Source organism: Balaenoptera musculus, chromosome 15 (genome assembly GCF_009873245.2).
Source record: "Balaenoptera musculus isolate JJ_BM4_2016_0621 chromosome 15, mBalMus1.pri.v3, whole genome shotgun sequence".
In the NCBI taxonomy this organism is placed as follows: Eukaryota; Metazoa; Chordata; class Mammalia; order Artiodactyla; family Balaenopteridae; genus Balaenoptera; species Balaenoptera musculus.
Window position 1 is genome coordinate 43,195,138 of NC_045799.1, and position 121,896 is coordinate 43,317,033.

Consider the following 121,896-nt stretch of genomic DNA (forward strand, 5'->3'; position numbering starts at 1 on the left):
GTCCACAGCAGGGAAACAAAGGAGCCCAGCTCTGTTCTCGTGGAGCTCACAGGCTTGAAGCATGTGGGATACTTCATGGAAACTTTCAGTATATTCCCTCTGTTATGAAAGCCCCAATGCGTGAACAGGACTGCGGGCTCTCAGTGATTCCTGGCCAAGACAACAGCCCAGAGGCCCTGGACCACTTCTGGGTGTTCTGTCCAGTGGACCCTTGGGGCTTGGGGCTTTATTCCTCTGGGGTGCAATCTAAACTCTTCAGGAGCCAGAACTAACCCAGGGTTCTGGGCCCTGAAGAGCCTTGACTGTAGGCAATCATCCATGCCTTTAAAGGGAAACTTTATTCTAAATGAGAAAATTCCAGGAATAAAAGAAAAAAATCCCATAGCAAGAACATCTTAGATTCCCTCATTTCTCAATTACTTCCTTTACCTTTTTCTCTAGAAATTAAAGATCTTTAAAATTCAATTGAGTAAATTTAATGATTTTATTGGCTTTAAAGTGATTCATAAATCAGGCAGCATCCAATCCAGCAGATAGAAAGGGGCTCCAAAGGGCTGTACAAGGTAGGAGATTTTTATAGACCAAAGTGAGTGGGAACAAGGAAGTTACCCTGGGCATTTGCTGATTGGCTAAGTAGGGTTCCTTCCTTCTGTGGAGCAAAGGGCAGTCTTGGAGCAGCTCAGGTAACTTGTGCCGGGCAGGGAAGTGTGATTGGTGGACCCAGGCCTTCCTTTTCTGGGAGAGCTGAGCCTTAGTTAAGTTTTGGTTTGCTGATGTGGGGCTTAGCATGAGCGACTCCATCTTGGGCCTAATCTGGTTACTTTAACACCTTCAAACTGGAGTAATTTCTAAAACATGTTCTTCTGTCAACAGCATTTTGATTCAAGATGATAAGTGTATCTATACTTTGACTTAACTGTTGTTAAAAGATAAACTGAGGTATATTAAAAATTTTAAGTTTATTTGAGCAAAAATTGATTCAAATCAGGCATCACCAAACTGGAAGTGGTAGGAGCGCTCCACTGACAAGAGCTGGGGAAAGACTTTTATAGAGAAGATGTGGAAGCAAAGCAAGAAAATTATTTGATTGGCTATAGTGTTAAGTGGTTGCCTTATTTGGGAAAGCCTGGTTGGCTGTTTGTGATTGGTTGTCCTTAGGTGTTGATTTCTTGACCTTGAGGCATTTCAGGCTTAGGTTTTGGTTTGTTTACATAGGCTGCTAAGGCATTAGAGCCACCTCAGTTTATTTACTTTTATTTAATTTAAATTTAATTTACTTTTTAAAAATTATTTATTTATTTATTTTTGTTGCACTGGGTCTTAGTTGCAGCATGTGGGATCTTCACTGTGGCATGTGGGATCTTTAATTGTGGCATGTGGACTTCTTAGTTGCAGCATGTGGACTTCTTAGTTGTGGCATTTGGGATCTAGTTCCCTGAACAGGCATCAAACCCTGGCCCCCTGCACTGAGACTGCAGAGTCTTACTCACTGGACCACCAGGGAAGTCCCTTAATTTCCTTTAAGTAGGAGACATCAGTATGAACTCATATTCAGTTTAATAGGTAAATTGAGATAGATAGATAGGTAGATAGATAGGTAGATAGATATAGATAGATAATTTGTAATTATGTTAGTATGCATAGGTCATTATACACACATATATTACCTGAAGCTGTGCCCTGAGAGTGCCTAGAAGCAGTGACAGCTCCAATAGCAGTGAGCATACCCTCATCCAGATTTTGGTTTCTAAATACCATTTTTCAATGCAAAGAACCAGGGCTCCTTGGGGACATGGCTGATACTAGGGCTGGGGCAGGCAAAGTATAAACTGATTCTGGAACATCTTATGGTGCCAGAAGCTAAGGAAGTGCTCCAAAAGCAAAAGGATGGGGGCCTGTCTAAGGGACACAGAAGTTAATCTGAAAGAGCTCCCAATGGCCAAAGGTGGAAAAATTTGAGCAATGAAATAAATAACATAGCATTGGATTATAACCAAGAGTATAAAATAAATAACACATGAACCCATACTGATATAAGTAAATGATCAAATAAATAAATAAATAAATAACAGGTCTTCCTTATAAAGAATTCTAAATAAAATACGTAAATACTTCCCGCTCCAGGAGATAGAGTTTGATCCTCCCCTTCTTGAGTGTAGGATTGACTTAGTAACTTGCTTCCAAAGAACAGAGTATGGAAAGGAAAAATTGAAACTCTGCAGTGGAAAGATCTGGCAGACACTGATTGAACAAAATGATCAAGATAAACAATACCAATAATGTTCAGAGGATGTCAGGTACCCCTGATATGATGCTGTGGGAAGAGTACTTCACCTCTGTGTGTTCTTCCCAAAAGCCTATATTACCAGTATAATCATGAGAAAACAGCAGACACAACTAAATTGAGGGACATTCTATGAAATGCCTGAGCAGAGCTCCTCACAACTGTCCTGAAAAACAAGGAAAATGTGAGAAACTGAAGAAACTGACACATGATGACTAAATGCCATCTGAGATCCTGAATGGGAGCGTGGAAGAGAAAACATACACTAGTGGAAATGCTGCTGAAATCCAAATGAAGTCTGGAGTTTAGCTAACAGTCATGTCATTAGTAGTTAATTTCCTAATTCTCATCATTGTACCATGGTTATGTAAGATCTTAATATTAAGGGAAACTGTGTGAGAGGTATAAGGGAACTCTCTGTACCATCTCTGCAATTACCCTATAAATCTAAAATTATTCCAAAATAATAAGTTCTTATTAAAAGAAAAAGAAAGTGTAATTTACTGCAAGGGTTAGATATAATCAGACTGAGTTAGTCTGGGCATATGTGAGTTATCAAGGCTCATCAAAGGGTAATGAAGCAACAATATCCACAAATGAATATATTTTCCAAACGTGCTGAGGTCAGCGCTTAGCCATGACTCCCAGGGAATGTTCTAAGAACCTAAATATGGCAAATCTTTCCTTTACAAGGATAAATCCTTTAAAAGGATTAAAAGATAAAGTTCTCTGTTAAGTCATCTGATTGTTGTTGTTTTAAGTTGAACTGACTATGAAAAATCTATGTGAGTTAATGCTATAAAAACAAATGCAGTGTCTTGTGGCTGTTTGCCAAAGCATAGCCATTCAAGGGTTTGCTGGCCATTCTCAACTTCCTGCATGACATTGGAATTCATAGAAAACAACTTCATGATAGGTTATCTAAGAAAAATTAGGATATCTATATCACAGAGAAAAACTATGCTTTTCCACTCAACATTAATTGAGACAATTGCCAGAAACATAAAATCAACCTGAGAATCCAGTAAAATAATAAACCCTACCACTTACCAGGCTTTCTACTAATGTGTTGTGGGAGATGTAAAGACATAAAAATCACCGTGTCTGACTGTAGGAGTTTATAATTTAGCTGGGATTCGGAATTCCCTGGTGGTCCAGTGGTTAGGACTCTGTGCTTCCACTGCAAGGGACACGGGTTCGATCCTGGTCTGGGAACTAAGATCCCGCAAGCCGCATAGTGTGGCTAAAAATAAAATAAAAACCATATATATATATATATATATATGGTGGGACTCAAATAAGAAGGCCCTACCAGTGGAACTTCAGATAGTGACATAAATAGGACACCAGAACGACTGGCACAAAGCAGAATAGAACTATTACTCAATGGCTGGGACACACAGCCGGTGCTGGGGGTTTTTCTCTGAAGTGGCCAGGCTGGAGCACAACCTTGACCAATGAATAGACTCAAGCAGATAGAAAGGAGACTTGCCTGTCACAAACATGAAGGCAGTAGTGCCAAGGGCACTCTCAGGAGGCAGTCAGTACATGGCTTTGCTGGAGCCAGGGGTTCATGAGGCAAGAGATAGAAGTTGGAAAGGTGGGCTGGGATGTCTGAATGATCCTGGACAAGGGACATGAATCTGGATTCCCTATCTAGTAAATGTGGAGTCACCAAAGGCCTTGAGGAAAGGAACACATGGTTACGGGATGTTTGGGGGAAGACGAAAGTCATTTTGTCACAGCACATAGAGAGATGGGAGGAGAAACATTTGGGAGGTGGGGGCTTTGGGTGTAACCTGGTAAGGCATATCTTATGGCTTTTTTTAATATTAAAAAAAAATATTTATTTATTTATTTTTGGCTGCATCAGGTCTTAGTTGTGGCACGTGGGCTCTTCATTGCAGCGCACGGGCTTAGTCGCCCTGCGGCATGAGGGATCCCAGTTCTCTGACCAGGGATCAAACCCGCAGCCCCTGCGTTGGAAGGTGGATTCTTAACTACTGGACCACCAGGGAAGTCCCCAGGCATATCTTATGTTGTGAGTGGTCTTCAGAACTCTAGAGCCTGGCATCTCTCTTTCGCATCTCAAGGGGGCGGTGACACCCACACCCCATGTCTTGAATGTTCTTGCTCTTGCACCATTAGTCTCTCCAGACATCAAGTATGCTCTAGAGACAGACTAGGACAAGATTCACAAACAACCCAACAGAATTTTCCCAACTTCATTTACTGACCTACTGCCATCAGTTTTTCTTCTAAATCCAGGCCATGGGCAAGATAATATGCTTCTAAATGAAGGCACTGGATTCTACCCCTGAGCCTTATCTCTGGTTAAATTTAAACAATACTCAGTTTATAAAACAATTACAGTCAATGTTCCACTAGCAAGTCATGGTGAGAACAGAGCACCTAATTTCTCCCTAAAGTGTTGGGCAACACTGCAACTTCATCTTCCACCTAAGCAAGATACCTTGGAGGCATTTCTGATTTTTTTAAAAATGTATTTATTTATTTATTTGGCTGCATTGGGTCTTCGTTGCTGCACGCGGGCTTTTTCTAGTTGCGGCAAGCGAGGCTAATCTTCATTGCGGTGCACAGGCCTCTCATTGAGGTAGGTTCTCGCTGCATAGCACTGGTTCTAGGCACGCGGGCTTCAGCAGTTGTGGCACGCAGGCTCAATAGTTGTGGCTCGCAGGCTCTAGAGTGCAGGCTCAGTAGTTGTGGCACACAGGCTTAGTTGCTCTGCGTCATGTGGGATCTTCCTGGACCAGGGCTCGAACCCATGTCCCCTGCATTGGCAGGCGGATTCTTAACCACTGCGCCACCAGGGAAGTCCATTTCTAATTTTTTGAATAAGGTCTTCAGTTAATAGTAATGTACTGATGTTAAATTCCTGGTTCTGATAACTATACCATGATTATGTAAGATGTTAATAGTAGGGGAACCTGGGTGAGAAGTATATAGAAACTCTGTATACTACTTTTGCAAGTTTTCTATAAATTTAATGCTAATTCAAAATTTAAAAAAAGTTTTAAAGTAGGAGAGCCACATGGATGTGATGATGTATTGAATGAAGGGTAGAAGAAAGGTAGTCAAGAGTGACTCAAAATTTCTTTCCTGAGCAAATGAAATCAGAATCTCTGGCGGGTAGGACCTACGCACTGGCATTTAAATTTTTGATTAGCTCCTTTAAACTTAGTACATGCTTGTGCAGTGGTTTGTTTTTGGCCGCACTGCTCAGCTTGTGGGATCTTAGTTCCCCCCACCAGGGATCGAACCCGTGCCCCCTGCAGTGGAAGCACGGAGTCTTAACCACTGGACCACCAGGGAAGTCCCCGTGCAGTGGTTATTTTTTATCAATAGATTTCCATTTTACAGATGAGGAAACTGAAGCTACTAGAGGTTAAGTGACCACCCGGTCCACAGTCAAACAGCCAGTAAAATGGCACTATGATTTGCATCATCTGACCCCAAATTCTTTCTCCAACTGGTGAGTGAAAATCCAAGCAGAGAGTAAGGAACATTGGAGAAAAGACATTCTTCACTCTGGCAGCATGCACCCCTGGGAATTTAATACCATCAACTGGAATCAATCAGGGTCTTGGCAGCTTGACCACATCTGTGTGGTGTGGCCTGCCGCTGTGCCCCTCCCTGGCTGAGGAAGTTCACAGGCACAGCAGAAGGGCTCCAGCCTCACTCAGAGCAGCAGAGCATGGTGTGAGCACATCTTCACTAACCCCCTCTGGCTGCCGTTCACTCTGTGTGAAGTTTGCTACTTCCCCTTGGTCCCTTGCCCACAGTTTCCTACCCTTTTCCCCCAGCGTCTAGCTTTCTTCCTACCTCCTTCCCAAACCATTTTGCCCTATATCTTCACATCTTTTAAAGTGGAGTCCCTACAAAGTATATACACCTTCCCCATGCTAGATTACAGCTTATTTCATCATATTGATGTATTATTATGCTACTAAGTCTTCCCCTTCCACATCAGCGGTCGGAGGAAGGAGCAAAGAGTTGGAGGGGCATCACTAACAAGGTCAAAGAGGGACGGTGTCAGCATAGCCCACTCTATCACTTAGCATAGCAAACAACGCTTGCTGGATTCTAGGCACCGGCGGCAGGCAGAGAAAAAAGATGACTCTTGCCCACAGGAGCTCAGAAACTGCCAAAAGAGCAAACTGATGTAGAGATTATCAAAGTAAAGAGTGATACAAGTCTGGAAGTGAGCATGGGTGTCCTGGGAGGACAGAGGAAAGGGGCAAACACAGGTGGGGGAATTTCTGGGTTGAATGCTGAAAACTGGCCAAGAGGTTACCAGGGCGTCTGCAACGCCCAGGGTCTGCCTCATTCACAGAGAACCGGGAAGGCCCCGCTGCCTGAAGGCTGTGTGAGCTGGGCGGTAATGCTGGAAAGGTGACAGGGCCAGGTCTAGAAGAATAATTTCAGCAGGAGAACTTGCAGGGCTTTAGGCAGGAGAGGGACAACACAGGTGTAAGTGTTAGAAAGTACATCTGGCCACTGCACGGAGGTGGCACGCACAAAGTGCAGACAGTGGTCTTAAAAGCTTTAGCAATCCTCCTGCGGTGGTCCTGGGAGGGGACCCAAGGGACTGACACAGGGGGTGGTGTGGCTGGGATTTGAGAGAGAGGACACAGAAATCAATAGGACCCGGCAACCGAGTAAATATGAGGAGGTGATGGAATGGCTGTGACCTTCATCAACATGGGGAACCCATAAGAAGAAGCATGTTTAAGGCAAAGATAAATATTTCAGTTTGAGACCTGTTGACTGGTTGCGTTTAAACTGTGTGGGCACACAAGTAGACTATCCAGTTGGCAGTTGGATGTTTGGGGCTTTAAGAGAGAAAGAGAGAAAACCAGAGTGACAGACTGTAAAGACCCTGGAAGGTGTAACCAGCTGGTCCCCCAGAGTTGTCTCCTTCCCTCACTTCTTCTGGCCTTTTGACCTTCCCGCTGACCTTTGCTGGCCAACCTCCTGCACTCCTTAAGCTCCTCTCCTACTTTGCTTCTCCTTAGCATTTACAACTATCTAACGTTTTTGTACATTTCCCTTAAGTTTTTCAATTGTCTTCTAACGTGTAAACTCCACGAGGGGCAGGGATTGTTTTTGCCAACGCCCTCCCCCCATCGTCACTGCTCTATTCTCAGCCCCTAGGACAATGCCTGGCACTAGTAGGTGCTCAATAAATATTTATTGATTGAATACATGATGGTAAAACAATAACCGAAAGTTTTATGTCTTCCGGTTTCCTCAACTGCGATTTGGAGTGTTGCCTGGCTGGCCTCCTCGGCTTGTTTCCAAAAGAGGATGCTAGACCGAGACCTGTGAACAATGGTGCATCGCTCACAGAGATGACTAAGGTCAGCTCCTGGGTTCATTCCCCGAGGCTCTAAACTTTTCCGAGATGCCCCCAGGGCGGCGGGGCAGCCCCAGCCGGCTTTCGCATCCCTACCCATCACATTTCCGAAGAGGCCCCACCACTCCGGACCCGCCCACCAGGCCGCACCCACTCAGCACAGACCACGCCCCTCCGACGCACTTAAGATGGCCCCTCCTCTGTCGGCCCCACCCACTCCTGCCCCGCCCCTGGTTTTGTCCCTGCAACGGAGGGTACCCCTGTCGTCTTTGCCCCGCCCACTCTACCGCCTCTCCTCTTCGGCCCCGCCCCTGAGTTCGGCCCCGCGCCTGGTTCAGGCCCCGCCTCCTCTGGCCCCGCCCCTCGGCCCCGCCCCGGGCTCGGCACTCCGCGTCCCGCGCCTGCCGCAGCCTCGGCGCCTGCAGGCCAGGAGGAGCGTGGCGCGGGTGCCTCCAGACACAAAGAGCGGCTGCAGGACGCGAGTGGGAGAAGAGCGCCCGCGCGCGCCCTTGGCCTGTGCGCGCGCAGGCGGAACCGGAGACGCCCCCCCGCCCAGGTGAGCCGGCCGCGGGGCGTGATAGCGCATCAGGGGGCGCACAAGGGTGGGTTGGTGGGGACTAAGTGCCGGGGGGCCCGCGCCTCGCTCCGCCTCCGGGCCTGGGGGCCCCTCGGGAAGTCCGGCGGGACCCTGCTTCTCCTGAGACCCCGGAGCGCGGGGCGGGTCCGGTAGAGCCAGGCCCTCCGGCGGGCCGCGTCTAGTTTGGCGCTCCGGGACCTTGGCTCAGGTGGCCGGCGGGCGTTCGGCTGGGGTCGCGGGGCTGCCGGGCCCGTCCTCTGGGCGGCTGCTGGCGTCCAGTTACTGCACGGGATGAGCTCTGAATAAGATCTCCCCACTATGCCGAAGCTCTAGGACCTACCTGCTTCTTTTGGTGTATCAGGAGTTTGCACATGGAAAAATTGTTAGAAATAAGGACTCACGCTCTGGGGCGGAAAAGTCTGCTGCGAGTTTTGTCTGTCGTGAGTTGTTTGCAGAAGCGCAGCTTTCCTCCCGCCAGTGCGCTTAGTCGCAGAACCCATAAATCGTGCTGATTACTGGGAGCTCCGTGTAGGGAACTCCGTGTATTTGCACAGGATGGAAGTGAAGAAGGTCGCTGGGTTCCCTTCTGCAACTGGAGACTTAGGCCACGCTGTGGAACAGGGAGGGGTCGGGGGCAAGAACTGTGGAGCTGGAGCGCCGGGAGGGTCGAGTGACGCTCGCGCTCCCACCGCCAACACTGTCGATAGGACGGAGCGACTCTTGAGTGAGGGTGAGCTGCTCCTTAGAGGCAGCTGCTGTGATTTCCAGGTTTTCCACATCGGACTTAGGATACTTTTAAAAGCAGAAAATTAAAAAAAAAAAAAAAGATAGTTAAACCTGGTCGGTTAAACAGAAGGCTAAGTCTGCAGCCTCTCAGTTTTATGAACCGAGTGCAGGAGTAAGTGTATATTAAAAAAAGCTAAGGCGGTTAGGGAAGCGGCTACCACCGCGCTGTCCCTTTTCTGTTTGATTTACACATCATCCATAGTGGTTTAAGCTATTACAGATTGAACTGGTCTGTATGGCAAATAACAAATATATAGCTCCGGTTCAACAAAAAATAGAGGATAATCGTTTTTGCAGAATGGTAAAATAACAAATGGTAAAATAACAAGCCATCTTCAAAGAACCTGAACTTCAGATAACGTTACATCATCAAATTAGAAAGAGAACATTTTATGGGAAAGTTAGGGTTTTAACATTTTTTCAATTGAGGAGGTTATGTTTTTATTTTTATTTTTTGGCCGTGCCGCGGGGCTTGCCGGGATTTTAGTTCCCTGACCAGGGATCGAACACGTGCCCCCTGCAATGGAAGCGCAGAGTCCTAACCACTGGACCGCCAGGGAATTCCCTTCAACTGAGGAGTTTATATAAACTTTGATGGAAAGCTGTTTTTCTGTAGCTCATGGTTACCCCAGATATTGCGGTTTGCAGGGCTGCTCGGAGGTGGGTGAGCTGTGCCATTGCTGATGCCATGCTGTGAGTCCCTTAGCATTAGTGCGTCTTTGGTTCTGTGTCCTTAGTCCTTGTGAACATCTGGTGGTGGGAAATAGAGTAACAAAGGAGTCGCAAAGTTCTAACTGTAAGTATTCAGGGTGTTCAGATCCTGCCCTTTTATTATGAGTGGCTTTAGGTGCTGGTTACTGGATAGTTCGTCTCGTGTTTTTTTGGAAGATGACACACGTGGCGTTTGGGACTTGGGGCATGTGAGAGAGCCCTCTGACCACATTCTTTTCACCTTGGATACTTAGCTTTGGATCTTGCCACAAACAGGTGGTTGCTAAACATCTCTCTCCTTCGCTGACTCAAGACAGATCTAGAAGAAGGAGGCAAAACAGTGTCTGGCGTGGCCTTGAAATGGACATTTCAGTGGTGGAGTCAGGGGTGTGGTGTGGCTATTGACTGGAAAGAGTAGTGCCTTCCGGCCTGGAAGGGTGTTTCCAGTGCCGTGGCCACTTTGCTCTCCGATTCCGTGGTCATTCCCTACAAAGTTGAGTAGCAGTGGCTGTAACTGGACTTTCGATTTGGGCTTAGCTTAGTCCTTGGCTTCAAGTACGAATTAGGAATTCAGGCTCAAGGCCAGCAGTTTGGTTAATCACAAGCAGGAGGCCAAAACTTTGGGTCAGACCCTACCTGGAGCTATTTGGAGGGAGGTGACAGCAGAAGGCTTTCCTTCCCCCATCCTTGAGGTAACCTTGAGCCCCTGGTGAAACCTCTCTACCAAAGGATTCTGACTGTCGTCATCTTTTGGTTTGTGAACCATGGGACAAAGGAGTCCTTTGGAGCATTCGGTGTTTTTAACCTCTTGATGGAGGTTGGAGTTTGCATCTGCTGCTGGTGGTTGCACTTTTCTGTCTCTCTCGACCCTGGAATGTCCTTCCTTAGACTTCAAGGGATGATGCCTTCTCATTTCTCAAGACTGGTGCATAGTCTCAAATGAACCAAAGCCCTGAAGGTGCTGGCACATACCAGCTTTTGTGTGTTGACAGTTATTTTGTATTTCATGAGAGGAAACTGGCAAATCCTTGTGATGTGACACATGCTCTTATAACCCAGTTACCTTGTTTGGGGGTCTGCTTTGCTTAATAAGTTAAGATTTTGGTATGTTGGAGTTTCTCAAAATGGTCATCATTTACTGTGATTATTAAAGATCTGAAGGGAAATCAGTCTTCACAATCTCTAGGTTTTTAAGTTTCCAGTGAAGAATTTTACATTTGTAGGTATACATCAGTTATGTTTTTAGCTGCCTGTGATAGACAGCCTGACTCATTCTTGGCTTAAACAAATAGAGGTCCCAAAAGGAAAGTACAGGCTTCAGGATGGGTTGTTCCAGTGGCTGAAGCAGCCTCTGGGGCCAGGTTGCCCCTCTTCCTCACAGTGTCATGTTGGTGGTGGCTGTCTCACCCACATCAGGAGGGAGAGGGAGTTTGGCTTCCATGGCTCGCTTTAAGAATGAGGAGTGGGGACTTCCCTGGTGGTCCAATGGGTAAGACTCTGCGCTTCCAATGCAAGGGGCCCGGGTTCGATCCCTGGTCAGGGAACTAGATCCTGCATGTATGCTGCAACTAAGAGTCCACATGCCGCAATGAAGATCCCATATGCCACAACTAAAACCCGGTGCAGCCTAAATAAATAAATAAATAAATATTAAAAAAAAAAAAAAAGAATGAGGAATAAAACACCTGTTGGCCTCCGGGCCATTTGAACCGGTCACTGGCTGGGAGAGGACCCCCTCCCCCATCTGCATCAGGTCCCCCCACTTCCCTGCCGCTACTCCCTGGAAGCAGGGTGTGTGGGGACTGCGGGGGGCAGGCTTTGGGTGCCTGGTCACCGGAGGGCTTGTGTGGCTCGCCACACAGGTGGCATGTCCCCAGTACCTGAGCTTGTGCCCTGGCCAAGCTACTGTCAGAAATGGAGCCCCGGTCTCTTGATGAGCTGTGTTTAAATTTTGGCTGAGCACTCACTGTGTGCCAGGCTCTGTTCTCAGCGCTTTGGGTAAATTCCTTTGGGTGGTGCTCGCAGCAAGCAGTCGGCTGAGCTGGGGCGTGCTGTCATTCCCGTCTCGAAGACTGGACCTCGCTGCCTCAGTGACAACATCATTTCTTTACATTAGAAAGAAAATGAGGAGTTTTCAGTGTTGATACAAACCTGTGACTTACATGATCTGTCTAGACATGTGAAGTGCGGGGCAAGAGAGGAATTGTCCACCCAAATTCCCCCTGTGGGCGAGAGTGTGGATGGCTTAATAAATTGGGCTTTGCCTCCTGTGGGCCTCGTGGCTGTGTGTGCCCTCGGAAGTAACAACGACAACTAACAATAACAACAAAAGAGTCTGATGCTGGGATCGGGCTGAGCCTCTGCTAGCCCTTCCCGCGGAGGGCGGTGGACTGGTCCTGCCGGGGCAGATCCGTCAGAGCGCGGTTCACACCGGGCCGTGAGGTCGCTCTCGGGCTCACAGGATGGCATGAACATAAGAGCCAACATCAAGTAATGTAATGAAACATTCACTGACTTGGAGTTTAGTTTCAGGGCACAGGAATTTTGTAAATGGTTGTAAATTCTTTAAAACCCAGCAAGGCAGTCTGCTCAGTGGAGAGTTTGACAAGCAGGCTGTCACACCCCAGGGAGAGCTCACCGGATCTAGAGTATGTCCACCTGCCCTGCACTCGGGTGGTCCGAGGAGGGAGGTGCTGGCACTGTCCGTCCACATGGCCTCCTGGCTTCCGGCTGCTGTCATGGAAGTGGACAAAACCAGGCAAAAGTGGGCAGAATCATCAGTTCTGCAGCTGGGGAGGGACGACCGAGCCTTGGACAGACGAGACTCCTCCCCTCACCCTGGGGAATGTGTGACCCCGTGATAACAGGGAGGGCATTGCCTTCTGTCCCAGGGGGGAGATTCCTCTGTGCTGACTGCAGCCCCACTGGTTAGCTCCCTGGGCCCAGGTGACCGATTCTGTGGTCTGGCTCCAGAGAAGTCACCGCTCTCCGAGGATCTAGACGAAGAAAGTGACAGGGCGAGTTTGCCCCCTGACTGGGCCAGAAGCATGAATGCCCAATTTCTAAACCTCATAATCTACATTAATGGCCTGTTCTCGCTGCTGGTAGCACTCCTCAGAAAACCTCTTCAAACAGGATGTTTGCAGGGTCCTGCGTAATTCAGACTTAGCCAGCCCTGCTCTGTAGCAGAAGAGTAAAAAAATATCTGATAGTTCATGCAGCAATGTGGCTTTAAAATTAAGCAGTTCTTGATACATTTTAAATTCTTTTTGAATTTTCATCATTCCAAATTGTACACATAAAGTAAGACTTTGACTGCCTTGCTGTGGACGCCCCTTAACTAAGCAATCAACGTTAAGGTCCCAGTTAACCTCCTGATAAGAGGTACAGAGAAGGACACCACCTTGCCTGGGGTATTCCCGCCGTAACCTGAATCTCATCGTGCGGAGACCTGAGACAAACTACATTTGAGCCACACTCTATAAAGTAAGCGGCCTCTGTACTCTTCAAAATTTTCACGGTTTCAGGGTCGAGAAACACAAAGAAAGACTGAAGAACTATTCCAATTGAAAAAGTGCTAAAGGGATCTGACAACCGTATACAGTGCTGTTTTTTTTTTGGCTGTGCCGTGCGGCATGTGGGATCTTTGTTCCCCCTTCAGGGATTGAACCCACACCCACTGAATTGGAAGCACAGAGTCTTAACCACTGGGCTGCCAAGGAAGTCCTCTGTATACAGTGCTTCACCGTAGACTGGATTGGGGGGGGAGTGACTATAAAGGACATTATTGGGACAGTGGACAAAATGTGAGTGTAAAGGTAGATTGGCCAATAGTATGTTAGCAATGTCACATTTCCCGAGTTTGATCATCATGCTCTGACCATGTCCTTGAGTTTGTAAATACATATGGAAGTATTTAGGGATAAGAGGGCACAAAGTCTGAAACTCAATGGGGGAAGGGGAGAGAGGGTGGGAAAGAAAATGATCACGTGGACATGATAAATGGGGCAAAGTGAAAACAATTAATTGGTGAAGCTAGCTGGGTAAAGAGTATTGGAGAATTCTTTGTACTGTTCTTGCAACTTCTCTATACATTTGAAATGCTATCAGAATAAAAAGTTACAAAGACAAATGTCCACCCTGGATTCACTGCAATCTAAATACCTTCCACCAATAAAAGTTTGCAGTATTTCATCTTTTCTTTTGTTTTTTTTTTTAAGTCTTTATTGAATTTGTTACAATATTGCCTCTGTTTTATGTTTTGGTCCCCTGGCCGGGAGGCATGTGAGATCTTAACTCCCCAACCAGGGATTGAACCCGCACCGCCTGCGTTGGAAGGCGAAGTTTTAACCACTGCACCACCAGGGAAGTCCCATATTTCATCTTTTCTAAGATGCATTTTTTTTCATCTTATAACATCTCTGAATTTGGGGTGCATCTTATAATCAATGCTTTCTTAGAATTCATTGTGTCAGGTTTTGACATCAGTTTTTCTTTCTTAGTGATTTGTCTTAGAATCAGTGGCATCGTGGATTTGATGAAATATGGTATTCTCTCTGGCTTTGTCTGAGAAGTGGGAAAAAGAAGACACTGCTTCGAGTAGCTTCATGTGTAAAGTTTTTTCAGTCTCTCAGCTCGCGTCTTTGTTCCAGGCCAGATATCCGGCTGCATTTGCTCATTTCCACCTCCGTGCCTGCTAGATATTTCAAACTCAACACATTCCAGGCTGGATTTCTGTCTTCACCTCTACCACCCCAAACTGCTCTTCCTCTGGGTTCCCTATCTCAGGGAGTGTAAACCTGATTTTTAACCAGAGTTGGCTCCAGAATGGCCCCGTGGGAGGAGCACAGGGACCTGTCAGTGCTTATGGAGATGGGGTGGGTGTGTCCCAGTCTCGCCTGGAACAGAGGCTGCTTTATTTTTTTTCTTTTTTGGCTGTGTTGGGTCTTGCTGTGCATGGGCTTTCTCTAGTTGCAGTGAGCGGGGGCTAATCTTCGTTGTGGTGCCCGGGCTTCTCATTGCGGTGGCTTCTCCTGTTGCAGAGCACGGGCTCTAGGCACGCGGGCTTCAGTAGTTGTGGCACGTGGGCTCTAGAGCACAGGCCCAGTAGTTGTGGCACACGGGCTTCGTTGCTCCGTGGCATGTGGGATCTTTCTGGACCAGGGATTGAACCCACGTCCCCTGAATTGACAGGTGGATTCTTCACCACTGCCCCACCAGGGAAGTCCTAGACCGCCTATTTCTTGAAGTGTCTTTGGGCTCCAAACGTCTGTGCCTCATTTTCCCCATTTGTCAAATGAGGATATTTTTCCCAAGTCTGTCAGGATAATGTACAAGGCAAGTTAAGTTACCATAAAACTCTGAAATTCTGTGACTTAAAATATGAGAGCATTTTAGGAAGGCTTTAAATTAGAATCATTCAAGTGGCCAGTTCCCGCTAGGCGGACCCTGCTCTGAGCTCCTGCAAGTGTATGGCCGACCCTGCTGCTCCCTGAAGCCTAGCACTTCCTCCCAGGTTTCTTTCCGGTACGGTGCTCAGTTCATGGGTGAGTCGGGTGGGGTTGGTTGTACATCGGATGCTGGCAAGCTCCATCAGGAGCAGGTGCGTTTTATAGAACTGGCCGTGCCTGGCGCTTCTGGGCTCCTCTCCACGCCGGGGCCACTGTGAGTGTGGTTGGAACTTCTGTAGCACCACATTGTCTCACTAGTTCTTGAACCCCTGTGTGTCAGATGTGGGAATGGCTCCATCTGAGTCTTTGTAGCGAGCGCCATTTGACTTGGGAAACTTTGAATCAGCCCAGGATGGTAACATTTTCCTTTATTTTGTTTGGCATGGACTTAAAGCAACTGCAGTAGTAAAATACTGTGATCTCCCCATGGCCTAGTTTCTCCACTACCATGTTTCATTTGCATTTTGGGTGATTACTTCTTGGTGATTCTGAATCTGCTTTGGGGACCACTGAGTTGTCGGTGTTGACAGTGACCTTCACAGCAGGCTCATTCTTTAGAAGGAGAACCCAGGGTATTCAGGCCACTGCTGGATTCTGTGGACTTTTAAATATGTGTAGAGAACAAACAAGATCAACAGTTTTGTGTGATGTGCCTTTAGGCTCCTAACTTCACGGCTGGAATTTAAGATAAGAAAGGTGGGATAACAGTGAGCAGGGGGCAGTTTGTTCACAGGGTTTTCTGAATTGATTTTGTGGGCCGTGTTACTTTATTCCCTTGTTTTCTTTATTATCAACACAACACAAGAAAGGTTCTGGCACAGAGAAAGTTTCCTAACAGATGAATAGAAATGGACTGGGGCACAGAATGTTTGGTTGAAGTACTGCTTTTTAATTTGGGGGACTATCCAAGTTAATGTTCTCTCCTTATAGTTAGGTTTCCTAATCCAAAATTCTTGCATAACATTAGGACTTTCTAGTTTGGTTTAGAGCTAGAAGAGACATTTTCCTGTCTATTCTGGATTTCAGATTCCTGCACTTATTCATGGAAAAATTTTTTTTTTTTTTTTTTTTACTATTCAAAACTGCTTTGTGGGTTTACATGTTATTAGTAGGCATGAGGTATTATGTTAAGGTTGGTAGCTCTAACTGTGTCGTTAGACCTCAGGGTGTGTTCACTTACTAGCTCTGTGACTTTGGGCAAATTACCTAACCTCTCTGTGCCTCATTTTCCTTGCTTTTAATAGAAGGTTGATAATAGTGCCTCCCTCACAAAGCTAAATTCCTCAGTGTTTAGGAATGTGCCCATTACAGGATGAGTGCTTAAGAAATACTAGTTTTATATTGTCACAAGATTATTTAGCAAAAGCAAGCATCCTATGGAGGTGTCAAAGGTCGAGACATATCTCCAGTGGCTCTGACTGTCCACAGAAAGTAGACTCCAGGGCTTGCACAGCTGGGAGTGGGGCGTTGAGAAAAACTCCTAGAGCCCTTTTAATTTTTCTCTCTCAACCTTTAAGGTCACTTGACTGAAATAAAAATAAATTGCAACAATTATCCCACAAAAAGAAACTACTCAGAATGGCGAACAAGATATACAAACATTTCAAAAAGTGATAAACATGGGTAACTTAAAGAAAAAGAATATATTCACCAAGACGTTATCATTACCCTGCAGGTTCTGTCCTCATTACCTCCAGTGTGGATGAATGTATTGTGTGGAGTTGAAATGTGTGCTAGACGTCTGTTTTTTTCTGCTAATTTCTGTAGTGTTTTTTTTTTTTTCAATTTATTTTGGCTGCGCTGGTCTTAGTTGCGCGGTACACAGGATCTTTGTTGTGGCATGTGGGATCTTTAGTTGCAGCACATGGGATCTTTAGTTTTCAGCAAGTGGACTCAGTTGCGGTATGCAGGGAGGATCTAGTTCCCTGACCAGGAATCGAACCCAGGCCCCCTGCGTTGGGAGCATGGAGTGTTACCCACTGAGCCTCCAGGGAAGTCCCTGTAGTTTTTTAAAAGATGAGCTTTGTGTGTTCATGCAGTTTACAAGTCTGTCCATTTTCACTGCTGTTGAAAGCATTCACCTGGTGTGCTGAGCTATTCCCTCTGGTTAGGCTTCTTGTTTTTTTCTGAGCAGTTAGGGACTTTCAGATAGCATTCAATGAAAAATTTCAGGCTTCCTATTTTCCCTCTCTTTGGATATGAAAGCACCGTCCTCGCTTCTTTCCTCCAGCCCTGCCACTGCTCCTTTATGTGGCCGGTGGGATGAGTGTGCCATGGGGTCTCTGACCGGAGCATCCTCACCAGCTGCTCCCTGCGAGGTGTGTGGGAGGGTCAGCCCTTGACCCCAGCGGGCCAGGCAGGTGGAGTCAGCTCACGTGCACCCTGTGGAGGAAACCTCTTGCTTGTGTTGTTTTAATTTGGTTTCTTTAGTGATTAGCAAGATTGTGCCTATTAAATGTTTGCTTATTTTTGATAAAGAAAAGCAAGATCATGCCCTTAGGACTCAGCCTGTGTTCTTGGGTATGTTGACAGCATTGTTGCGCTGACCTTCTGGTCTGTCCTCTGACTAATGCGTGAACAAGGAGCCTTCACCGTAACATCCATTCACCTCAAAGTTTGGATCTCAAACGTTTTGGAAAAGAAAAAAAAGTTAGTGTTTATGTGGATTCTCTTCTGGAATTTCTAGCTTCGATAGAGAATCAAATGCTCCAGCTGGCTTGCTGATAAAGCTCTAGGTGGTTCTGTGACCACTAATAACATTTCTCTAGTGATAAGGGTCATGGGGCTCACAGCCTTGGGTGTGAGTTGTCCATCCCATTGGGGAAGGTCTCTGCTCTGCCCGCCTTCCTGCTGGTTCCAGCGCGCCCTCGCCTCTCACTTCAAGCAGAGAAACGTAGTCTCTGCTTTTGTCTCTCAAAATGCATCTGCACCCACATCTCTCCTCCACAGTGGCCTCCAGGGAGCAGGTGACCCGCCCACCTCCATTTACTGGGGCTGGTCCTGTTCCCAGGGTTTGAGACTGGGTGTGGGATGAGAGGGAATTGCAACTTCACATTCCACGCCTTTGCTGCTCCAACGGGAGTGAGGTTGAAACCCGTTGGGAAGTTAATAACAGACCCTCAGAGGAAAACTGAAGTGATTTCGTTTGGTCAGGCTAGCTATACGTGCCTTAGCGTTTGTAAGCCTGCAGCAGGATAATTTATTGAAATTCAATATGTGTTTTAGGGACTTCCCTGGCGGTCCAGTGGTTAAGACTCCGCACTTCCGCTGCAGGGGGCGTGGGTTCGATCCCCGGTGGTGATCCCCGGTGGTTGGGGAATTAAGATCCTGCGTGCCCTGCGGCCAAAACAAACAAACAAACAGAAAACCCACAATATGTGTTTTATCTGTTTTTCCCATTCCAAGATGGTACCAGACCTTAGTGTTCCCTTGCCTCCAGGGGACTTATGTTACAGGGCTGAAGACAGAAGTTTCTGGAAAATGACCTCTCTCTCCCTTTAAAAATAAATTGCTTACACAAAAATTGACTTATATGTGCATGCGTTGTGTATCGTTCCAAGAGTTTTAACACGTGCAGATTTGTGTAACTGTCACCACAATGAGAACACAACAGTTCCATCACCAAAAACACGTGCTGCCCTTGGGTAGTCCTAACCCTGCCCGTGTTTGCTGACCCCATAGTCTTGCCTTTTCCAGAATGTCACATAAATGAAATCTTACAGCACGTGGCCTTTCTAAGCTGGTTCTTTCTCTCAGCGTCGGTGTGGCTGCGTGGATGCTTGTCCTTTCACTGAGAGCAGCGTTCCAGGTGAGGGTTACCACAGCCGGTCCATCCGTTCACCTGATGGAGCACGTTAGGATATTCTCCACTTTCTGACGGTTACAAATGCAACTATTGTAAACATTTGCATTTGTAAACATTTCATTTTCCTAGGGTAAATACTGAGGTATGGGATTGCTGGGTCCCATGGTAAACCTTTGTTTAATTTCATAAGAAACTGCTTTCCCAGAGTGGCTACACATTTTGCCTTTTCAGCACCAATGTGTGAGTTTCATTTGCTGTCCTTGCCAGCTCTGGGTATTGGAATTTCTTAAACATTTTAATTTTAGCTATTCTAATAGGTGTGTGTGGTGGTATCTCATGGCAATTTAATTTGAATTTCCCTATTGGTGAAAGATGTTGAGCATCTTTTCTTTTCTGTTTTTTTAAGAAATTTTTTCGCTGCGCCTTGCGGCGTGTGGGATCTTAGTTCCCCGACCAGGGATCGAACCCCGTGTCCCCTGCAGTGGAAGCAAGGAGTCTTAACTATTGGACTGCCAGGGAAGTCCCTTGAGCATCTTTTCATGTGCTTATCTGCCATCCATGTATCTCCTTTGGAAGTGTGTCCATTCCAGTGCCTTGGAAGTTTTTTTTAAGGGTTATATTCTAAATTTTCAGTTTTAATAGGTTTTTTTTTTTTTTTCTGGCTGTGCCGTGCGGCTTGCGGGATCTTAGTTCCCCACCAGGGATCGAACTTAGCAGTGAAAGCGCCAAGTTCTAACCACTGGACTGCCAGGAAATTCCCCTTAATAGGTCTTTCTATATTATTTATGCTAGTCCTTTGTTGAATATGTAATTTGCAGAGATTTTCTCCCAGTCTGTGGCTTGTCTTTTCATTATCTGAGCAGTACATTAACATCAAAAAGTTTTAATTTTGCTGAAATCCAATTTATCGGTGTCTTAAATGGATTTTACTTTTTGTATCCTTTTTAAGAACTCATCTAACTCCAAGTGATAAAGATTTCCTCCCATGTTTTCTTCTGAAAGTTTTGTACTATTATGCTTTATGTATAGATTAATGATAAACTTTGAGTTAATTTTTGTATAAGGTGTGAGGTTTTCGTTGTTTCTTTTTCCTGCATATGGATATTCCATTGTTCCAACAGCGTTTGCTGCAAACACTATTCTTACTCTATCAAATCGGTTTTGCAACTTTATCAGAGATCAAATGGCCGTATTTGTGAGTCTATTTCTGGATTCAGTTCCACTGATTTAGGTATGTACACAGTTGTTCCTCTGTATCCGTGCAGTTTGATCCACAGTTGGTTGAATTCCCGGATGCAGAACCCTGGGATGTGGAGGGCCATGGAGGGTTGACTGGACTCTGCCATTTTATATGAGGGACTTGAGCATCTGCGGATTTTGGTGTCTGCTAGGGTGTCCTGGATCCAATCCCCTGCGGATATACCAGGAGAGGACTGTTTGTGCTCATCCCTTCATGAACACCACACTGTCTTGATTATTGTAGACTTAAAATAAGTCATAAAATTAGGTAATATGAATCCTCCAACTTTATTCCTTTTTTTTTTTTATTTTTTTCTGACCGAGCTGTGTGGGTTGTAGGATCTTATCCAACCAGGGATTGAACCCCGGGCCCTCAGTACAGAGCCCTAACCACTGTACTGCCAGGGAGTTCCCGTTATTCCTTTTTTTCAAAATACTTTGTCTATTCTAGTTCCTTTGCCCTTCCATATGCATTTTAGAATCAGCCTGTCCAAATAAAAAACTCTGCTGGGATTTCTTTCGGAATTATGTTAAATCTACAGGTCAGTTTGGGGAGCGTTGACATCTTAACTATATTGAGTCTTCTAATGCATGAAAATGGTATGTCTCTTCATTTATTTAGATCTTCTTTGATTTCTTTCATTAGTGTTTTGTAGTTTTCAGCATACAGATCTGCATTATAGAATTATACTTAAATGTTCACTTTTTTTTGCAGAGGTGTTGTAAATAGTATTGTTTTGTAAATTTCAGTTTCAGCTCCACTGAAATATGATTGATTTTGTATTTTGACTTGTATTCTATGATTTTGCTAAACTTATTAGCTTTAGGAGTTTTTTTGTAGATTCCTTGGGGTTTTTTACATAGACAATCATGTAATCTGTGAATAGGGAGTTTTGTTTCTTCATTTCCAATCTGAATGGCTTTTGTTTCCTTTTCCTTCTTTGTACTATGTCTTCCAGTATGATGCAGAATAAGAAGGGTGAGACTGGACATCCTTGCTTTTCCCAGTCTTACAGAGAAAACATTCAGTGTTTCACTGTTAAGTATGATGGGTTAAGCTATGGGTTTTTTAGTAGATGCTCTTCATCAGCTTAAGGAAATTCCCTTTTATTCATAGTTTGCTGAGAGTTTTTGGCATGAGTGGATATTGAATTTTTGAAATGCTTTTTCTGCATCCACTGATGTGATTGTGTAGGTTTTTCTTTTTAGTCTGTTGTTGCAATGATCAATCATTGACTGTTTTTGGGAGGGGAAGGAGGTGGGGAGGTACCAAATTACTTTATTCGAAGGAATGGTACAAATGAAAGAACTTAAGTAGATGTTTTGGTACTACCATTGATTGATTTTTGAATATGAAATCAGCCTTGCATTTCTGGTATAAACCCACTTCATAAGTGTATTATTATTCTTATATATTCCTGGATTTGATTTGCTAATATTTTGTTGAGGAATTCTGCATCTATATTCATGAGAGATATTGACCTAAGTTTTTTTCTCTTGTATTGTCATTGCCTGCTTTTGGTATCGACATAATGCTGGCCTCGTAAAATGAGGTGGGAAGGTTGTCTCTTTTATTTTCTGGAAGATATTGTATAGAACTGGTGTTATTTCCAACTTAAATGTTTGGTAGGATTTGCTAGTAAAGCCATCTGCACTTGGCAATTTCTTTTTTGGAAGTTTTTAAACCACAAATTAAATTTCTTTAATAGTTTTAGAACTATCATTTAGATTATCTACATATTTGATCTTGGGGAAGTTCTGATACTTTGTGATTTTCAAGGAATTGGTCCATTTCATCTAAGTTGTTGAAGTTATGTGTGTAGAGGTATTTGTAGCATTCCTTATTATCTTTTTAAAGTCTGCAGAATCTGTAAAGATATTCTTTTATTTCTAATGATGACAGTTTGTGTCTTCTCTCTTTTTTCTCTGTTAGTCTTGCTAGAGGTTTATCAATCATCTCTAGCAAGAATCAGCTTTGAGTTTTATTTATTTTTCTCTATTACTTTTCTGTTTTCAATTTCATCGATTTTTCCTTCTTATTTTTTGCACTCTTCTGCTTGCTTACATTCATTTTGCTCTTTTTTTCTAGTTTCTTAAGGTGGAAGCTGAGATTACTGATTCAAGACTCTTCGTCATTTCTAATATAAGTATTTAGTGATAGAAATTTCCCTCTGAGAACTACTTTAGCTGCACCCTATAGATTTTTTTTTTTTAAATATTTATTTATTTATTTATTTTTGGCTGTGTTGGGTCTTCGTTTCTGTGCGAGGGCTTTCTCTAGTTGTGGCAAGCGGAGGCCACTCTTCATCGCGGTGCGCGGGCCTCTCACTATCGCGGCCTCTCCCGTTGCAGAGCACAGGCTCCAGACGCGCAGGCTCAGTAGTTGTGGCTCATGGGCCTAGTTGCTCCGCGGCATATGGGATCTTCCCAGACCAGGGCTCGAACCCATGTGCCCTGCATTGGCAGGCAGACTCTCAACCGCTGCGCCACCAGGGAAGCCCACCCTATAGATTTTTATATGCTGCACTTTCATTTTCATTCAGTTTAATATATTTTAAAACTTCCCATGAGATATTCTCCCTGACCAATAGATTATTAAGAGTATGTTGTTTAATTTCCAAGTGTTGGGAGATTTTCCTCCTTCTGTTACTTACCTCTAGTTTAATTCCATTGTGGTTAGATAGGATGCTTTGTGTGATTTCAGTTTTTTTTTAAATTTGTTGATGTATGTTTTATGACCCAGGATGTGGTCTATCTTGGTGAATGTTCCATGTGAGCTTGAGAAGAAGATGCATTCTGCTATTATAGTCTATGAATACTGATAAATCTTTTTTTTTAATTGAAGTATAGTTGATTTATAATATTATGTTAGTTTCAGGTGTAGAGCAAAGTAGTTCAGTTATACATATATATGTATATATCTATATCCTTTTTTTTGATTCTTTTTCATTATAATTTATTACAAGATATTGAATATAGTTCCCTGTGCTATACAATAAAATCCTTGTGTTTTGGGGGTTTTTTTTGGCCGCACTGTGAGGCTTGTGGGATCTTAGTTCCCTGACCAGGGATTGAACCCGGACCATGGTGGAAGCGCCAAACCCTAACCACGGGACTGCCACTTTTCTTTTCTTTTTTTGAATATTGATGAATTCTGATGAAGTATTCTACAAAGGTCCATTAGGTCCACATAATTGATGATGCTCTTCAGTTCAACTTCATCCCTAATGATCCTGTGCCTGCTGGATATGTCAGTTATGGATAGAAGTGTGTTGAAGTGTTGAACCGTAATAGTGGATGTGTCTATTTCTCCTTGTAGTTCTATCATATCTTGCCTCTTGTATGTTGTACTCTGTGGTTAGTCCATATGTTCAAGGATTGTTATGTCTTCTTGGAGAATTGTCTCCTTTATCATTATGTAATGTCCCTCTTTATCCCTGATAATTTTCCTTGTTCTGAGTCTGCTTTGTCTGAGATCCACATAGCTACTCCAGCTTTCTTTTGATTAGTGTTAGCATGGTAAATCTTTCTCTATCCCTTTACTTTTTTTTTTTTTTAATAAATTTATTTTTTTAAATTTATTTTTGGCTGTGCTGGGTCTTCGTTGCTGCTCACGGGCTTTCTGTAGTTGCGGAGAGCGGGGGCCACTCTTTGTTGCAGTGTGCGGGCTTCTCATTATGGTGGCTTCTCTTGTTGTGGAGCATGGGCTCTAGGTGCTTGGGCTTCAGTAGTTGTGGCACACGGGCTCAGTAGTTGTGGTGCATGGGCTTAGTTGCACCGCAGCATGTGGGATCTTCCTGGACCAGGGATCGAACCCATGTCCCCTGCACTGGCAGGTGGATTCTTGACCACTTCGCCACCAGGGAAGTCCCTATCCCTTTACTTTTAATCTATGTGTGTCTTCATATTTAAAATGGGTTTCTTGTAGACTGCATATAGTTGGGTCTTGTTTTTTTATCCACTCTAACAGGCTCTGTCTTCTTTTTAAAATTTATTTATTTATTAATTTATTTATTTTTGGCTGTGTTGGGTATTCGTTGCTGCGTGCAGGCTTTCTCTAGTTGTGGCGAACAGGGGCTACTCTTTGTTGCAGTGCACGGGGTTCTCATTGTGGTGGCTTCTCTTGTTGCGGAGCATGGGCTCTAGGAGCATGGGCTTCAGTAGCTGTGGCGTGTGGGCTCAGTAGTTGTGACTCGCGGGCTCTAGAGCACAGGCTCAGTAGTTGTGGTACACGGGCTTACTTGCTCCGCGGCATGTGGGATCTTCCCAGACCAAGGCTCCAACCCGTGTCTCCTGCATTGGCAGACAGATTCTTAACCACTGCGCCACCAGGGAAGCCCCCAGGCTCTGTCTTTTGATTGGTGTATTCAGACCATTCACACTGAAAGTGATTATTGATATAGTTGGATTAATAGCTACTATATTTGTAACTGTTTTCCATTCATTGCACTATTCTTTGTTTCCTTTTTAAAATATATTCCCTTTTTTCCTGTCTTCTCTGGCTTTAATTGAGCATTTTATATGATTTCATTTTCTCTCTTCTCTTAGCATATCAATTCTTCTTTTGAAAAAGAATTTTAATGGTTGCCCTGGAGTTTGTAATATACATTTGCAACTAATCTATGTCCGCTTTTTTTTTTTTAATATTTACTTATTTATTTGGCTGCATTGGGTCTTGGTTGGGGCACGCGGGATCTTCATTGCCGAGTGCGGGCTCTTCTTTGTGGCACATGGTTGCAGCATGCAGGATCTTTAGTTGCAGCCTGTGGGATCTTTAGTTGCGACATTTGAATTCTTAGTTGCAGCATGTGGGATCTAGTTCCCTGACCAGAGATCGAACCTGGACCCCCCGCATTGGGAGTGCAGAGTCTTAGCCACTGGACTACCAGGAAAGTCCCTATGTACCCTTTCAAATAACTCTGTACCACTTTACAGATAGTGCAGGTACCTCATAACAGAGTATTCCCGAGTCCTCCTTCCCGCTCCTTATAACATTGCAGTCATTCATTTCACGTATCCATAAGCTATGATCACCCAGCACATTGTTGCTATTTTTATTTTGAACAGTTATCTATTAAGTCAATAAGAAAATGAGCGAATTCCCTGGCAGTCTGGTGGTTAGGACTCCGTGCTTTCACTGCCGAGGGTGCAGGTTCAATCCCTGGTTGAGGAGCTAAGATCCCACAAGCCATGCAGTGTGGCCAAAAAAAAAAAAGAAAAAGAAAAGTGAAACACTTTATTTTACCTTCATTTATTCTTTCTCTTATGCTTTCCCTTTTTAAATGTTGATCTGAGTTTCTGACCTATATATATTTTCCTTTTCTCGGAAGAACTTTTAACGGTTTTTGCAAGGCAGGTCTCCTGGCAATGCATTCCTTCAGTTTTTGTTTGTCTGAGAAAGTCTTTATTTCTTCTTCACTTTTGAAGGATAATTTCTCTGAATATACAACTATAGGTTGGTGGTTTATTCATTCAGTGCTTCAGATGTGTTACTCCATTCTCTTGCTTATGGCTTCTGAGAAGTCGGATGTAATTCTTTACTTTGCTCCTCTACAGGTGAGATGTTTTTTTCCCTCTGGCTTCTTTGAGGATTTGTCTTTGGTTTTCTGTAGTTTGAATATGATATGCCTAGGTGTAGATTTTTGGATATTTATCCTTGTTGGTGTTCTCCAAGCTTCCTGGATGTGTACTTTGGGATCTATCATTAATTTTGGAAAATTCTCAGCCATTATTACTTCAAATGTTACTTCTGCTCATTTCTGTGTTTCTTCTCCTTCTCATTGTTTAAAAAAAATTTATTTTTATTTTTAAATAAATTTATTTATTTATTTATTTATTTTTGGCTGCATTGGGTCTTTGTTGCTGCACATGGGATTTCTCTATTGCGGTGAGCGGGGGCTACTCTTTCGTTGTGGTGTGCAGGCTTCTCATTGCGGTGGCTTCTCTTGTTGCAGAGCATGGGCTCTAGGCATGGGGGCTTCAGTAGTTGTGGCATGCGGGCTCAGTAGTTGTGGCACACAGGCTTAGTTGCTCCGCGACATGTGGGTTCTTCCCAGACCAGGGCTTGAACCTGTGTCCCCTGCATTGGCAGGCAGATTCTTAACCATTTTGCCACCAGGGAAGCCCCTATTTTTATTCTTATTTTTTATTTCTTGGCTGTGCTGCACAGCATGTGGGATCTTACTTCCCCGACCAGGGATCGAACCCATGCCCCCTGCAGTGGAAGTGTGGAGTCTTAACCACTGGACCGCCAGGGAAGTCCCTTCTCATATTTTAATTATGCATATGTTACACCTTTTGTAATTGTCTCACAGTTCTTGCATATTCTGTTCCTTTATTCCCCCCCTCCATTATTTTTTCTCTTTGTTTTTCAGTTTGAGAAGTTTCTAATGACGTAAATTAAAGCTCACTGATTTTTCCTCAGCCATGTCCAGTCTACTGATGAGCCTATCAAAGGCATTCTTCATTTCTGTTAGTGTCTTTTTGATTTCTAGCATTTCCTTTTGATTCTTTCTTAGAATTTCCATCTCTCTGCTTATATTATCCATCTGTTTTTGTAGGTTGTCCACTTTTTTTCCATTACAGGTCCTAGCATAGTAATCATAGTTAAACTCCCAGTCTGATAATTGCAAAATCTTTGCCATATCTGAGTCAGGTTCTCATGCCTGCTTTATCTCCTCAAATTCTGCTTTTTCTTGCCTTTAGCTCACCTTGTAACTATTTGTTGAAAACTGGACTTGACATATCGGGTAATAGGAACTGAAATAAGTAGATGTGTACTGTGAGGTTTTATGTTTTTCTGGCTAGGAATCCTAACTCCTACTGTGTTTGATGTTTGCTGAAGTGGTAGAGGCTTCAGATTCTTCAGGTTCCTTTGTTGTCTCCCTACTGTCTATAGGTTTCCCCAGAAACTCTATCTGAAATGGAATCTGTGTCTTGCAGCTCTCTTGGTGTAATGAACTGCTTTTCTACTGGAGCCCTGTGCATGTGGTGGTGAGGTGCTAGGCGAGGAAAGCATTCCGTAATCCTGTGAGTCAGACTGTTTTTGTGGGCCTGAGGTCCTGGACTGTGCCCTTCAGAAGTTTCTTAGTTTTTCCTTTGTTGTTGTTGTTGTTGTTGTTGTTTTTCCTCCCTGTTGTAAGACAGGAAGGCCAGAAGACGCTCCAGTTGTCAAGTTGCCCTTCCCCACAGGTCTGATAAGGCTCTGATAAAGTAGCTTTCTTTTGAGGCAAGGCATTTGCTATGGGTGGTTTTTCAAAATGATTACTTTTCTCTGGGTGCATTTCAAAACTGTAAGTTTTCCTCTCCTCCCTGTCCAAATCATGAGAGATTTTTTTTTTCTCCAGTCTTTACCATGAAGACCTGGTGGGGATCCTGGAAGTAAAACTCATGAATGTGTGTCATCTCTTCTCCCTCTCCCCAGCCCAGGAGTTTTAAACTCCATCTCTCCATCTCCAGCCTTCAGCAGTTGTCACCTACTGTTTATGTGTTTCTATCATTTACTGGCTCCAGAGAATTTTGCCCCAAGAAAGCTGTGGAACTGAAAAAGAAGTTTGTTCTGTCCATTTTTGCTTCATTTATTTTGTTGGTCTATTTTGGGGTGTATCTACATTTAGGATTATTATGTCTTCTTGGTGAGTGGACATTTTGAAGTCATTTAATGCCCCTCTATATCTCTGGTAATTTCCTTGCTCCAAAGTCTACTTCTGGTGTTAATATAGCCACTTCACATAAAGGAATATTGTTTGTATGGCTTATTTTACCCATCCTTCTACTAAAAAATGAAGTAGATTTCTTGTAGGGAGCATGTATTTGGGTCTCATAGTCCCTCTCTTTTAGTCAGTGTGTTTAGACCATTTACATTTAATGTAACCATTAATATGTTTGGAAATAGGTCTATCATTTTATTATTTGTTTTCTGTTTGTCCCTGGTGTGTGTTTGTATGCTTTTTGAGATACAGTTGACATATAACTGTCCTCTCTATATATATTTTTTTTTAAACAGGATCTTTTTTTTTTTTAATTATTTATTTATGGCTGTGTTGGGTCTTCATTTCTGTGCGAGGGCTTTCTCCAGTTGCGGCAGGTGGGGGCCACTCTTCATCGCAGTGCACGGGCCTCTCACTATCGTGGCCTCTCTTGTTGCGGAGCACAGGCTCCAGATGCGCAGGCTCAGTAGTTGTGGCTCACGGGCCCAGTTGCTCCGCGGCATGTGGGATCTTCCCAGACCAGGGCTCGAACCCATGTCCCCTGCATCGGCAGTCAGATTCTCAACCACTGTACCACCAGGGAAGCCCTGTCCTCTATATTTTTATTTCTCTCTTTTCCTTTCCTGGATTACTTGAATGTTTCTTAGTATTCCTTTTTTTTTTTTAATTTCATTGTTTTCTTCCAGTTTTATTGAGATATAATTGATATACAAAACTGTGTAACTTTAAGATGTACAGAATGATTTGACTTACATACATCATGAAATAGTTACCACAATAAGTTTAGTGAACACCTATCATTTCATATAGATACAAAATAAAAGAAAATGAAAAAATAATAAGAACTGTTAGGATTTACTCTCTTAACAATTTTCATATATAACATACAGCAGTGGGGCTACCCTGGTGGTGCAGTGGTTAAGAATCCGCCTGCCAATGCAAGGGACATGGGTTCAAGCCCTGGTTCAGGAAGATCCCACATGCCGCGGAGCAACTGAGCCTGCGCTCTAGAGCCCGCGAGCCACAACTGCTGAAGCCCACATGCTGCAACTACTAGCCTGTGCGCCTAGAACCCGTGCTCCACAACAAGAGAAGCTCGTGCACCGCATCAGAGTAGCCCCCGCTTGCCACAACTAGAGAAAGCCCGCGTGCAGCAAATGACCCAACGCAGCCAAAAATAAATAAAATAAAAAAATATTTTAAAAAACCCAAAAAAACCATACAGCAGTGTTTGTTAATTGTGTTTATCATGTTGTACATTACATCCCTAGTAATTATTTATCTTATAACTGGAAGTTTGTACCTTTTGACTACATTCATCTAATTCCCCCTCCCCATACCCCTCCAATAACCACAAATCTGATATCTTTTTCTATGAGCTTGTTTGTTTTTGAAGTATAATTGACCTACAACACTATGTTAGTTCCTGGTGCACAACATAGTGATTTGATATTTCTGTACATTTCAAAATGATCACCATAAGTCTAGTTACCATCTGTCACCATAAAAGATATTACATTATTATTGACTATATTCCCCTACATTATTATTGACTATATTATTGACTATATTCTTAGTGTCCCATTTTAATCACTCTTGAAGTTTTTAACCATGTATCTTTGTATAGCTATTTTAGTGGTTGCTCTAGAGATTACAGTACTCATATTTAGCTTTTCTCTGTCTACTTGAAAATAAGATTGTGCCACTTCAAGGGGAACATAGAAACCACACCACCACTTTGTGTTACATCTTCATGCATCAGAAACTGCTTCAGTGTTAGAAGTTTTGCTTTTTGCTGTCATACATACATATATCACATGTACATACAAAATAGTCTCATATTTACATAGTTATTTGCCATTTCTATTGCTCCTCCATTATTCCTGAAATTTCACTTTTCCCTCTGGTATTATTTCCTTCCCATCTGAAGAATTTTCTTTAACGTTTCTTTCAGAGCAGGTCTGCTGGAGAGCTCTCCTCTCACCTTATTGCGGATGGTGCAGAAGGTAAGGATTCAGCTTAGTGCTGCTGATCGGTGAGTCTCCAGGGTGCTCAGTCACTGCTAAATTGTCTTGTGTAAACATCATGGTTAGTGTACTGGAATTGCCTGGTGTCAGCCGCACAACATAAGCACCACGCAGCAGACAGCTGCTCTGTCCTGCACCAACCAGGCAGAGGTAGCTGAGCCTGATTGAGTGCCGTCTGATATCCCCCTTTGCTCCTCCTGACTCAGTGACCCCCTGTCTTCTTGGAATTTGTGCCCCCCTTCTCCTATGACAGAGCAAAGCCCAGCCATCAGCCATATGCTTCCATGGTCGCCTGGTGACATGGGAGCACGGCCTGCCAGCTTTTCCAAAACCGTCAGATATTCCTCTTTGAGAGTATGTAATTAAATAGGTTTTTTTCCACCCTCATTAAAGGAATTTCAGGCTTCAGAAGAAGGCAGGGGAATACTCAGGGGTTCAGGGACCTCCTGAAATCATTTGAGGCCAACCTGGTTGGTTGTGAAGCATATGTATGCAGACCAAGGGAGGGAACCTTCAGGCGTGCAGAAAGGCCACCTTACAGGGAGGCCTTCCCAGTCCCCCCATTTAAAACTGTGAGCCAACTCCCCCACCCCCTCCTGCTTTGTTTCTCTTGTACCACTTAGCACCATCTAAGATAGGATTTGCTTATTTGCCGGCTTGAGAGCGTTTGTCTGTTTCGTTAGTTGCAGTGTCCCAAGTGCCTAGAATGGCATACGCTCAGTAAATATTTCTTCTTTTTCTTTTCTGGCCTCGCCGTGCAGCTTGTGGGATCCTGGTTCCCTGATCAGGGGTTGAACCCGAGCCCTGAGCAGTGAAAGCACGGAGTCCTAACCCCTGGACTGCCAGGGAATTCCCTCAGTAAATATTTCTTGAATGAAAGAATACAGTTTTGCAACTTGCTTTTCTTTCTTCCTTTTTAAAAATAAGCTGTCCCTGGCATCCTCCCATGGTGTACGTAGCCCTAACGGTACCTCCTCTTTAATGTTCTCCTTGCTGTCCTAGCCTGGTCCCACAGATGCAGAGCAACTTGTATTACCTGCGAGTGGTTTGAGGGAGAGGATGTGCCCTGGGGCCCTTGATCCTTAGGATGGAGGAGCATGAGCCCGCAATGTGGCCTTGTCCGTGTGATGGAGGCTCTCTGGTGTGCAGATGCTCCAGACACAGGGCTGTCTTTTCAGGCCATATGTCGTTACATGATAGTCACTTATGTTGAAGGTGGTTGTATGGGTCTCTTGAGGCAGAACCTGGCGAGTAACTGCTGAAAAGCACCAGTGTTATGGAACCTAAGACTCTGGAGAACATCACAAGGCATTGGTGGTGAAACGACCTCCTGCAAAAAGCAGGAGACTCCAGCTTGTGCCTCGACTCTGCTGCTTGCTGTTAGGAAATGAACAAATGCCTTCCAGGTGTCCGCTGCCGTGTGATGAAATGGGGATACAGGCCAGGTCCATTTTTTGCTGCGTGGTGTTTGCAGCACTCAAAAACCACCCGCCTGGATAGCCCCTACCTCTGACTGACCGCTTGTGATTGGCCCTCAACACATTTCTGAAGGGAAGCAGGGCTTCTTATCAAAACCACCTGGGTTCTGGGGAGTAGAGAATTTAAAAGTCTAAGAGGAAAGAATAAGGTGACTGTGCCTTGGGGAAAATGGAATGGTTTTGAATGAATCTTCATGTTTGGAAAAGGATGTTAAGAAGGAAGAAGGCATCAGTGCAAATTACCTTGGTCAGCTTCTTTACGAAGACTTAAGATTTCAGACCACTGAAAGATCCTTGTACGTTCTGAGGAGACAAAAAATTATTATGAAATGAATGCTTAACCACTGCTCATTATACTCAGCATACTTATGTATGTATGTATGTATGTATTTTGGCTACATTGGGTCTTTGTTGCGGTGTGTGGGCCTCTCATTGTGGTGGCTTCTCTTGTTATGGAGCACAGGCTGTAGGCGCGAGGGCTTCAGTAGTTGTGGCACATGGGCTCAGTAGTTGTGGCTCGCGGGCTCTAGAGTGCAGGCTTAGTAGTTGTGGCGCACAGGCTTAGGTGCTCCGCGGCATGTGGGATCTTCCCGGACCAGGGCTCGAACCCGTGTCCCCTGCATTGGCAGGCAGATTCTCAACCACTGCAGCACCAGGGAAGTCCCAGCATATTTATTTTTAGGCAAGGTAGTCGATGGTGTTGTGTAGATCATCTGTATCGTTACTGATTTTTTTTTGGGGGGGTGGGGAATCTAGTTCTATCACCTGCTGAGAAACTGGTGTTAAAATTTCCAACTATAATTGTGGAATTGTCTAGTTCTATCTTTGGTTCTTTCAGTTTTTGCTTTGTTTATTTTGAGACTCTGTTGTTAAGCATGTGGATATTTATGACATGCCTTCCTGCTGAATTATCACTATGAAAAGTCTATCTTTGATAATACCCTGTCTCTAGAAGTCTATTAATATGGCCTCTTCAGCATTCTAATGTTTAAAGTATGCATGGTATGGGTTCTAACCAGTTACTTTTTAAAAATTGCAGCTTTACTTTAAAAAAATGACAGGCTTTAATGAGATACAATTCACATACCATCAATTCACCCATTTAATATGTATAATCCAGTGGTTTTTAGTATATTCACAGGGTTGTGCAACCATGACCACAACAAATTTTAGAACAGTTTCATCATTTCAAAAGAATTCCACATTAGCAGTCACTCCCCATTTCTTTCTGACACCCCGCCCCCATTAGCCCAGGGCAACCACTAATTTATTTTCTGTCTCTATAGATTTGCCTATTCTGAACATTTCATATACATGAAGTCATACTCTATGTGGTCTTTTATGACTGGCTTCTTTCATTAGGCATAATGTTCTCAAGGGTCATAAATGTTGTAGCATAATCAGTATTTTATCCAACGATTTTTTCTGTTTTCTTAAAAAAATTTTAATAGACATTATTTTTTTAGAGCACTCTTAGGTTCACAGCAAAATTGAATAGACAGTACAGAAAGTTCCCATATACTTCTCCCACCCCGTAGCCTCCTCCACCATCAACATCCCTCACCACTGTGGTTACAGCTGATGAACCTACATTGACATCATTATCACCCAGAGTCCATAGTTTACATTATGGTTCACTCTCTGTGTTTTACATCCTGAGGGTTTTTTAAACACATAATAACGTTTCCACCTTTACAGTATCACACAGAGAAGTTTCATTGCCCTAAATTCCCTGTGCTCTGTCTGTTCAGCCATGCCCATCCCCACCCCTGGCAACCACTGATCTTTTTACTGTCTCCACAGTTTTACTTTCTCCAGAATGTCATATACTTGGAATTATATAGCATGCGGCCTTTTTATTTTTTAATTTTTATTTATTTATTTTAAAAATAAATTTATTTTATTTATTTATTTTTGGCTGCATTGGGTCTTCGTTGCAGTGCGTGGACTTCTCATTGCAGTGGCTTCTTTTGTTGTGGAGCACGGGCTCTAGGCGTGTGGGCTTCAGTGGTTGTAGCACGCGGGCTTAGTAGTTGTGGCTTGCGGGCTCTAGAGCGCAGGCTCAGTAGTTGTGGCACATGAGCTTATTTGCTCCATGGCATGTGGGATCTTCCCAGACCAAAGCTCGAACCCGTGTCCCCTGCATTGGCAGGCGGATTCTTAACCACTGCGCCACCAGGGAAACCCCAGCATGCGGCCTTTTTAGATTGTCTTCTTTCACTTAGTAATGTGCATTTAAGGTTCCTCCATGTCTTTTCGTGGTTTGATAGTTCATTTTTTAAAAGTGGTGAATAGGGACTTCCCCAGTTGAAGACTCAACACAGCCAAAAATTAATTAATTAATTAATTAATTAAAAGTGGTGAATAATATTCCATTGTATGGATGTACCACAGTTTATCTACTTACCTATTGAAGGACATTTTGGTTATTAACAAGTTTTGGCAATTATGAATAAAGCTGCTGTAAACATTTGTGTGCAGGTTTTTTTGTGGACTTAACTTTTCATAATTTATTTGGAGTTAATATTCTACCACTTTCACATGTAATATAGAAATCCTGCAAATGTATACATCCATCTCACCCACTTTATGATGGTTTAGATGTTATGTGTATTACATCTGCATATGTTATAAATTTGACAAGACAACGTTATGATTATTTTACTTTAGTTGTTTGTATTTTTTCCAAGTTTAAGACTTTTTTCTCTTATTTTACTCCATATTTACTTTTCTGGATGCTGTTTATTCCTTTCCGAAAATATAAGTTTCCATCTGGTATAATTTCTCTTCAGCTAAAGAACTTCCTTTACCATTTATTTTAGAACTGGCCTGCTGACATTTCTCTTAGTTGGTTTTTTAAAACAAAAGATGTATTTATTTTATCTTCACTCTTGATGGATATTTTTTGGTGTATGAAATTATAGTTGGACAGAGTTTTCCTTTTGTTTTGTTTTTAAGCATGTTAAAGATGAAGTTGCACAGTCTTCTGGAGCCCATTGTTTCTGATGAGAAGTCAGCAGTCATTTTGAATTGTTGTGTCCTTATATGTGATGTGTTGTTTTTCTTTGGCTGTTTTCAAGGTTTTTCTCCTTGTACTGGTTTTTATCAGTTTGACTCTGATGTGCCTGGGTATAACTTTATTAACATTCATCCTAAATGGGGTTTACTGAGTTTCTTGAATCTGTAAATTTTTGTTTTTCACCAAATTTGGGATAATCAATGCCATTTGTCCTTCAGTCTGTTTTTCTGCCTAATTCTCTCTCTTCTCCTTCTAGGATGTATGCTAGACCTTTGACAATTGTCCCTTTAATCCCTGAGGCTAATCTTTTAAAGATTCCCTTTTCTCTTTTCTTAAGATTGGATGATTTCTATTCATCTGTCTTTAAGTTTGCTGACTTTTTCCTCTGTCATATCCATTCTGCTGTTAAGCCCTTCACTGGAATTTTAAGATTTCAGGTATTGTGTTTTTTAGTTCTCAGATTTCCATTTAGCTCTGTTTTATAGTTTCTGTTTCTCTGGTGAGGTTTTCTATATGTGCATTCATTAGGAGAATCTTTTCTTTCACATCCTTGAGTATAATTATGCTGGCAGAGGATTTTAAAGCAGCTAATTCCAACATCTCATTCATCTTGAAGTTAATCTCTGGTTGTGGTTTCTCTTGAGAATGGCTTACTCTTCCCTGGTTCTTCATTTTTGTGAATAATTTTGGACTGTATCCTGGACATTGTGAAGTTGTGTTGTGGAGAATGAAGGTTCTGTTATATTTCTCTGAAGAGTGTTCATTTGTGTTTGTTTTAGTAGGCAGTGAGATTGGACTCAGACTGAAAACTCTGCCTCTTGAAACAGCTCAAATCTCATTTCAGTTCTTTTATTCTTGCCTGAGCTGCTTGGAGGCTGCTCCGCACATGCATAGTCCATGGGTTTTCCGGAGAGTTAGGTAACATTTGCAGAATGCGGAGCTTTCTCTCTTTGGTGTTCTCCTTTTCAGGATTCCTTGCTCATTTTTCAGTTGCTGTGGTTGCCTCAAACTCTGTAAGCTATCAAAACTGTGTTTTTCTCTCAAAGTTTTAGCTACTTCACACGGTGTGGGCTGGAGCTTCCCTCAGCCTAGAAGCTGTGAAAATGGGAAATGGACACAGTGTCTATCACTCCCTGCCTGAATCTCCCTGCTGTTTGTTGCTCTAGCAAATTAAATAAACCCAAGGAAAGTGTCATTAGAACCTCTAGTCTGTAGCCTCTCAGTCAAAAGCACAGGTGATGACCTGGACTTGCATTTGGTGCCTGAAGAAGGTGGGGGGGCCAGTCTTGTAGGACTGAGCCCTCTGATGCTGTCTCTGGGTGGATACTGTCAAAATTGAGTAGGGGGACTTCCTTGGTGGCGCAGCGGTTAAGAATCCACCTGCCATTGCAGAGGACACGGGTTTGAGCCCTGGTCCAGGAAGATCCCACGTGCCTCAGAGCAACTAAGCCAGTGCGCCACAACGACTGAGCCTGCGCTCTAGAGCCCAGAAGCCACAACTACTGAGCCTGTGTGCCACAACTACTGAAGCCTGCGCGCCTAGAGCCTGTGCTCTGCAACAAAAGAAGCCACTGCAATGAGAAGCCCGTGCACCACAACAAAGAGTAGCCCCCACTCACCACAACTAGAGAAAGCCAGCGCGCAGCAACGAAGACCCAATGCAGCCAAAAATAGAAAAAATAAATTAATTAATTAATTAAAAAAAATTTGAGTAGAATTATAGGACACCCAGCTGGTATCAGAGAATTGCTTGGTGGTGTGGGAAAACACACACACACACACAAGCAACACAACACACACACACACGTTGGAATTGGGTGTTAGAATCATTTTATTACTTTTGTGGATAAAGACTAATGGGGCCTTCTGTCAATGTCTTCTTCTTATTCTGGATGGTAGTTACACGAGTGTGTTCTCTTTGTAAGTATTCCTTGAGCCATACTTTTATGACTTGTGTACTTTTATCTTTGAATATTTATTCTTTTTTTTTTTTTTTTGGCTGCACCACGTGACAGGGGGGATCTTTCCCAACCAGGGCTCGAACCTGTGCCCCCTGCAGTGGAAGCGTGGAGTCTTAACCACTGGACCACAAGGGAAGTCCTGAATATTTATACTTCAGTATAAATTTTACTTAAAAAAGTGTGTTAGCGTTCTGTTTATCTACCTGGAAAATTATTCATGATATATTGTTAATTGACAAAAAAAAGTTGCAGTAGTATATATTATATTCTCCTGTCTTGCAATTTAAAAAATCCTAAAAAAAAAAAAAACCCCAGAAGTATAAATAAAAATACTTGTAACACTGTGTTGATGAGGGTATGAGGACACAAACTGCTGGTGTGTCCCATTTAAATTCCATGCAGAACATTTGGCCATATCTATCAAAATTGTAAGTGTGCAGATCCTTTGTCCCAGTATTTCCATCATTTTTAGTAATACATCTTTCAGATATGCTAATGCATGTGCTCAATGACCTATATATAAGATTATTCACTGTAGTATTGTTTATAACAGCAAAATAATAGAAATAATCTATGCTTTGGTCTTGGATTAGAAGAATTAATAATGTTAAAGTGGCCATACTACCCAAAGCAATCTACAGATTTAATGCAGTCCCTATCAAACTACCCATGACATTTTTCACAGAAGTAGAACAAATAATCCTAAAATTTATATGGAATCACAAAAGACTTAGAATTGCCAAAGCAATCCTGAGGAAAAACAACACAGCTGGAGGCATAGCCGTTCCAGACTTCAGACAATACTACAAAGCTACAGTAATCAAAACAACTTGGTATTGGCACAAAGACAGACATATAGATCAATGGAACAGAATAGAGAACCCAGAAATAAACTCACACAGCTACGGTCAATTAACCTTTGACAAAGGAGGCAATAATATACAACGGAGAAAAGACAGTCTCTTCAGCAAGTGGTGTTGGGAAAGTTGGACAGTTGCATGTAAATTAATGAAATTAGAACACTCTTTCATACCATACACAAAAATAATCTCAAAATGACTTAAAGACTTAAATATAAGACATGATACCATAAAACTCCTGGAAGAGAACATGGGTAAAATATTCTCTGACATAACTTTTACCAATATTTTCTTAGGTCAGTCTCCCAAGGCAATAGAAGTAAAAGTAAAAATTAACTAATTGGACCTAATCAAACTTATAAGCTTTTGCACAGCCAAGGAAACCATAAACAAAGCAAAAAGACAACCTATGGACTGGGAGAAAATATTTGCAAATACTGTGACTGACAAGGACTTAATTTCCAAAATATACAAATAGCTCATACAACTCAATAATAAAAGAACAAACAAAAAAAGAAATGGGCAGAAAACCTAAATAGACTTTTCTCCAAAGAAGACATACAGATGACCAATAGGCACATGAAAAGATGCTCAATGTTGCTAATTATTAGACAAATGCAAATCAAAACTACAATGAGGTATCACCTCACACTGGTCAGAATGGCCATCATTAAAAAGTCTACATATAACAAATGCTGGAGAGGGTGTGGAGAAAAGGGAACCCTCCTACACTATTGGTAAGGATGTAAATTGGTGCAGCCACTATGGAAAACAGTATGGAGGTTTCTTAAAAAACTAAAACTAGAGTTGCCACATGATTCAGAAATCCCACTCCTGAGCATATATCTGGAGAAAACTATTTCGAAAAGATACATGCACCCCAATGTTCATAGCAGCACTAGCAGCACTATTTACAACTGCCAAAACGTAGAAGCAACCTAAATGTTCATCGACAGATGAATGAATAAAGAAGACATGGTATATATATACAATGGAATACTATTCAGCCATAAAAAAGAATGAAATAATGCCATTTGCAGCAAAATAGATGGACCTAGAGGTCATCATACTAAGTGAAGTTAAGTCAGAGAAAGACAAATATTATATGATATTACTTATATGTGGAATCTAAAACATGATACAAATGAACTTATTTACAAAACAGAAAGACTCACAGACATAGAAAACAACCTTATGGTTACCAAAGGGGAAAGATGGGGGGAGGGATAAATTAGGAGTTTAGGATTAACAGATACAAATTACTATATATGAAGTAGATAAACAACAAGGACCTACTGTATAGCACAGGGAACTATATTCAGTATCCTGTAATAAACCATAATAGAAAAGAATATGAAAAAGAAATATATGTATTTTATATATATATATATATATCTGATCAACGTATGCTCATTGATAGGATATTGGTTAAGCAAATGTGGTACATGTAGGTGTAGCAAAGAATGAGGAAGCTCTTTCTATAACTGAATGATATTTACATTTGCATCTTAATGTATTTGTGCATACACATATGGAATAATATCCAAGATATGTTATTCAGTAAAGAGAATTTCAGGTAAGACTTCTGTTTCTAGGTTATTTAACTTACCAAACCATCCCTCATTTTGACTGGGGAATGGAGTAGAAGTATTCCATTTACCTGCAGTGGCTTGTAGTATAATACAATTTCTGTGGTTCAAAGAATTTGAAATCTTGAATGTAGTTTAAGATTTGTCTCAGAAGACCCAACACAGCCAAAAGTAAATAAATAAATAAATAAATTTATTTAAAAAGGATTTGTCTCAGATTGGTATTGCCCCCAGAAATCTACTGGCAGAAGCAAATTGAACATTTTCTCCAGAGGAAGATTTAATTATCCCATGCATCAAAAAATAATACCCCAAGTAATTTTTCATGTACAATGTTCACAGATAGTCAATTATAACCAGACACACAAAGAAACAAACAAGATACTATGAACCAGGACCAGCAGGAACAAAAGACAACAGAAACAGAGCCACAAAGACTTGAGATATTAGAATGATCAGACAGAGACTTTAAAACAAATATCCTAATCATAATGAAAGAAATAAAAGCCAAGCTTGGAAATTTCAGCATGGAATTATTCAGTAAAAAATAATAAAAAGTAACACAGCAAATTAGAAAAGAGCACAATTGAAATCTTACAACTTAAAGATACAGTGACTAAAATTAAGCCATCAATATGGACATGCTTCACAGTAGATTAGATGGAGCTGGAGAAAGAATTAGTAAACTGGAAGGTGAGTAAGTAAAACTTATGCAGAATGCAGCATGTAGAACTAAAGAAGTGACAGGGGAATAAGTGACAGAGTGGCTTGTTGGAAAAGTTCTAACACATTTTGATTTGAGTCTTAGCAGGAAAGAGACAACAGTGCAGAGGCAATAATTGAAGAAATAATGACTGAGAATTTTCCAGAACTAATGGTACATCAGCCCATAGAGTCAAGAAATTAGTGAATTCCAGGCAGGATAAATTAAAAAGTACATCATAGTGTAAATGTATTGATAGAAATGAGAGAAAACAAACTAAAATAGAGATTATTGAAAGCAGCCAGAGAAGAAAGACAGATTACTTTAGGGGCAACAGATAGCCCACAATTGCCTTTTCAACAGTAACAATGAACAGAAGATGGATGACTTTCAACATGATAAAGGAAATCTATGCCCAGTGGAAACATCCTTCAAGAATGAAGGTGAGGGAAAAAAAAAAAAAAAGTGGTGTCAAGAATTCACTACTGAGATTAACTATTAAGGAAGAGTATAGAATCAGTGTCCTTTTTGCTGTAAGGACACCTTTACTCACTAGACTTTCAAGCCAACAACAAACAATATTGGAAGAAAGATACCATTTTTGATTAAAATTCTCTCTTCTCTAGGGTGACAATGTGTTAATTAATACCTATAGTGGTGTTCTCAAGATCTCTGATTTCGGGACATCAAAGAGGCTTGCTGGCATAAATCCATGTACTGAAACTTTTACTGGTGTTTTTGCAATGATGATAGAGACCTTATGTAATTAAAGAAATAATTGCTGCATTTGAAAAAAAAAAAAAAAGAACGAAGGTGAGGGACTTCCCTGGTGGCACAGTGGTTAAGAATCCACCTGTCAATGCAGGGGACATGGGTTTGAGCCCTGGTCTGGGAAGATCCCACATGCCATGGAGCAACTAAGCCTGTGCGCCACAACTACTGAGCCCGCGTGCCAGAACTACTGAAGCCCACGCACCTAGAGCCTGTGCTCCGCGACAAGAGAAGCCACCACAATGAGAAGCCCGCACACCGCAATGTAGAGTAGCCCCTGCTCACCACAACTAGAGAAAGCCCGCACGCAGCAATGAAGACCCAACTCAGCCATAAATAAATTAATTAATTAATTAAGGAAAAAAGAATGAAGATGAAAGGAAGAAAGTTTAAACAGACAAAAACAGAGTTTGCCACCCGCAGACCCAAAATGAAGTTCTAAGTGCTGTACTCTAGGCAAAAGAAAGATAGTTCAATATGGAAAGTCAGAAATGCAAGAAGAGGGACTTCCATGGTGGCACAGTGGTTAAGAATCCACCTGCCAATGAAGGGGGCACGGGTTTGAGCCCTGGTCTGGGAAGAACCCACATGCCACAGAGCAACTCAGCCTGTGCGCCACAACGACTGAGCCTGCGCTCTAGAGCCCGTGAGCCACAACTACTGAGCCCTTGTGCCACAACTACTGAAGCTCTCGCACCTAGAGCCTGTGCTCCGCAACAAGAGAAGCCACCTCAATGAGAAGCACGCACACCCCAGTGAAGAGGAGCCCCCATCGCTGCAACTAGAGAAAGCCTGCTCGCAGCAACGAAGACCCAATGCAGCCAAAAATAAATAAATTAATTAATTAAAATTAAGGGGAAAAAATGAAAAAAAAATGCAAGAAGAATGGGAAAACAAAAAAAACTAGTGAGTATGTGGGTAAAGTAGTGAGCCTTGACTATAAGTAGGGTTGGGAACTACCTTAGAATGTAGTCATGTTGGTCTGGGTCATTTAGATTTCCTGCTGTAGTCAAGTGGAAATATCTGGGCAGACTGTTTTTAACCATCACTCGAAGACCCTGGAGAACTAGGAGGCAGTAAAACATGAACAGGTCAAGCCCTGGAGGGGGTGAAAGCCCAGGAAGGGGAGTCTGGCCTTTGGGGCTGCATCGTTGTGGGACCGTCATACATTCTGAAGGACGCGAGAAGGCTGAGCAGCACTTTTGACAGCCTCACAGGGTCGAGTGGGCAGAAACTGGTGTCCAGACCTCACCAAGGTAGAGCACCTGGCAGACTGCGTGCGTTCAGGTTAGGACCTGAAAGATCATTCCCAGGAGCAGGAGTGAACTGGAACAGATTGACTTTCTCGGGAACCAAACCTCATTTTTATTCATCTCAACCTGTGATCTTGACTTAGGATGTTATCAGAGTGCTGAACTACTCCAAAGGGCATAATAGTTTATAAAAGAATTAGAGAAATTAAAAATTGTAATAACTAACTACCGTTAACTTAGTGGATATGTTTAGAATATGCACCAATGAAGAAAACATTAGGATCTGACAGAAAACATCCAGAAGGAAGCATGTAGACAAAAGGAGCAAAAATGTGGCCTAGAGAGGAGTGTTAGGGACACAGAGGATGGCATGAAAGTGTCTGACACCCCTGTCCTTGGAGTCCCGGAAGGAGAGGAGAGGGAATGGGGCAGAAGCAATATTTGAAGATATAATGGCTGAGGATTTTCCAAAACTGGCAAAAGATCTCAAATCATGAATCAAATCCTATGAGCCTCAAAGGAATGTACACCTTCAAATATAGTGAAACCTGTCATTTCTCACCTGCAAAATGGAATAGGGTTGTTTTAGTATTTAAAGAGTTTCAAACAGTGTAACAGTAATGCGACCTGAAATGTTAATATCACATGACCTTCGTCCACAAGCTGTAAAACAAGGAAGGACGCCTCCTGCCCATGCCACCTAATGGATTATCGGCGTCCACACCCCCAGCCTGCCAGCTGCTCCCCCAGCTGTCCCCTCCCCCACTGGTCTCCCTTCCATGCTGCTGCAGAGTTGATCACAAGTTTTGTACTGCATATAAATTACAAACCTTAAATTCAGGTGTGCAGGGAGTGTCATTCTGTCTATGATGCACCATGGTTTCTTTCACGAGCCCACATTCACCTGTCGCAGGTGTGTCACTGGGATGCTTTTTCCTTCTCCATTGTCTTCCCTGTGGGGAAATGCGTGGGAAGGACAGTCCTTCTCGACCCAGGCTCACACAATCCGGGGTGCACGGTGTGTATTTTTCATTGAGAGAATGAGGTCTTTTTTTTTTTTTTTAATATTTTTATTTTTTTATTTTTTGGCTGCGTTGGGTCTTCGTTGCTGTGTATGGGCTTTCTCTAGTTGCGGTGAGCGGGGACTACTCTTTGTGGCGGTGTGTGGGTTTCTCATTGTGGTGGCTTCTCTTTGTTGTGGAGCACAGGCTCTAGGCACACGGGCTGCAGTAGTTGTGGCACGCGGGCTTGGTAGTTGTGGCTCGTGGGCTCTAGAGCACAGGCTCAGTAGTTGTGGCACACGGGCTTAGGTGCTCCGCGGCATGTGGGATCTTCCTGGACCAGGGCTCGAACCCCTGTCCCCTGCATTGGCAGGCGGATTCTTAACCACTGTGCCACCAGGGAAGTCCCAGGAATGAGGTCTTGTTTAGGCTTTCCTCGTGACCCGTGTTTCCCCACTAACCCAGCTGGAATTTCTTCAGGCCAGTTTGCACTACCGTTGAACCAGAGGAACGTATCTTTGCTGTGGAATGATGATTCTTTTTCTCAAAGTTGTCTCTAACCATAAAGGAAATGAGAAAAAGCCTTTCCTGATGTTGCCCACAGGCCACCGGTTAGGGACGCAGTTGCTCAGAGGAGTCGGGACACCCAGGGCCCATCAGCGCACGGCTCCATTTAAAGTGCCATTCCTCCAGCCTTTGCTTTAGATCACACGCTTCTTTTCCCAAAGTGCTTCTGGGGCCAGTTAAGATTCTAGCATAAAGCAAGGATGAGAGAGAACTTCTGGCAGCAGAGGGGTGGAGGGACTGCAGGTCCCCGAGGCCTGTGTCCTCACGTGCAGCCGTGGGGAGGTAGGTCAGTGTGCAGCTGCTGTGGTTCAGGGGGGCTCTCGTCAGAGGTGAAGTTGCTCATTTATTGGATCCCCGAGCTAATGGCGCACCAGGGGGGCCCATCCAGAACCTGTCATCGAAGCTGTGAGAACTGACCAAAGAGCTCGTTTGAATTCCTCTGTGTCTCCTTCTTTTTCCCAGGACCTGCTCCGTCCCTCTGTTTCTCTCTCCTGGGCCTAGCCTGGCACCTGGATCTTTCCAGCCTCCCGAGGGGGCATTTCTAGACCTGGCTGAGTTGACTCCACCCGAAGGCCTTGGCCGGGCGTGGAGCCCACTCTGACTCCCACAGAAGATCGTTGGGAGGTGGTGTCTGTCTGCGTTGTGCCAGCCTGGCTTGGAACAAAACCTCTGGAATCCACTTCAGTGTTTGATTGATAGGGTAAAGGTGCAGTTGGCCTCACAAGCCCAGAGGATTACGTATTACAGTTCTTTTAGTAGATCTTTTACTTGAGTGGAGGAGGGAGAAAACGAGAAAAGGCTTAAGGGAAATAGCTTCTTAATACATTCACTTTTCTATGTCTGTTGGGCAGTCCCTTTTCCTTTGAGTAAATGTGATGTGATCCAAAGTGTCTGGAAAAGAGAGACAAGTGCCCTCCGTTATGTTATGTTGGATGTTTTATTTATATGTTCTTTTTCACTGTTCTGTCAGCTTTGAGTTCATTTCTGATCCATGTTATTTTCATCTTTGGCAGCGTATTTGTGGATGGCCATGTGTACAGCGAGTTGGGCTAGAGCCTTGTAAATACCATCTTTCGTGTTCTGAGACTGACCTGACTTTCAAGTTTTTCCATGTAGACACATTTTAAAAAACATTTCACTGTGTTTAGGACATTGTGAAGTTGGTTGGAAAGAATGACAAACGTAGTTGTCATTCTGAATGTATGAGTGGCATTCCAGAATGTCGATTCTGGAGCTCCAAAGTATCAGGGTGTTTCCCTATTGATGTTTAAGACGGGGTCTGTTTAGCCACCATGCACTGTGCTCCAGTACCTCTGGTTACATAATTAGTTTCTGCTAATGATGCATAATGAGTTTCTGCCAGTCTTTGCATGGATGTCAAAGAAAAATTCATGTCACCTTTTCCCCAGCCCAGAGCAGGAGAGGGAGAGAGAAAATGAGACTCAGCAGACGTTGATCCAGAATCCATGCAAAGGCCAGAGGGAGACGGGAGACAGTGTCTGGGCAAAACTTGGTTCTGGGGGTTCCGGGTGTGGGAGGCGTGGACCCAGAGGCCTGGTGTCTCTGCGGCCTCACCACTGGACACCTGGTGAGTGGAGCCCAAAGACACCATGCTGGACCGGAGAGAACTAGGATGTCAGAGCATGGAAGGTGCCTTGGGCCATGAGGTTTGGCCTCCTCATTTGGTGTCTCAGGAAACCCAGGCCCTGTGAGCTGAAGCACCTTGACGGAGGCCACACAGCTGCTTCCTGACCAGACCTACCAGCCGGGCCATCCCAGGAGCTGCAGCAAAATTCTTGAGGACCTTCTACTTCAGACTTGTAAGATTCTCTGTTCAGGGGGCTTCCCTGGTGGCGCAGTGGTGGAGGATCTGCCTGCCAATGCGGGGGACACGGGTTCGAGCCCTGGTCTGGGAAGATCCCACATGTCATGGAGCAGCTGGGCCCATGAGCCACAACTACTGAGCCTGCGCGTCTGGAGCCTGTGCTCCGCAACAAGAGAGGCCGCGACAGTGAGAGGCCCGCACACCGTGATGAAGAGTGGCCCCCGCTCGCCACAACTAGAGAAAGCCCTTGCACAGAAATGAAGACCCAACACAGCCAAAAATAAATAAATAAATTAATTAATTAATTTTAAAAAAAAAGATTATCTGTTCAATAAACCGTGGACGTCTCTGTCACTGTATCTGGGGTCTTTCTTCGGTCTCGCGGCGGGGCAGCTACAAGGCTTGTAGGCCCTTCAGGGGTGCAGCCCAACAGGTGGCTCTAGTCCAGTGTGACTGGTGTCCTTACAAGAAAAAGATTAGGATCCGGGCAGACACAGAGGGACGACCATGTGAGGACACAGCAGGAAGGAGAGATACTCCAGAAGAAACCAACTCTGCCAGCACCTTGGTCTTGGACTACTAGCCTCCAGAACTGTGAGAAAATACATTTCTGTTGTTTTAAGTCGCCCAGTGTATGGTACCTTGTTATGGAGCCCCGGCAAACCAATCCACAGTCTGATAAGTGGAAAGTCATATGTCATTGTGCTTTGTTTGTATTTCTCTTCTGATGTGTAAGTACAGGTAAGCATCTCTTCACATGTTTAAGAGCCGTTTGTGTTTCCTTGTATGCAGTCTAGTTCCTTTGCTAGATCACTTAGGATGTAAGTCTTTTTCATTATTGATTTTAGAGGCTCTTTATTAAGTAAATTACCCTTTTGTTGTGATTTATATTAGAAGTTTTTTTGTTTGCCATTTATCTTCTGATGTTATTCTTTTGTTCATAGAAATTTTGACTTTTAAGTCAAGCTTCCCACTCTTTTAAGGATGGTGCAAAAGCTGCATTTCATTCTAGTTCTTTTATAGATTAATTTTTTTTTGGTTTAAATTTTATTCTTCTGGAATTTACTTTGCTGAAAAGAATGAGATAGGTATCCAAAAAAAAATATTTTTTGACATGTGGCTAATCAGTTTTTTGGGTAGCGTTTTCTTGATGAATTATTTTCTACTTTGCTATGTAGTGTCACCTGGATCGTATGCTAGATTCCTGTTTACGTCTTCATCTATTTTTTTTAGATGTCTTGTTTCTGTTCAGTGGCTCTGTTTCTCTGGACTTACACTAATAAATACTACCTTGTTTAAATTATTGCAACTTTGTAATTGTTTTAACATTTCATAGGGTTGGTCCTCTCTTATTCTTCTTCCTTTTCAGAAAACCCTGACTTTTCTGCTTATTTATTCAAACCCTGGAAACAATTTGTCTATATCCCCAAAATACCCCATGGTATTTTTACTGCAGACACGTTAAATGTATAGATGAAGGAGACTTGATATGTATATAATGAGCCTCCTTATGCAAGAACGTGGTCTCTCTTTGCGCCTCCTTATGCAAGAACGTGGTATCTCTTTGCATTTGTTAAAGTCTTTTCTCTGTGCCTTTCAGGAACATTAAAACATTTCTTCATACAGATCTTGCACATTCCTTAAGCTTATTCCTGTGTATTTATTTTATTTATTTATTTATTTTTGGCTGTGTTGGGTCTTTGTTGCTGCGTGCGGGCTTTCTCTAGTTGCAGGGAGCGGAGCCTACCCTTCGTTGCGGTGCGCGGGCTTCTCACTGCGGTGGCTTCTCTTGTTGCGGAGCACGGGCTCTAGGCCTGTGGGCTTCAGTAGTTGTGACATGCGGGCTCAGTAGTTGTGGTTCGCGGGCTCTAGAGCGCAGGCTCAGTAGTTGTGGCGCATGGGCTTAGTTGCTCCGTGGCATGGGATCTTCCCAGACCAGGGCTCAAACCAGTGTCCCCTGCATTGGCAGGTGGATTCTTAACCACTGTGCCACCAGGGAAGCCCATCCTGTGTATTTATTTTAATGTAAATAGGCTTTTTCTTCATTATATCTACTAACTGCTTGTTATTTGACTATAGGAGTGAAGGTTACTAATTTTTTTGTTATTAATTTTGTAACTAGTCAGATTAGTGAATAGTGTTCATTCAGATAATAAAGCATTTGCTAATAAATTTGAATCTTTAAAAAAAATGTTTGTGACAAATGTAGCAATGCATTGCAAAGCTCTGGGGAATCTAGCAGTGCAGGTCCTTGTCTGATTATGGAGACTTTCAGAAATTTAAGACGAAATCTGTGGGGCAGGCAGGGGTCTGCGTTGTTCCTCCTGCCCGGGTGTAGACTCGATGTCTCCCAGTCCCGCAGGAGGTCCCATCACAGGCAGTGCCGAGCAGAGCCTCCCCTCCCTCTGCTGACGGGTTGCCACCCAGCCTGCGCGGCGTAGACCCTGCAGCCTCCATGAGTTTCTGCTCATCTGATAGCTTCCATCTTTGCATCTTCATGGATTTCTAAAATTAATGATTCACCTGGACTAAGTCAAGCATCCGTGCCTGTTCACAAGCCAGTTTTCCTCTTGGTCGGCTGTGTTTTCATACCCAACCAGCCCATCTCACATGCTGCACAAACTGGACGTCTCTGCATGACCAGTTCCTACCCGGACGTGGCTGAATCTCCCTCTGCTGGTGGCGGTGTCTCCAGCCAAGTCCTCTGTCAAGTTAGAGGCCTTTCCAGTGGTCTCTTCATTTCCATCGATTTCTGCCTTGGAATCATGGCAGCAAAATCCTTGCTACTAACATTAGTTCATGAGAGCAGCATCTGGAGCCTAGCATATAGAAGGGGCTTAGGAAATGTTTGTTCATGAATCTTTCTTCATCAGTCATTTGGACTTCCCTGGTGGTCCGGTGGTTAAGACTCTGTGCTCCCAACACCGGGGGCCTGGGTTCGATCCCTGGTCAGGGAACTAGATCCCGAGTGCCACCGCTAAGACCCAGCACAGCCAAATAAATAAATAAATATTAAAAAAATAAGAAGTCTTTTACTTTATTTCCTTCCATATGTGAAAGATGAAATACATATTCTCCAAAGCTATTAAATCTGTATGATTCTGTTTGGGCTGCCGTAACAAGTACCACGGACTGGATGGCTGAAACAACACAAGTTCATTTCTCATTGCTGTGGACCCTGCAAGTCGGAGATGCAGGTGTCAGCAGGGTTGGTTCTGGTGAGGACTCTCCCCTTGTTTGCAGACGACTGCCTTCTTGCTGTCTGCTCATATAAATCATCTTAGCTCACCTGTGGGGAGAGAGCTCTCTGGTGTCTCTCCTTATAAGGACATGAATCTTACTGGATCAGGGCCCCACCCTGTGACTTCATTTTACCTTAATTACTTCCTTAGAGACCCCATCTCCAAATACAGCCACACTGAGGGGTTAGGCCTTCAACATATGAATTTCAGGGGACACAAACATTTGGTTCATAATAATATCTTAGCCACTTTACCTTGTAAGCTTTCTTTTCCCTTAAATAAAAGTGCATGGTATAATTCACATATGGTGATGGCTGAAGAAGTTAGCTTTGGAATGTTTAGGAAGTTCTAGAATTGAGCTTGGAAGATACTCCTGTGGTCTGAGTGTGTGTGTTCCCTAGGTTCATATGTGGAATCTTAACCCCCAAAGGTGGTGGTGTCAGGAGGTGGGGTCTTTGGGGGGTGCTGAGGTAAGTCAATAGGGTGGAGCCCCACGAATGAGATTAGTGCCCTTATATGGAGGCCCCACAGAGTTCCCTCATCCCTTCCACCAGGTGAGGACACAGCAAGAAGGTGCCAGTGTAAGACTCAGGAAGCGGGCCCCACCAGAACGTGACCAGGCTGGCTCCTTGATCTTGGACTTCCAGCCCACAGAACTGTGAGCCATAAGTTTCTTTTGTTTATAAACTACCGTCTATGGGGGCTTCCCTGGTGGCGCAGTGGTTGAGAATCTGCCTGCCAATGCAGGGGACACGGGTTTGAGCCCTGGTCTGGGAAGATCCCACATGCCGTGGAGCGACTAGGCCCGTGAGCCACAATTGCTGAGCCTGCGCGTCTGGAGCCTGTGCTCTGCAACAAGAGGCCGCGATAGTGAGAGGCCCACGCACCGCGATGAAGAGTGGCCCCCGCTTGCCGCAACTAGAGAAAGCCCTCGCACAGAAACGAAGACCCAACTCAGCCATAAATAAATAAATAAATAAATAAATAAATAAATAAATAAAATTAAAAAAAAACACAAACTACCATCTATGGTATTTTGTTATAGTAGCCGTAACAGACTAAGACAGATATGGTCCCACATACACTGTTCCTTACATGCAGGCTATTTTAATACCCCCAAGATTCTTAAGGACAAGCCCATAGCATTTTGTTGACTTTAATTAGGGTATGTCAGAGTCACTTTTCATTTCTTTTTATTTATTCTTTTTATTGCTCTATGAAGAGTACAGCTAAAGTATGATTCACTTTTAGACAATTTGTCAAGTGTGTCCTATTTTTCCTGTCTTGGACAGTGTCTGACTTTGTAGCATCTGTGAGAAGCAGTTTAGGCCACATGATGTGCGACTGTTTACCCCGCATGGACTCCATGGCTTTGCATGTTTTTGGTTCTGTCACACCAGTGGAGTGAAGGAGCCAGAGCTACAGGTCTTATGAAGAGTCTTACAGAAAATACTCATACAGTTTTAGAAATCACCTGTGGGGAGGGGCAACAGGAGTGGCTTTGGGGAAACAGTTTGCAGGTTTGCTTTGTTTTGCTTTATGTTCCTAAGTGCTTCCTGGGCCTTCTCGTTTCTCATTCAGGCCCTTTGTTTCCTTTACCCTTTTGGGAATGTCTGTCTTCTAGCCATGACAAAACAACAGGAGTCCGTCGTAAAACACATACCTGCCACTGTTCCAGGAGGTGGGTGTGGAAGATCAGCGTTTTGTTTTTTTCAATTATTTATTTATTTATTTATTTATTTGTCTGTGGTGGGTCTTAGTTGTGGCAGGTGAGATCTAGTTCCCTGACCAGGGATCGAACCCAGACCCCCTGCAATTGGGAGCGAGGAATCTTAACTGCTGGACCACAAGGGAAGTGCCGTCAACGTTTCTAATACTCTCCCTCTTCACTGTTTGAAGTTGGAGTGTAACGTACGGAAGATAAATGCACAGAGGGGCTTCCCTGGCAGTCCAGTGGTTAGGACTCCGTGCTTCCGCTGCAAGGGGCGCAGGTTCGATCCCTGGTCAGAGAAGTAAGATCCCACATGCCAGAAGGTGCAGCATGCATGCATGCATAAATAAGTAAATATATATATATATATATATATATATATACATACACACACAGAAAAGTGCACAGATAATGATGAACTGTCACAGTGAACACACCCGTGTAACCACCATCCCAGTCAGAAGCAGAGTATCTCAGGAACCCCAGAACAGCCCCTCATATGTTCTCCTATTTATTTTTCCCTCCCTGCCATCCACTATCTTAACTTCTAACACTATGGATTGATTTTTCCTGCTTCTGAACTTAATGCAATTGGAATCATGCAATATCTGCTTCTTCCATCATGTTTGTAAGACTGAGGTTGTCATTATGTAGTTCATTCCTCTCCATGGCTTTACAGTTTCCCAGAATATGCCACCAATTAACTTATTTTTACTACTGATGGATATTTGGATTGCTTCTAGTTTGGGGTGCTATGAATAATGCTGCCTAAGAAAGTGTGTCTTTTGGTACACAAATCCATGGTTTCTGTCGAGTAGGTACCTAGGCGTTGGATTGCCATGTTGTAGAGTGGATATGTATTTAACTTTGGTAGATAAAACTGAGCAGGTTTTTAGAGCTCTTGTGCCAATGATACCCCCACTAACAAGATCTGAGAGTTCCAGTTGCTCCATGTCTCTACCAGTACTTGATATGATCAGTCTTTTATATTTTAGCCGTGGTGTAGTATACTGATAAAGCTTTCACAACTGCCTCCCAAAGCCCTGAATTGTAGCATTTTCCAACGACTGTGTGTAAATAGTCCCACCAGAGCAGATTTTAAGCTACCAACATGATGCCATTGAGACAGAATTGGATGGAGCTGTGAACAGTCAGTGTGAGCAGCTCCAGCCTCCTGGTTTTACCCATTTGGTATCTCTTGAAAGCCATCAAAGTCTAAGACAGGAGAAGAGGACAGCAGGGAGCCCATGGGGGCTGCTCCTTGGTCACTGAGCTGTATACAGTGACTGTACAGTTATAAGCATCAGCAGGCATTTACATGGATAGAAGGTCTCACCTGGAGGTTCAGGGAAGCACCACACACTTGGAATGGCAGGGAAACGTTCCCTTTGCACCCTGCCTGTGCCCTTGTATGCTCCGTCCACATTCTTCAGCTGACTGAGGAAATCCACCTCTGTGCTTACTTACAGGATATCAGGTCCTCATCTGTGAAATGGGGTGATTGAATGGCGCTCTTTGGGACCCCCCCCTTCTGCCTCTGATGTTCTGTAACATTATCCTGAGATTGAGAGTCACAGGCAAAGTAAGAAAGCAGCTTATCCAGGGGATATCTGGATTGAATAACAAGGTTAGAGGAATCACTCGTAAAACATCCAGTAAGAGTCCATGTGAGGAAAACAGTGAGGGTGGGCCATGGCTGCCAAACCTGCTCAGTGTTGAAACTTCAAGTTTATACTCATTGAGATAATGAGCTGTTACTCATCACCTTGGTTAAATGTCCATCTGCTCTAACAAATGAAGCTTAAAGACAGACTCGTTTGTTTAAAAATTCATTGTGTTGGACTTCCCTGGTGGCACAGTGGTTAAGAATCCGCCTACCAATGCAGGGGACACGGGGTCGAGCCCTGGTCCAGGAAGATCCCACATGCCTTGGAGCAACTAAGCCTGTGCGCCATAACTACTGAGCCTGTGCTCTAGAGCCCGTGAGCCACAACTGCTGAGCCCTCGTGCCACAACTATTGAAGCCTGTGTGCCTAGAGCCCATGCTCCGCAACAAGAGAAGCCACCACAATGAGAAGCCCGCATGCAGCAATGAAGACCCAGCACAGCCAAAAAAATTTTAAATAAATAATTAATTAATTTAAAAAAATCATCGTGTTGAGGGAGATTGGGCGGCAATGATTAAACTGAATAAAAGTTATTTTGGGGGTGCTCGAGAATCAGAAGTCTGTTTTAGCAAATGCCCTTCCCTTGCGCTCACCTTGGTTCCTTTAGGAGGAAAAACTGTCGCTTCGTATTCTATGCAAATGCTATTTAACGTTTGGGTAGAAGTGCAGAGAGTTGAATTTATAAATTCTAGTACAGGGAATTCCTTGACGGTCCAGCGGTTAGGACTCCGTCCTTCCATTGCAGGGGGCACGGGTTCGATCCCTGGTCAGGGAGCTAAGATCTCACAAGCCATGCAGCGTGGCCAAAAATAAATAAATTAAATAAAATAAAACGGACCACACTGCCTTAAAAAAAAAAGAAATTCTAGTGTGCAAAAGACTCCAGCGTATGTGTTTCTTTGCATGCTTTGTAAGTTTTTGTTGAAATCTGGACATTCTGATTCTCCCACGCCTCAGGGATTAACGATTTTTACTAGTTGAGGGCTGCAGCTGTCTTTGCGATTTTTCCAAGCTGTTTTTGCAAAGTGTATTCTTTGTTGTGCGCGGTGACTGAAGTTTCTGTTCTGCTATGTCTGCGGTCAGCCAGTGACCTGACAAAGGTCCCCCCAGATGTCTTCTCCTAGATACTCTGAGGGAAGCTGCTGCAGCCCAAGGAGGCTGACCCCAAGGCCAGAATCTGCTCTAGCCCCTCAGTCACCAGACCAGCGGAAACACACATCCCCAGATTATGGAGGACATGGTCCCCACTGCCCACGCTGGCTCCAGCCAGACACTCCAGGACGCTGGACCGCTGTCCTCACGGCTCTGGTCCCTGAGGCACTGAGGGCGGTAGACGGCTCCTGCTCGCCGCTCTCTTACAAACATCAGCAGCCTGTTTTCATCACCTTGCTCTAAGTGTCCGATCTGGTTCCAGAGTTTCAATATAGTTCCTTCCGGTCACTCTTTTTTTTTTTTTTTTTTTTGCATTTCCTTGTCATAAGCAATTTTATTACACAGTAACCTGCTGCCCAAGAGAGAAACTTTATAAGAAGACTTGGGATCATCATCATCATCATCATCATCCAAGGGATTCATCCATAAAATTAAAAATTATAGTGCTTACTTTATTTGATTGTTAGGGGTAAATGTCTATAAATATTCCAACAGAAACATTTTAAAAACGTTTAGCTTTTCCTTCCTTTTTTCCTTCATTTCTTCCTCCCTCTTTCCTTCCCCTCATTCCTTAATTCTTTTTTCTTTCTTTCTTCCTTCTTACTCTTTCTCTTTCCCTTCCTCTTTTGCTCGCTTCCTTCTTTACATCCTTTTCTTCCTCTCTTTCATCCTCAGACGCGTTTACCCACTCATATATGAAGAACATCCAGCATTAAATCCTGTAGTCAAAGAGGAATCAGAGTATCATCTCTCCTTTCCTCCCATTTCCTTATTGGGTTACAGTCACTCTTTTTTTTATTTTTTTATTTTGTTTATTTATTTATGGCTGTGTTGGGTCTTCGTTTCTGTGCGAGGGCTTTCTCTAATTGCGGCGAGTGGAGGCCATTCTTCATTGCGGTGCGCGGGCCTCTCACTATCGCGGCCTCTCTTGTTGCGGAGCACAGGCTCCAGATGCGCAGGCTCAGTAATTGTGGCTCACGGGCCTAGTTGCTCCGCGGCACGTGGGATCCTCCCAGACCAGGGCTCGAACCCGTGTCACCTGCATTGGCAGGCAGATTCTCAACCACTGCGCCACCAGGGAAGCCCACAGTCACTCTTTAGGGCTCAGTTTTGCTTTGGTGGAGTGTCCTCCCCTGCCACTTTGCATGACGTCACCTCTCCCCAGTGTTTTGATTTTTATTTTTATTCATTTATTTTTTAGGCTGCACCATGCGGCTTCTGGGAATCTTAGTTCCCTGACTAGGGAATTGAACCCAGGCCCTTGGCAGTGAAAGCACGGAGTCCTAACCACAGGGAATTCCCTCCCCACTGTTTTTTTTTCCCCTCCCCACTGTTTTTAATCATACATTAATGATCCTTACCCTATCACCTATTACAACGGGGATTCAAAATTGTAATTTTCCAGTTCTGTCATTTCTTCTACACTGTTATTGGCTATTTTTAGTAAAGAAGAGAAACTAGTGCTTTCTTTATGGTAGAATTTTCTAGTTGAATTTAAGTTAGAAGTTGATATTGATACTGAGAGTAGGTTTTCCTACATTTGCATATATGTAACGATATATATAGAGAAAGCTCATTTTTTTGTGTGTAGAACCTTATGTGGATAACCTTGTATATGTATAACTAAACAATTATGTAGATGTTTTATAACCATTGGGTCTATAGCTATAGTCCTAGCACAAATATAAGTACATGTGGTTATAAAAATCTTTAGGAACCAAGAAGATATTGGCCAAAGGGTACAAAGTTTTTATGTGAGGTGAGTGGGTCCCACAATGTTTTCTTGAGGAGACCCTAGAAAGCAGGTTTTCTAGGACAGTTTTAGAGTTTGATATCCTTATAGTTTTTAGTCTAAATATCTACTTTGTAGGAAGAGCAAATACTATATTAATTGCCAATTAAATGACGCATCAGCTTATTTTTATATTGTTGGGATTGGAAAATCCCTTTGATAAAAATGATAGCTTCTCAAGCCTTATTGCTGAGATAGTTAGGGCCGACATTGGCAAAGTAAATAAATAGTGTAAGTTTTGAAAAACAAGAAAGAAGCCATGAAAACAGTTAATGCAGAAATTAATCCTACAAGCTCAGAACTACTGAAGTGTGGAGGTTGATTACAAACCCCAAGGCTATTTGACATGGTGCCAAGACCTGCTCTTCCGGAACCCAAGGCTGGGCTTCAATGTTTTATCCGGATCGTAACATCTTTCCAGATACAGAACGTGCCATCTAGGATGCTACCTTGGCGCTGTTCATTCTGGGCCAGCAGGCTTTTACAGGTTTTTATGGAGGGCCTTGTTTGGAGTTGTTCCTGGGTGCGATGCTCTGGGTCCACAGACATCGGCACACCCAGCTGCTTGTGGAGGCCACAGTTCTCTTCCCTGTCCTTGATACCCAGCGGGTTTCCAGGGCCACAGATTAAATTCCCTCATCGCTGTGCATCAGTTAAATGCAAACCTACACCTTCCCTCCAGAGGGCTGTGTGGTCCTGCAGGGTGCTGGTCAGCAGCTGTTTCTTGGCCCGTATCCAGTTTGTTTGAGGGCAGGTTTTTCTCCCCAGGATGAAAACAGTGTTTTGCTTCACTGGGTAGCAAAGTTTATGCTCATATATTTAATTAAGCTTTATAGCATTAGAATTATTGAGAGTCTACTGATTCCAGTTTCAAAAGAATCAAACCGTAATAAGCCAAGGGCTCCTCTTTATCTGGAACATTGTCCCCTGTCTGCAGTCAGCGCTGAACACAGCTGGGTTTTCTGGTGGTTTCAATGTGTGGACATTTATGCATTTGTGGAATCCAGAGAGGATTAAATAATTCAGTTTGGGTGAAGAAGAAACTGAAGAGGCCCTTGGATGTTTATTATTTATGATGACCACTTGGCTGTGAGGCCTGCACTTCGCGTGTGAGTAGGCCTGGGCGCCGAGGATGGGTGGTGCAGGAGGCGGGGCCCCGCCTGAGAGGTCCCCCGTTTCTCTTCTCCTTCCCGGGGTCCTGTGCAAGGATTCTAGGGGACGGCGTTCTCTGCCCTCACACACAGGCCTCAGGGAGTCTGAACAGAGCTACAGGTTCCCTGCTGGGAGGGGCAGGGTTAAGGCCCTTGTCCTTCTCACTGTTGTGTTCTGTGGTTTAGGTTGATCGCTTTTCCCAGTCGGGAGGGAGGGGGGTTTCCCAGTGACACATTTCTGGAAATAGGATTTGAGCAGCAGGAAGGCTGGGGGTCTGGGGACCGGTGTGGGGGATGGTGATTCTGCTGTCGTTCGTGGTGTGATGAGTACCGGGGCCTGGAACCTGCGCCTCCCCTCAGCAGCCCAGCAAAGGTGGTGTTTTAGACCCAATTTGACAGAAGCTGTGACTGGCCCAGAGCTGAGCCTGGCCGGGGCCCTGCAGCCTTGCAGAGAGGCATGGGGATAGGGGATGGGTCACCTCAGCTGTGAAGGCAGCGTTGCCCATGTCTGGGGTCTTTTAGGGTGGCCTTTGCACAGTTCAGGAAGATTCTGATGCTTTAAAATGTTCTCAGGGAACCCTCGGCTGGTCTCCTTTGACCTCGGCAGGAGGAAGGTGGCCTCTGGGCTCCCCACCCTTTAGTGATGCCACTAACGTGCAGACAGCAGGGTTTAAGGGGGGATCTGGTGCCTGGAGGCTCGGGGGGGTCAGATCTTGGGGCCTGAAGGGAGTTGACCCCAATCCAGTCCATTTCAGTGTCGGTTTGAGAACTTGTCTTAAGTACCCACCGGACACCAAGAGCCAACTTTGCAAACCAGTGTGGAGGGTCGTGCAGCTGCGTGTCCCGAGAGCATCCTCCGCCACCTCCTGCTGTGTCTGAGGCGCAGTGCCTGCTGAGCCCCCATCCCTGCCCGCCCTATGCCCACCCAGTGGACCAGCAGCAGGTGGACGGGCCAAGGAGGGAGGCCTGCTGGAGGGAGGCCTTCAGAACCCAAGGCAAGAGCAGACGCAGGGTGGGGTGGGGTGGGGGGGATGCACAAGGGTTAGTGTCTTCTTTCGAGGAGGAGCCCAAGTGAGGACACAGTGGTCCCTTGCTTAGCGAGATCATCCTGCTGAGCAGACCATCTGGGAGGCGGCACCGTCCCCTCCCTGCCCTTCACTCCCATTTTGGTTGACGACGCGGTGCTCCCAGTAGAGAGGGTTTGGATGGGCCAGAGCTCAAGTCAGCAACCCCGACCGCTGACCAGGGCGAGTCTCCCAACGCGGGCTCTGTGCTGGCTTCAGGGTCTCACTGTGGGGGGCCGGCGGGGGTGGAGCCAGTTCCCCCGGTGGGGAGGGCGCACAGCAGCCATGGAGGTGCTAAATGCCGTTGGACTCCTGTCTGGAGCTGCTTTATGGAGGCCTGAGAAACATCCCCTGGGCCATAAATGGTCAGGCTGGTACCTCGGATCACCCTCACCTCGAGGCTTCCCTGTCTCTCCCACCCCCCACGGAAGATGCGCTGTCCGCCTACCACAGGGACGCTGTCTGGGGCACAGTTACAGTTCCATTCTTGTGCCCAGCTTGGCTTTATGGAGGCTTTCTTGGTTTTTCCATAATTACTTTTTAACATCCTTGTTCTTTTCCAAATGGTCCATCAGCTCTGTCAGAAACCACCCATGTTGGGGACTTCCCTGGTTGTCCAGTGGTTAAGACTCTGCGCTCCCAATGCAGGGGGCCCACGTTTGATCCCTGGTCGGGGAACTAGATCCCGCTGCAACTAAAAGAGCCTGCGTGCCGCAACTAAAGATCCCTCATGCGGCAACGAAGATCTCACATGCCACAACGAAGACCTGGTGGAGCCAAATAAGTAAATAAATAAATATTTTTTAAAAAAGAAGAAGAAACCACCGATGTTGTTTTCCATGTGCTCCCACGATACGGGACCGTAGGGTCCCTAGTGGCCAGGTTGTGTGGATTGCACTGTGGCCCTGCCCCAGGCCACCCTCCCAGAACGGTGTCCACTGCTTCTAGGGGACCCAGATCTACAACCTGCGTCTTCCTCCTTCTTGGCTGAAGTACCCGTCCACTAGCTTCCAGATTGGTGGAAAGTGCTCTTTCTTCAGGATGTCTTTCAGCCTCCAATCCCATTTTTGCTGCAGGAGTCACGCCTGCTCTTTTCTCTCTAGACATTTTTAGGACTTGTTTGTTTGCTCTGAAGTTTCTGGAGGATTTACTCGGTCTGGATGTTTTTATTTGTTGGCCCTCACAGTGGGACTTCGCCGTCTATCTGCTTGGAAAAGTCTTGTATTTTTCCAGAACCCCCCTTCCCATCAGCTGGTTGCCTTTTCTGGGCTTTTAGAGGATGCCTGGACTTTGGGTGTTGATTTTTTTTTTTTAGGAAAGAAAATCCAGGTAAAAGTGCCACAGAACAGAGCCAGGCAATTTCAGAAAGCAAGCCACCAAATATTGAACTTTTTTTCCTTAAAAAAGTTTTTTCTTATTTTTAAATTTTTAATTGTAAAAAACACGATGATATAAAATTTACCCTCTTGGGACTTCCCTGGTGATCCAGTGGGAAAGAATCCGCCTTCCTATGCAGGGGACGTGGGTTTATTCCCTGGTCAGGGAAGTAAGATCTCACATGCCTCAATGAAGATCCTGCATGCCGCAGGTAAGACCCAACGCAGCCAAAAATAAAATAAAATAAAATAAATAATAAAATAAATTAAAAAAAAATTTACCCTCTTAATCATTTTTAAATATACAGTTCAGTAGTGTTAACTGGTATCCACATTACTGTGTAACAGATCTCTAGGACTTTTTCATCTTGCAAAACTGAAACTCTGTACCTGCTGAGCAACCCTTCCTATCCCCCTACCCAAGCCCCTGGCACCCACCACTCTACTTTGTCTCCTTGATTTTGACTAGTTATCTTACGGAAGTGAAGTCATACAGTATTTGTCGTTTTGTGACTGGCATATTCCACTCAGCATAAGGTTCATCCATGTTGTGGGAGGTGACAGGATTTCCTTCCTTTTAAGGCTGAATAATATTCCATTTTATTGATATTTTCTTTATCCATTCTCTTGTAATGGACATTTGGGTTGCTTCCACCTCTTGGCTGTTGTGAATAATGTTGCAGGGAACATAGGAGTGCAGATAACTCTGAGATCCTGCTTTCAGTTCTCTGGGGTGTATACCTGGAAGTGGAATTTGCTTCATCATATGGTAATTCTATTTTTAGTTTTTTGAGGAACCTCCATACTGTTTTCCACAGCAACTACACCATTTTACATTCCTACCAAGAGTGCCCAAGGGCTCCAATTTCTCAACATCCTCACCAACACTTGTTGTTTTCTGTTTTTTGTTTGCTTGTTTTTTTTTATAGTGGCCATCCTAATGGGTGCAAGATAATATCTCACTGTGGTTTTGTTTTGTGTGTACCTAATTAGAGATGTTGAGCACTTTTCATGTGCTTGGCCATTTGGTGGCCATTTGTGTATCTTCTTTGGAGAATTGTCTATTCAAGTCCTTTGCCCATTTTTTTAATCGGGTTACTGGTTTTTGTTGTTGAGTTATAGGAGTTCTTTATTTGTTCTGACCATTAACCTCTTATCAGATGTATGATTTGCAAATTATTTTCTCCCATTCTGTATATAGGTTGCCTTTTTACACTGTTGATTGTTTTCTTTGATGTGCAGATTCTTAAGTTTGATATAGTACCATTTGTCTATTTTTACTTTTGTTGTCTATGCTTTTGGTGTCATATCTAAGAAATCGTTGCCAAATCTAACATCATGAAAGTTTTCCTCTTTTTTTTTAAAGAATTTTATAGTTTAGATCTTATGTGTAGATCTTGAATCCATTGTGAGTTCATTTTTGATTACGGTGTAAAATAAGGGTTGAACTTCATTCTTTTGCATGTGGATATCCAGTTTTCCCAGCATCGTTTATTGAAGAGATTAAAGAGATTATTTATTTAAGAGATTAAAAAAGAGTCTTTTCCTCATTGTGTGGTCTTGGCCATTTGGAAAATCATTTGACCACATATGCAAGGGTTTATTTCTGGGCTCTCAAGTGTGTTCCATTGGTCTATGTCTGTCTTTATGTTTTTTGGTTACTTTATTGATTTTTAATTTCCTTTTCTTCTCTGTCTCATTTTTTGTCTCTTTATTTGGGTACACTTAATAGAAGATGTATTTTGTCCTTGTCTTCCAGTGTTGCCATTGAATTTTTTATTGTGATTATCATACGTCAATGTCAGGAAACCTCCCTTGGTGTCTAATCATCCGTATTGTCCAGTAGTCTATCTTGTTGCATGATTTTAATGTTTTTCCTTCATCTCTCTGGGGATATTAGTTTCTCTCTCTCTCTCTCTCTCTCTCTCTCTCTCTCTGTGTGTGTGCTTGCGTGCATGTCTTGGGTTACTCCCCTCTCCCCTCCCACATGTATCACCCTCCAAATCAGTGCCTTCAGCTTCCAGCGAATGGGGGTGTGTGAACATCAGGATTCTGAGCCCCACTCAGACTTCTACACGACCCCTGAGACCTTCCATAGTTCCAAGGTGTTTAGAGTGTCCAGTGACTTGTCACTTGAGCCCTTTTCTGGGACTCCGGAGTCCCGGGGAATCCACGTGCATCAGTGTGACTCCAATGCGGTGGTCGTGGTACAGACCTGAGCCCGGGCTGTATTTCCCAGATGAAGGTGCCCTTGGAGTTTTTCCAAGCCTTCCTGGCCCGTCTCAGCACTGAGGTTTGTCATGTGGTATCTCAGCTACAGAAAGACGCCCCGAGTCCTGGGGCGAGAGGAGGGCGAATTCCAAAGGGCACACATGACCAGAAGCAGTGCCTCCTTTCTCCCAGTGTTTTTCCCAGGACTTTGAAAGCAAAGCATGGACCTTATCTTGGATGGGGGTTAGGAAGTGTCCTAGCAAATGGCGACTGAAAGATCTTTTTGCCTGACCTGTAGAATGCTGGGCTTGAGTCACACCACTAGCCTGTGCCTAGATGGCCAGAGACGAATCACCTGCTGCCTTGGGACAGTGTCTCAGATTTCTGGGGATGAGGGAAAGGAGAGGAAAAGAAGTGTTTCTGAGTGGTCAGGAACTGAACTGTGTGTTGGGCAAAGCTGGCATGACTGAGGGGATGTGGGCTGAGTGTGCAGGGTCCTCGCCCCTGAATCAGCCCTTGCGTGGAGGCAGGGGTCGGGGGGAGGCGGCAGACCAGCAAGTTCTCTCAGGAGGGGGCTGGCTTGTCATTGCTCCTGGGAAGGCCCTCGGTGCCCTCTGACCTCCAGGCTGAGTTCTGCCCAAGACCGGAATCCTGGGGCAGAAGTTCGGGCAAGTGTGCCAGGCATCCAGCAGGCCCTGTGTGTATATGTATAGAGAAAAAGTAGAATGTATATTTGCCAAAATATTAAAATGATTTGTTTTTCAGGTGGTGAAATTTTGGATGATTTTCTTTCTCTTTTTTTCTGATTATTCTGTAATAGATACTTTTTTACAGAACAAAGTAATTCTGGTTCTTTGAGCCAGTGAGGGAGAACGAGCCCCGTGGGAACACGTTTCTGGCCTCTCCTGATTTCCTCCAGCCTCACGTGTCCTGAGACGACCCTGGTGCCCCTTCCCACACGCCAGCTCCTCCCCTGCCCTGGGCCACACTGCCTGGCGCATTGGGACCGTGGAGGGAGGTGGGAGCGGCAGTCAGAGGGCACCGTTGTCTTCTTCTCCCTACATGCAGCCTGCGATGGGATGGACGAAGAGGAAGAGAGCCACTATGTCTCGCAGCTCAGGGATGTCTACAGCAGCTGTGACACCACGGGGACAGGCTTCTTGGACCGGGAGGAGCTGACCCAACTCTGCCTGAAGCTTCATCTGGAAAAGCAGCTGCCCGTCCTTCTGCAAACACTTCTCGGAAACGACCACTTTGCCAGGGTGGGTAACTTCATTGACTTCATTCTCACAAAGAAAAGCACAGAGAGCATGTGGTTATAGCTGCTGGCATCTGAGAAATACCAATTGACTGGAGATACTCATCAAAGGAAAGTTAGGAGGAAATGGGGTGCTATTTTTCCTTCTGTGCAACATCTGTGTTGTAGAAAGAAGTTCCTTAAGATTGCTTTTTTAAAGCATAGTAACTTCCAGAGATTTGTTTTTGTTCTGTTTTTTCCGGAAAGATGCTTGGGTGATTCGTCCGGGGAGTGGAAGGTTGGTATGGGTGGTGCGTGTGGTTCACAAAACACAGTGATCTGTGCGCAACTCACACACTCGGTCATTCAGAGGCAGCTTCCAAGTACCTCGAAGGCACATTGTCTCGTAAAATTACCCAGCGTGAAATTCATCCAGCAGCTGGACAGAACATTGCCCACTGCTGTTGCAGGAACCAAGGCTCCCTGTGTTCAGAGTGTATCTCTGTGAGTGTATCTATCCCAGATAGGAAGTATGCACTCAGAGAGTTCTTTTCTCTAGGAAATTCAAGGTCATCTAGAACGGTAATCTGGAGCCTGGACCACAACTTGCTTGAAACACTAGGAGGCTTCTTAGTGTTCCTGCTTCTTAAATGTGTCCAGATGTTAACATGTTCGTTTTAAAAACAGTGCCTGGAATTCCCTGGCGGTCCAGTGGTTAGGACTCCGGGGTCTCACTGCCAGGGGCCTGTGTTCGATCCCTGGTCAGGGAACTAAGATCCCACAGGCCACATGGCGCAGCCCAAAAAAAAAAAAAAAAAAAAAAAAAAACACCAGTGCCTGTAATCTTACCTTTGAAGGAAGGGCATTTTTTCCACAGAACTCAGTAAAACTGTTTTCATTTTGACTGGGAAAAAAAAAATCTAGCTGCAAATATTCTGAGTTGGCTTTTGGGCAAAAACAAATGAAGAAGAACAACCAGAAACCCCTCCCTGCTGGCCCTGGGGGAGGGTCCGGGCGGATCTGACCTCCTGTTACTTCCCCCAAGGCCGTGTGGCCAGTGCTGTCAGCGGCCCTGCCCCCCCTGCGCGGAGGACCCAGCCTCACAAACCCCCTGCACCCTTCTCTGTCTCTTTACTCTGTTCCTGCTTTTTCTTTATGGACTTAAGAATCAGGTGTGTTTTTTTTGTTTTTTGTTTTTGTTTGTTTTTTTGTTTTTAATTAATTTATTTATTTATGGCTGTGTTGGGTCTTCGTTTCTGTGCGAGGGCTTTCTCTAGTTGCGGCAAGTGGGGGCCACTCTTCATCGCGGTGCGCGGGCCTCTCACTATCGCGGCCTCTCTTGTTGCGGAGCACAGGCTCCAGACGCGCAGGCTCAGTAATTGTGGCACACGGGCCCAGTCGCTCCGTGGCATGTGGGATCTTCCCAGACCAGGGCTCGAACCCGTGTCCCCTGCATTGGCAGGCAGATTCTCAACCACTGCGCCACCAGGGAAGCCCTCAGGTGTGTTTTTGATAGATAATGTCCTAGCCCCTCTTGATAGCACCTGGAATTGTATTTGGAGGCCAGATAAGCAAAAGGCACATTTGTGAAAATCAACACTCTGGTTAAAACAGCACAAACAGGGACTTCCCTGGCGGTCTAGTGGTTAGGTCTCCGCGCTTCCACCACAGGGGACACAGGTTCCATCCCTGGTCAGGGAACTAAGATTCTGCATGCCGTGTGTGGCAAAAACAAAACAAAACAAAAAACAGCATAAACAGATGGTTTCCTTGATGATTTTGGACAGTTTGGAAAATTCAAAACCGAAAGGATCACTTTTGGGCCCAGATTCATTGTAAGATGTATCATTCCCGGCCTTTCTCTGCTTTGTGCTTTGTCTGTGAGAAAGGGATCGTGACCTTGAAACCCTGAGTTACACTTGGAGGAAGGTCAGTGTTGGAGGAGCTGCAAAGGGAAAAGGGCTGTTACCATTCCTCTGCTTCATCCACAGGCGGGGGAGCGCACACAGCCAGCGTTTAGGTGGAACATTCTGTAGAGGTTTTAGGGACACCAGTGTCAAGCCAGAAGTATCCAGGTAGTTGTCACCATTTTCTGTGACAGAAACCAAATGGTGGAGATTTCAGGAAGTTTTGAAGAAAAACAAGATAAATCCTTTGTCCAGGAGAATGGATTGGCTTTTCAATTCAAATATCGCATATTCAGTTTCCTTGCGGGAACCAACATATATGACACCACCGAAATGTTAGTCACTGATACAGTAATCCAGTTATAACAATGAAGAAACAGTATTATAATATCTGAATTAATAAGGTAATCTTTAATGCTATGAGGGTATGCTTTTTTTTTTTTAATTAATTAATTTGGCTGCGTCGGGTCTTAGTTGCGGTATGCGGGATCTAGTTCCCTGACCAGGGGTCAAACCCGGGCCCCCTGCATTGGGAGCACAGAGTCCTAACCACTGGACCACCAGGGAAGTCCCAATATGCTTGTTTTTAATTCCTTTTTCCCGTTAAAGAAACATTATCAGGTCTAGTTTCAAGCCAGAAAGTTGACGTGGCCTAAGAGTCCTGTGACTTGGGAAATTTCCATGTACGTTTTGTTATTTCTCATGTTTCTTTACCAGTGGTGAGGCTCTTACCTCAAGTACTTTTAGATTTGGGTAGAAAGAGAATTTTCCTCTCAAAAAAATAATTGATAACGTAGTGTTACTGAAAATAATTTTAAGGTTGAGAGTGATTCTTTTTTTTTTTAAGACATTTATTTTAATTAATTATTTATTTATTTATTTTTGGCTGTGTTGGGTCTTCGTTTCTGTGCGAGGGCTTTCTCTAGTTGTGGCAAGCGGGGGCCACTCTTCATCGCGGCGCGGGCCTCTCACTATCGCGGCCTCTCTTGTTGCGGAGCACAGGCTCCAGACGCACAGACTCAGTAGTTGTGGCTCACGGGCCTAGTTGCTCCGCGGCATGTGGGATCTTCCCAGACCAGGGCTCGAGCCCGTGTCCCCTGCATTGGCAGGTGGATTCTCCACCACTGCCCCACCAGGGAAGCCCTGAGAGTGATTCTTGATCACAGGGTCCAGCCTCTTCATTTGTGAGGAGAGTCCGTGATCAAGCAGGGATGATGGTGTATCCTGTTGGGTCAAACACCTGATGCCGTGGGCTGGCCCTTCCTTCTTCTTTTTTTTAATTTTATTTATTTATTTATTTATTTATGGCTGTGTTGGGTCTTCATTTCTGTGCGAGGGCTTTCTCTAGTTGCGGCAAGCGGGGGCCACTCTTCATCACGGTGCGCAGGCCTCTCACTGTCTCGGCCTCTCTTGTTGCGGAGCACAGGCTCCAGACGCGCAGGCTCAGTAATTGTGGCTCACGGGCCCAGTCGCTCCGCGGCATGTGGGATCTTCCCAGACCAGGGCTCGAACCCGTGTCCCCTGCATAGGCAGGCAGATTCTCAACCACTGCGCCACCAGGGAAGCCCGGCCCTTCCTTCTTTTATGAGCTGTGAAGGGAGAAGGCACAGAAGCACACACAAGCACAGTCAAAATGGTATCAGATAAAACAGCAGCACGCTTGGCAATCAGATTGCCTCCTGTTTGATGGATCAGAAGAAAGTCAGCTGATAAGTATCAATATTATCAAAGATACAAAAGAAATCTGAGATTGGATCAAACAAAATGGCCATTTCATTCTGCTCCCATGTAGTCAACAAGTACTTTTGAGCTCTTATTATGTGCGAGGCAACATCTAGAAGCTAGGAATGTAAAATGAAAGCAATACAACGTCTCTCTTTGTGGAATGAAATCTATGCAAGGTTATTCATTCTAGGATTGATTCACATGGCAAAAGACTGGAAACAGCCTTTTGAATATGAGATTAGTTCAATACATTCTTGTAGATCCAAATGATGAAATTTATGCCTCATCCCTAAAAAAGAGGGAAGAGACTTCAGACATTGGCATAGTGGCAGGTTAGCAAACTCAGGCCTACCTTCCAGTTAGTGCTACTAAAAAGGCCGAACAAAATAGAAAAAACAAAAGATCTTGAAAATGGTAAAGAGCAAACAAGTCAAGGGGAATTACAACCTAAAAATCTATGCTAAGTCACGTATCAAGAGAGGTTAAGCTCAGCACACAAAACCCCATTTGCCCTGAGAATATTTTCTGGTCTTAAATAGCAACTGTGAAATTGATATGTCATTTGGGAGTTTTAAAGGGCCAGTGAAATGCATGTGTAAACACAGGCTCACCCAAGGAGAAACTGATGAACCAGCCCCCAGTTTAAGGGAGGATCCTGAGGGTGCACCTGTAAGGTAAAGATGTAGGGTAAGTGAATCAGCCGTTGTACTCTTTGCTGTGCCGTTGTACTCTTTGCTGTCTGGGCTTGCATGTGCTCAGGGGTCTAGATGACCTCAGGCCTTGCACTTAGATCAGGTGGTCCTGCACAGGCGGTGCCCTCAGGCACGTGGCAAAAGCAAACAGAATTCCTCTCAGAGAAAGTTCCCTCATCCTGGGTCTGTAATTCTTCCTAAGTAATAGTCATATACAGCAACCAGCATACAGTCAAGGATAACTAGGCACAAAATAAAGATGAGCAAGAGCCAGAGAAACAACAGGCAACAGAAGCAGAGCACAAAGGTGTGAAGTATTGGAATTACTGGGCAAAAAGTATAAGCCAACTATGGTTACTATGTTAGGAGAGATTTAAAAAAAAACAAGTTTGAGGGACTTCCCTGGTGGCGCAGTGGTTAAGAATCCGCCTGCCAATGCAGGGGTCATGGGTTCGATCCCTGGTCCAGGAAGATCCCACATGCCGCGGAGCAACTAAACCCGTGCACCACAACTACTGAAGCCCGCGCTCCCTAGAGCCCACGAGCCACAACTACTGAGTCCGCATGCTGCAACTACTGAGCCCGCACACCTAGAGCCCATGCTCTGCAACAAGAGAAGCCACTGCCATGAGAAACCCGTGCACCGCAACGAAGAGTAGCCCCCGCTCGCCACAACTAGAGAAAGCCCGCGTGCAGCAACAAAGACCCAATGCAGCCAAAAAATAAAAAAAAATTCAAAAAATTCAAAAAAAACAAGCTTGAAAATATCCACAGGAAAGAGGTAACTCTAAAAAGTGACATAACAAATCTGAACAAAGAACCAAATACAACTTTTAAGAGTTTAACAGCAGATTAGACACAGCTGAAAAGAGCACTCATCCAGGATGCAGCATGATGTTATAAAGAGAAGGTGAAGACCCGGGAACATCCCTTTGGTTGGAATCCCAGGAGGAAAGGAGTGAATGAGGAGGGATTTTGTGAACAGATAGTAGCTAAAAAGTTTCCAAAACAGGTTTAAGATTCCAAAAACCCATGGAATTCTGAGTAGCATAAATAAAAAGAAATCCACACCTGGCCATATTATTGTGAAACTGAAGGGAAACAAAGACATCTTAAAAGCAGCCAGAGATGGGTACACATGATCTTTCTGTATTTTTTCCCTACAACTGCATGTGAATCTATAATTATCTCAAAATGAAACATTTAATAATTTTTTAAAAAGCAGCCAGAGGAAAAAAGACGTATCCTGAAAATCAGCCATAGTTAGATTGACAATTGCCTTCTTAGATGTGACAGTAGAAGCCAGAAGCCAATGGAGAGGTGTCTCCAATCTACTAAAAGAGGACTGGTGCCAACCTGAATCCTATACTCAGCAAGAATACCCTTTAAGGGGACTTCCCTGGCGGTCCAGTGGTTATGACTCCGAGCTTCCACTGCAGGGGGCGAGGGTTCAATCCCTGGTCGGGGAACTAAGATTTCGCATGCCGTGAGGAGTGGCCAAAAAAAAAAAAAAAAAGAATACTCTTTAAGAACAAAGGTGAAAGAATGCATCTGTGAGAAGGTGAATTCTGCTCAGTTTTGATAGGATGTAGAGGCAAACACATCCATTAGATATTTGTTGAGTATTTACAGTGTGTCACTGTGAGATCACATGCTAGTTGGGGAGACAGAAAATAAACAAACAAGTAATCTAGTGTCAGATCTGATACGTGTGTAACTGAGGCAGAGGTGCCCCCAAGCCAACAGCTGCGTTTAGTGCCCATGCCTATCGGCAGCAACAGAATGTGCTCATTCAAGTTCTGTGCCGGGTGTGGGAAGCATGCTTGGACCTACAGCCCAGGTCTGCTTTTTCTGCACTTACTGGTAACAGTAAGCTCTTGTGTTGATTTTTATCTGTGGGACTTCAGTAGAAGCACAGGTAGAGAAAAGAGCTGAAGAGTGCAGCTCAGTGAACATCCACCCTGAACACACCTGGGCCGCCAGCATCCTGCATCCCTCCTCAGGTGCCCTTGCGGTCCCTCTGCCTCCAACAGTTACCACTGTCCTGATGCCAACAGCATAGATTTGTTTGCCTATTTCTGAACTTTATACAAGGGAAAATACACAGCATATGCTCAGTGTATACTCTCTGGTTCTTTTACTCCGTATTATGTCTGTGAGCTATACTCACACAATGTAGATATATTGTCTCTGTCGGTGGTTTGTTTTTTTTTTTTCCCCCTATTATCATCTTTCGTTGTCTGACTGAATCACAATTTATTTACCCATTCTCTTTTTGGACATCTGGATCATTTCCACTAGTCTTTTAATAAATTATGTTTTTGCTGAAACAAAAAGCATTGATTGATAGTAAACTTTCAAGCTAAGGATGTGTACTGTCATTTTTAGGATAAACAATAAGAGAATGGAAATAGACTGTATAACTTATGAATTAATAAGGGGAAAAATGAAGTCCTAAAAGAAAATCAGTAAATCCAAAGAGAGGAAAGAAAGGAGAAAAAGCAAGCAGGTCAAATTGAAAGCACAAATAAAATAGTAGATTTAAATCTAAATATTATGGAAAAACCCAAGCGAACTTTTTGGCCAACCCAGTATATCAGTAACGACATTAAATGTAAAATGTTTCAGTTAAAAGATAAAGATTTTCAGACTGGGGGAAAAAAGTCCAACTATATACTGTTCATAAGAGACATGTCTAAAACATAAGGATATAAAAAGTTGACATTATTAAAAGTTTGGTTAAAAAAGCAAAGTTTGGTAAAAAGATATAACACGTAAATACTCCATACGAAAGCTAGTCTTTGTGCTAAAAGCATTACTGAACTAAAGAGGGTCAGCATTTTATAGTGATAAAAGATTCAATTCACCAAGAGGATTTAAATGTATATTCTGTGACCCAGCAATCCCATTGTTAGGCGTATACTCCAAAGAAACGCCTAAGGACACGTGTGTAACTGTTCAAAGCTGGGGTTTTTTGTTGTTTTTTTGAAAATAACTAAACCCTGGAAACCATGGGAATATCCACCAGCAGGAGGGTAGATTAATAAATTGTTGCTCAGTTACACCGCAGAGCAGAGAAAATGGGTGGACCAGGCACAGCAAGTTACATGAATATTACAGAAGTAATACTGAGTCTAAGACACAAAATAGTATATACACATGATTCCATTTAGATCAAATTTAAAAAGAGGCAAAAGTAAACTGTATTGTCTAGGGGTGCATGCAAATGAGGTATAAAAGCAAGGATGTTATTAGAGTCAGAGTAGGGGCCGGGGGATTTAATCAGGAAAGGAACCGTGGTGGAGGGCTCGCCCAGGCGCTGCCGTTTTCTCTTTCTTGGTGGGTGGTGAGAACGTGGATTTTTCTTTTTCTTTATGTGTTAATGTTTGTGGTCATCAGACACCTCTTGTCTACACTGCTTTCTAATTATGTGGTCTGATTTACTTTTACGGAGTTGTTAATAGTGTTTTTTGTTGATGGGGTTATGGTTCACTTTTACTTGCCTTATTACATCTTCAGTTCTTTTAAATCTTAAGTAAATATTTGAAAAAATGAACGTCCTCAGTGCTGAAGGCAACATAAGATCTTCCATCTGAGAAAAACCAAAAGGCCAGGGTGTTACGTATGTGACCTGTAGAAAGTAGCGTTGACCTCTCTTCTCAAATCCACAGGTTAACTTTGAGGAATTTAAGGACGGTTTCGTGGCCGTCTTGTCATCACAGGCTGGTGTCGGCTCCTCAGATGAAGACAGTGGGTCTTTGGAGCCAGGTAAGAGGCCTGCCCGGTCTCTATTACGTCTCTTCCCGTGATTCCGTGACTTCTGGAGTATGATGTTCTCACCGAACGACGCAGCAGATCTGTCTCTGCCAAGCTGCGTAGACTGGAACTGACGTTTGGGTTTTTTCTTCTTTTGCTTCCTTATTTGTAAAATGGTGTTGCAAGGGGAAGACTCTTTTGTTCTCCTCTACAATACACACAATCCTCTGAATATACTGGCACTTCTGGTCACCAGATATATGTGGTTTTTCCCACACCAGGCCGTTTTGCAACACCAGCTGGGTGTCCTACAGTTCAACTCTGTCCTGACACCGTCTACCTGGACATGGCGTCAGACCCCACAGGGGAAGGGCTCAGTCCCCCAAGACTGCACCCTCTTCAGACAATCATCTCAAATCCAGGTTGTCACCTGTGCTTCTGACCCACCTGTTATAGATCAGAGGCTCCCACGACCTCCTCGGGTTCAATTAATTTGCTAGAGCAGAACCCAGGGAAACCCACTTACTTATTGGATCACCGGTTTATTACAAATGGATATGACTCAGGAGAAGAGGTTTGTGGGAAGGGCTTGTGGGAAGGGGCTCGGAGCGCCCATGCCCCCTTCAGGCCTCACTCTTCCCTGGTCTCCACATGTTCACCAACTCGGAAGCTCTCAGAACCCCGTCCTTTTGGGTTTTATGGAGGCTTCATTACATAGACATGACTGATCAAGTGATTGGGCATCGGGGAGTGAACTCAACATCCCTGGAGGTCGGGGGGTGGGGCTGAAAGTTCCAACACTCTGATTACATCGTTGGTTTCCATGGCAACCAACCCATCCTGAGGTGTGGTTCCAAAAGTCACCACATCAACATAAACTCAGGTGTAGTTGCTCTCATCACTTAGGAAATTCCAAGGGTTTTAGGAGCTGTGCCAGGGATGGAAGACCAAATACACATTTATTATAAATCACAGTATCACAGATGTCAAGTTAATACCGCGTGCTGTCCTTACAGCATAGGGTGTTGACAAGATAAAGTGGGTGTCGGGGGTGGAAGCATTGGAGAATCAAAAGCGCAGGGCAGGTGTGAGGTGTTAGCCAGGCCTTGGAGGCTGGCGGAGCAGGCAGGATGCCACCAGCCGAGGCAGCCCTCAGCCTGTCTTCTGTCTCAGACACCAGTGCTCTGTGCTCCTAGGACTTGTGAGAATCCTGGTTTCGAGCAGGGCCAGTGGGACAAAGGTAACATTTCAGAACAAACGGAAGTGGTGGCTTTGGTCAGGAGGTGGAGGGAGGGTTTTGGAGGGAGGCCCGCTCCATGTGTGGACTGCGGGCTCCAGTCGGAAGGTGATGGCGGACATGCTCATTCGAAGCCGTGCTGGACCCTCGGGCTCGGCTGCTGCTGGCAGCACCTGATGCGCCCCGGCTGGTCACGGCTGCGTTTGACGAGTGCTGGGAAGGAGAGTGAAGTGGTAGCGGGTCCCTCCCTCCCACGTGGGGCAGGCGTTTGAGGAGTCTGCCCCGCAGCAGCCCCCCGGTCTGCTCCTGGACCCCGGGCAGGTCCTTGGTTGGGAGCAGGTGCACGATGATCTGGGCACCAGGGGTACCGTGAGGGAGGCTTTGTGTGCCAGGCTTGGAGCTAATGGACGTTTTATGTAGATTCCAGTGAACCGTCCTAGAAGTCCTGTGGCTGCTCCTGCCTGTTATTCAGGGGGTGGTTTGCAGCCTGGAGCCAGGCCCCGCCCCCGCCCCTGGGGCTGAAGTCAGCTGCCCCCCCTCCTCCTGCTGGAGCCACGCGAGAGCCCTGACACGGGGGAGGAGTCAGCCCGCCAGCAGCCCCACCGTCCTGCGGCTCAAGTCATTGGCTGCTTTGTCTCACACTTGTCTTCCTTGAGATGGGAAGAAGCCCACTTGCCTTTCCCGACTCAGGGTTTTGGAGTGTGATCGTGTGACCGTGGACGTGGATGTGCCCAAGAAAGGCCGCGCCCATGTCACTGCCCCCCCCCCTCCATGCTGGAACACGTGTGCGTCTGTGGGGTGTGTCCTCACTTCCTCCAAAGACGGGAGAAGCTGTTTCAGGACTGGCGCTTTTCCGCACCAGTTCCGTTTTTTGTTTGTTTTTTTTTAATTTTTTAATTTATTTAATTTTTGGCTGCATTGGGTATTTGTTGCTGCTCGCGGGCTTTCTGTAGTTGTGGCAAGCAGGGGCTACTCTTCGTTGTGGTGCGCAGGCTTCTCATTGCGGTGGCTTCTCATGTTGCAGAGCACGGGCTCTAGGCACACGGACTTCAGTAGTTGTGGCACGTGGGCTCAGTAGTTGTGGCTCGCAGGCTCTAGAGCGCAGGCTCAGTAGTTGTGGCGCACGGGCTTAGTCGCTCCACAGCATGTGGGATCTTCCTGGACCAGGGATCGAACCCATGTCCCCTGCATTGGCAGGCGGATTCTTAACCACTGAGCCACCAGGGAAGACCCCCGGTTTTATTTTGTGTTGTTTTTCTCTTCTTTTGATTTTCAATGCTTTCCTCGATTACACGGTCTTAAGCCCACCTGAGGCAGCTCGGACGGGGCTTGTGCACAGAGGCAGGGCACCGGGTGGCCCTGCAGCCACAGGTTGTGAGAGCCGGGGCGAGCCCTGCCCCGTCCTCCAGGGCCGTGCGCGTTTCAGTTTCTCACCGCAGCCACCCTCCCAGCCTCCCCCGTCCAGGGGCTTCATCCCTCCTTCCCCGGCCCTGTCCACAGTGTCGCTCTCTCCTGCTTTCTAATCTGTCTGCCGGTCCTTCCCACCGTCTCCCACCATGACTGGAAAAATGATTGGAGCTTTGATGCTCCAGGGATGAGAATGTCATCAGGGGGCCAAACGCCCCGGGGTTTTGAAGAACATCCTGCTTCCCCATCATTCGGCTCCTTTCAGTAAAGGCCGTTACAGAACATATAACCAATGTCTTTTCACTTGTAGACTTTGGTATTCTACTCCTATAAATAAATATGCACACACAGGAGGCACAGCCGGGTGTCCAGCACAGGGCACCGTTGGCCTTGTGCTCTGCGGGCCGTCTGGGCAGCGGGTGGGGACTGGCCGTGACCTCCAGTGCTTCCCGCCAAGAGGCCACGGCTCTGTGTTCTGTGGGTGGTGGGAAACTGCCCCCTTCCTATCGTGATTTGCCACGTGGACACTCTTTTCTAGAGAAGCGTTTCTCTCTGTTGGGGGGGGGGGTGACACGTTTGGGGAACATTATGAAACAGCTGTGTGTTTTCTGGGCGTCTCATTCCTCTGAGGAAAGTACTGACCTGCTGAAATGATGAAGAAATGGGGCCACATCCAGGGCGGGTGGGACTCCGGACACGGACCGGGGGGGGAACTCAGGAGGGGAAGGGCAGGAGCAAGGTCAAGCCATGGGGGGCAGACGTGGTGCTGGGTCATGACCTCCAGGTGAGCCGCGAGCGGGCCGGGCCCCGGGGAGGGCCCACGTGCGTCAGGCCCCTCCTCGTCTTCTGCAGCTGGTTTCCCAAATGTGCTGCAGCTGCCCATTCCCACCTCCCGTGGCTTTCCTCTTCCCGCACCTCCCCCCTGCAGTAAAGGTGCGGAGCCTGTGTGCTGGCCCCTCCCCGCTGCGTGGGGCACTCAGAGCCTCCTGTTTCCTCCCTGCCAGGGCGTCCGCTCCCTGCTCTCCAGCAGCCCTGGGAGTTCCCACACGGGAGAGATTACAGGGCCGGGCAGGGCCCGTGATAACCTCCGAGTGTCCCGGGGACATGGTCAGCCTGCCTTAAATGTCTGCTGTCACGTGGAACTCAGCAGCTTCCTCCCCAAACTCCTCCCTTGTTCCCAGTTTCTGTTGGTCACTGGCATCACTGGCCAGGTGGGACCCAGCCTCCTCCTCTGATGGTCCCAAGGTCAGGGGCTGCAGAGTTGGTGCGGAGGAGAGAAGGGAGGTGGTACTTGGCCTTAGGAAGCGTGATGCATCTGTGTGAAACGGTCCTCAGTTTTCCTGACCTGGCCTTACTTCCTTGGATCCTATCCCCCAACCTGCCCGTTCTGGTTGCTTCCTTCTGAACCTGTGTCCTCTCCTGGCCGTGGCCCACGTCGCCCTCCCCAGTCTCTCTCCGGCTGCCCAGATTCCCTACAGAGTCAGCACCATTTCTTCTCTGCCTGCGGGGTCCCCACTGCTCTGCAGACGTGGGCAGGTAAGGAGGGAAGAAAAGTGCAAGGGGTTTATTAGGGCTTATGGGATTCCCATGAATCCCATACTAAAATGCACTCCTGCCTCTGTCCCAGACTTTAGATCCACGTGGAGTCTGAGGCTCCCCAGCTATGCTGAGGGCCTTGCCTACCGCATCCCGTCCGGGGGGCGGGGGGGTCCTGTAGTGAGGGGGGTGGGTGGGACGTGACCTTCTGGTCTCTAGAGCAGTATGTTGCTGGATTATTGGAGGCTTTTCTCCTTGTGTAAAAAGCTAGATTTTTGTATTAGTCTTTTATTGCATAACAGAAGCATATTTTGCTTGGAAACATTTAAACAGCACCTAGAGTTTAGGATGGAAAGTCCCTGCCTCCCAGCCTGGCTGTCTCAGCCCCAGCCCCGCTGTCGACTGTTCCCTGTGTTCTTCCAGGCGTTTTCCGTGTGTGTCCCTGAGAGCCACGCTTTGCGCCCGAACCTGCACCTTCGTGAAGGGCATCTTGGCAGCACGTGTGGGCCCAGAGGCTGTTTGAGAGAACAGCTCCCATTTTCATTCCAGGTGCCGCCCGGGCCATCCCCCCAAAGTACGTGAGCGGCTCTAAGTGGTATGGCCGTCGGAGCTGGCCCGAGCCCTGCGACGCTGCAGGTGGAGACCAGTGTCTACCAGAGCAGCCTGCCAGGCCCAGTGTGAGAAGCCAGCTCCGCCGCTCCGCGTCCCTGGAAAGTGTGGAGGTGGGTCGACCCCCCCTTTGCCCTCCCCCAAGTACGCACGCCCCCCCCCATAGTCACTGCTCACGTGACACCATACGGGAAGATGGGAGGGGGCATCTCTCTCATCGCCAGAGCACTTTGGGGAGTGACATTTAGTTTTAAGGTGTCTCTGGGTCTCGCTGTCTGCAGGGAAACTCTGGCCACAGAGCGTCCTCCTTCAGACACGGGGGCCATGGAGAATCCCCCGCTCACCACTACCCCCCCATCCCCTGGCACTGCCAGAAGGAGAGGAAGGTTAATCAGCCGAGGACAGAGAAAGCAGCACTGGGCGTGACCGCCGCTCACCCTCCACAACCTGGCGGGCATGTCATGCCAGATGCCTCCGGGGACCCCAGGCTCCCTGAGCTGTCCACTGCAGGAGCCTCGAGGGCTTTGCGTCAGGAAGGACGTCCACGGGGCAGATCCACAGCCCACGGGTTAATCGTGGCCCGTTGGACTTGTTTTCAGGGTTCCAGAAGATTCCTGGCTCCTCCCCATGATGTCCACCTCTGTCTGATGAGGCTCTAGGGGGGCTTCCCTTTAATAAGACAGCTCTGGGCCCCCATATTAATTTGTTTATATTTTCAACATTTGTTGAGGCCAATAGGAAAAGCAAATAAATATGTATTTAGATCCTGGAGTCGCTTCTCTCAGGGATGTGCTGCACTTGGGCGGCACCAATAAATCCTAGGCCTTTGCTGCTTTATTCTCTCTCTTAAATCTGGCCCCAGGGATGGAAGGCTTCACGTGTCCGCGCCATCTCTGTGGTGCCGTACTGCTTCTTAAAACCATCTTTGATCCCCAGAACTAGGACCCAGGGATGCTGCCTTTAGGGTTGTCAGCAGGTTGAATGCATTAGAAAAATGAGATATACCACCCGCCCCCAGAGCTCCAGCCTCAGTTCAGCGCCAGTTCTAAGTGCTAAGTCCTGGTCAAGCCAGCGTTCCTTCCAAAATCAGAAGCAGACTTTGACTTTGTGGTCCGTGGACGCGGTCACAGAAGCATGAGGTTTTACTGGACTTCTTGGTGGCCCAGCCCCTTGGGCACTGAGGTCTCAGCAGATCAGCTGCTGTCTCCGGAGCACCTGGGGGCCAGAGACCTGCTCTTCCTTGACTGTTGCCGACAGACGTGGGTGATGGGCAGGATGCAGAGGGTGCCGAGTGCAGGCCACAGCGTGCGGTCCAAGAGAGGGAGCTGGTGTGCGCGGGGCCTCGTGGCTGACCACCAGGGCTGCCCTGTGGGCTGGGGCTCCCCTTCCTCAGGTGTCCCCCTCCAGCCCCACCAGACCGTTCTGCTTGTTCCCGGTGCTCTGTCCGCTGCCCTTTCCTCTGGGGACTCACACGTCCTTTTCTTTCTGTTTTTCCAGAGTCTCAAGTCCGATGAAGAAACCGAAAGTGCGAAGGACCCTCAGAATGAGTTGTTTGAAGCACAAGGTAAAGCCTGGCCTTGTGGTCGGTGCCACCTTTGGCCAGTGCTGGGCTGCCAGGCAGCGGGCCACCAGCCAAGGACAATTTCCTGGGAAGTGCCCAGTGTGGGTGGTGTCCCTGGGGGGCCCTTCTCCTGGGGGCAGGGTCCCAGCTCTGGGAGACCCCTGAGGTCAGACCCTCGGGCGGGGGGCCGCTGGCTAAGGGAGCAGCTTCACGGTCTGGGAGGACCAGCATGACCCCAGCTGGCAGGCGTGGGCCTGGGGACTCCTTCCTGAAGCGCCTGGCCTGGGCCAGCAGCCTCCCTGCCGCCTGGGGCCCTGTCTGTCCCAAGTCGAGGGTAAGATGTGGTTCTGGTCCTGGAGAGCCTGACGGAGCACCTGGAAGGCAGCCGCAGGCGTGCTTAGCAAATCTGGGTGCATCAGCACATGGGTCTGCAGGTGCCTTAAGGACACCTCCCACGGGAGTGTGTCACAGGGCAGAACGTGCAGGAACATGGCTCGAGGGCGAGACCCGAGCTGACCTTGAGCTTCTCCTGAGTGAGAAGTCTGCACTGGCACTGAGCATTATCCAGACTGGGGTCCTCGGGGGCTGAGGCTCTTGGTGGCTCAGTGTTGAGCTTGGTGACGTCAGGGGAATGACCGGAGTGCCTGTGCTACTGGACGAAGCAGATGGGCGCTTTTGTGTCCGGAAGAGCAGCCAAATCATGTCCTAAATTCCCTAGACTCAGTGTAAATCTAGGGGACGAGAGGAAGGGCTCCTGGGGAGGTTATTCACCGAGTCATTTCGGACTCTGCCCAGAGACAGGTTGGAGTTCGTCTTTCCCCCCAGGTTAGAACTGACACTGGTGTGTGAACAGTCATGTCAGACCTCAGAGGACTTAAATAAGTCCTCTGCCAGCCATGAGAATACACCCCGGTGTCAGAATTGCTTTTCTGTTGTTAAGTAGAACTTTCAGATGTTTTAAGCTGGAAGGGATCTCGGAGGTGGCCCTTTCCTTGTGTTTTCCTCAGCCCAACCCACAGCATTATTCGTGAGCACACAGGCCCTAGCTTTCCTTGGCAAAGTGGCTTTCTGATCGTTAGTTGGGTTATCAAAGTAACGCCAAGGTGGCTCCTCTCCTGAAAACTCCAGACCACTGGCCGAGAGCCCAGGTCTGCTCAGGTGCAGGCAGCCCTCTTCCTGTGTTGGGCTGGGTGGTGTGGCCTGGGCGTGGAGGGGACTCTGCTTTGAAGCCTCGATCATCCGAGGAGAGCTCCTCGTGGGCACCCCCAAGGTCTGTCCTCTTCCAGAGGGTGTTTCTCTGGCAAAGCTTCGGAAACCTCAGTAAGCCACCTGGCTAAAGTAGAAAAGTTATGAAACCTGGCCATCTGTCATCCAAACTCACCGAGGTGTCTTTGCATCTCAAAGACACCTGTGCCTCCTGCTGTGAGGTGGTGTGGAGAACACCGCCCACCTTGGGACGTTTTTGCCAGAAAGAAAAAGAAAAGAGTTAAAACTGAGCCTGTAGGGATAAGACAGGAATAAAGACACAGACCTACTAGAGAATGGACTTGAGGATACGGGGAGGGTGAAGGGTAAGCTGGGACGAAGTGAGAGAGTGGCATGGACATATATACACTACCAAACGTAAAATAGATAGCTAGTGGGAAGCAACCGCATAGCACAGGGAGATCAGCTCGGTACTTTGTGACCACCTAGAGGGGTGGGATAGGGAAGGTGGGAGGGAGGGAGATGCAAGAGGGAAGAGATATGGGAACATATGTATATGCATAACTGATTCACTTTGTTATAAAGCGGAAACTAACACACCATTGTAAAGCAATTATACTCCAATAAAGATGTTAAAAAAAAAAAAAAGCTTATAGTCTAGCAAAGGCAATAAAACATGCTCACATATAACAACAACAACAACAAAAAAAACTGAGCCTGAATCCAAACTAGGCTTTGATGCTAACTTCCGGTTTACAGACGATGTTAGTGATGGAGGGATGCGAGGGCAGAGTGGGGCAGGCAGTGAGGTGCTCGTGATCGAAGGACTCGAGAGGAATAACCACGTGCACAGGGAGGGTTCTGTGTTGATACTGATTCAAAGAAATCAACTGTCGGGAGACTCTTGAGAGAGAGCTGGGTAAATCATTGTTGGTTTGCAGGGTGATAGTGGCATTGGGATCAGCAATACACACGAAACACACAGGGGTGAGAACACGGCCGCTGGAATTTGCTTTCAAATACTTGGGCAAGAATAAACGGGGGTAGATGAAGCCGGGGTGGCCGGCTGCCCAAGGGACAGGACCACTGGCCTTTGCTGGACTGTGCTCTTTACTTTGGGTAGGTCTGAAGAGTTTCTAAAAATTAGTTTTTTAATCCTGGCCTTTTTATCGTAAGTACAAAGCCTTGCAGCTGTGCTCTCAGTGCTGTGGCTTCGCAGGTTCCCTTCAGAAAATGCTTTCTGGGACTTCCCTGGTGGTCCAGTGGGCAAGACTCCGTGGCCCCCATGCAGAGGGCCCGGGTTCGATCCCTGGTCAGGGAACTAGATCCTGCATGCTGCACCTAAGACCCGGAGCAACCTAAATAAATAAATATTCTTTTGAAAAAAGAAAATGCTTTCCCCACAGGCAGCAGATTCCTCCACTTGATTGTGAAAATTTGCATAGAATGCAAGTGGAAGAATTGTGCCGTGAGCGCTGTGCACCCACCACCTAGATTCCTCCTTTGAAGCTTGTCTCTCACATGTGTCCATGTGCCCGTCCCTCTGCCCATTCATCAGTCCATCCGATTTCAGAGTAAATTACAGCCTTGGTATGTGTCCCCTGCTTCAGGCCAGCTGCCAGCCTGGGGTTCCGAGGTCTTCGGGAGCCTCCGGAAGCCCTGCAGCTCCTCCTTCGACACCCCCGAGAGCCGGGTCCGGGGCCTCTGGGAAGAGCTGGGTGTGGGCAGCAGCGGTCACCTCACCGAGCAGGAGCTGGCCCTGCTCTGCCAGAGCGTCGGGCTCCAGGGCCTGGAGAAGGAGGTGAGAGGGCGGGGTGGACCTCCCTGATGGGCTGGGTCTTTGTGGTGGTCATGGCTGGTGCTGGGCCTGGAAAACCCCTTCACCGTCAGACACTGATGCACTTGTCACCTTCTGGTCTCACATCCTGTGCTGACTCCCAGGGCTTGTGTCGAAGGTCCGTCTCTGGCCGCTTTCATGCAGGATCCTCCTCTGCCGGGAGCACTCCTCCCCCAGCCCTCCTCAGTGGCCCAAGTGTGGTGCCCGCAGCGTCTGGCTACGCTCCCAGCAGCTGTATTCACCCCTTTCCTCCTGCAGGGGCCAGAGGAAGAGGAGGGCAGTGTGATGGGACAGGCCCCTCCTTACCGAAGTGCCCTCAGCCCCACCCTTGCTGACCCTGAACTGCTGGGGACCCGGGCCATGTTCCATACGTACATGTCCCGCCATCCAGCAAGCTCCTGGCACGGCAGACACGGGATGGGTGTTTGTGGGTTTGGGGAAGCGCAGGTGGCCATTCACAGCAGGATGGAAACTGACCAGGTGTGTGGATTTCACAAGCCAGAGTGGGGAGACCACTGTTTGGATAGGACAGTGAGCCACCTGCTTGAGGAGGGTGGGGGCCAGGCCTGGGTGGGGTGGGCACGGCTGCGGTGGGAGAGCCTCTGAGCAAATGCCTGGGGGCTTTTATTTAGGAACTTGAAGACCTGTTCAACAAGCTGGACCAAGACGGCGACGGCAGAGTGAGTCTAGAGGAATTCCAGCTTGGCCTGTTCAATCATGGATCCCCTCAACTTTTGGAATCTTCCACACTTGTCAAACCGAGCGGGTCCTGGTCTCATCACCAGGTAAAATGGGACGATTAACTCTTGAACCCCAGAGCGACTGCTGTCACTCTCTGGCCTTCAGCATCTTCTGCAGGCCTGACCTCTCTGCCTGGTCCCCACAGAGGGTACCCAGGAGTTGGTCGGCGTGTGTACACACTCGTGTGCTGTGGGAGGCTGTGCAACCTTGGGCTGATCTGGCATTGCTCCTGCCTAGCTGTGTGTCACTGGTGAGCTACTCGCCTTCTCTGAGCGTCAGGTTCCTTGTCTGTAAAATGGACACACCTACCTCATAGGGGTCTTATGAGGATTCCCTGGCAGTTTCCTTGTTATGCCTCAATGTGGGGTACACTGTGTTCCAACAAGAGCACCCCCTTTCCCTCCTCCCCGGAGGGCAGAGTCACTGACGGGTCCATGCCTTCCCCAGGATTAGCCTTAACAAGCATTCCTGGAGCTGTGCTCTCCCCATCCTGTATTCCTGAATTTTATCCTGTACGAGGCCAGCTGGAGGAGAGCAGATTTTAGGTGGTTATTTAAATTGTGACGTTCGGCGCATTTGGTTTTTCTCAATCCCAGGACAGTCAGGCTCCCTCTCCCACCACGGGGCACGGTTGTCCTGGGGAGTCTTGCTGAGGCTTCTTTGGCGACGTGGCTGATCCCGCAGTTTGTGGGCGGCGATGCAGGAACAGTGACCTTGTTCTCTGCTAGGCCAGGCGCGTCTGAGAGTCAGGTTTCTGCACCTGAAGCCACCGAGACAGGGAAGGAACCAGGAGCGATGAGGGATGGTGCCAGGCCACCTGAGGGCAGAGACCGCAGTGCAGTCGTGCCCAGAGCCTGTGGGAGGGAGGGCCTCCTCCGAGGTACAGCGGCCCCCGTTCCTGCCCGGGAAGTGCTGACATGGGCATGGGGTTGCGTCCTGTGCATGTGGATGCCAGCGTGACTGGAGTGGTGACGTGGGGCCTCGCACCTGGGCCCAGACAGAGATTCTCCTGCTCCATCAGGGGAACGGGTGGGCCTGGTGGTCTGGGAGGCCCCAGCTGCTGCTCCTTGTTCTGGCCCCGACTGCAGACGCGTGTCTGAAGGGCCCTGCCCTCCAAGGGGCAGGAAGCACAACTGGATTCTTGCAGCACCTCGGCCTCACTGGTCAGCTTTCTGGCTGAGGGATTTTTTTGCCCTTGTCTTAAAACTCCCTGACCCTGAATCCTGAGGACACGCGTCCTCTGCTTGGGCCACCCCCGCCCTCCTCCTGAAGCCCATCTTGGGTTTCTCTGCACAGACCTGGTTTCCCTCGGCAGGAAGCCATTAGTGGTTTGGGGAGAAATTACCTCGGGACCTGGCAGGCGCTGGGCGTCCCCTGCATGGCCTGGCGTAGACAGCGCTAAGCCCCGGGCTCGAGTCAGATCCTGCGGGCGCCCCACTCCCTGGAGCAGGAATCAGCGCTGTTCTCAGGCCTCAGTGAGGCCACACAGGCGGGGAGGTCGGGGAGGGTGCATGAGGAGGCCACGGGGACTCACAGAGCTTGTCCCGACGTGCAGGTCCCAGAGGAGGGTGGTGGCCAGACCACCACGTCATCCCTCGTGCCCGTGAGCTCGGGCCCGCGCCTCTTGTGCAGCGTGGACGACGGCACCGGCTTCGCCTTCCCGGAGCAGATCGTCACCCTGTGGGCCCAGGAGGGGGTGCACAACGGCAGGGAGGTCTTGCAGGTTTGGACCGGTCGCACACGGCTGCCCCAGCAGAGGCGTCTAGGTGGGCGGGGCCGTTGCCCACAGGGGAGGCTGGACGGAGTTCCCCCTGTCGCCCCCCGCAGACACAGGCCCTGTGTAGGGAAGGCCCATCGTAATACTTTTCTCTTTATTTTTTGATATTGAGACATAGGAAGTCTTAAAAACATAACAAGTAAAAAGCAGAGAAAACCACAGTCTGAAACAAATCCATTTGAAGGTAGGTTTCAGCATCTTAGACTCTCCCCCACCCCAGTGCGTGTCAGCCGCAGAGCTGATCTGCTGACCTGGAGGAGGGACGTCTTAGTGGACACCACTGTCACAGACGTCCGAGCGTTTCTCCTCGCCCCGGACGAGCTCTGTGGGGAGTTCTTCTCCCTGTACCCTCCCTCCAGCGGTCGCGCACAAGGAGGCCTGTGCTCTCCCTGGTCAGTCAAGTCCCTTCTGTGGGGACACAGGGCAGCCCTGGGGCTTTGGAGGGAGTTCTGCCCTGGGTGGCAAGTCAGGTGCACGCAGGGCGGGCACAGCAAGGGAAGAGTGCTGGGGCAGGTGTGGCCAACTAGATGGGTTAGTTTCATTTCCGAATTTCACTTTCCGTTGTGCAAAAAAGCTTCAGCTCTACAGAAATCTATAGAATAATAAAGCCTGCCCCCCTCTGCTCCTGGTCTCCAGGGATGGCGACAGGTAAAGGTCTGGTGGGCATCCTGCGAGCTCTTCCCTGGCACAGGAAAGAAATGCATATTTAGACATTCCCATTTAAAAATTTTCTTTTGCAAAATTAGTGTCATACCGTATACCTTGCTAATTTACATCACCCTTTCCCTATCGTGGGACACGTACGTTTTTTTCCTGTTGTGAACCTCGTCATCTGTAATGCACGTATACCCGCCTGCCCCTATGCTGGTATTTCTCGGTAGGGCGGATTCCTGAAGGTACGCATTTTACCTCTTGATAGCTTCTACTGTATTGCCTCCAAAAATGTCCTTATTGGCACAAACCAATAGAACAGGAAGGAGCAAGAAACCAGCCTTTAAGACAATCTGCCCGACTCCCCAGGCCAGACTCTCCTGGACCTAAGCTTAGCCGTTGCCGAGTCCCGCTGCCCAGCAGCCCGGGCAGAGCCCGACGCAAGGCCATCCCTGGACAGCTGGCCCACAGCACTATTCTGACAACCAGAGGCTGAGCCCGGACCACTGAAATTGGCCCCCGGGGAGGGCCAAGAGCAGAGGGGCTCATGGTTTTTGTTTGTTTGTTTTTGGCTGTGCCACACAGCACGTAGGATCTTAGTTCCCCAACCGGAGATTGAACCCGTGCCCCCTGCAGTGGAAGCATGGAGCCCTTAAACCACTGGACCGCCAGGGAAGTCCCAGAGGCTCATGGTTTTGAGATTCTCCCTAAGCCGCTGCTCCTGATTCCCTGCATTTGGAGGTGGGCTGGCTACCGTCAGGATCTGGCCAGTGACGAGTCTCACGCTTGCCCCTGACACTTCAGGACTTATTCTTTTTACTGCTCTCTTGCTGTCACAGCATGTTTCCATTCCTTTAGCAACTGATGATTTTCCAGTTGCTCAGGGTTTGATTCGATTGAATTGAGAGGCAGCGATGTTACTGAACTCCCCTGAGCAGGACTCTCCACCTGGCCCCCCAGGCGTATCTGTCCCCCTGACACGGGGTGGCTCTCGGGCGAGCTGGCAGGCAGTCGGGGTGTCCTGGCGCAGCAGGTCCATAACTGCTCACCTGTGACACTGGACGGGACCGCCAGCTGCCCTGAGCCCACCTGCAAGAGAGAGGTGTGTTCCCTGGGGGACGAAGCCCGCTAGGCGAGCCCTGGCCTGGACGTGCTGGCCTCCCACACCCAGCTTCTCAGGACCTCACGCGAGTGTCTGTGGGACCACCGCCAGGGCTGCTCTGTGCGGATCCCTGACCTCCTCAGGAATCGGGAGCCGCGCAGCTGGGTGTTCCTAGCCTGGGGTCTCCAGGAGCCTGCCCTGCGGTCTTCCCGAGGTCCAGCAGGATGGGGAGTGGACCTCGTTGGAGGCTGGAGGCCTCCCCTCCCTGCCACGTGGGCTCCTCCCCAGGGCAGCCTGAGCTTCCTCCCAGCGTGGCTCTGGCTTCCCCAGAGCCCCATCCAGGAGAGCCGAGAGGGGCCTCAGCCTCCCACGCCCTGGCCTGGGAAGCCACACACTGCCACCCTGGCACCATCCTGGGGGTTACGTAGGTCCGTCCCGGTCAGCACAGCAGGAGTACATGGGCATGGACTCCAGGAGGCAGGCGCCCACGTTATGCCACGTGGTTTTCTAATTGGGAAGCTGCTGCTGGGACCACTTTCTGTCCTCTGCCCCCACCCGTGATTTCGTTGCTGAGAAGTGTGCGCTTGTGTCAGGACTTCAGCTTCCCAGTTGCTACACACGCTTCAGCTGAGTGTCATTTCTCTCCAGAAGCACTCGCGGCCGTGGGGAAGGACGGAGATTCAAGTCTCCACCTCATAAGTTAAAGGAAGGGCCTCCCCGTGGGCCCTGCCACGTGCCTGCCCCTCCCGTGTGTCTGGGCCTTGTAGCCAAGTGCACCCATCGCTGAAAGAGCAGACGTGGCAAAACTGTTCTTACTGGGCAGCCAGCAGGATGGACGGGCGTTCCTGTCCTACTCTCTCTTTCTCTTATTATGGTAAAATACGTAAAACAAAATTTTTCCATTCTTTTAACTGTACTTTTCCGAATCCCGAGAGTGAATGAGTGTGACTCTCTGGAATGCTGGGCTGTGGCTCGTCTCTCTCTGATAGATCGTGTGTCCACCAACAGAACCCCCATCTGTTCCGGTATCTGTTTGCATAGTTCAGAGACATATTAGTCAGGATTCTTTGAGTCTGAAATGGCAAAAACCCAAGTCAAACTAGCTTGGGCAGGAGGAGGACGTTAGGGACCTTCGTGGTCAGTCGGAGAAGGACGTTAGGCTCGGGGGTCCCAGCTCCGGGTGTTGTCTGGACTCTGCTGGCCTCTTGGGGGCCTTGGCCTCAGGTCCAGTTCCCTTGTGCAGCGCCCCAGGGCCCACACGGTTTATACAACACCTGATTTCACAGGGAAAAAGCCCTTCTCTGGCCTCCCTATCAATCCGCAGAGTCCTCTGCTTGGGACATGCCCGCTTCTGTGTCTGTCATTTTGTCCAGGGAGGGGACTCTGTCCAGCCTGGGTCATGCCCACCCTCGAGGCAGGGACAGTAGAAGGGAGAACTCTGTATTGACAGGGAGAAGGAGGACCCCAGCATTGACGGGGACGGGGGCACCCTAGAGTTGACAGGGATGGGAGGACCATAGTGGGGATGGGGGGACCCTGGGGTTGACAGGGATGGGGGGACCGTAGTGGGGATGGGGGGACACTGGTGTTGACAGGGTTAGGGGGACTGTAGTGGGGATGGGGGGACACTGGGGTTGACAGGGTTGGGGGGACTGTAGGGATGGGGGGGACACGGGTTGACAGGGTTAGGGGGACCATAGTGGGGATGGGGACACTGGGATTGACAGGGTTAGGGGGACTGTAGTGGGGATGGGGGGGACACTGGGGTTAACAGGGATGGGGAGACTGTAGTGGGGATGGGGAGACACTGGGGTTGACAGGGATGGGGGGACCGTAGTGGGGATGGGGGGACACTGGGGTTGACAGGGTTAGGGGGACTGTAGTGGGGATGGGGGGGACACTGGGGTTGACAGGGATGGGGGGACCATAGTGGGGATGGGGGGGACACTGGGGTTGACAGGGATGGGGGCACCGTCAGCGGGGATGGGGCAGGGGAAGGGCTCTACCCAAGAGGCAGAGACTCTGCAGAGAGAAAAGGAAGGTGCAGGGACAACGTAGTCTGGGCCTGACTGTCCTGAGGGAGCCAGGAAGTGTCTGGAGACCCACTCATCCTGCCTGCCTGATGGGCCTTGCTATTTTCAGAGCCTCGACTTCAGTGTGGATGAGAAGGTGAACCTTTTGGAGCTGGCCTGGGCCCTTGAGAACGAGCTCATGATGGTGGGCGGCGCCACTCAGCAGGCAGCCTTGGCCTGCTACCGCCAGGAGCTGAGCTTCCGCCAGTAAGAGCCCCGATGGGGAGGGTGTGTGGGTGCCGCTGGCTGGACCGGCCTCCTTGCCCCCGGGTTCAGGCATCCAGCAGGAGGAGAAAGAAGGATGCTTCCAACACAGTCACAAAGCACAGCACGGCAGTTGGGCCAAGAACACAATCCATTTTAATTGGGTTTGGCTCCGGTTGAGCTGGCTTTTCAGGCCGTCCGTCTGCTGAGCAGGTTGGCACAAAGATTGTTTTTCGTGTTTTTATTGATTTTCTGAAGCTACAGAAAAGGCTGGCAGAAATCCCCATCTCGATCCTCAAGACTTTGCATCTCATTAGGTACCAACAGATGAGCCTCCTGTCAGGCAGTTCGGCAAAGGGGACCAGAGAAAGACTGTGCTTTGGGACAGGGATGCTTCTTCAGTGGGAGAAACAGGCACCAGAATAGCTGGTGCCAGAGATGGTTTGCACAGAGCCTTGGGTGGGACCCAGGGTGACCAGACAGGGACAGGGCCACATACAGGAATCTCCTCTGTTCTGGGCAACTCCCTGCACAGTCACTCTGATGCCACGCTGCAGGTGGCAGGGCTGTGGCCAGGCAGGATAATGGGTGGCCAGCCTTGTCCCCTTCATGCATCCAGTCCCAGGTTAGGTGCTAGGGATCCCTGGGACCCGAGGCCCAGCTGCAGGCAAGAGGGAGCGTAGATAAATTCCTGCCTGTCCTGAGGCCATCTGGAGGGGTGGCACGCTGCACGTTCTAGGCTCAGACCTCCTGGTTCAGAAACCTGCTAGAAACCCCTTTGCCAGGCAGTTGGCCTGTCACTGTATGTGCTTCTGTAAACCGGGCACAGTAACTGTAGAAACGGCCCTGGGAGAAGGTGGGTCAGAGCCCAGCGCTGGCCGCTGCTCAGCGCCGTTAGGCCAGCCGTGTTTGTTCCTGCAGACGGGCTGGCTGGGCCCAGAGCGGTGTCCCCTTTGACCCCGCCTCCTTCGCGCAGGGGGCAGGTAGAGCAGATGGCCAGGGAGCGAGACAAGGCGAGGCAGGACCTGGAGAAGGCGGAGCAGAGGCACCTGGAGTTTGTGAAGGAGACGGACGACCTCCACTCTGCCCTGGAGCAGCTCGCAGAGGAGAAGGTCAGGTAGGTCCCGCCAGGGTCCCCGGCCGAGGGTGGGCAGTGGACGCGGGCGGCCGCCAGCTGAGGCCCTGCTGTCTCACCTGAGCCCAGCACTCTGCTGACGTCCTTCCTTGAGGGAAGACGGTGCATTTTAAGAAGCAGACTTGCCCTTCGCTTGGGAGCGTGGCGTCTGGCCGAGTGCCTGTGACGAGCGTCTGCAGGGAAAAGTGCTCTGCTGGCCTCACTCTCTGCTCCATCTGTCGGGGTCTGTCCCACTCAAGCTGAGTCTTCTGTCCGTGCCTGTGATCAGCGAGACGGGTGGACGTTTTGAGAGGACCAGGGAATGGCTTTGCAGCCTGTTGGCTCCGCAGGAGGGAGCCCGGAGCCCAAAACCGCACACCGGGCATCGCCCATGGGGTGGCCTGAGCGGACTCCTGGTGAGCTGGGTGGGCTGGTGGTGGACAAACCAGAGGGAAGAATTTCTGACCTTTTTGAAAGGCTTTCCCCCCTCTCCTGATGCGCCACCCGCCTCCCGGTGGCTCTTTACCGCGGCTGCGCTCTGCCGCATCCCTGACGTGGGCGGACGTGGGGCTGTGTCCTGAGGCGAGGCCTGGGGACGCGGGGTCCTTGGGGCTCCCTGCTCTGGAGCAGCCTGACCCGCGCACGTCCTTCCTCTGTGGCCTGTGCTGCCCCCCTCCCCAGCGCCCACAAGCTTAAGTGTGGACGGTTTTAGACGATCAGTCAGGGAGCTGAGAACTGATTTGCGTTGGTCTCGGCCCGGTTGGCCTGACTCTCCCAACCGCCCAGAAGGGACTCAGGGAAGTTCTCTCTGGGTCGGAGAACCAGAGACTCGAAGGCCGTATCTCAGTCCAAGAATCTGGTGGGGGAACACATGAAGCCTCGAGGACCACGCGAGTGTTTGGATTTTGCCCAGTGAGCAATGGGGCCTCATTGGTACGTTTTTAGAAATAGTTTTTGTGGTTGTGTTAGGTTGTTTTTATTACAAAGGTAATAAATGATACATGTTCATTGTAGAAAACTTAAAAAATACAAGTAGGGACTTCCTCAGTGGTCCAGGGGTTAAGAATCCGCCTTCCAATGCAGGGGATGCAGGTTCGATCCCTAGTCGGGGAACTAAGATCCCACGTGCCGCAGGGCAACTAAGCCCTCGTGCCGCAACGAAGAGCCCGCACACCACGACTAAGACCCGATGCAGCCGTAAATAAATAAATAAATAATAAAAAAGAAAGAAAATACAAGTAAAAGGAAAAATAAGAGCAAAAGTCTCACGTCCACAGAGGTTATCACTCCTAACATTTTTTGTGAGTCCCTCGCTTTTCCGTGCACGTGATTACTTACAGAATGGTGTTGTGTTGCATATACTTTCTGATGGCCACAGAGCACCCGTGATGTGGGTCTGTTCTGCCGTATTTTACTGCACCTTTCCCCTTTAAAGAGTGGAGTGATATGATCAAATTTGTATTTGTAAAATTAGCCCCAGGATTTGTGGGCTGTTAGATTAATCACACTCGTCAAACCTTTTCCCTAAGTGATGGCTGCCCTCCTTCCCCTCGAAGCTCTGGGGTGCGACTGAGGGAGGCCGAGCCCAGTGTTTCTCATGCTCGATTGTTGACGTGGCCAAGCTCTGCCGAAGAGTTTCATTCATCTTCAGTCTAGATAGACTGGGTCTGAGAATCCTGTTACGCAACTGTTTTAGTGATAAAGCTAAGATCTAGCACTGTTTTCCCTGCTGATAGAAATGGTTATTGCGAGGACTTCCCTGGCGGTCCAGTGGTTAAGACTCCGTGCTTCCACTGCAGGGGGCACAGGTTCGATCCCTGGTTGGGAAGCTAAAGTCCTGCATGCTGCAAGGTGCAGCCAAAAAAAACCACAAAGAAATGGTTATTGCAAAAGATCACTGCAGAGTCTGAGGGGAAGGGCCTCCGCACCTTCCTCTGGCTGCTTTGGGATGCGCCACGTACTGGTTTTCTGATGCCTGTGTCCTCGTGACAGAGGCTGGCTTCTGTGCGCGTTTGGTCACCGAAGGCTTTGGTGCTGCCTTTATTTATTTTTGTTTTTTGTTTTTTTTTTTAGCCTAGCTTTATTTATTTATTTATTTATTTATGGCTGTGTTGGGTCTTCATTTCTGTGCGAGGGCTTTCTCTAGTTGCGGCGAGCGGGGGCCACTCTTCATCGCGGTGCGCGGGCCTCTCACTATCGCGGCCTCTCTTGTTGCGGAGCACAGGCTCCAGACGCGCAGGCTCAGTAGTTGTGGCTCACGGGCCTAGTTGCTCCGCGGCATGTGGGATCTTCCCAGACCAGGGCTCGAACCCATGTCCCCTGCATTGGCAGGCAGATTCTCAACCACTGCGCCACCAGGGAAGCCCTGCCTTTATTTATTGAGTCATTTTTTGATGATGTGGAGGAGGTTGAATGGCCGAGGAGCGTCAGAGACCTACCCAGAGGTCACCCGCTAGCTCACCCCAGAGGCCAAGGGACCCGCTGGCTCACCTTGTCTGTGTGGGGTCACCTCCACCAGCCCCGAGGAGGGATTTAAGGAGGCCCCGCCGCACAGCATCTGCAGCTCTCTCATCTGCCAGGGGGGACAAACGAGTCCCAGACGCGGAGGCCGAGTGCTCCAGCGAGAGACCCCGGGGAGGGAGGGGCCCAGGTGGCGCCCCTCAGGAGCCCAACGAGCCATGTGCCATGTGCCTTGCAGACGCCTGGAGCAGGGGTACAGGGGGAGGCTGAGTCTCCTGCGGTCCGAGGTGGAGGTGGAGCGCGAGCTGTTCTGGGAGCAGGCCCGGCGGCAGAGGGCTGCGCTGGAGGAGGACCTGCAGCGCCTTCGGGCCGAGGAGGCCAGCCTCCGCCAGAAGCTGACCCTGGCCCTGAAGGTAGGGGTGTTCGGGGGGCGGGGAGGGGCGCCTCCCCAGGGCCTCCCGCCCGGAAAGACGGAGGCGAGGTTGCCTAAGGGTCCATCCTCCACACCCACACCTTCCTGGTCCAGGATTAAACCCTCCCCATGGTGCTGGGGGTTTCACACTAAAGAACATTTCCTGCAGCCATGGGAAGAGCCCATGTCTCAGCCAAAGCAGAATGGGTCCTGGCTTTTCTGGGAGACACATGGTCCCTCATCTCCAGCCGTGTGGGCAGCAGGACGGGGGACCTGAGGGCCTGTGGGTCAGCAGCTGCAGCCACCTCTGCTGCACCCCTGGGACCAGAGCACCAGTGGGGTCAGCAAAAGACAAAAGCATCAGCCTGCGCCCCCAGCCCTGGGGCAGACGCAGTCTTCTGGGCTGTGGAGAGCGTCCCACGACCGGCACCCACCCTGCCTTTGCTTCCAGTGAGGTGTCCCCGGCCCCCCTTCCTCCTCCTTCCCTAACTTGGGGCTGCGGGTTCTGTCCACACCTGCCCCGCCTCCCTCGCCTCCGTCCCCCTGGAGGAGAGGCTGGGCATGCCTTTTTGTTGGTTCCCGTGTCTGAGGACACTGCCTTCCTCCTGGTGGACACCTGGGCCGTCGTGGTACAGCTTTCAATTTGTTTTTTAGAAGATGGCTCGGGAAGGGTTGCCCGAGAGCTTGGGTGGGTGGGAGAAGTCGAGGCGGTGGGAAAGGGGGAGTATCCCCAAGGGCTCCGTGGGGTCCACCTTCCCTGCTCATGAGCCCTGCCTCTCGCTCGGAGGAGGCAGCCCTTCCACACAGCTCCCTCCTCCGCCCCCAAAGCCGGCCAACCGCTGGCCTGTGTCTTGTAGGAAAACAGTCGACTGCAGAAGGAGATGATTGAAGTCGTGGAGAAGCTCGCAGAGTCGGAGAAGCTGGTCCTGAAGCTGCAGAATGATCTGGAGTTTGTGTTGAAGGACAAGGTGGGTCCTCTTGCTGATTCTGAGTCTCCAGAGAGGCGCCCGTGGGCGCTGGGTAAAGGGCGTCAGGGTCTTGACGAAGAATACACAGGCGATGGAATTTAGGTTTTTTCTACTAAAATTCTGTAATGGAGAGAAAATTATCACGGCTACTTTCCCTGTGTTTTCCTCCCCTTCATGCAGTGCAGGGGTGCTGGTGACGCCCGGATGATGCCCTGCACGTTGGCCTTTTAGTGACAAAGCCTGGAGCAGTCAGCACCCTCTGCACAGACCCCAGTGACAGGGTCTTGGTGGTGGGGGGCACGGAGGAGAGGTTAGAGGCCCCCCAGCTGGCCCTTACCCTCACCTTCAGAGGAGGAGGGGAGGGGAGGTGCAGGTCCAGGCAGGGGGCCTCCCAGGAGGCCAAGGCAGGAAGGCAGCCCAGGCTCCAGGTGGGAGCATGGCCGCCTTCCGTAAATTCCAAACATCCTTCTGCCCTGAGACCTTTTAGACAAGGGGAGGGGAGGAAGAGGAGGGATGGGCGGCTGTACCTGCAGATGCTAATAAGCCTGGTGGGGGACAGCGTCTGGGGGTGACAACACACCCTCTACCTGGCCTGAGGTCCCGGCCCTCATTTTCCTGCCTGCATCTGGCTTTCAGCTGGAGCCACAGAGCACGGAGCTCCTGGCCCAGGAGGAGCGGTTCTCAGAGGTCCTGAAGGAGTACCAGCTCAAGTGCCGGGTATGTGCCCCCCTACCCCCGGGGTCGTCAGGGTCTGTCCGCTCAGACCCGGGTGGTCCCTCCCACCCCCTGGCCTCCACGTGGAGGGTGGTCCAGCCCGGGTCCACAGGAGTATCCCCATACGAGCAGAGCAGGCAGAGCCTCTGATCTCGGCCTGCCTTCTGCCGACAGGGTCCTCCGAGCCTCGTGTTCTGAAAGGAGAGGGGTGGGACTTGCCTGCTCAGCGCGTGTGCCCAGCCCCACACGGGCTGCCCAGATGGCGAGACGGCCCCTGTTCTAAGGCCCCCTCTGTGTGTCCGGGCACCATGCAGGGCTTCATCTTGTCTCCTGTGGTTGAGTGTTTGCGTTTCCTGGGCCAAATCTACCAATGTGAGCCCACTCGGCTGGCGCTGCCGCTGTGCAGAAGAGGGCGTAGGTGGTGAACAATGTCAGTGCTTGGGAAACAGATCGTAACCCATTACTCTCTCGAGATTACCGAGGACCCCAGCAGATAGAACATTATTGTTTGGAGTTAGGGGTCTAGTATCCATTTGCCTCTTAATGATTTCCCTCCCAATTAATGTTAAGAACTGTCTTTCTGCACACGATGCTTTGGCCACACCAGAGGATAAAGGTGAGCCTGTGCTGGTCTGCAGTGTGACGTGACCCTTACCTCCTGCCCTCCACACCCTGAGTCCTGGGTGCGCCTGCGTGTGGTCAGCTCTTACCCTCCTTGGGTGCCCGAGTGGTGTGTGTGGTTTGTGGTTAGGGGATGTGGTGCAGCTGGAATGTGCCGCTTGACTTTCTGAAAGGAACTCTCTTTCCTGCTGTGTTTTCCCTCTCACTTTGAGCACCTGTAACTAACCATCAATTAATACATTGCTTCAGTGCACCTGAATTTTTTCAAACCAGTGTAACCGGCTTCATTTTTTCACATGACTCTGTCACTTAACTGCTGCTGCGGATTTCACTTTTGGTTCTCAAACTTTTACTTTTTCAAATATCAGCAGAAATATTTTACATTTTAGTGCTAAGCTACTTATTTAGAGATTTGCCCTCTCTATTATTTGGGATATTTTTGGCTGTTTCAAACTAACATTTAGAGCATTAAAAAAGCGTTTTATTTGAAAGTCATTTCTCATACGTGAAGTTACAAAAGTGAAACTAGTCTGGGGAACACCTGGATGCCCCTGCCCCAGTCCACCTGCTGTGTACGTCTCACCGTGTGCATGTGGACGCGAACGTGTACATCGGAGGTGAGTTGGGCGATCACGACCCTCCACCCCGAACCGGTCCACGCGCTTCCTGAGAGCAGGCTGACCCTTCAACCTCGCGGTGCTGTTCAGGTGCCCAGCGTTGATGTTACATGTTCAGGAATTTTGCTGGCTTCTTGTTAAACCTTTGATGGGGGAGTTATTTACACCAAGAAATGTGCAGAAGCTACAAAGCTGGGCTTTTCTTCCTAGAGAGCCCTCTTCCCAACACCTCCTAGGTAGCTGTGGATACTTAGTAACTTCACAATTTCCACCAACACAGTCCTTTAACCTGCTTGTTGTGTTTCAGTTTTATTAGTCAACCTAACGATGTTTTTTGTTTTTTGTTTTTTGTTTTTCTCGCTGTGCCTCTTGGCTTGTGGGACCTTAGTTCCCCGGCCAGGGATCGAACCTGGGTCCCCGGCAGTGGAAGCTCGGAGACCTAACCACTGGACCGCCAGGGAATTCCCCTAACAATGTTCTTTAGAGCATCTTCCTCCAGTGCAGGACCCAGTCTAGGGCCAGGTGTTGCCTTTAGCTGTCATGTCTGTCTGATGTCCTCTAATCTGGAACATTCTTAGTCCATTCAGGTGGCTGTAACAAAGATACCATAGACTGGGGAGCTTATAAGCCACGGAGATTTAGTTCCTTTGTTCTGGAGGCTGGTAGGTCTGAGACCAAGGTGCTGACAGCTTCGGTGTCTGGTAAGGGCTCTGTTCTGGGTTGCAGGTGGCCGGCTGTCTTCTCACTGTGTCCTTCTGTGAAGGGGCGAGGGAGTTCTCTGGGGGCTGTTTTATTAGAGCACAAACCCCGTCCTGGGGCTCTATCCTCCTGACCTGATCTCCTCCCAAAAGCCTCACCTCCAAATACCATCACACTGGGGATCAGGATTTAACATATGAATCTGGGGAGACACATTGTCTGTAGCACATTCCCACAGCCTTTCTTTGTCCCTCACGTGGATATTTTTGAGGAATACAGTCTCTCCTTCTTTTTCAATAGAAACGTTCTCATGTTGTGTTTTCACGATACTTCCTTGGGATTAAGTTGAGGTTATGCCTTCTCAGCTGCACAGTGTAGGTGATGTTAAGTTCGATCACCTGGTCACAGTGTGGGGTGACACTTTAAGACCATGCAAATATCCTGCTCTCCATCAGAAGTTTCACTGGATTTAGTATCAGTTAGTGATTCCTGCCAACTCCCGTCTTTGCCACAATGGTTGTTGCAAAAGGATGGTTTTCCATCATCCACTCCACATCTGTCAGTTGGCACTTGGCATCTGCCGTCAGGCAGAGAAGTCCTGTCTATCTATCTGTGTATCTGGTTGGTATGGGCTCAGGAATCGCCCTTCTCATCAGTGGTTTGTACTGATAATTCGTTACTATGTCGAATTACTTTGGTGCTCAAGTCGTGTGAGATTTGGCCAGTGGGAGTGTCTTCCGGCCGGCAGCCATGACCTTGCGACTTGTCACTGTCATGTTTTGTTTTGTTAAGTTGTTCCATACTTTCTAGCACAGTGAGATGCTCCAGACTCATCTTCTGCTTCCCCTGCCCTTGCTCTGGAATCAGCTATTTCTCCAGTGAGTCCTGGCTCCTAACTGGAGAGAATGGCTTTAGAGACCAAGATCTGCGTGCTGGGTGTGCTCAGCCTCCTGGGGGCGCTGCCTCGGGCCTAGGGTGTTTCTTATTGTCAGTCTCCAGAGTAGAGATGACCTTGAACCTCCCTGCTGTGTGTCACCCATCTTTCCAAAGTCACTGTTTGACATTTCCCCGTGCTTGTAAGCAGGATATTTGCTAGCACAGGAACCATGTTTTCCCTTGTTGCCGAGTTCCCTTCCTATTCAACTATTGTCTTAGCTTTTTTTTTTTTTTTTTTTTTCTTTCTTTCTTTCTTTCAGCTGTCAGCCTCAGTTTTCTGGGCAAGGCTGACTTTGGTAAAGGGGAGTGTAAGGACTTCCCTGGTGGTCTGGTGATTAAGACTCCACACTTCCAATGCAGGGGGCATGGGTTCCATCCCTGGTCGGGGAACTACGATCCACATGCCGCGAGGCGCAGCCAAAAAAAAAAAAAAAAAAGATTTAAAAAAGTGGGGGGAAGTGTAAAATGTTAATCGCTTCCTCCTTAGGGGTTCTCTGTGGTTTCATATTTTCACTGCTGCCTCGGGTGGACACCATAATGGAGTAGCTTGTCCTTGGTCAGAAGTGCCAGATACAGATTTTCTCTTTACCCATTTCTACCCTGTTACATCCTGAATGTGTATGTCCCCATAAATCCATATGTTGAAGCCTGTTCCCTCAGTGTGGTGGTGTTCAAAGGTGGGGCCTTTGGGAGGCAATTAGGTCATGAGGGTGGAGCTCCATGAAGGGGATTAGTGCCCTTATAAAGGGACCCCAGAGAGCTCCCCCATCCCTTCCACCAAGTGAGGACATGGGAAAAGACGGCCGTCTATGAACTGGGAAGCTCCCACCAGACACTGAATCTGCAGGCACCTCAGTCATGGACTTCTAGCCTCCAGAATTGTGAGAAGTAAATTTCTGTTGTTTATAAACTCTCCATCTGTGGAATTTTGTTACAATAGCCCGGATGGACTGAGACACGCACCAGCCCTGACAGACGTCCCCCCCACTGCCTGTGCCTGGGTGGTCAGCCCCTCTGTGTGTGCTGACTCAGCACGGCCCAGCTCCCCAGTTGGTCTGCCGCCTCTGCATTCCTCTCCGATGCTTTCCAAGCTGCTGTTGAAATCCCCCCCTCCCCTGCTTCCTTGCTGAGCTTGCTTCTCCCGCTAACGAGAAGAGAAGGCTCAACAGGTCCAGAGCCCTCAGAGCCTTAGTGCTACAGTGTGTGCAGTGGACTTGCTGCCTTTCCTGGCTAGCACAGTAACACCCTATGACCCTGTGACCACCCTGGGCATCCACAGGCATCCCCAAATTCACATGCAGCCCACATGAAAACAGGCACCCTGGCTCCCAGCCCTGGGACACCCGCTGTGTAGACCGGCTGGGACCCAGGACGGCACATGTCACCCTCATCGGTTAGAACTGACAGTGGTGCCTGAGAGCAGAGAAGTCTGTGCCCAGCATGGCACCTAAGGACCTGTTTTCTGGCACTGCTGAATTTGTGGGACGTGCATATGCTCTTAAAATACCCATCTGAGGGGCAGAAAGAACCACCGAGGGGGGAGGACACTGGGTAGAAATGATTCTGTCAGTGTTTCCTGCCAGATTAGCACTGTCAGTAAAAATACCAGTCACACGTGTAATTTCAAGTTTTCCAGTAGTCACATTAAAAAAGGTAAGAAGAAATAGATGACAGTAATCATTTTAATTACATTTTATTTCCTCTATTACATCCACAATGTCATTGTTTCAACATATAATCAATATAAACACATTTTAAATGAGATATTTTACATCCCTTTTTGGGAATCTGGTGTTTAAGATCGGTGTAGAGTTTATGCTACACACACCTCAATCCAGACTGACCACACCTGACATGCTCAGTAGCTGGCGTGGCGACATCGTAGGGTAGAGGGGCCGGGGGTGCCCACACCTGCCGCCCCGCAGGTCTACCCCACGGCTCTCACATCCCGGCCCTGCCCTTTCCCCCAGGAAGGAGCTGCTCCCTCTGTGGGGAAACTGTGTGTTTGCCCAGGAGTTTCTGAAGGAGGTACAGTGATCCTAGTAAATCTGTGCTTCTTCTGAGATCTGCAGGGCCTGTCCCTTCTGCCAGACGGCCTAGAACTGCTGATAAAAGGCTCCTTCTCCAAGGGCGGATGCAGAGACAAGCCAGGCACTGGCCACCGGGGAGTTCAGGAAGATGAGGTTTATTTGACAAGAGCTGCCTGGAGAAGAAACTCAAATAGATTAAAAAATCAGAGAGGAGCGGGCTTCCCTGGCAGTCCAGTGGTTAGGACTCTGCGCTCCCAGTGCAGGGGGCAGAGGTTCAATCCCTGGTCGGGGAACTAAGATCCTGCATGCCATGGGGCGTGGCCACAAAAAAAAGAAAAGAAAAAAAATCAGGGAGGGAGGTGGGGCCTTGAGGGCGTGCCATGGCCTTGGCTGGTCTGGCTTCCCCCAGAGCCAGTTTCCCGGGAGGAGAAGCCGGGTGGAAGCTGCATCACGCATGCCGTCCTCCAGGTGGGGCGGCCACAGCCCACCCGGGGTTGGGGGGAGGAGGACGTGGACCCAGAGCCATGTGGCCGTGGTGCCGGCTCTGGAGCCACCTGGGAAGGTGGGATGTGAACGCTGCCCTTTCTGGCCTTTTGAAAGTCAGGTGACCAAATGTGCTTGTTCAGGTGTATTTCATTCGTGGGTGGACAAATGACGCCTGTCACAAACGAGACCTTTCCTCTTTTTTTTTTTCCTCTGCGCTGTGTAGCTTGCGGGATCTTAGTTCCCCGACCAGGGGTCGAACCGGGCCCCGGCAGTGAGAGAGCCGAGTCCTAACCGCTGGACCGCCAGGGAATTCCCAGAGACCCTTCCTCTTAAGCCTTCACGCCCCCAAGTGCCCTCTTCCCCTTATGTGCGTGCTCACCTAACCACCTGTGGTTTCTCTGTATTTTCTCCATTTCTCACTCTCACTGCACTTTTTTTCCCTGAGTCCCTTCCTTGTATCCCGTGATGGAAGGTGGTGCCCGGCATAAGATGTCGGGAGATGACCCGTGCTCCTGTGTCGCTCGCGGAGCAGTTAGGTGCCTGGGTGCGGTTTCGGTGCCCCGGCCGCCCTGCTGAGCTGGGGGCTGAGCGGCTCCCCGGGCGCCGGCTCCACACCCCGCTCCTGGGCCCAGTGGCCACAGCGGCTGGAGGAAGGGTCTGGCTCTGCCCACAGGACCTGCAGGACTGCAACGACGAGCTGCAGGCCGCGCTGGAAGGCCTGCGGGCACAGCTGCCCCCGAGTCGGCACGGCCAGCTGCCCCCGGGACATGGCCCGGCAGGTAGGAGCCCGGTGTTTCGAGGTGGTGGGTTGTGTGCTCCTTCCCGGGGGGTTGGGGGGGGCGAGGCATGGGGCTGGCCAGCTGCACAGGTGGTCACAAGCCCTTCCGACCTCTTGTGTGGGAGAAGGGGCCTACCTGAGGCCAGGGGTCTGTGCGACCCCCAGAGCCCCAAGGGAGATGGAGGAGGATGAGGGTTCTACCGTTTGGGTAGAAGTAAGTGGTGAAGGTTACGATGACCTTGCCATGACCTCAGGGCAGGCATGTCCCAGGGAGCCTCCTGGGTCCCGGGAAGGGGCGGGGGGAGTTGGTGATCAAAGGAGATGCTCCACACAGACGGTCATCTGGGGGAGGGGAGGAGAGAGGAGGCCGGAGGGACAGGGGACAGGCTGGTCTCGGGTCTGTGACGGCTCTTACAAGGCGGGTGCTCAACCGTGTGGACCGAGGCTGGCGGGCCGGTGTGGAAGGGGTCTGAGACGGGGCGGGGCCGTGGCACCTGGGAAGGGCCCTTCCACCTGCCGCGTGCAGAGCCGACGCCAAAGGTGTCACTCGGAAAAACCAGGCTCCTGCCTCCTCGGCCCGGAGGTCTCGACGGGCTGCAAGCGCCAAGAGGTTAATGTTCTTGGCTCCTTCTAGAGACTGGGCTGGAGGTTCTGAGGCCACAGCTGTCCTTGAGGAGGACGGGCTTTGGCTGCTTGCGCCCTCCCTGGCAGCTGGGACAGGTTCACGTGCTCCAGGCTCCACGCCCCTTGCTGCCATGGGAACCACCGCGACAGCCCCAGCCCAGCAGCCTGACCGCCTCTGTGGCCACACGTCACGCAGACGCAGCCCCAGAGGATGTGTCGCTCTCATCTGTAACCCTGAGAGCATCGGGCTCCCGTATTGTCCTAAAGCTGTTACTTAAAACAGGAAAGTCAACATGGGAGCCTCCAGGGGAAACCGAGTGGGGTCTCCTGTGCACCTGGGCCCGAAGGGAGCCCCTCACCTGCAGCTGCATTAGTGGAGCTGATGGCTGCCGAGACCCACAGCCCTGCTGCCCTCAGCCAGGAGGTGTTGGCATGTGGCTGGTGCTCTGGTATCATCTGATCCCCAGATGAGGGTCTGGTGCCAGTGTGGCCACGGGGAAGGGGGTTATTGTCACCTCCTCTGTCCCTGGAGGGGACTGAGCTGCACAGAGCATGTGACCCTTGTCGAGAGCCACGATCTGTAATGCAGGGAGCGGAGAGACGGGGTCTGTGCCCAGGGTGCCGTGTCCAGAAGTCTCTGAGGTGTGGCACCGAAGGCAGCCGCAAGCTTCATGTTGGCACTGATACACCCAGAGCGCTCTCCCAGCTGGAGCGTTTTATCTTACACTTTCCCGCCTCGTCTGACCGTAGAGGTCCTGTTGGCCCCTTCAAAGGAGGAGGGACAGTCAGGACATAGAGTTGTGGTGGTGGGGACCTGTGGATCGTGGAGTCTGGGCCGGCAGTGCATCCAGTTGGGGCCACTCCTGACGGGTGCCACTTGGCCAGACCCAGGTGGCGGCTTCCAGTTGTCAGGGCAACGGGATGCCCTCTTTCCTGAGATACTTACTCTGAGTTCTCTCAGGATGTCATTCAGCCTGTCACTTTTTTTCGTGGAAAACAATTTGGGGGAGAGGTCAGGGTGGGTCTGCTCCCTTCACTTTCCAGCCTGTGGACCAGCAGCGGCGGTCACACCCACGTTCCGAGTCAAGCCCTGGGTGTGCCCCCCAACACGCACAACGTGGGGGACCCCTGGGCCCAGGAGGGCTGGCCGCGCTTGTGGGTTCATAGGCGCCCTTTGGGGATGAGCTGTAAGGACAGGTGATGTTGCCGGTGGGGAGGATCTTCTGGACCAGGTGTAGCTCACACCCTCTTCCTATGATCTGTCAGAGCCTCCACAAGTGCTTAGTTTGCCTGACGTTTTTGTTGAGACCCCCCGCCCCATGATTTGTGTGATGTAATAGAAAGTAGGGAGGGCCTCTGAGAAAAGGAGGAAGCCGAAATAAAGAATGAAGACAGAGCTTTGTCATGGCTCATCCTAAAGCACTATCTGTGCTGTGGTCACGTTTTCCCGTTGTCCCCATCCCTCTGTGTGCCTGCCACGGTCAAGGGGGCAGGACATGTACCCCATGTGGCATCTTTCCGGGAATTCAAGGGCCTGACAAATCTGGCAGGGAGCCTCCTCGCCATTCGTACCTTTGAGTGATCTGCGTTCTGGCAAAGACTCGAAATGCTGGTTTGTAAAGATGCCAGCTTTGAGAACTCGGCGCAGCGGACGGTCCATGGCCCATGTCCTCTTACTGCCAGCATTGCATTCCTCTTGCGGAAAGTGCCCGCGGAAGGCTGTGCTTCGTCCAGATGTCGGCTTGGAGGTTGGATCAGACCCTGCAGCATCCTGGGCAGGACATAAACGGAAGTGTCCTCTTGTTGCAGGCATTGTCACGTTTGTGGGTAATTCCGTCCCAGTGAGTATAGAGACGGAAATAATGTTGGAGCAGGTGAAGGAACGTTACGAAGACCTCGAGATCCAGCTGGAGACCAAGGTCAGGGGGGCTGAGGGAGGCCGGAGGGGTCAGGGAGCTTCCTGCTGCTGGGACGCTTCTGTGCACACGTCTGCCCCATAGTGAGCGTGCTCAGGGGGACGGAGGTTTGCAGGGAAATGTGCATGCCATTGATGTTCTGCCTCACACCCGCTTCGGAAACAGGCAGGACAGAAGGCATAACCACTAATGGGAGGGAGCAGGGTTGTGGTATCCCAGCATCACGAGGGCTGCGCTGAGGCCAGACCTCCCCGCTTGCTCTGTGCTGGGGAGTCACAGCTCCCGACTCTGTTCCAGCTGAAGCACCCTGGGACTGCCCTGCGTGGGGGGCTCCCAGGCCACCCTGGCCAGGCCTGTCTTCTTGGCTGAACACGCCTCCTGCTCTGTGACCCAACTGTGGTGGGTTTTGTTGAGGGACGGTACCCACGTGTCGTCAGGTGTCACTGTGCCAGTGAGGCGGGGCCACCTCTTCCTTGCGGTCCTGCCCCTGGGCTCCTGCTGTGGCCTTGCCCGCCAGGTCTCCCGGGGGTTCAGAGCCACTGCAGCCTCGCGGTAGGCATTGTCCCCCCTCTGCCCTCCTGCTGCTGCTGCCGGGCACCCAGCCCAGCTCGGCCCCCAGCAGCCTTTCTGTGCCTGCCAGGCCTGCCCCCATAGGCAGCAGTGAAGGTTACGGGATGTGACAGAAGCAGGCGGCCACACGGGCCCTGGGGAGCCTTTCACAGGCCCCAGCACCTTGTTGAGGCCGGGCCACCCGCTCTTTGGATGCTGTGCCGGGCAGCCTTGTATCGTCAGGCAGATCATGTTTAGGGGCCCCTGGCTGACATCGCTCACGCTTCTTTTCCCAGGTGAATTACTATGAAAGGGAAATGGAGGTGACGAAAAGGGCCTTTGCGGAGGAGAGAAAGGAGCTGGAGCGGGCCTTCAAGCTCGAGGTTGGCGTGCTGCAGGGTCAGAAGGCCGAGCTGGCGACGCTGCACCAGGAGTCGCAGGAGGTTGTCCGAGGCCTGCGGGACCGGCTGCAGCGGGCAGTGGAGCTGGAGCGGGGCCACGCGCGGCAGCTGGCCCAGGAGAGGGACCAGCTGGAGGAGGCGCTGCAGCGGGTCAGGTCCGGCACTGCATCCTTTTGGGATTTCGCGTCCAGGGTTTCTTGCTCAGAACCCAAATTTGAAATTGGATTTGGGCAAACTGCTCAGAATCACAATGGCTGTTACCTGAGTGGTTCTCATTGGTGCAGACACGTGAGCCCTGAAAGAACAGGTTATTTTACAAAGATTCTGACTTTTCGGTTTTTTGCGCATGCGGAATGCAGGATCTTAGTTCCCCGACCAGGGATCGAACCCATGCCCCTCCAGTGGAAGCACGGAGTCTTAATCACTGGACCACCAGGGAAGTCCCAAAGATTCTGACTTTAAAAATACGTATTAACTAGAGCTTAGGCCCTGAAGCCCTTTGCTTTGTAGAATTTTAACTCACTTTACCTCCTGCCTCTGACTCTCCTGGTAGCAGGGGCAACACGGTCTCCATCGTCTGTCATCTCATGGTCCTTGGGGAGGTGGATAAAAGGCCTAAAAGCCCCAAAATAACAGGAAAGGCCGTTAGTCTGGGTCAGTGGGGTTCTTGAAAAAGCTGAGATGTGTGAGCAAAGGAGAGAAAGGGATAGTTTGGAAAACCGGAACATGGTCTTTTGTGTTACAGGAGAAGGGCCCACACGCCTGTCCTCTGGGCTCCACCGGGAGGCTGGGGGCCTCGAGATCCCTCAGGGGAGCCTCAGGGTGGGGAGGTGGCTGGAGACGGTGGTGTGTGGGCGGGTGAGGGGAGTGCCCAGGTGTGCAGCTTGGTCCTCCTCCCCGGCCCCCCGGGGGCTCAGGCTGGCACACGCTCCATCTCAGGAGTCCAGGATTCTAGAAGGGCTTTTCCAGGTGCTGCAGAGGTGATGCGGGCACTTGCAGGCCGCGCACAGCCGTGTGATGTGGTTACTGCTCTGCGTGCAGTGTCTTTGGCCCCATTAACCCCCGCACAGCACACCTGCAAGGTCCCTTGGAGACAGAGTCTCCATGAGGTGTCATGTCACTTGTCCAGGCAGGTGACGCTGGCTTGCCACAGACGCGGGTGTGTCCAGCTGAGGCTCCAGCTCCCGCTTGCTGGGTGACCATGGGCAGCCTGCTTCACTGAAAAAAAGGGTTACGTGGGATTTATGATAAACCAAAAGGAATAAATGTCAGTGCACCTCCCAGCTTGAGAAAGAAAACATTAGCATAGCCAGAAGCCCCGGGCTCTGTCCCCAGACCCCCTCACTCCTCCCGGAGGTACCTGGACCGTTTACCACCATCTAGACCTTGCTCTGTGCCCCTGCCTCAGAGATGGGTGTCCCAGATGACGTGGAACCTTGGTTGTGGTGGCCTGACTTCTGAATTCCCTCCACCATGAAGCAGAGCTGGTGCCGGGCCACACAAGCGGCACAGAGCCCGAGGTGAATGTGTGGACACACGTCTACTATCTTGGCTGCTGCTGACAGGCTGGTTTCAGACCCAGCGCACACGCGAGTCCGCAGTAGGCTCCAGGCACACACAGGGGCCTTCGGCACAGACGCAGCCCAGCGCCCAGAATCCCACTCTGCTGTTCGTCTCGGGTGCTTCCCGGTGACAGACACGTGAGCCCAGACCTGTGCTGTCCAAATTCTCCATCCCAGCCCCCGCCTCGAGGCCCAGCAGGCTGTCCTGGTCCTCTCCCTGCTCCTCCTGCCCCGCTGCCTGCCCTGGCCTGTTGGCCCCATAGCTAAAGTCACAGTTTGCGTCTAAGTGGGGTCTGCATCATTGGACACTGTTTCCTGGGTACTGCCATGTGCCAGCACAGCCGGGGGTGCAGCCGGGAGCGAGATGTGTTTGGAGCTTTCAGCCGCCCCGCCCACCGCCCCGCCCCGCCCAGGTGGGGCTCGGGGGAGACTCCGTGCTCCAGCACCTGTAACCCTAGTTACAGGTCTGTTCAGCTCTTCTGTTCCTTCCTGAGTCAGTGTTGGTAGATTGTTTCTGGGCGTTTGGACATGGACATTTTTGAAGAATCCAGACCAGGCATTTTGCTGAACGGCCCTCAGCTTGGATGCCTAGTTAGATGCCCTCTTTATGGGACCATCTTCTTTCCTCTGATATGTGCCCTTTAGTGAAACTCTCTGGAGGAAATTCCCTCAGTTTTTTGTTTATCTTAAAATGTCTCAAATTCTCCGGTTTCTGAAGGATGGTCTTCCTAGGAGCATGAACTTAGATGAGCAGTCAAAGGGCTGCCCTCTGCCCTTTGACCTGGGCAGTCTGCTCCATCCAACGGTTGCTGCCTTGTGTGAGCGTCCGTTTCCTATTGCTGCTGTGATGAATTACCACAAAGTCAGAGGCTTAAAGCATCACAATTTAGGATTTCACAGTGTTGGAGCCGAGAAGTCAGAAGTGGGTATGACTGGGCAGAAATCTGGGTGTCGGCAGCTGCCTTCCTTGCCCGAGGCTCTGGAGGAGAACCTGTAGGCCTTACATTCCTTGGTCCGGCCCCTTCCTTCTTTAACACCAGCAGTGACTGGTTGGTCCTCCTCACACTCCATCCTGACGCCCACTCTTCTGCCTCCTCTTCCACAGTTGAGGAGCCTTGTGCCCACCTTGGCCACCTGGACAGTCCAGGACACTCTTCCCATCTAAGGTCAGCTAATTAGCAGCCTTAACTCTGTTGCGTTGATTCCCCTTTGCCGTGAAACAGCTCATTCTCAGGTTCTAGGGACTGAACCCTAGAACCTGAGAATGGTGATCTGAGTTGTATCCTCTGGCTGCTGTTAACTTCTCCATCTTCTTTGGTTTTTCTTTGGTATGTTTAGGTGTGTATTCTTTCACTTTAACTTTTTATTAAAGTGTTATACGCACAAGAAAAATACACACACGTGTGCAGTTGGAAGAATTGTTGATGAATTGGGCACATCTGTGTCCCCAGCGCAAGTCCCCCAGGGGTCACTTTTCCAAGTCAGGATAGTGGCAACCCTTGGGGGCTTTGGGGAGCCCCATTTTTTGTTCTGGGTGCTGGTGTACGTAAGAATGGAATTGTTGGGTCGTAGGACATAGGTGTGGTTTTCTTTTTACTTATCCTACTTAGAAAACATTGTCTATTGAATGTATAGATTTGTGTCCTATGAAAAACTCTCAGCCATTATTTGTAAAATATTGCTTCTCCCCTCACTGTCCTCTACAACTGGGTGTATGATGTTAGGTCTTTTCACTTTTCCTCCATTTCTATCTATCTATCTATCTATCTATCTATCTATCTATCTATCTATCTATCTAACATCTTTATTGGAGTATAATTGCTTTACAATGGTGTGTTAGTTTCTGCTGTATAACAAAGTGAATCAGCTATACATATACATATATCCCCACATCTCTTCCCTCTTGCGTCTCCCTCCCTCCCACCCTCCCTATCCCACCCCTCTAGGTGGTCACAAAGCACGGAGCTGATCTCCCTGTGCTATGCAGCTGCTTCCCACTAGCTATCGATTTTACATTTGGTAGTGTATATATGTCCATGCCACTCTCTCACTTTGTCCCAGCTTAACCTTCCCCCTCCCCGTGTCCTCAAGTCCATTCTCTAGAAGGTCTGTGTCTTTTTTCCCATCCTGCCCCTAGGTTCTTCATAACCATTTTTTTTTTAGATTCCATGTATATGTGTTAGCATATGGCATTTGTTTTTCTCTTTCTGACTTACTTCACTCTGTATGACAGACTCTAGGTCCATCCACCTCACTATAAATAACTCAATTTCGTTTCTTTTTATGGCTGAGTAATATTCCATTATATATATGTGCCACATCTTCTTTATCCATTCATCTGTCGATGGACACTTAGGTTGCTTACATGTCCTGGCTATTGTAAATAGAGCTGCAGTGAACATTGTGGTACATGACTCTTGAATGAATTATGGTTTTCTCAGGGTATATGCCCAGTAGTGGGATTGCTGGGTCATATGGTAGTTCTATTTTTAGTTTTTTAAGGAACCTCCATACTGTTCTCCATAGTGGCTGTATCAATTTACATTCCCACCAACAGTGCAAGAGGGTTCCCTTTTCTCCACACCCTCTCCAGCATTTGTTGTTTGTAGATTTTCTGATGATGCCCATTCTGACTGGTGTGAGGTGATACCTCACTGTAGTTTTGATTTGCATTTCTCTAATGATTAATGATGTTGAGCATCCTTCTTCCTCCATTTCTTAACCTCTTTCATTACTTCCGAATTCTTTTCTATGGCACGTTCTGCCAGTGAGTTTTTCTTTTGACATTGACTTTTTATTTTCCAAAATTCTGTTTAGTTAGTCCTGTCTGATCATTTTTGATAGCTTCTTGTTGCTTGTCCTTTTTAAATTTCCATCTTTTAGTTAAGTAAACATTTCATAATATTTATCCTTAGTTTGTGTCTGATAATTCCAGTATCTGAGGTTCCTACAGGATCTAATTCTGTTGTTCTGGCTTCTTCTGACTCTCAGAGGTGGTCCTTTTCCACGTATATTGTGGTGATCTTTAATTGTGAGCTCATGTTTGCATGATGTTTATCTCTGGGAATCCTGGGAGCTGTAGTAGAGGGTGCTCCCTGCAGAAAGGATGTGTTTTGCTTTTGCCAAGAGTTAGGAGCCTCTTAATCTGAGACCACTTTAACCTCTTCCAGGGAACTGGCCCAGTGCATGTATCCACGGTGTGGTTTCTCCACACTGGTGTAGGTGCTGGCCTCAGGGTAACCCCACTTTTGTGTTGCTTAATGCTCATGGCTTTGGTTTCAGCTTCCGGGTTTTTTTGACTGGGGACCCATGGAGGTTTCCGTTACCTTCTGTGAGGACATCACACACTAGATGATCAGCTTTGCTCTGGTTATTTGGTGAGTGTGCGCGGCTGGGGTGGAGCAACTGCCGTCTTATTTGAGGTCCAGGAAGCTGGCGGCAGAATCCCCTGCCAACCACATACACACACACACCTGCCTTGAATCAATTTGTTTTCCATCCTGGAGCCAGAATGACAGTTCAAAACACAGACCTCATTTGTGTCACTCCCCTGCTTGAAACCCTTTGCTGCTTTTAAAATTCCGTTGACTTCTATGTCTTTATTTTTCTCTCTAGTTCCTCATGAGGAAAAATGAAGTGGTACTTATGCTTATGAAGGAGATACTTAAGCTTGACATTATAAGAATAATACATAAACATATGAGGTCATGTGGCTTTGAGTACTTTTAGATTGAAAAGAAGCTAATGCCAGGTAGAGACCTGTTTAGGGGAATAAGTGTCCGCAAGACCAACATGCGTTAAGGATAGACTCTCTGGGCAGCAGGAGTGGGTTTCAGGCTGCCTCCCCGTGATCTTTACTGGTCAGTTGCTCGTGTGTCACACATCGATGGGGTTACCTTCCCAGGGAGACTCTAAGAGCATCGGAAGCCAGGGGGGCTCCGGGCAGACTTGGTCCCGGCAGCCACTGTCGGTACTTGCTTTTCCCGCTGAAGGCTCCATGTTGCATCAGGTCGCCCTCTGTCCACTGATACGGGCATCGTCCCAGGCTCCTCCTGGTACTGAGCTCAGGGTGTAGGATGGAGGCGCTCTTCCCTTGGGATCCGGCCTCCCCAGTCCTTGTGTTCCTCAGCTTTGTGCTGGAGTCCCCTGGGTGGAGGAGGTGGCCACTCTCCTTGCAATGACCTCGCGAGGACTCACCCAGCATCTTGCACTGGTGCCAGCCATGGGCACACTCACATTTCAGTGGAGGTTATAAGATGCAGGAACAGGCCAGCTGTGAACACAAAGAACCAAGGTGCTGAATACACCAGGGAGTTGTTGATTGTGTGGCCGTTTTAGAAGCTAAGAAAGCTTTGTCTTCTATAGCTTATCTCTTGGGAGATGCAAACCAGAGCAGGTTAACACGGGATACAGGAAAACGAAGGAAGTGGTGTCCTGTGCCCTCATCTAGGGAAGAGGAAGTGTGGCTGCAGGGTCACTGCAGGACTGGAGTGCGTGGGGGTGACCAGCTTCTGGAGTTCCCACTCTTCTTCCTTTCTTAAATTTCTCATGCAGAATCAAGTTGGATAGGCTTTCTGAAGAAAACACGTTTTTGAAAAATGAGCTGGCAAGGATCCAGCAAGAGCTTGAAGCTGCAGAAAGGACAGAGGCTGCACAGAGGTAAGGGCCGTCTCAGTGGTCCCACCCCGACCGCCCGGTCCCTGACAGGGCTTGCTCTTCGTAGAGTAAGCTTAGAAGGCATTGCTGTAGAAAGTGGGACGTGTTCACAGATAACCCGCATTGCAGGAGAGCCATGCTGCCCTCTGACCAGCCTTGCCAGGCACAGGCCTCGGGCCTCCTTCCTGAGCTCCTCACTCGCAGAAGTAGGAGGTGCCAGGTCAGCACCACCGCCACCAGCTCCAGCACAGGCCCCTGTGCCTCTGACGCTGCTGTGCAAGCACTGCTCACCCTGCAGAAATAACTCCACATTGTGCTCAGGGCTCGGGGGAGGCATCGAGCATTCTCGTAGGGGCGAGAGATACTCTTGCAGCCTTTCTGGGCGAGTAGAATCTGTTTGTTCTTGTCCTGATAATGGTCTTAGCTGTGCTTTTCTCCGAGGTTCATTCCTGGTCTGTCGATTTCAGTGAGTCGGAGTCAGGGGTCGGGGGCCTGAGCACTGAGGCAGGAGCTGTGTTTGTGTGCATGTGTGTGTGTGTGGGGGGGGTGTGTTGCGGTGGGGGCTCAGGATGCCTGTCAGTGGATTTCTGCTTTCACCATCAGAGCCTCATCCAAGGATGGTTTGTTTGGCTTTTTTCTTAATGACGTTCAAGATGAGCTGAGCTCTAAACTGCCGAGGATGCGGTGTTGATTTGATAAAAGTGCCTGATGATGAAAGCCTGGGATCCAAAGTGGATGGTCAATAAGCGATCGCTGTTACGTTACAGCAGTTCTGAAATCTGCAAGGTTTTTCCCTCTAGGAACCATTTTTCCCTAAGTTTGGTGCTGGGACCCCTTTGACCTCAGATGTCAGTGAATGTAAGCCTGTGTTGGTGTTTATGCTGCTGGGTGTGAAGAGCAGTCACATGTGCCAGAGAGAGATTAACGTGTGTGATTGAGGAACGTCATGGAGGGTTTGTTCTTACAGTGCTGGCAGGGTTCCTCTGGTTCCGAAGCTGGGATCCGATTGGACCAGCAGCAGCGATGGCGTAGGACAGTGACGGAGCAGTGGCTGTAGGGTACCAGGAGCAGGTGTACAGATCCAAGCCGCCAAGGTGACCGTGAGCGATGAGTGGTCAGTGATACTGTTAACTTTGCTTCTTCAACAGGAAGGAAGTTGAGGTTTTAAAGAGAGAGAAGGAAAAGGCCTGCTCTGAGATGGAAGAGCTCTGCACACAGGTGAAGTATTGACACCTGGCATGAAGCTGATGCCACCCTCCCTTTTCCATTATTTTGAAATGATTTCAAGCTTACAACAAGGAAGCACAGAACTTTGTTATGAAAGATTTGAGAGTGAGTTGCTGACCCATCAGCCCTCTCCCACCCCAGATTAGGAAATCAGTGTGACTATGAAACTGCCCCATCAGCCAGCCCAGGACCTCGTGTGGCTTCAGTCCGCCTGTCCTTGTTGTTACGACCTGGCGCTTTTGAAGATTACAAGCGGTTGTTTTGGTGTATCTGGTGCTTCCCTGTGATTGGATTCAGATTATGTGTGAATATCCCCAAAGTGATGCTGTGTCCTTCTCATCCCATCCAGTCCAGGGACACAAGCATTAGTGACGTCAACTTAGATTCTTGGTCAGGTGGTGTTGGTCAGGCTTCTCCACAAAGTTACTTTCCCCTTGGTAATTGCTAAATATTTTATGGGGAAATGCTTTGATATGATGTGAATATCTTGTTCTTCATCAAACTCTCACCCCCTTGTTTCAGCATCCTCTGTTTCTTGGTGCAGTCAGTTATTACTGTGATGGTGGCCAGTTGGTGACTAATCCCAGCTTCCTTTTATATTTGTTAATTGGTGTTCTAGTGTAAGGAAGAGCTTTTTCTTCTCTCCATTTATTTATTTATTTTAATTTATTTAATTTATTTATTCTTGGCTGCACTGGGTCTTCGTTGCTGTGCGCAGGCTTTCTCTTGTTGCGGCGAGCGGGGGCTACTCTTCGTTGTGGTGCGTGGGCTTCTCATTGCGGTGGCTTCTCTTGTTGAGGAGCACAGGCTCTAGAGCACAGGCTCAGTAGTTGTGGCAAACGGGTTCAGTAGTTGTGGCTCACGGGCTCTGGAGTGCAGGCTCAGTAGTTGTGGCGCATGGGCTTAGTTGCTCCAGAGCATGTGGGATCTTCCTGGACCAGGGCTCGAACCTGTGTCCCCTGCATTGGCAGGCGGATTCTTAACCACTGCGCCACCAGGGAAGCCCTCCATTTATTTATTCATCATTATGTTACTATCATAGATTCCTGTTTTATTCAATGGGTTATTAATATGTTACCATCAGTATTTATTTTTATGCTCAGATTGTCCCAGATTTGGCCAATAAGAGCCCCCTCAGGGTGACTTCTGGGTCCTCCTGACAGGTCCTGGTCATTCTTTGAGCACTTCCTCACTTTCTGGTGCCCCACGATATTCCAGGTTCATCTAGTACTTCCCTGCCCCAGTCCTGGAAGCAGTCATTTCTCCAAGGAGCCCTTGGTGACCTTTAGTTCCGAATGGTATTTAGAGACCAAGATCTGGGCACTAGGAGTGCTCATGGCTCCTGGGGCATTGCTATGTCCAGGTGCAGTTAGTGCATAGAGCTAGGGAGTGTATACGTATATTTATTACACTCACATGCACATGGTTTCAGGTATATTTATTTATATATCTCCCTACTGAAAACCATGAATTCAAACTCTTATCTGCAATTCCAACATCACAGGGATAATTCTGGTTTTCTCCGTTTCCATATTTGTAACTCTTGCCTCTAGCAATGAAAAACCTGGTTTCCTCATCTTCAATAGATTTACTTAACTATTTGATTAATCCCTTTACCCTGCGGGTAAATGCCCTGTCTCACTCAGCACTGACCTCCACACTGGTCTCCCTTTGCCCCATAAGTAAATGCCTTCTGTACTTGGTCTCACTTACTGGCTTTTGGACTGAAGCACAGAAGCTGGGATGTGTCATTCTTGTTTTTGTTTTTGTTTTTTAATTCTTTTTTTAATTGAAATGAGTATTGATAATTGCAGACTCCCAGGTGGTTATAAGAAGTATATTACAGAGAAATACACTTTGTCCAGTTTCTTCCAGTTGTAACATTTTATGGAACTATAGTATAATATATCTGTGTTAGTTTGCTAGGGCTGCCATAACAAAGTACCACAGAGTGAGTGGCTTATACAACAGAAGTTTATTTCCTCATAGTTCTCGAGGTTCGAAGTCCAAGATCAGGGCAGGGCTGGTTTCTTCTGAGGCCTCTCTCCTTGGCTTGTATACAGCTGTCCCTCCCTGTGTCCTCACATGGTCGTCCCTCGATGTGTCTGTGTCTTCATTTCTTATTAGGACACCACCATATTGGACTCATATGACCTCATTTTACCTTAATCACCTATTTCAAGACCCCGTCTCCAAATACAGTCACTCTGAGGTATTGGGGGTTTGGGCTTCAACATGTGATTTGGCAGGGATCAGTCCATAATGAATATCACAACCAAGATGTCGACATTGATACAATCCATGGGCCTTACTCGGGCTTCCCCAGTTTTACTTGTGTACTCGTGTGTGTGTCAAGTTCTATGCAATTTTATCCCCTGTGTAGGTTCGTGTCTCCATGACCAGTCAAGATACTGAACAGCTCCAGCTCCACAAGGATCCTTCACGTTGTTCTTTCATAACCACACCCACCACCTTCCTGCCCACCTACCCCAGCCCCTAACCCCTGAAAACCACTAACTGCCCTTCATTTCCAAAATTGTGTCATTTCAAAATGTGATACAAAAGGAATACAGAATACGAACTTTGGGGTTGCCTTTTCTTGCATATCATAATTCCCGGCTGTGTGTCCACAGTTAGCTTCTTCCTGTTGCTGGACGCTATTCCAAGGCATTGATGTCCCACAGCTTGTTTTGTTTTGTTTTTTAATATTTATTTCTTTATTTGGCTGCACCTGATCTTAGCTGCGGCACGCGGGGTCTTCGTTGTGGCCTGCGGGATCTAGTTCCCTGACCAGGGATCGAACCCGGGCCCTTGGGAGCACGGAGTCTTAACCGCTGGACCACCAGGGAAGTCGCCCACAGCTTGTTTTAACGCTCACCTTTTAAAGGACGGCTGGGCTGATTCCAGTTTGGGGCTGTCACAGAGGTGCCGTGAACATTCCCAGGCAGGTCTTTGTGTGGATATAGGTTTTCATTTCATGGGATAAATGCCCAGGAGAGCAGTTGCTGAGTTGTATGGTAGTTACATGTTTAGTTTTATAAGAAATTGCCCAACTGTTATCCAGAGTGGCTGTAACAGTTTCCGTTCCTGCCAGCAATGTGTGCTTGATCCAGTTTCCCCACATCCTTGTCCACACTTGTGTTGTCACGCTTTTATTTTAGCCACTCTGATAGGTGTGTACTGAGTCAGAAAGCTTAGAGGGGGCTGCAGTTGGGTATCCCCTTCCCCACGCTGGTTCTGATCTGGTAAAAAGGACGTTTCCCTTGAGGGCAGGAGAACAGAACGCTCTGTGTACTTCAAAATGGTCACTGTCTTAGTCTGCTCAGGCTCTGTACAGAATGCCACAGACAGGTGGCTTAAACCACAGGAGTTTATTGCCTCATGGTTCTCGAGGCCGGAAGTCCAAGATCAAGGCAGGGCTGACTTGGTTCTGGCGAGGCTCTTCCGAGTTTGCAGACGATGCCCTCTCACTGTGTCTTCTCATAAAGTCACTGTCCTATCAGATTAGGACCCCACCTCGTGAGCACATTTAACCTTAATTACCTGCTGCAAGCCCTGTCTCCAGACACAGCCGAGAATTTGTGGACACAGTTCCGCCCACAGTAGCCACTTTGTTTCGGGCTCCAGCCATCAGCTTCTGGTGAGCTGTGACTCTCTTTGGCCGTCTCTCCAGTTTTCAGGGCATTGATTTGCCCTGTGACCTCAGTTCTCTGATGGGTCTCAGAAGAGTGGTTGAGTTTTCAGTTACTCAGCTTTTTCTTGTTGGGAGGATGGGAGTGACGACTTCCAAGCTCTTTACAGGCCAGACCAGAAGCCAGAAATGGTGTTTTGTTTTTCACATGGGATTCTGCATGTTCACTGTCAGGACATAGAAGTACACTGGATTTTCAGCTGCCAACCTTGTGTCCTGACACCTTGCTGAGCTCTTACTCTTTCTGGGAGTGTTTTTATTTATTTTTAATTTTAAAATTTTATTATTATTATTATTATTATTATTATTATTATTATTTTGGCTGCGTTGGGTCTTCGTTGCTACGCCCGGGCTTTCTCTAGTTGTGGAGAGCGGGGGCTACTCTTCTTTGCGGTGCGCAGGCTTCTCATTGCGGTGGCTTCTCTTGTTGCAGAACACGGGCTGTTGGCGCGCGGGCTTCAGTAGTTGCAGCCCGCGGGCTCCGTAGTTGCAGCACGCGGGCCCTTGAGTACACAGGCTTCAGTAGTTGCGGCGCGTGGGCTCTAGGGAGCGCGGGCTTCAGTAGTTGTGGCTCGCAGGCTCTAGAGCGCAGGCTCATTAGTTGTTGTGCATGGGCTTGGTTGCTCCTCGGCATGTGGGATCTTCCCGGACCGGGGATCGAACCCGTGTCCCCTGCGTCGGCTGGTGGATTCTTTTTTTTTTCACAGAATAAAACACTGCTTTTACATGGGTCTCAATCTGAAATCCACAAATGCTAGTAAGTCAGTTTTTAAATTTTTTAATTTGTTTCAAAGTTAAACCCAAGACACATTGACTTCATAGGAAATCCACTGAGAAATGTTTTTCTAGGCTGAACACCTCTTTCCCTTTAGTCTCCCCCAGCAGAGCATGTACATATTAATTACTTTACTGCTGTCCCACCACTATACCAAGATCACCTAAACTGTGTGTGTAGTATTCTGAATGTTCTTAGTTATACCCTAATTTCACTAACTGCAAAGGATTTTCTGGGATAACCTGTCACATGAATTCTTTGCCTACTTTTGAAGATGAAGTCCAAAGAACTCTTAAATGATTCTCCTTTGTGGGGGTGAGTGGTTTTTTATAGGCATTAGCAACTAGCACCTGGGGCTGTGCTGATCCCATCTGGCATCACTGGGAGACAACCAAAGAATCATATGATGCAACAGCCAACTAAGTGACTCAAAACTGAAGGTTAAATTTAAAGAAAAAACTAATTTAGAGAAAAAAAGGTAATGCCAGAGGAACTCGTTCTAAGCAATCAGTCATTATGCCTCTGTGTGTGTGTGTCTGTGTGTGTGTGTGTGTGTGTGTGTGTGTGTGTGTGTGTGTGTAAGGCATAACCAGGTGGATTCATTGCAGCCTGGCAGGCGGATTCTTAACCACGGCACCACCAGGGAAGTCCTCTGGGAGTGTTTTTGTCACCTCTGGCTTCTCAGACCTCTGCTGTCCCCTGGAGAGACCCGTAGCTCTCACCCCAGCCTGCTTCTTCCTGCGCCTGGCTGATGTGGTGGGAACACCCAGCCCTGGGGCGACAGTGACGCGCCCACCAGCTGTGCGTAGACGCTGCTCTGAGGCACGGAGGGCTGCAGACCCTCGGCCTCCAGAGCGGCTGCTGGGGAAAAGCAGATGAGCGAAACGTGGTTTGTGTGAAGGTGTGTGACACCCGGTTGGAAATAACGAACTTCCGTGTGTCACCTGCTGGCTGCTGTTTCATCCCAGGCAGCACCGCCCAGGGTCCAGCATCCGCTGCCTGCAAAGTGGGCGATTTTATCAGTGTGCTCCCCCCACCGAGAGCCTCGGCTTTTGTGTTTAATGGCAATGATTTGAAGAGAATCACGTGCCTCAAGTAAAACGAGGGGTTTTTTTCCCTTCAAATTGCTTAAGATAATGTTAGAAATAACCGTGGGAGAAACAAGAAAACCATGCCAGTTCTCCAGAGCAGTGGTTGGATGTTGATGGGCTGTGAGCACCCCTGGTGCCCAGTCTGCTGCTTCTTGGATGGACCAGAGTTCATCCTCTGCCCTGTGGCCTGAGAGCCCATCACTCTGGGGACGCTGAGCGCCTCACCCACTAGTTTCTAGTAGTAACCCCACCCCACTAGCTGTGATGACCAAAATGGTCTCCAGACATTGCCAAGCATCCCTCGGGGAGCAAGAGGGTCCCTGGTTAAGAACCACTGGAATGCTGTTGGTTTAAAAAAATAACTTTTTCATCTGTGTTTTATCCCTTTTTGTTCTAGAGTCAGAAATGCAAGGACGAATTGTCCCAGCTCAACCACAGGGTCCTGCAGCTGGGAGAGGAGGTCTCTACCCACCAGGCCCAGAGCAAGAAGAATCACATCACTGTTCAGCTGCTGACACAGAGACTGGAGGAGGCGGCGTGCCGGGAGGAGCTGCAGGTGAGTGGCCGGCGGGGCAGGGAGGGGCAGACAGGCTGGCCTAAAACAGATCAGGAACGGCCCTGATGTGCCTGGAGGTAAAGTGAGGGACTTAACAAGCAAGCCCTGAAAATATGTGGACTTCAGCAGCTTTTGCAAAGCCTGGTATCTAGAAAAAGTAGCAGAAAGGAATTAAATCCTGATGATAGGAGAGTAAGTTGGTACAACCTCTCCGGAGGACAATATGGCAAAATATACATCAAGAGCATCAGGAACGTCCGTGTGCTCTGGCTTCATGATTCTGCTAGTGGGAACTTTACTGAGCATTGTGTACGGACTTAGCTGGAAGTATTTTCATTGCTGTGGTATTTATAATAGCAAAACAGAATTGGAATCAGCTTTGAATCATCAACAGTATTGAATTAGTCAGTAAACGATGGTGCAGCCATTAAAAACCATGTTTTTGAAAAGTATTTAACACTCAAGATATAATAAGAGGGGGAAAGCACAGCATACAACGTCTTAGTGACAGAAGTCCGTGCGTGTGGAGGGAGGGCCAGGAGATACAGCAGAACGTCGGGTGTGGTCCTTGGGCTGCTGGGATTATGGATGAGTTGAATTTTGTAATTTTTGCTTTTCTGAAGTTTCTGCATTAAACGTGTATCACATTGCTAAGATACTTCTTATACTTGTGAAATTGATTTTTAAAAAACAGGATAACCAAATCCAAAAACTTGAACTTGAACTTGAACACGTGACTCAGGAACGTCAGAGCCTGAGACTGGCACAGTCACAGCTGAGAGAGGCCCTCGAAGAGAGTCGGGACCAGGTGGGTGTGCGTGGTGGTCCCAGCCCGGGAGGGGTCAGCCTTGCCTCTGACAGCCTGGCCGGGACTAGTCCAGCCAGGGGCATCGTTGGTCTGCCTCAGGTCACCCGGCTAGCTGGGCACCCGCCAGGCCCAGGACTGAGTCAGGCTCAGTCCAGGGTCGGGTTGAACTCGAGTGAGCCACGTGAAGAGCTGCGCCTGTTCCTCACGAGGGAAGGAGGCCATAGCAGCGCCTCCAGGTGTGCCCTCTACAGATGCAGGGGCCAGGGAACGTGGCAGGTGGCCTCTGAGGTCCAGGCCAACAGGGCAGAGCAGCCCCCGAGGTGACCCGGCTCCGCGCCCCCAGTGGAGCCCAGGTGTCACGTTCCTGTGGGCGTTCCACCCGCTCTCCTGCTGCAGCATTTGTCCAGCGCGCACCAGGCTCAGGGGAGGCAGGGAGTTCGCGGTCTGGGACAAACACATGTGAGCAGAGCGGGCCCAGGAGGGACGGCGGGTGCCTGACAGCGTGAGGTGCAGGGACGCGGGGCTGGTTCTTCTGAGGAGCTCGAGCAGAAGGGAGGTGACGGGGTGAGGTGCCCTGAGGGCCACGGGCCCAGTGTGGACTCAGACCTGGGGTGTGCTTGGGGGGCCAGGGTACGGCAGCAGGAAAAGGGCCGTGGGAGGGTCTCTAACCCGCATGCCTCTGCCCAGCCTTTGCACCAGGTTCCCCAACTGGCCCCTGGCCTGACTCCTGGACTTGGCTGTGGTCACCTGGTGTGAACAGTCACTTCTCAGATGGCCCGGGGCCGCAGAGGGGTCAGTCTGGGTGCGGGACCCCCCACCGGGGCCTTATGAGGTGCTGTCAGGCTCCTGTGGGCTCAGCCCCCCGCTGTAAGCAGGCACTTTCCCCGAGGTGCCACCACATACTGGGGGCTCCCTTCTCTATTTTTAGTGCAAAAGGAACCTTGAGAAATTGCCTGGACTAGATTGAGCCTTCGAGGCTAAGCAGTCAGCTCCATCTGCTGGCAGAAGGGCTGGGCTGCCAGAGGTTTCCGTGCCCGCTGGGATGCCCAACATGCAGCCGCCGTCACAGGCAGGAGATACTGCACTTAAGCAGGCTGCTGTGACGTGAGCTGGCGTCCCCTTTTGTGATTTAGACGAGGACCCCCATGAAACACACCTGGATGAAAGTGTGGAGGAGGGAAGTAAGGAGCTTCCAGGGCACTTAGGGACCCTCTGGGTGTGCGGAGGTGAGGTGCACACGAAGGAGGGAGTGGTCACCGGTGCGCCATGAGTGGTTCCAAGGTCACAGGTCCAGCAGGGGAGCCAGGCGTCCGAGAGGGCACTTACAGGGGTGCCACGGACTGGGGCACCCGCACCGGCCTCTCCACGGCATGGGGTTCTCGTGGTGTGGCAACAGGCGCCCCCAGAAGAGTATACAGGTGGCTAGGCTTCTGAGGCCGGTGCCCGGGAGTTCTGGATATCACTTCCCCACATTCTGCCGGTCCAGCTTGGATTCAGGGCAGGAGGGGCTGCTGTCCAAGGGGCTTGCTGCCCCGCCCTGGCATCCAGAACGTGAAGACCCTGGCTTCCCGGCTGCAGTGGCCCCACTGCTCTCCTGGGGACGTCCCCCTTCTCACGTGGCAGTTGAGCAGGGCTCTCCGGAGGCAGCCCAGCCTCCACCCGCACCTCACTTCACAAGGAGGGGGCTCGGGGCACTCAGTTGGGCGCTGCTGATGTACCACCCAGCCAAGTGGAGAGCGGGCGGCGAGGAACCTGGGCAGGGGGGTGTGAAGAGCATTTTCGGGCGGGCGGGGGCCCAGACACGGGCCAGAGTGACTGTAGAGTGACTGTAGAGTGACTGTAGAGTGACTGTAGAGTGACCGTCTGAATCTCGAAAGTCAGGAGGAGGCTACATCTGTTGGAGGGTATGTGAGAACTATCCTCCCCTGTCTTCATCCCAAAGAGCATGGTAGCTGCCCTGCTGGACCCGTGTGTACGCGTGTGCCTCTGGGGGGACCCGTCCTGGAGAACCGCCTGGGGTGGCCTCTGAGACACGCAGTGACACGGGACAGTGAGGGAAGTGGGGCTGCGGGCTCACAGCCTCGCTCTTGCCTGGCATGGCCGGCACCCTCCTCTCCAACCTGCCCTCGGCAGGACCCCTGGCAGAGCTGTTGCTTCTCCTGTCTGGGGGGTCTCAGAGGGAAGTTCTGTGTGTTCCAGACAAAGCTGCCAGAGTCCAAGTGATATAAGTGGTGTTGAGATCTGGGCTCCCAGGTGGTCCGTCAGGGGAAGTGGCCAGGTTCTGGACAGCTTGGTACCAACGACCCAGTGGGTTCTGTGCCCAGGGAGCGGGTGCTGAGGCCCATCCACACCTGCTCCCAGCCCCTCGCTGATCACCGTGTAACCCACCTCTGGGACCCCGGCCGCAGCCAAGTGTCAGGGGCATGAACTCTTCACTTAGAGGAAGGCTGCCGTACACAGCTGGCGTGGGTCACAGTATTAAAGGAATTACACCCCAGTAATGTACCCGGAAGGTAAACATGACAGAAGGTTACGTAATCCGGCGGGAGGTCACGTGGAGGATTACAGGCAGGCTTTCCTGGCTCTCACTGTGTAGAAGCGCCCGCTGAATGGAGTTCGGGCGTCAGAATTCAGCTAAATAGGCTCTAGGAACCGTGGGTTTTGCTGCAGACACTTCCCTTGTGGGGTGACCTTAAAGGTAGAGATGCAGTCTTCTGTGTCTGGTAGTGACCCCGTAGCTCTGGGCGGTCACCCCAACACTGGGTGCCTTCTCCCCGGGCAGCTGCACGGGGCCACCATGAGGCTGAGGCTGGCCCGGTCCCAGCACGCCCACGAGGTGCAGCAGCTGCAGGAGCAGATGGAGCGGCTGGTGCCTCGGGGCCGCGTGGCTGAGCTGCAGCAGCTGCTGGAAGGGGAGCGGCAGGCGGCTCGGCAGCTCCGGGAGGAGGAACGGGTAAGTGAGGACAGGGGCCCAAGGGCCGGCTGAGGGTGACGGGGAGGGGGAGGCTGGCTCTCTGGTGACTTAGCCAAAAGCTGCCCAGGTGCCCAGGGGAAGATGGCCCCGCAGATGTCCCACTACGTGAGGACTGGTTTATGGAAGCTATGGGACCCAACTTTCCCTGAGAACTGGGGGGCGTTGAGCAGCTGACCCTGAAGGCCCCCCAAAGCCCCCCAGTCTGTCTTCCGGGCTGCACGTGTCTGCAGCCAGCCACACAGCCACACACACGGTCCCCGCTTCCAGGCCTGAAAGATGGTGATAGAGGGGTCGCGAGGGAGGCAACAGGCAGGGTCCCTGCCTGTGTAGCCCTGTGAGAGCACAGGCAGGTGCAAAGGTCCTGAGGTGGGCTGTGCTCGGCATGTTTAAAGGTAGCCAGGGTGTGGGGGGTGGTTGGACAAGAGGTCAGCGCAGTGACAGCACAGACTTGGGGAGCCCGGCTGTGTGCCAGGTGCTGCCCTAGGCGTCTAGACACATAGAAACAGAGTCGCAGCCTTAAAGGGCAGCAGGACAGTGGCTCAGAGCACGCTGCAGGGATCTGGATCCTGGCTGCACCACCCCAGCCGAGTGACCTCAGGCCACTTGTTTAACCTCTCTGTACTTCCGTTTCTGTCAACTTCTGGTGGCAGCGGTTCCCACCTCAAAGCAGCCTCTCGGGCATCAGTGAGTGAGCACCGTAAAGTGTAGGCCTGCGGGGCACAACTTGGTCCTCAGAGTTCATGAGGTGGGGGTGGGGGTGGGGCCAGAGGGCGAGGCACCTTCACGAGGGAGGAACTGGCCAAGCCTGCAAAGGTGGGTGAAATTCGACGTTTGTAAAACACAAATTCTAACGAATAGCCTTTCAGCATTATGCAAAAACGTTATGCTGGAGAGACAGTTAAGCTGTGAGAGATTATTGACAAAACAAAGAAATTTAGTCAGAAATCCTTTAGAAAGACTAATGTGTTTGGGGAAACTCACCTTTGAGTCATTTAGGACTCAAAGGATAAATCCTATCACAAAGCAGTCTGCTGATCTGCTTAGACTACAATGAGAAATGCAGCTTTGTGGCTTGTGAGACATTTCTAACCCTCCCTCTACGGATGAAAGGTTATCCACATGCTCAGATTTGCACACTTCAGCTAATTTCCATTCTAAAGTAAACAAACGCGCGATGATTCTTTTTAAAATGTACAGTGTTGATCTCTAAGCTCCTTTTGTGCAGGAAGCACATGAAAAACAGCTGAAAGCCGCAGAAGAGCGGGTGGAGGAGGTGGAAATGATTTTGAAGAACGTGGAAGCGCTCCTCCAAGAGAAAGTGCGTGAGCTGAAAGAGCAGGTGAGTGATGATGCCTCGTTTGGGCATTCAAGTAGCTGATCAGGGAGACATAACCCAAGAGAACCCCATGTCCTGTGGAATTGCTGAGAGGGGGAGAGGAGAGAGAGAGGCCATTGCTGCCCTAAAAGTTCTACTTGGAGCTCCAGGAAATGAAATGTGAGAATCTGTAGAGATACTTTTCTTACATAGCAGTCAAGTATGGTTGGTTCATCTGCGGCATCCGGAGCTGCAGGTTCCCAGGCAGCGTGACTCTGTGCAGGCCACCCGCTCCTGACCACCCCCACATCTCTGCAGCCCCTCCCCTGCTGGCATTGCCATCCTCCCACCCTCTCTGTCCCTGGTCCTCACGTTCCTTCCCAGCAGTCAGACTCGGTGACTCCCCCAGTCACTCCTGGCAAAACCTCAACCCAAACCCCAGGTTTGGTTGAAAGCACATCAAAGGAAACGAGGACACCAGCTGTTAGGACCCAAGAGATGGGGGCTCTGTATCCCACGCTGAAGGCCTAGCTGAAAGATGAGATGGGAAGGGATCCATCAGGACGCCAAGGTTTTGGACTTGGGCGGGCAGGTGAGAGCGCAGACAGCGTACTCTTGACAATTTCCTTTGACACCCAATTTGACAGGGTACTCTTGACAATTTCCTTTCTTTTTGAGGCCTACAGATTTTGGTCTTTTTGTCTTCATTTTATGGTAAAAATCAATTTGTGCAAAATTGGCTTAAGTTTTCTCTACCACATAGTTCATCAGATTCTCAATTTCCTCTCTCCCGCCAGGATAACAAAAATTGTCATTACATCCAATATTTGTTTCCAATTTGTAAGAATCCCCAAACTGTGCTTTGAACAACGTGGAAGACTGGGAGGGGCAAGCTGGTAGCGTGGCATTTCTGCATTAGATTCACAGTGCAGTGTGGCTTTCTCCCCTGTCCAGTTTGAAAAGAATACACGATCTGATTTGCTGCTCAAGGAGCTCTATGTGGAAAATGCTCACCTAACGAAAGCGCTTCAGGTCACTGAAGAGAAGCAACGAGGTGCTGAGAAAAAATCCCGATTCTTGGAAGAAAGAGTTAGAGCTCTCAACAAACTACTCAATAAGATCGCTTCAGCATCTCTCTCTGTGTAGACTTTTCTTCCTGGAGTTCATTTTGAAAGAACATCTTTTAAAAGTAAACCACTGTGATGCCATAACTTCTATGGCTCATTGGCCACACACCCCTGGACAGATGAGGATTATGATTCTCTGTTCGCCCCACAAGCACTTAATGAAGGTCGACTATGTGCCAGATGCTGGGGAAAACAGACATGTTGGAAAAGACTACATTTTTTTTTTAGTGGTCCCTAGGTAAAATTCCTAATTTTGCTGCTTACTAGTGAAACAGGTTATGGGGGCTCTCAGCAAGGTAAATGGTAAAATAGTTTTAATGTTTTACTTCTGACCTTGGCTACAGAGACTAAAATGCAAAGTCAGGGCTCTGCAGTTCTACCATTTCACTGTTGCTGCTCTGGTTGAGTCACTAGCATTCTCCATAGTGGGTGGATACAGACACTCCAGAAATGCTTGACTTCCTGTGACTGTCAACTGGCAATGAGGGATAGAGGAGGGGAAGCCCCTTTGTCAGGGTCAGCTCCACTGCAGGGATGTCTGGACAGTGCTTGTTATTTTAGGACTGTGGACTCAGGGAGGATGGTTTCTATTGTGAATGCAATCTTTCCCTCATTGAAGTGTCATCACACTGGAAAGTATATTATTTGTAAAAAAAAAAAAAAAAAAAGTATAGTTTTATATCCAAAATATACATAAATTATGGCCATTTGGTTTATCAGAATAAACTACTGTAATATGAAGAGTCACTGTATTTGCAATAAAAGTCCTTTTCTATTAAAATTGATTTCTAAGTGTTTTTTTGTTGTTATTTATTTTTGGCTGCATTGGGTCTTCATTGCTGCGCTTGGGCTTTCTCTAGTTGTGTCCAGCAGGGGCTACTCTTCATTGTGGTGAGTGGACTTCTCATTGCGGTGGCTTCTCTTATTGCGGAGCATGGGCTCTAGGCTCTCGGGCTTCAGTAGTGGTGGCGCATGGGCTCAGTAGTTGTGGCTCATGGGCTCCAGAGTGCAGGCTCAGTAGTTGTGGTGCACGGGCTTAGTTGCTCTGTGGCACGTGGGATCTTCCCGGACCAGAGCTCGAACCTGTGTCCTCTGCATTGACAGGCGGATTCGTAACCACTGTGCCACCAGGGAAGCCCCTAAGTATTTTTTAAACTATTAAATATTTCAAAGA

General features: G+C 48.4%; 1 protein-coding gene across 1 annotated transcript; it reads left to right on the plus strand.

The window, feature by feature from the left end:
- Nucleotides 1–8,064: 8,064 nt before the first annotated feature.
- NINL (ninein like) lies at nt 8,065–121,472 on the plus strand. The gene is made up of 23 exons (XM_036826841.1): nt 8,065–8,217; nt 61,427–61,620; nt 69,591–69,687; nt 74,405–74,577; nt 75,962–76,028; nt 78,842–79,032; nt 79,701–79,853; nt 81,365–81,532; nt 85,482–85,618; nt 86,592–86,732; nt 89,428–89,602; nt 90,459–90,569; nt 91,206–91,286; nt 97,346–97,451; nt 99,884–99,993; nt 100,836–101,095; nt 107,057–107,161; nt 108,307–108,376; nt 114,340–114,498; nt 115,193–115,306; nt 118,089–118,259; nt 119,506–119,619; nt 120,550–121,472. Exons 2-23 carry the CDS (start codon nt 61,438–61,440, stop codon nt 120,739–120,741), a joined length of 3,078 nt encoding a protein of 1,025 aa, XP_036682736.1. The 5' UTR covers nt 8,065–8,217; nt 61,427–61,437; the 3' UTR covers nt 120,742–121,472.
- Nucleotides 121,473–121,896: the final 424 nt, after the last annotated feature.

Excerpts from the sequence above, each read along its gene's own strand:
- NINL (XM_036826841.1), top strand. The coding sequence starts at position 61,438 with ATGGACGAAGAGGAAGAGAGCCACTATGTCTCGCAGCTCAGGGATGTC. Across the intron at positions 79,854-81,364 it reads GGTCCTGGTCTCATCACCAG|GTCCCAGAGGAGGGTGGTGG; the intron begins GTAAAATGGGAC and ends CCCGACGTGCAG. Across the intron at positions 90,570-91,205 it reads AGTTTGTGTTGAAGGACAAG|CTGGAGCCACAGAGCACGGA; the intron begins GTGGGTCCTCTT and ends TCTGGCTTTCAG.